This window comes from Orcinus orca, chromosome 2 (genome assembly GCF_937001465.1).
Source record: "Orcinus orca chromosome 2, mOrcOrc1.1, whole genome shotgun sequence".
NCBI lineage: Eukaryota > Metazoa > Chordata > Mammalia > Artiodactyla > Delphinidae > Orcinus > Orcinus orca.
The window spans coordinates 77,190,060-77,334,238 of NC_064560.1; the positions used below are offsets into that span (position 1 = coordinate 77,190,060).

At 40.6% G+C, this 144,179-nt stretch overlaps 1 protein-coding gene across 4 annotated transcripts; it reads right to left on the minus strand.

Annotated features, from left to right (window-relative positions):
- Window positions 1–323: 323 nt before the first annotated feature.
- Window positions 324–103,832, minus strand: GABRA5 (gamma-aminobutyric acid type A receptor subunit alpha5). Of its 4 annotated transcripts, XM_004271639.3 has the most exons (12): window positions 103,586–103,831; window positions 103,082–103,272; window positions 101,413–101,472; window positions 100,879–101,038; window positions 87,594–87,715; window positions 86,707–86,774; window positions 86,381–86,601; window positions 42,644–42,726; window positions 17,862–18,005; window positions 15,147–15,299; window positions 12,244–12,455; window positions 324–1,600 (listed from the first exon to the last, which is right to left on the minus strand). In XM_004271639.3, exons 1-12 carry the CDS (start codon window positions 103,600–103,602, stop codon window positions 1,301–1,303), a joined length of 1,731 nt encoding a protein of 576 aa, XP_004271687.2. In that variant the 5' UTR covers window positions 103,603–103,831; the 3' UTR covers window positions 324–1,300. The 4 variants fall into 4 exon arrangements, with proteins under 4 accessions (XP_004271687.2, XP_033287308.1, XP_004271688.1 ...); XM_033431417.2 differs by lacking the exon at window positions 101,413–101,472 and having other exon boundaries at window positions 103,586–103,832; XM_004271640.2 differs by lacking the exons at window positions 103,082–103,272; window positions 103,586–103,831 and adding an exon at window positions 102,794–103,026.
- Window positions 103,833–144,179: the final 40,347 nt, after the last annotated feature.

The following is a 144,179-nucleotide window of genomic DNA, read 5'->3' on the forward strand; positions in this document are numbered from 1 at the left end:
TGGAGAACTGAGTAGTCACTTTGCCCACAGCAAGCACCCACCTTGGGAACACCTTCAGGTAGAGCTCCATCAAGCAGAGACCCGTAGGGCACCGCACCCTGGAGATGTATGAGACGGAAAGAACTTCCAATTCTACCTATTCACCTCACTGTGGTTGAAGTCAGCTTTCTCTCTACATACTACCCAGAAGAATTAGATTGGAACAGAGGTGAGCAGCCAAGTGAGACACTTTTTCCCAAGCAATTTCATGATGGGTTTCCTTTACATAATTTTTAGAAAATGAGTCAATCCACCCACCAAAATATGAAATATTTTTCAAAATATGACGTTTATCCACAAGATCAGTTTATTTTTTAATGAACATTTAAGGTTCATATACAAAAGCTAACAGAGCAATAAGTCAATCGTGAAATAACATACAGGGAAATAAAATGGAAAATAACTCATTTACAATTTCTCACCACTGAAGCACTACACACTGTCTGCAGTGAGGTGTGGTCAGTGTTTCAGACAGTGGATGCTCAGGCCAAATGCCAAGACTGTCATCACACTACTTTTTGTTTTAAGATCTTTTCTTTCTTGGTCATTGTTCAGTTAGTGGGGGGAGTCGGAGGGAGAGAAGTAAGTTTCATTCCCACCTCCCCCACAAAAACTATTTTTAAGCAGTTAAATTTTTCCTTGGGGAAACATTGTATCTGTTAATCTAACATATCATATATTTCTGTTATTAAATGTCTGCATAAATATTTGTTTATTCTATTTCTTAACATAAGATCATGCAGTACTTTTAATTTCAGAACAGTAAGAATTATCAAAGGCAATTAGTTTTGTACATAAATGCCCACAGTTTCTTTTTCAATGAAAAATGTGCTCTTTGTGATATTTGTTTCTTGTGAGAGTTGGTCAAGTAGTAATCATGGAGTATTTCCTAAAATATTTATTTGCTGGGAAAATTTGTATGAAATGACATTCAAAGTATAAAAAACATTGTTAGGTAACACTTGGAACAGTTAAAAATATACTTGTTTGTAAACTATCAATGTAAGATACTGAGCATCTGAGTATCAGAGCCATTGTCTCCTGTTTTTCTAGAAAGTGGCTTGATTTATCAATGTGACATCTTTGAAACATCTGACATTATATATAGAAACATCAAGGCAATATTATTTGTACATATTATTAAACATGCAAAAATTTCCTGAAAGATAGTGCCCAAAAAAGGGAGGTCCCCCAAGCTCAACCCCTCCTTGGTGCCCGTCACTGAACGTATGGCTGTCTTGGAGTTTGGGAGCATGGCATCTCATTTTGGAGAGGTAGCCCCTTTAATCACTGGCTCCCTATTCAAATATGTTGCCCAGTAAACTAGGTTGAAAGTGCCAAACAGGACTGGGAATATAATTCGGGACATTTTGTCTATCTTGCTGATGCTGTTGTAAGTCTTTTTGTTTTCAGAAGTCTTGTCTTCAGGTTTTACTGAGGCTGAAGAGGCATTTGAGGTCCCTGAAGGGGTCTGCTCCTTTGGGATGTTTGGGGGGTGGGTCATCTTCCCAGTAGTATAAGCATTTGTTGATTTATTTAGTGTAAGTTCACGCTCCTTTTTCTGCAAAATATAAAAAATTTAAGGGCATGACGTTTGCAGGCAGCTGTCAGTTCACTTCTAAAGGTTCTGAAGGTTTATCTCTCAAAAGAGAGAGACAGAAACAGACATAAAGACAGAGACAGAGAGGGTATCAGCTTAGCTCTGGCAGAGGGCAGCCTTCCACAGACTTCTAAGCCTAGAACCCCACATGGCCAGTCTTGGATGTGAAATTCTAGAATAGGCAAAATACTTTATGGTAGAAAAATTCGGAATAGTGGTTACCTTTGTTGTGGTGGGACCAGGAATGGACTGGGAAGGGGCATGGTGACCTTTCTGGAGTGCTGGCAATGTTCTCTATCTTGATAGGGATTTGGGTTTACTGGTGAACATGTTCATCAAACCTCAGCAAAAGTACCCTTAACATTTGTGCATTTCATACTATGTAAATTTTGCTTCAAAAGAATCAAACAGTAAACAAATATTGAACTCTAGTTAGTGACATGCTTACTGAAGTATTAGTGGGAAATGTACTATTTACTTTGAAATACATCAAAAAATACGATGTATTGACAGATGGATTGAGGATGGGTGGATGGATGAATGGATAGACAGATTTTAGGTAACATAGATAGATAGATAAATGATAGATGGGTGGTGATGACACAAGCTCAGTAAAATGTTAATAGTAGACAGGTTTTCATTTTGTAGTTCTTCAACATTGCTGTATGTTTGAAAATTTGCATGATAGAATGTTGGGAAAAATTCGGTTCCTTTACCAAAGTAACATAATCTCATTAAATTAAATTTGGAAAACCAAAGAATAATTAAAGAAGATATATCACTATCTGAAAAACAGATCTGCATCCCATTGCTCATAGCAACATTATTCACAATAGCAAAAATATGGTAACAATGTGTCTGCCAGTCGATGGTTAAACAAAATGTGGTGTGTGTGTGTGTGTGTGTGTGTGTGTATACATACAATAGAATACACATTGGAACACAATGGAATAGTATTCAGCCATAAAAAAGGAAGAAAATCCTGCCATTTACAACAGGGAAGGACCTTGAGAGCATTGTGCTAAGTGAAATAAGTCAGACAGAGAAAGACAAATACCATATGATTTCACTTATATGTGGAATCCAAACAAAAAAACAAAAAAAAGCTGAACTCATAGATACAGAGAGCAGATTGTTGGTCACCAGAGGGCAGGGGGCAGGGAGCAAAATGGGTGAAGGTGGTCAAAAGGTAAAAACTTCCAGTTGTAAGATAAATAAGATTGGGAAATGTAATACACAGCCCAGTAACTATGGTTTTTTAAAAAAAGAAAGAAAATATATTAACCATTAAAAATATGTGGGAGGGAGCTTCAAGATGGCGGAAGACTAAGACGTGGAGATCACCTTACTCCCCACAAGTACATCAGAAATACATCTACATGTAAAACAACTCCTACAGGACACCTACTGAATGCTGGCAGAAGACCTCAGACCTCCCAAAAGGCAAGAAACTCCCCACGTACCTGGGTAGGGCAAAAGAAAAAAGATAAAAACAGCGACAAAAGAATAGGGATGGGACCTGCACCAGTGGGAGGGAGCTGTGAAGGAGGAAAGGTTTCCACACACTAGGAAGCCCCTTTGTGGGCGGTGACTGCGTGTGGTGGAGGGGGGAAGCTTCGGAGCCACGGAGGAGAGTGCAGCAACAGGGGTGCAGAGGGCAAAGCGGAGAGATTCCCGCACAGGGGATAGGTGCCGACCAGCACTCACCAGCCCGAGAGGCTTGTCTGCTCAGCCGCCGGGGTGGGCGAGGGCTGGGAGCTGAGGCTCGGGCTTCGGTAGGAGCGCAGGGAGAGGACTGGCGGTGTGAACACAGCCTGAAGGGGCTAGTGCCCCACGGCTAGCCGGGAGGAAGTCCGGGAAAAAGTCAGGACCAGCCAAAGAGGCAAGAGACTTTTTCTTGCCTCTCTATTTCCTGGTGCGCGAGGAGAGGGGATTAAGAGCACAGCTTAAAGGAGCTCAAGACGGATGCGAGCCGCAGCTATCAGCGCGGACCCCGGAGACGGGCATGAGATGCTAAGGCCGCTGCTGCTGCCACCAAGAAGCCTGTGTGCGAGCACAGGTCACTATCTACACCGCCCCTCCTGGGAGCCTGTGCAGCCCACCACTGCCAGGGTCCCGTGATCCAGGGACAATTTCCCCAGGAGAACGCACGGCGCACCTCAGGCTGTTGCAACGTCACGCCGGCCTCTGCCACCGCAGTCTCGCCCCGCATCCGTGTCCCTCCCTCCCCCCAGCCTAAGTGAGCCAGAGCCCCCTAATTAGCTGCTCCTTTAACCCAGTCCTGTCTGGGCGGGGAACAGACACCCTCAGGCGACCAACACGCAGAGGCGGGGCAAATCCAAAGCTGAAACCCAAGAGCTGTGAGAACAAAGAAGAGAAAGGAAAATCTCTCCCAGCAGCCTCAGGAGCAGCGGATTATATCCCCACAATCAACTTGATGTGCCCTGCATCTGTGGAATAACTGAATACACAATGAATCATCCCAAATTGAGGAGGTGGACGTTGGGAGCAAAAATGTATATATTTTTTTCCCTTTTTCTCTTTTTGTGAATGTGTCTGTGTATGCTTCTGTGTGTGATTATGTCCGTATAGCTTTGCTTTTACCATTTGTCCTAGGGCTCTGTCTGTCCGTTTTTTTTTTTAAGTATAGTTTTTAGCGCTTGTTATCATTGGTGGATTTGTTTTTTTGGTTTGGTTGCTCTCCGCCTTCTTTCTTTCTTTTTTAAAATTACTTTAAAAATGTTTTTAATACTTATTTTTTATTTTAATAACTTTTAAATTTCATTTTATTATATTTTATCTTCTTTCTTTCTTTCTGTTTTGTCTCCCTTTTATTATGAGCCGTGTGGATGACAGGCTTCTGGTGCTCCAGCCAGACATCAGGGCTGTGCCTCTGAGGTGGGAGAGCCAAGTTCAGGACATTGGTCCACAAGAGACCTCCCAGCTCCACGTAATATCAAACGGCAAAAATCTCCCAGAGATCTCCATCTTAACACCAAGACCCAGCTCCACTCAACGACCGCAAGCTACAGTGCTGGACACCCTACGCCAAACACCTAGCAAGAAAGGAACACAACCCAATCCATTAGCTGAGAGGCCGCCTAAAATCATAATAAAGCCACAGACATGCCAAAACACACCACCAGTCATGGACCTGCCCACCAGAAAGACAAGATCCAGCCTCATCCACCAGAACACAGGCACTAGTCACCTCCACTCGGAAGCTTACACAAACCACTGAACCAACCTTAGCCACTGGGGACAAACGCCAAAAACAACAGGAACTATGAACCTGCAGCCTGCAAAAGGAGACCCCAAACACAGTAAGTTAACCAAAATGAGAAGACAGAGAAACACAGCAAATGAAGGAGCAAGGCAAAAACCCACCAGACTTAACAAATTAAGAGGAAATAGGCAGGCTACCTGAAAAAGAATTCAGAATAATGATAGTAAAGATGATACAAAATCTTGGAAATAGAATGGAGAAAATACAAGAAATGTTTAACAAGAACCTAGAAGACCTAGAGAGCAAACAAACAGTGATAAACAACACAAAAAATGAAATTAAAAATTCTCTAGAAGGGATCAATAGCAGAATAACTGAGGCAGAAAAACAGATAAGTGGTAGATAAAATAGTGGAAATAACTACAGCAGAGCAGAATAAAGAAAAAAGAATGAAAAGAATTGAGGACAGTCTCAGAGACCTCTGGGACAAAATTAAATGCACCAATATTCTAATTGTAGGGGTCCCAGAAGAAGAAGAGAAAATGAAAGGGACTGAGAAAATATTTGAAGAGATTATAGTTGAAAACTTCCCTAATACGGGAACTGAAATAGTTAAAGACCAGGAAGCAAGGAGAGTCCCATACAGGATAAGTCAAAGGAGAAACATGCCAAGATACATATTAATCAAACTATCAAAAATTAAATACAAAGAAAAAATATTAAAAGTCAGCAAGGGAAAAACAACAAATAACATCTAAGGGAATCCCCATAAGGTTAACAGCTGATCTTTCGGCAGAAACTCTGCAAGCCAGAAGGGAGTGGCAGGACATATTTACAGTAATGAAGGGGAAAAAATCTACAACCAAGATTACTCTACCCAGCAAGGATCTCATTCAGATTTGACAGAGAAATTAAAACTTTTACAGACAAGCAAAAGCTAAAAGAATTCAGCACCACCAAACCAGCTTTATGACAAATGCTAAAGGAACTTCTCCAGGCAGGAAACACAAGAGAAGGAAAAGACCTACAATAACAAGCCCAAAACAACTAAGAAAATGGTAATAGGAACATACATATCGATAATTACCGTAAATGTAAATGGATTAAATGCTCCAACCAAAAGACATAGACTGGCTGAATGGATACAAAAACAACACCCATATATATGCTGGCTACAAGAGACCCACGTCAGGCCCAGGGACACATTCAGACTGAAAGTGAGGTGATGAAAAAAGATATTCCATTCAAATGGAAATCAAAAGAAAGCTGGAGTAGCCATTCTCATATCAGACAAAATAGACTTTAAAATAAAAACTATTACAAGAGACAAAGAAGGACACTACATAATGATCAAGGGATCGATCCAAGAAGAAGATATAACAATAGTAAATATTTATGCACCCAACAGAGGAGCACCTCAGTACATAACGCAAATGCTAACAGCCATAAAAGGGGAAATCGACAGTAACGCATTCATAGTAGGGGACTTTAACACCCCACTTTCACCAATGGACAGATCATCCAAAATGAAAATGAATAAGGGAAACACAAACTTTAAATAATACATTAAACAAGATGGACTTAATTGATATTTATAGAACACTCCATCCAAAAACAACAGAATACACTTTCTTCTCAAGTCGTCATGGAACATGCTCCAGGATAGTACTTGTACTGGGTCACAAATCAAGCCTCAGTAAATTTAAGAAAACTGAAATCGTATCAATTATCTTTTCCAACCACAACACTATGAGATGCTATGAGATAGCAATTACAGGAAAAAATCTGTAAAAAGTACAAACACATGGATGCTAAACAATACACTACTTAATAAAGAAGTGACCACTGAAGAAATTAAAAAGGAAATCAAAAATACCTAGAAACAAATAACAATGAAAACACGACGACCCAAAACATATGGGATGCAGCAAAAGCAGATCTAAAGGGAGGTTTATAGCAATACAATCCTACCTTAAGAAACAAGAAGCATCTCAAATAAACAACCTAACCTTACACCAAAAGTAATTAGAGAAAGAAGAACAAAAAAACCCCAAAGTTAGCAGAAGGAAAGAAATCATAAAGATCAGATCAGAAATAAATGAAGGAAATGATAGCAAAGATCAATAAAACTAAATGCTGGTTCTTTGAGAAGATAAATAAAATTGATAAACCATTAGCCAGACTCATCAAGATAAAAAGGAAGAAGACTCAAATCAATAGAATTAGAAATGGAAAAGGAGAAATAACAACTGACACTGCAGAAATACAAAGGATCACGAGATTACTACAAGCAAATATATGCCAATAAAATGGACAACCTGGAAGAAATAGAAAAATTCTTAGAAATGCACAGCCTTCTGAGACTGAACCAGGAAGAAATAGAAAATATGAACAGAGCAAACTCAAGCACTGAAATTGAAACTGTGATTAAAAATCTTCGAACAAACAAAAGCCCAGGACCAGATGGCTTCACAGGCGAATTCTATCAAACATTTAGGGAAGAGCTAACACCTATCCTTCTCAAACTCTTCCAAAATATAGCAGAGGGACGAACACTCCCAAACTCATTCTACGAGGCCACCATCACCCTGATATCAAAAGCAGACAAAGCTGTCATAAAGAAAGAGAACTACAGGCCAATATCACTGATGAACATAGATGCAAAAATCCTCAACAAAATACTAGCAAACAGAATCCAACAGCACATTAAAAGGATCATACACCATGATCAAGTGGGATTTATCCTAGGAATGCAAGGATTCTTCAATATACGCAAATCAATCAATGTGATACACCATGTTAACAAACTGAGGGGGAAAAATATATGATCATCTCAATAGATGCAGAGAAAGCTTTCAACAAAATTCAACACCATTTTTGATAAAAACCCTCCAGAAAGTAGTCATAGAGAGAACTTACCTCAACATAATAAAGCCCATACATGACAAACCCACAGCCAGCATCATCCTCAAAGGTGAAAAACTGAAACCATTTCCACTAAGATCAGGAACAAGAAAAGGTTGCCCACTCTCACCACTATTATTCAACATAGTTTTGGAAGTTTTAGCCACAACAATCAGAGAAGAAAAGGAAATAAAAGGAATCCAAATCGGCAAGAAGAAGTAAAGCTGTCACTGTTTGCAGATGACATGATACTATACACAGAGAATCCTAAAGATGCTACCAGAAAGCTACTAGAGCTAATCAATGTATTTGGTAAAGTAGCAGGGTACAAAATTAATGCACAGAAATCTCTTGCATTCTTATACACTAATGATGAAAAATCTGAAAGAGAAATTAAGGAGACACTCCCATTTACCATTGCAACAAAAAGAATAAAATACCTAGGAGTAAATCTTCATAAGGAGAAAAAAGACCTGTATGCAGAAAACTATAAGACACTGATGAAAGAAATTAAAGATGATACAAATAGATGGAGAGATATACCATGTTCTTGGATTGGCAGAATCAACATTGTGACAATGACTATACTGCCCAAAGCAATCTACAGATTCAATGCAATCCCTATCAAACTACCACTGCCATTTTTCAAAGAGCTAGAACAAAAAAATTCACAATTTGTATGGAAACACAAAAGACCCCGAATAGCTAAAGCAATCTTGAGAAAGAAAAACGGAGCTTGAGGAATCAGGCTTCCTGACTTCAGACTATACTACAAAGCTACAGTAATCAAGACAGTATGGTACTGGCACAAAAATAGAAAGATAGATCAATGGAACAAGATAGATAGCCCAGAGATAAACCCACACACATATGGTCACCTTATCTTTGATAAATGAGGCAAGAATATACAGTGGAGAAAAGACAGTCTCTTCAATAAGTGGTGCTGGGAAAACTGGACAGCTACATGTAAAAGAATGAAATTAGAACACTCCCTAACACTATACACAAAAATGAACTCAAAGTGGATTAAAGACCTAAATATAAGGCCAGACACTATCAAACTCTTAGAGGAAAACATAGGCAGAACACTTTACGACGTAAATCACAGCAAGGTCCACTTTGACCCACCTCCTAGAGTAATGGAACCCAATGAAACTTAAAGCGTTTTGCACAGCCAAGGAAAACATAAACAAGACCAAAAGACAACCCTGGGAATGGGAGAATATATTTGCAAATGAAGCAACTGACAAAGGATTAATCTCAAAATTTACAACCAGCTCATGCAGCTCAATATCAAAAAAACAAACAACCCAATCCAAAAATGGGCAGAAGACCTAAGTAGACATTTCTCCAAAGAAGATATACAGATTACCAAGAAACACATGAAAGAATGCTCAACATCATTAATCATTAGAGAAATGCAAATCAAAACTACAATGAGATATCATCTCACACCAGTCAGAATGGCCATCCTCAAAAAATCTAGAAACAATAAATGCTGGATAGGGTGTGGAGAAAAGGGAACCCTCTTACACTGTTGGTGGGAATGTAAATTGATACAGAGACTATGGAGGTTCCTTAAAAAACTACAAATAGAACTACCATACGACCCAGCAATCCCACTACTGGGCATATACCCTGAGAAAACCATAATTCGAAAAGAGTCATGTACCAAAATGTTCATTGCAGCTCTATTTACAATAGCCAGGACATGGAAGCAACATAAGTGCCCATCAACAGATGAATGGATAAAGAAGATGTGGCACATATATACAATGGAATATTACTCAGCTATAAAAATAAACGAAATTGAGTTATTTGTAGTGAGGTGGATGGACCTAGAGTCTGTCATACAGAGTGAAGTAAGTCAGAAAGAGAAAAACAAGTACCATATGCTAACACATATATATGGAATTTAAGAAAAAAAAATGTCATGAAGATCCTAGGGTTAAGACAGGAATAAAGACACAGACCTACTAGAGAATGGACTTGAGGATATGGGGAGGGGGAAGGGTAAGCTGTGACAAAGTGAGAGAGTGGCATGGACATATATACACTACCAAACGTAAAATAGATAGCTAGTGGGAAGCAGCTGCATAGCACAGGGAGATCAGCTCGGTGCTTTGTGACCGCCTAGAGAGGTGCGATAGGGAGGGTGGGAGGGAGCGAGACGCAAGGGGGAAGAGATATGGGGATACATGTATATGTATAACTGATTCACTTTGTTATGAAACAGAAACTAACACACCATTGTAAAGCAATTATACTCCAATAAAGATGTTAAAAAATATGTGAAAGATGAAAAGCAGAGAGGAAGTGCATGGAGAAGGAGCAAGAAGAAGCAGTGAAAAGTGAGGTGGAATAAGAGTGCATATGTACCCAGATGCAGGGAGCACAATGACCCCGGGGCCACAGTGAGGGTGACCACAGCGTCAGATCAGAGCAGGGTCTGTGGGCCACTCCTCAGAAATGGTACGGTTCTTTGCAGCCCCCATGGTGCCATGCACACACCCCTACTCGTCTGCCAGAAGAAGCCCATCAGCATGATGGACTAGCTACCTCAGTGGTTTGCACGGCCTTTGTCTCTGGGTGTAACCAGGACAGAGCAGACACTGGAGGAGAGAATGATGGGTCTCAGAAGTGGGTGTTTCAAACAGGACTCAGGGTGGCCACAGTGGTCCAGAGATGTGCCTCTGTCCTCCTTCCGGGACGACTTGCTGCCCAGCTGAGGGCAGACAGCTCCCTACACGGTCAACTTCAACTCCTTCCTCTGTCCTTTCACAGGTGTCCACCCCTAAAAACCATCTTGCATTCCCAACTCTGAAGATCCCAACAGGTAATGATGGTGAACACAGTCTGGTGTTCAAATTTTCTCCACTTCTAAGTAAAAGCCAGTAACGCTATACTTACTTATTCATGCTCACCACCGTGTGTAACAGTATGACTTGCCTGCCGGGATACCTGCAGATGCCTCAATGCCTCCACTGGCCTAAGGGATGGTATCCCCAGCACCACAGCCTTGGGGGACAACACCTAGTCTTCTAGGAGATCAGTGCTAATCTGAGATTACATGAGCCAGTTACCTCCATGTCCTCCTCTCCCTCCAGGTCTGCATTCAGATCTGTGATGAGTAATAAGGACACTGAGGCTGAGTGTGAGCAAGCGAGGTGGCCGATGATGATGACAGCCCATTCGACAACCTTCAAGGACTCTCCATTGCCCCTGGGTTCCACCTTCCTCCTAGACTCACAGACACGAGCCTGATGGCCTCAATTCCTGCAGCACCTCCCAGGCGGCTGCCCGCTCAGGCTCAGGGAGGCTGTCTCCAGGCCTGTAGCAAACATTTACTTCCTGGCAACACAGTGTTGGGTGTCGGGAAGCCCCTCTCTCCAGACTCCATGTCCCCCAACAAACATCCTCCATGGTTCTGTCTGTTGGGACACTTCAGTCCAGAATTCCCACAGTCTGAAGACGCCCTGCCTCTGCCATGTTTTCTCAGCTTCCCACCAATCGCCTGCTGCTGTCAGCTCACTCCTGTCCCCCATCATCCCCCAAAACACACCCCCTCATGAGATTCCTGCTTGTCAAGGCCCTCCCCAGGCATCTCCCTGCTTCCCTTCTTCCCTGAGGGGCCATGGGTGCACACAGCTGAGTGCCCTCAGCAGCAGCAGAGTATCCTGGTGTAGTCACGGGTTTGGGGCACAGTCTCCGGTAGGGCCTTCCAGACTCCCTTCATGATGATTTCCAAAGGACAGATGAAGTTTCACTTTCAAGTCTACCCTGATAAGTCTGGCCTGTTCCTCTCTCAGAGCAAAGGACTTGTTTGTTTTAAATGTGGCATACTTAGCACTTTACCATGTGCTATTTATTTTCTATTCCATGTATGTTATTTTCTTTTCCCCAAGGATCTGGTTCAGGTTGGAATGTTGTGCAACCTTTTTTCTTCAAATATTTTTTAGATTCAGGCACCGACCTCCCTCTAAATACTCAGCACTTAATTGCTCTGAATAGAGAAATGCTTCCCACAATAACTCACGTGCATCATTTAAGCAAGACAAATCATCTCATCAGTGGAATTGGGTGTGTTTGCCTGTTGTGTCGCTCCCAATAATTCGAATGCTCCCTTCATGACCTTCAAGCCACCTTGCAGAAGACACGCTGCATGGTGAAGTGGCAAGAGTGAGCAGAAGAATTGACTGTACCATTCAAAACTGGATAAATAGTCCCTGAACAGACAGAAGGTACTTTAGCAAAAGTAATAGGCCTGATATCAGACCTTTCCCTTGAATGAAGCTGGTGATTCAAAATAAAGGTAAAACAAGACCTGTTATAAGACTTTGTAAGGACCTTGAGTATAAGGGAAGAAATCATTTTTCAGGGGGAGGGATGTAGGGAAAACAAACACCTGGTCTTATACTTGGACATAAAATCAGGCACATTTTCTCTGGAGTATGGAGGAAAATGAAGTCAGTACCTTGATCTTGGCTGCTTCCAAGGCTTTTTTGCCATCCCAGGCCCAGCCTCTCTTTGTGAAATAGTTGACGGTGGCAAACTCGATCAGCGCAGAGAACACAAAAGCGTAGCACACGGCTATGAACCAGTCCATGGCCGTCGCATAAGCCACTTTGGGCAGAGAGTTCCGGGCACTGATGCTGAGGGTCGTCATAGTCAGCACCGTGGTCACCCCTGTGGTTGTCAATGACAGGGGTGGGGTCAATGGGAACAAGGATCAGCACCAGCACTGGACCCCAGTATAACACCCCTGAACGTGACAAAGAAAGAAAGGAACTATCACTTTAATCCCCAGCCTAGGTCTCCCGCTCCCTCTACAATTTTCACAGCACAACACATTCATAGCATTTAAAACACTGCTTAGTTTATTTACCTTGTCAATCGTCTCCTTCCTCTAGAACATAAATCGAGGTGGGCAGGGATTTGGGTCTGATTCATACACATACTCTAACTGTGTCCCCGTTGTCCTGACCTGACCCTGCAGAGAGCTGGTGCTCAACAAGGATGCGTCAGAGGAGTGGGGCATCTTAGTGGCCCCAAGGCAAGTCCAGCTGAGAAGGGCAAGAACGTTCCCACCGCTCTAACGAAGTGCTTCACAAAGACTCACTGTGCACCTTACAAGTCGTGGGCTCCAGAAAACTGATGAGACAGGCTTGCTTTCACATGGATTAACGCAGCATGCAGACTCCGAGGACCGGAGTGCAACAGAAGCACCACATCTGAATCTGGGTCTTGGCACTTCACTCCTTCTAACAAGGATCTGGGCCACCTTGATGCTGCCATGCAAGATGCCTGTAGCCATCTGCCTTGTCTTCTGGGGAAATTTGCAGTGACCATAAAGGAAGTCTGGATCCTCGGAAGGGGACGATAAGCCTCTAACGGGCATCTATTAAGGGCCAGACTCTGATCTAAGCTACATTCTGAATGGGTGTCATTATCCCCATTTTGCAAGTGAGGAGCTTAAAGATTTAAAAATAGTAATGTACCCAAATTCGCCAGCTGGCAAATGAGAACCTGTACTGGGACCCAGGTCTGCTGAACCCTTACAGCCCATGTAGTTTCCACATGCTCTGTGTCTTTCTTCTTACTGCAGTTTTGTTTGCAGAAAGGTGCAAGTATGTGTATGGGGTGTGGGTGCAACACACCTGTTATGAGTGGAACTGTGTACCCCCCGCCAAATGCATAAGTTGAATTCCTAATCTCCAGAACCTCAGATTTACTTTCCAGACCTTACTTGGAAATATGGTCTTTACAGAAGTAATCAAGTTAAAATGAGGTCATTAGGGTAGGCCTTAATCCAATATGACTGGTATCTCTCTCACACACACACAGGGAGAACAGCACATGAAGACTGGAATTATGCTGCCACAGGCCAAGGAAGTACCAGAAACTGGGAGAGAGGCCAGAAACAGAGCCTTCCCTCACAGTCCTCAGAAGAAACGAACTCTGCTGATTTTGGACTTGTAGCCTCCAGAACTGTGAGAGAGTTAATTTCTATTGCTTAAGCACTCAGTGTGTGGTACTTTGTTAGGGCAGCCTCAGGAAAGAGCACCAAAAGAGTGTCATGTTGCTGGTGGTCATAGCAGCTTAGTCTTCATTCAGTGTCATCTTTCAGAGGTATTTATATACCCTCACTGAACACGGTACTGTGCATGGAATTAACGCTAAATGAGAAATCGGTAGTCATCTTTGATTTTTCTTAGAAATCCAGTTAATCATTGTGCTGGAGAGAAGTGTTCTGTGTGTGACCTTGAACAGGCTTCTTGTGTCTCCTTGAGTCCTTTAACATCCTAATGTGCTTTGAGAATCTCTAAGAGGAAGCAGACTGGAATATAGGGCATTCTCCAAACTAAATCTTTTTCCTTGCCCACCTACTAATGCTCCCCTAAAGAGCTGGGGGAGCACTGCCTGGCCACAAGCCAACCTCCACACCCTCCTGAAGCTAAATCAGGTGAGGCAGGTGAAGCTGGTATGTGGCTCGAGGTAGAGAGATGGTCAGACAGGAGCAATCCTGGGCCCTCACTGGAAATCCCGAGGCTCCCCCGGCTTCCTCCACCTACAGGAGCACTGGCGGGAAATGCAGGGCACGTTTTCCTTCTTTGGAAGGGACAGTGCAATAGGAAAAGCTGAGGCGGGAATAGTACTTTACAGTTTAGAAAGATGTGAGCATCCATTACAACTGACCCACGAAATTACTTCTAACATTGATTTTGATGAAATGAGCTTCCACGTAAAAGTCAAACACTCAACCATGTCTGCTGTGCTAAGGTACTTCCTGAGCTGGATCTTGCTAAACTTGATTTATGTCTCAAGGATGTCAGATAATTTTCTAAATTCTTATCATATATATGTATACATATATACATGTGTCATACGTACGTATGTATATCTCATATATATTACATTTATATATACATAAGGTAATATATATTATATTTTATATACATTTAATCTATTACTATCATATCACATGTAACATATTGACTGCCACTTGGGAGTTAATTTTAAAGTGGCATGCACATTTCAAAGAAAACTGCCTGATAACATAGAAAATAGTACTTTATGAGACTTGTGAAAATACCATAGCAAAATCCCACATAAGACAGATTGCTGGCAATTTCAAACCTCAAAAAAAAAAAAAAAAAAGGCTCTTAGTGAAAGACTTTTCAAAAGGGAAACAGTGATCGAATTGCTCTGAACCCTGGTTCAGAGAGCAGCCCTAAATCTACTCTTTAACACTGAATTCATAACTAACTGGTCTGTTTGTTTTCTAGGTCACAGAATAGACAGGCAGCACTAGGGACTTTGAGGCTGCTGTCTTTGGGGTGTTAGAGGCAGTCACAGGCCTGGCTTGGGGACACTCACCAAACACTGTCCTGGCTGGAACTGATTCTCGGTTCAGCCAAAAGGACACTTGCGACAAGATCACAGTCATTATGCAGGGGAGATAGGTCTGGATGACAAAGTACCCGATCTTCCTCTTCAGATGGAAATGAGCCGTCATGATTGTGTATTCACCTGCAAATGAACAAATTACTGCAGTCAGCCACCTAAATGAAACCCTACAGTCCTGCCCTGTGGTTCCTGCCCCTGGTCAGAGCCCCCGAGCTTCCCTTCTCTCCACCCTCCCTTTGGACAAGCATTTATTTGTATTGTTTGGGTGAAGGAGAGGATGAAGGATGCATGGATTTCTTAACGGTCATTTTATAAGTAAGTCTTTTGACCCCCAGCCTCTGAAGAGCCTCTGCTGGTGGATGCTTTGCTGGGGAAAATCAGATTTGTGTGTTTTCCTAATCCCTGGTCACAATCTATGCCACTCTCCACCTGCCCCCCTCACTGCTACTGCCATCAGGATTTCAGGATTTAGCCTCTCCAGATGTAACTCAGGACATCACAGAGCCCTGTCGTGGGCGGATTGTTTTCTCCTCATTTCCCAGCCAGGTAGGGCTGGAAGGAGTGGGGGGCTACCACTTCCCCACAGGCTCTGTGCCCCCTCAGCCGGCTTGGGGGTGAGGAGCAACAGCCTCCGGAGGCCACTGGTGCTGGCCACTCTGAGCTTCCGCTGGTCCACAGAGAGAGTAAGGGCATTTCCTTGGCGATGCCCCAGTGCCTTCTCTGGATCTGGCTGGCTGTGTGGGAGGCGAGTGCAGACCTCCCCTTCGTTGCGGAGAACGATGCTGCCCTGATGGTGAACTGGTAAGGAGCCAAGGCAGCTGCGGTGGGAGGGTGTGTTAGACAGAGTCTCTTTTGCTGTGTGAATTTGCATCTCCCTGGGGAGATGGGAAGGATGCTTTGAGAGGTGGAGGCAGAGCTGAGTTGATCTGAGGACAAGAGTTCTTCAGCTGAATTGCAACAAGTAGATGGTGTGGCCAGGGAGCCTGGTGGAACTGTGAATGTGGGGGGAAGGGCCTGGGGTCTCTGCTAAGGTAGACCCCTGGTGGGGCCATCTGTTCGAGGGTGGTCGGCTGGCTGCATGGGCAGAATGTTGAGACATTTGAGACTGATTACATAGCTCGGACGCCTGCTGTTGGATTCAAAGCCCAGTGCTCAGCAAGGCCAGCTGTGGATGTGTCCCTACGTGCCTTTTCTCACAGCATGAGTTAAGATCATATGTGGCAAACTCTGCCCTCTTACAGAAGAGGAGACCAAAATTCCCTCAGGGCCAAGATGCACCACGCCCTCCCCACAGCCCCAGGCAGATGAGAGCAGGTGAGAGGAGGGGAATAGGCTCAGGCCTAGCAGAAGGAGACAGGGACAGAGAGAAGGGGGGCAAGATATGTTTAGTAGCAAAGACATCTTTATCATGATCCAATTTTGCCTCTCAATTCTTGAGAAGAGGGAAAATGCCATTCTGTTTCTTTGCATTAGGATTTGAAGTTACTCTCCTACTTGTAATTCTTTTGTTGTGGTGGTTCTTTTCATTCTATTTTTGAGTTGAGGATAACAATATAAGATAACGTTCAAAAAAAGACCATCTTTTTGGAATGCAAATAGAGCAGAAACCCATTTATAAATTTTTAAAGAACGACATGAAACGACTCCCAACTGTAGCACCCTCCATTAGCACTGCAATTCTTAACCCCAAACCTCTGCCGTGCCACCTTTTCACTTGTTCCCATAAAATCAGGTCTGCTTTCTCTTCCCTTGCCTTTAACACGGTAATCACATGGCACAGCAGCCTCCTCCCAGCCCTGCCAGGCCCTTTCCCCAGGATGCCAGCCCACGCCAGTGGACGGACACTGAGTGCCTGTGTGAGAGGAGGCATGCACTGCACGTCCCTGTGCTTCCAGCCAGCTCCAGGGGGTGGTGATGCTGACAGAGTGACGCTGACCAGGATAACATTTGAGGCTTAGAACTCATGTTGCAAGCAGGACTTTCTCCATCCCTGTTCTACATTTCTCCTGCCATGAGAAGCCCTGCAGGACCCTCCCCTGCTCACAGCCAAGCTTGTGACCATGACCTCTAGGGCTGGGCCTCCTGTGGCCAGGAGGTGTCTGAGGACACCCCTTGCAGGTGCAAGAAGGGAACGCGTTGTGTTCCTTTGGACACCCTGCCCACTTTGTGTCAGGTGAAGCCTGGCTTGTGCTGCCCTGCGGGCTCAGGCCAGCCCTGTGCCTGCGGGTGTGACAGCACTTGCTAAAGCCTCAGCTATTTCTATGGTGCCCGGTTGTGCTTCCCAAATTCAACCCCAGGAAAACCTCTGAAATGTTCAAAGTGGGGAGATAGCAGAACAGGTAAATGAGAGTATTTGCAGGAAGCTCTCTACCTTTCCTGCAGAGGCTGCTGCCCTCATGTCTCAGTGCTTGGGCAGGACTATGTTATATAAGTAGGTCCATGAGGCCTCCGGCCAGGGCCTGCGGTCACCAGGGCTGCTCACATGGAGGCAAATGCACCTCAGATTAATGCTCTCATGATCCTTAATGCCAGGATGCCACAGCTGATGCCTCCATGTGCGGCTGGAGGGAGGGGGCCCGATGTGGAAGGTTCCTTGTGGCCAGCACAGCACGACAGGCCCCGGTGGCTAAGGAGAGTCCTGGGCTCTCCCAGGGTGTGCGTCCCTGAATGGGGGGTGAGGCTTACCTGTGCTGGTGCTGATGTTCTCTGTGCCCACTGTCTGCCCCATCAGGTGGTATTGGTTCAGCCTGGAGCCATCTTCTGCCACCACAACCGACTTGGTTGTGCCATTGGTCCAGACATAGACAACTTCAGAATTAGGATATGCATCTGTATGGGGGAGGAAAAAGGGGTGTAAACATGGAATCATTTGCAGCGTGGCACAACCAAAGATGTTTATAAAAGTAGTACGAGAGATGATTAGAAAGTCAAAGTTAAATGACCTAAAGAAAGTACAGGCAGTCAGACCAGGGCAGACAGCACCACGGTTCAGGCCCTTCTCATTTCTAAAGGGCAGAGTGCTCAGAAGCCGGGCCCAGTGCTTCCTACAGGGTATCTTCTCTTCAGGGTGCACTGTCGCACGGGCCTGAGACCACAGGGTCTGGGGCTCTCCCAGCTCTTAGGGCTCCTGTTGTCATTACAAGAGCTCTGTAAGGATGTAATGCATAGAGTGCCTTGTCAACAGTTCATAAACAGTCAAAGTAAGAACAATGAATCACCCAAGAAGTAATGAATACACACCAAAAAGACAGTTTGGAAACCGGGAGCACTCAAACCAAAGCATGGACTGAGGCTCAGGGGTACACTGCTACAAAGCATCTTGTATGGTGGCAAAGTGGTGATGGTTTGTTTATTCGTCACAGTGTTGGTTACAGTATTAGAATTTTCTTAAATGATAGGGAAATGGTCAGTATTTACCTCATATCAACCTTGGGAAACAGTTTAAGTTTTGCTTATGATTCTCAGAGGCATAAGGAAGAAATGACCCAGGTCGAGTTAGCCTTACAAAATAAGCTAAATTAAGCTTTGTTTGTAGGACTAAACTGGTTGTCTGCTCAGGGAATTTTCAAGCCTGGTCTCTGTTTTTGTTTTTATTTATTTATTTATTTTTGGTTGCGTTGGGTCTTCGTTGCTGCGTGTGGGCTTTCTCTAGTTGCGGCGAGCGGGGGCTACTCTTCGTTGCGGTGCGCAGGCTTCTCATTGTGGTGGCTTCTCTTGTTGCAGAGTGTGGGCTTTAGCATGCAGGCTTCTGCGGCACGTGGGATCTTCCCAGACCAGGGACTGAACCCGTGTCCCCTGCATTGGCAGGCAGATTCTTAACCACTGTGCCACCAGGGAATTCCCTCTGTTTTTGATTCTAACAACTTGGAGCAGCATTTGATCACATCAGCTACTATAAAGGTCTCTCTTTTCAGAAGGCACTTGTTGCCCTGTTGTCCATGCTGTCCTGGTGGGAGGGTGGTGCAGAAGGCAGAAACTTTACCCCTGGTGTCACACCTGTGACTGTTACCTTACACAGCAAAAGGCACTGTGCAAAATGGAATTAAAGCTATGGGCTTAAAATCAGGAGATTATCCTAGATGATCCCAGTGGACCCCGTATAATCACTTGAGCCTTTAAAAACAGAGAACTTTCTCCAGCTGGGGCCAGTCAGAGAGACCCAGCTCAGAGAGATTCGAAGCAGAAAGAAAGGACTCGACTGCCATTGCTGATTTTGAAGGTGGAGGAAGGGGCCATGAGCCAAGGTATGTGGGCAGCCCATAGAAGGCAAGAATGACTCCCTCAGGTGACAGTCAGCAGGAGACAGGGACCTCAACCTACAACCCATGGAACTGAATCCTGCCAACAGCCTGAGAGAGGCTGGATGTGGATTTGCCCCCAGAGCCTCCAGAAGGGAAAGCAGCCCTGCTGACACCATGATTCTGGCCGTGGGAGACCCAGAGCTGAAACACTAGGCAAATCCACTGTATTCTGACCTACAGAACTGTAAGATAACACGTTTTTGATTATTGAGATATAATTAACATGTATCATTGTATAAGTTTAAAGTGTACAGCATCATGATTTTATATATGTATTGATACATATTGCAAAATGATCACTACAATAAGGTTACTTAATAAACGTGTTGCTTCAGTTAAATTGCTAAGTTTGTGATAATTTGTCATGGCAGTAGAAAACTGGAACAGGTAGATGGACTGATAAACAGAAGACTCTCTCCCAGAGGAAGGAGACAAATATACATAAGACATGTTACATGTGAGGTGGTAGTAAGTGCTATGGAGAAATATAAGGTATGAAGAGGAAAGAGGTGCTATTTTAAATAAGGTAATCTGGGAAGGCATAACTTAAGAGACCCAAGGGCTGTGCAGGAGCCTGCCACGTGGTTGTCAGAAGGACATGTATCCCAGAAAAGGGCACTGCAAGTGCACATGTCCTGGGGCAAGAGTGTGCCTACAATGCCTGAGGAGAAGGCAGGTGGGCAGTGTGGCTGGACAGGGTAGACAGCAGAGGGCAGAGGAAAAGACTACATAAACGTTGCCTCAAGGCTATTTAAGGCCTTTGCCTTTTACTCTGAGCTAGCCAGGAAGGCAGGGGCGGGGATAAGCAAGTAAGTGACATAGCCTAGTTCATGCTGTAAAAGGACCCATCTGGCTGAAACAGGAGACTAGAATGCAGGGGGGGAAAGAACAGAAACAGGAGAGTGCTTAGGGCAATATTAAAATAATTCAGGTGAAAGATGATAGTGGCTGGAAGTGGTAAAAAGAGGAGAAAATAGGGATACATTTTAAAGGAAAGGGTCATCCAATCAGCTAACAAATCAGATGTGAGCTGTGAGAGGAAGAGGGTGACCAAACCAGGCATCTGGATGGCTCATTTGTACTCTAGGATGGCAAAGATTCTGGAACAACCCAGCTTCTGAGGAAACAGCAGCATTCAGGTGCTGACATTTCAGAGTTGAGAGGCCTATGAGAGGTCTCCTCGGGATGCTGAGCAGACAGTGGGCCACACAAGTCAGGAGTTCATGGGATTGGTCCCTGGTGAGGATGTGACTTCTTGAGGCATCGGCACACAGATGTCACTTGAAGCAGGGGCTGGTGACAGGGTCACCGGCAGAGTGAATGTTAGTGGAGGGGAGGGTGCTGCAAGGCCTAGAGGTTGGGAAGGTGAGGAGGGAGCTGCAGAGCCACTGGAGCAGCGGCCACTGCAGTGGGAGGACATGGGGAGTGTGCTTCGCAGGGGCTTGTGTCACAGGCTTCAGACGACAGCTGAGAAGTGGCCTCGGGGCCTCATGGCATCTGTTCACCTCAGCAAGAGCACTTCCAGAGGAGCAGTTGGCTTTAAGGAACAGGGGAGCTCAAGTGTTCCCCATGGCTCTTGAGGGCCCTGAAGGTAAACCTGCACACCCACCTCTGTATCTTCCCAGCTGCCACACACAGCACCCAATGCCTTCTGGACAAGGCTGTGTGCTTGGCTCGCAGCCTGACGCCAACTCCAGATGGAACAGAACCCATGTACCCTCACAGGGAGGCCTCTGCAGACGTCTCAGGAGATGGGATGGGCTGGCAGGGAAGGCATCCCTAAGCAGGACAGCAGGCTCCAGGACTCCACCAGGCAGGGCTGGTGCCCGGCACTGCGAATGGGCTCCTGGTGTGGCCACTGCTGAGGCAGACAAGCAGGACTACACGCGTGATGAGGTTTCCACAGAAGGAGCCAGAAGAGGTCACGTTAGTAATGAGCCGTGTTCCCACTAAGTGTGGGAGTTTCTTTGCTAGTGCACATCACTTCCTTATTCTTGCTTTATGTGCAAAAGAGTATACGTAACACTTGGAAAATAATAAAACAAGCATGTATGTAGCAAACATTGAGCTTAACACAGAGGAAAACGTCAGAACCTTCTAGGCGCACGACTCACCAAAGGCTCACTTTCTCCCCACAGGTGGTATTCTGAACTTTATGATAATCATTGCATTGTTTGCTTTGTAGTTGTACCTTCTGGGCAGACATCACTAAACAAAGGGGCTTTTTTTGCCTTGCGTATGTTTTCTTTGTGAAATCTGTTTTGTGTTTTTTACCCATTTGATTCATGTTTTCAAATATATTCTGATATACATATTTTTTTTGCTCCATGTGTTGCAAATATCTTCTTCAAGTTTGTGGCTATTTCACTTTGTTCATTTTTTAAAAAATTTTTTGATAAATGGTATGTTAAGTTAGTCAAATTTATCAACCTTTTAATCTTTCTGCATCTTATTTCGGAGGCCTTCCTGATGTTACACATGTAGTATCAAAGCTGGAATGCTCCATCTTTAACCATTAGGGCCTTGATCACAGACAGTTGACTTCTGTATATATTTTCCTACATAAGTATCCAATCAGATCTTCTCCATGTGGTTTTTGGTGCTGCCACCGAAATCATTAAGCTGTCCCTCCCACCCACGTACTTGCAGGGCCTGTTCTGACAAGTAAGGTCTCCATCAGGCATGGGCTCTCTCTTGCGGGATTCTCTGTTCTGCTCCTTTTTTCTACTCCAATTTCAATCTCCCCTGTCTTAACTACGCAGACTTTAGAATTCTAGACAAGAACAGCTGGAAGGGCGAGGTGCCAGCTTTTCTTCTTCATGGGGCCCTGGCTGTTCATGGTCCTCTGCTCATCCATATACATGTTAGAATCCGCTCATCAGGCTTTCCCAAAAATACTCTGATGAAATTTATGTTGGACATGAATTGGATCTATAGATTACAGATTGGGGACACATGACATCTTATGGTATTGAGTCTTTTTATCACAGACTTGATATGTATTTAGGTCTTTGGAGTGAAAGTGCCTGACAGTAAGCCTTTTTGATTGTAATGTAAGTGCCTGGCATTAAGCTTTCCATTGCCGAGGCAACTATTTAAAAGGCATCCACCTCACATAGGCATGTTCCCAGCTACACTACTAGATAAAGGGCAGGTCCACCCATGCAGTTCCCCTTCTAGAAAGCCCAAGGTGACCTAGATAACTGGTCATTTGATGACCCCACTTCTCCCTAGTTAGAGTGCCTAATTCCTGTTCTTATGTTTTAAATTTGCCAATAAAGATTGAACTGGTGAAACCCTAAGCACCCCACCCTGGACCCCAATAAGGGTAGAGCCCTGGGTCTGCGCTCTTTCTCTCTCCCTTACCCGTGACAGTGCTGTGTGGCCCTGGGCGTGCTGTGTACCCTCTGAGAGCTCTGAGTAATAAGCCTTGTTTTTTCAAAGTTCCCTGGTGGTTGTTGCTGAGAATGCCTTGCAATCATCATAGGAACCACAAAGGCCAGTCCAGCCTCAGCGTTGCCTCTGGTCAGGGAATGTCTGAGGGGCCGCCATGGGTAGTATGGGCCCAGATGAGCACCCCAGGCATTCTCAGTCACAGAGCATTTCTGACTGCTAATGTATGAGCTGAGAGCAACACAAAGTATTCTTCTAGGTTGAAATATCTTTCAGTGAAGTTGTATCACTTTCTTTCTTGTGCTAGACATTCTCCCTCCAGATGTGTGTTACTCAACATGGTTCCAATAACCAGTGTAACCTGTCTCTGAGCAAAGCCATATGGGATCCCAACTTATCAGAAGGCTGCTCGGCGAGGGGGTGGTCAGAACCCTGAGAATTAGTGACATGATTCCAATGTTCATCTGCATATTAGTAAGACATGAAATAGAAGGACGTAAATAGAGTAGACCAGCTACAGCAGTCAATGGAATAACATGGATGCTACACTTGACTTACACAGCAGGTGGAGGTTGACTGTTCTTGTCACGTTTTTTTTAAATTAGCATGACCTTCCATTTCCAAGTTTCAGGTATTACAGAAGTGTTGATTTCACACGGACAGCACTGGAGTTACCCAACACAGTGCATTCTGCCGTAATGTCCCTTCTCTACTGGGGGAACATGGCTGGGGATGAGGGAGGTGAGGCCTGACGATGTGCTCCACCCTGGCAAGCTGCTTTCTAAGTGTCTGGTCACAGACACCACCAGGCATATGCTGAGACTTGGATGGTGCCCTGAGTTCCCCATAAAAGACATGAGATTTCTATCTTCCTATTATTTAGATGCTACAGGACCCTGAATATTGAAGGGCCGTGGTACTGAGACATGGACTTGAGCAGAGTGGCCACACTGGATTCTAGCTGGGGCTGTGAGTATGGAGTGGACAGTACATGGTGATGAGGCAGCATCTCCTGGCAGTCCCCAGACTGTCTCAGGCAGCTTGTGCTCCTGTTGTCCTGTGCCACTGTCCTGCATCTTCCCCCAGCTCCTCTGCCTCATAGCAGGCAGAGCCGCTGCACTGTGAAGCTGGCCTCCCCCTTCCCGGCTATATTTGCAGTGAGGAGGGCTGCCAATGTCCCACTAACAACCCCCACTCCAGTCCCAATCCACACGTGGGCTGTGAGTCTGTACCCTGGCCAAAAGAGTTAAGGGGGCCCCCATAACCCCTGGAAGATGTGAGTGGGTTGGAAAAGGTGAATCCCAAAACTCAAAAAGAAAAAGAAGCTCAAACCTTGGGACAATAGGTCTCAGTGACCAGGGCAGTTCTGAGAGTCAGAAAAGACTGGGAGCACAGACATGTATCTAAAGAGAGTACGGGGGAGGCCAGGGGAAGATGGCGGAAGAGTAAGACACGGAGATCACCTTCCTCCCAACAGATACATCAGAAATACATCTACACGTGGAACAACTCCTACAGAACACCTACTGAACACTGGCAGAAGACCTCAGACCTCCCAAAAGGCAAGAAACATCCCAAGTACCTGGGTAGGGCAAAAGAAAAAAGAATAAACAGAGACATGAGAATAAGGACGGGACCTGCACCAGTGGGAGGGAGCTGTGAAGGAGGAAAGGTTTCCACACACTAGGAAGCCCCTTCGCGGGTGGAGACTGCAGGTGGCGGAGGGGGAAGCTTCGGAGCCGCGGAGGAGAGCACAACAACAGAGGTGCAGAGAGCAAAGCGGAGAGATTCCCGCAAAGAGGATCGGTGCCGACCAGCACTCACTAGCCCGAGAGGCTTGTCTGCTCAGCCGTGGAGGTGGGCGGGGCTGCGAGCTGAGGCTCAGGCTTCGGTGGGAGCGCAGGGAGAGGACTGAGGTTGGCGGTGTGAACACAGCCTGCAGGGGGGTTTAGTGCACCACGGCTAGCCGGGAGGGAGTCTGGGGAAAAGTCTGGAGCTGCCGAAGAGGCAAGAGACTTTTTCTTCCCTCTTTGTTTCCTAGTGCGTGAGGAGAGGGGATTAAGAGTGCTGCTTAAAGGAGCTCCAGAGACTGGCGCAAGCTGTGGCTAACAGCGCGGACCCCAGAGACGGGCATGAGACGCTAAGGCTGCTGCTGCTGCCACTAAGAAACCTGTGTGTGAGCATAGGTCACTATCCACACCTCCCTTACGGGGAACCTGTGCAGCCCGCCACTGCCAGGGTTCTGGGATCCAGGGACAACTTCCCCGGGAGAACGCACAGCGCACCCCAGGCTGATGCAACGTCATGCTGGTTGCTGCCGCCGCAGGCTCACTCCTCATCGTGCCCCTCCCTCCCCCTGGCCTGAGTGAGCCAGAGCCCCAGAATCAGTGGCTCCTTTAACTCTGTCCTGTCTGAGCGAAGAACAGACGCTCTCCGGCGACCTACACGCACAGGCGGGGCCAAATCCAAAGCTGAGCCCCGGGAGCTGTGCGAACAAAGAAGAGAAAGGGAAATCTCTCCCAGCACCCTCAGGAGCAGCGGATTAAATCTCCACAATCAACTTGATGTACCACGCATCTGTGGAATACCTGAATAGACAACGAATCATCCCAAATTGAGGAGGTGGACTTTGAGAGCAAGATTTATTATTTTTTCCCCTTTCCCTCTTTTTGTAAGTGTGTATGTGTATGCTTCTGTGTGAGATTTTGTCTGTATAGCTTTGCTTTCACCATTTGTCCTAGGGTTCTATCCATCCGTTTTTTTTGTTTTGTTTTGTTTTTATTTAAAAAAATTATTTTTTCTTAATAAATATTTTTATTTTAATCACTTTATTTTATTTTATCTTACTTTATTTTATTTTCTTTTATCCTCTTTCTTTCTTTCTTTCGACTTTTTCTCCCTTTTAACTGAGCCGCGTGGATGAAAGGCTCTTGGTGCTGCAGCCAGGAGATAGTGCTGTGCCTCTTAGGTGGGAGAGTCAACTTCAGGACACTGGTCCACAAGAGACCTCCCAGCTCCACGTAATATCAAACAGTGAAAATCTCCCAGAGATATCAATCTCAACACCAACACCAAGCTTCACTCAACGACCAGCAAGCTACAGTGCTGGACACCCTATGCCAAACAACTAGCAAGACAGGAACACAACCGCACCCATTAGCAAAGAGGATGCCTAAAATAAGTCCACAGACACCCCAAAACACACCACCAGATGTGGACCTGCCCACCAGATAGACAAGATCCAGCCTCATCCACCAGAACACAGGCACTAGTCCCCTCCACCAGGAAGCCTACACAACCCACTGAACCAACTTTAGCCACTGGGGACAGACACCAAAAACAATGGGAAATACGAACCTGCATCCTGCAAAAAGGAGACCCCAAACACAGTAAGATAAGCAAAATGAGAAGACAGAAAAACACACAGCAAATGAAGGAGTAAGATAAAAACCCACCAGACCTAACAAATGAAGAGGAAATAGGTAGTATACCTGAAAAAGAATTCAGAATAATGATAGTAAAGATGGTCCAAAATCTTGGAAATAGAATAGAAAAAATGCAAAAAACATTTAACAAGGACCTAGAAGAACTAAAGAAGAAACAAGCAATGATGAACAACACAATAAATGAAATTAAAAATGCTCTAGAAGGGATAAATAGCAGAATAACTGAGGCAGAAGAACGGATAAGTGACCTGGAAGATAAAATAGTGGAAATTACTACTGCAGAGCAGAAAAAAGAAAAAAGAATGAAAAGAACGGAGGACAGTCTCAGGGACCTGTGGGACAACATTAAATGCACCAACATTCGAATTATAGGGGTTCCATAAGAAGAAGAGCAAAAGAAAGGGACTGAGAAAATATTTGAAGAGATTATAGTTGAAAACTTCCCTAATATGGGAAAGGAAAGAGTTAATCAAATCCAGGGAGCACAGAGATCCCATACAGGATAAATCCAAGGAGAAACACACCAAGACACAAATTAATCAAACTGTCAAAAATTAAATACAAAGAAAACACATTAAAAGCAGCAAGTGAAAAACAGCAAATAACACACAAGGGAATCTCCATAAGGTTAACAGCTGATCTTTCAGCAGAAACTGCAAGCCAGAAGGGACTGGCAGGACATATTTAAATTGATGAAAGAGAAAAACTTACAACCAAGATTACTCTAACCAGCAAGGATCTCATGCAGATTTGATGGAGAAATTAAAACCTTTACAGACAAGTAAAAGCTGAGAGAGTTCAGTGCCACCAAACCAGCTTTACAACAAATGCTGAAGGATCTTCTCTAGGCAAGAAACACAAGAGAAGGAAAAGACCTACAGTAACAAACCCAAAACAATTAAGAAAATGGGAATAGGAACATACAAATCGATAATTACCTTAAATGTAAATGGATTAAATGCTCCCACCAAAAGACACAGATTGGCTGAATGGATACAAAAACAAGACCCATATATATGCTGTCTACAAGAGACCCACTTCAGACCTAGAGACACATACAGACTGAAAGTGAGCGGATGGAAAAAGATATTCCATTCAAATGGAAACCAAAAGACAGCTGGAGTAGCAATTCTCATATCAGACAAAATAGACTTTAAAATAAAGACTATTAGAAGAGACAAAGAAGGATACTACATAATGATCAAGGGATCAATCCAAGAAGATATAACAGTTGTTAAAATTTATGCACCCAACATAGGAGCACCCCAGTACATAAGGAAAATACTAACAGCCATAAAAGGGGAAATCGACAGTAACACATTCATAGTAGGGGACTTTAACACCCCACTTTCACCAATGGACAGATCATCCAAAATTAAAATAAATAAGGAAACACAAGCTTTAAATGATACATTAAACAGAATGGACTTAGTTGATATTTATAGGACATTCCATCCAAAAACAACAGAATACACATTTTTTTCAAGTGCTCAGGGAACATTCTCCAGGATAGATCATATCTTGGGTCACAAATCAAGCCTTGGTAAATTTAAGAAAATTGAAATTGTATCAAGTATCTTTTCTGACCACAACGCTATGAGACTAGATACCAATTACAGGAAATGATCTGTAAAAAATACAAACACATGGAGGCTAAACAATACACGACTTAATAACGAAGTGATCACTGAAGAAATCAAAGAGGAAATAAAAAAATACCTAGAAACAAATGACAATGGAGACACGACGACCCAAAACCTATGGGATGCAGCAAAAGCAGTTCTAAGAGGGAAGTCTATAGCAATACAATCCTACCTTAAGAAACAGGAAACATCTCGAGTAAACAGCTTAACCTTGCACCTAAAGCAATTAGAGAAAGAAGAACAAAAGAAGCCCAAAGTTAGCAGAAGGAAAGAAATCATAAAGATCAGATCAGAAATAAATGAAAAAGAAATGAAGGAAATGATAGCAAAGATCAATAAAACTAAAAGCTGGTTCTTTGAGAAGATAAACAAAATTGATAAACCATTAGCCAGAGTCATCAAGAAAAAAAGGGAGAAGACTGAAATCAATAGAATTATAAATGAAAAAGGAGAAGTAACAACTGACACTGCAGAAATACAAACGATCATGAGAGATTACTACAAGCAACTCTATGCCAATAAAATGGACAACCAGGAAGAAATGGACAAATGCTTAGAAATGCACAACCTGCCAAGACTGAATCAGGAAGAAATAGAAAATATGAACAGACCAATCACAAGCACTGAAATTGAAACTGTGATTAAAAATATTCCAACAAACAAAAGCCCAGGACCAGATGGCTTCACGGGCGAATTCTATCAAATATTTAGAGAAGAGCTAACACCTATCCTTCTCAAACTCTTCCAGAATATAGCAGAGGGAGGAACACTCCCAAACTCATTCTACAAGGCCACCATCACCCTGATACCAAGACCAGACAAGGATGTCACAAAGAAATATAACTACAGGCCAATATCACTGATGAACATAGATGCAAAAATCCTCAACAAAATACTTGCAAACAGAATCCAACAGCAATTGAAAGGATCATACACCATGATCAAGTGGGGTTTATTCCAGGAATGCAAGGATTCTTAAATATACGCAAATCAATCAATGTGATACACCATATTAACAAATTGAAGGACTAAAACCATATGATCATCTCAATAGATGCAGAGAAAGCTTTTGACAAAATTCAACACCCATTCAAACCCTCCAGAGAGTAGGCATAGAGGGAAGTTTCCTCAACATAATAAAGGCCATATATGACAAACCCACAGCCAACATCATCCTCAATCGTGAAAAAATGAAAGCATTTCCACTGAGATCAGGAGGAAGACAAGGTTGCCCACTCTCACCACTCTTATTCAACATAGTTTTGGAAGTTTTAGCCACAGCAATCAGAGAAGAAAAGGAATAAAAGGAATCTAAATCGGCAAAGAAGTAAAGCTGTCACTGTTTGCAGATGACATGATAGTATACATAGAGAATCCTAAAGATGCTACCAGAAAACTACTAGAGCTAATCAATGGATTTGGTAAAGTAGCAGAATACAAAATTAATGCACAGAAATCTCTGGCATTCCTATATACTAATGCTGAAAAATCTGAAAGTGATATCAAGAGAACACTCCCACTTACCATTGCAACAAAAAGAATAAAATATCTAGGAATAAACCTACCTAAGGAGACAAAAGACCTGTATGCAGAAAATTATAAGACAGTGATGAAAGAAATTAAAGATGATACAAATAGATGGAGAGATATACCATGATCTTGGATTGGAAGAATCAACATTGTGAAAATGACTCTACTACCCAAAGCAATGTACAGATTCAATGCAATCCCTATCAAACTACCACTGGCATTTTTCACAGAACTAGAACAAAAAATTTCACAATTTGTATGGAAACACAAAAGACCCCGAATAGCCAAAGCAATATTGAGAACGAAAAACAGAGCTGGAGGAATCAGGCTCCGTGACTTCACACTATACTAAAAAGCTACAGTAATCAAGACAGTATGGTAGTGGCACAAAAACAGAAAGATAGATCAATGGAACAGGATAGAAAGCCTAGAGATAAACCCACGCACATATGGTCACCTTATCTTTGATAAAGGAGGCAGGAATGTACAGTGGAAAAAAGACAGCCTCTTCAATAAGTGGTGCTGGGAAAACTGGACAGCTACATTTAAAAGAATGAGAATAGATCACTTCCTAACACCATACACAAAAATAAACTCAAAATGGATTAAAGACCTAAATGTAAGGCCAGACACTATCAAACTCTTAGAGTTAAACTTAGGCAGAACAGTCTATGATATAAATCACAGCAAGATCCTATTTGACCCACCTCCTAGAGAGATGGAAGTAAAAACAAAAATAAACAAATGGGATGTAATGAAACTTCAAAGCTTTTGCAAAGCAAAGGAAACCAAAACAAGACCAAAAGACAACCCTCAGAATGGGAGAAAATATTTGCAAATGAAGCAACTGACAAAGGATTAATCTCCAAAATTTAAAAGCAGCTCATGCAGCTCAATAACAAAAAAACAAACAACCCAATCCAAAAATGGGCAGAAAACCTAAATAGACATTTCTCCAAAGAAGATATACAGACTGCCAACAAACACATGAAAGAATGCTCAACATCATTAATCATTAGAGAAATGCAAATCAAAACTACAATGAGATATCATCTCACACCGGTCAGAATGGTCATCATCAAAAAATCTAGAAACGATAAATGCTGGAGAGGGTGTGGAGAAAAGAACACTCTTGCACTGCTGGTGGGAATGTGAATTGGTACAGCCACTATGGAGAACAGTATGGAGGTTCCTTAAAAAACTATAAATAGAACTACCATATGACCCAGCAATCCCACTACTGGGCGTATACCCTGAGAAAACCATAATTGAAATAGAGTCATGTACCAAAATGTTCATTGCAGCTCTATTTACAATAGCCAGGAGATGGAAACTACCTAAGTGTCCATCATCGGATGAATGGATAAAGGAGATGTGGCACATATATACAATGGGATATTACTCAGCCATAAAAAGAAACGAAATTTAGTTATTTGTAGTGAGGTGGATGGACCTAGAGTCTGTCATACAGAGTGAAGTAAGTCAGAAAGAAAACGAGAAATGCCATATGCTAACACATATATATGGAATCTAAAAAGAAAAAGAAAATGGTCATGAAGAACCTAGGGGCAAGATGGGAATAAATATCTAGTAGGGCAGACCTACTAGAGAATGGACTTGAGGATATTGCGAGGGGGACGGGTAAGCTGTGACAAAGTGAGAGAGTGGCACAGATATATATACACTACCAAACGTAAAATAGATAGCTAGAGGGAAGCAGCCGCATAGCACAGGGAGATCAACTCGGTGCTTTGTGACCACCTAGAGGGGTGGGATAGGGAGGGTGGGAGGGAGGGAGACACAAGAGGGAAGACATATGGGAACATATGTATATGTATAACTGATTCACTTTGTTATAATGCAGAGACTAACACACCATTGTAAAGCAATTATACTCCAATAAAGATGTAAAACTATGTTAAAAAAATTCATTATGTTGTACACCTGAAATAATGTTATATGTCAATTATACCTCAATAAAAAAGGAAATAGAAAAAAATAAAAAGAGTACGGAGCACAGAAAACCATGCTTCCCCTCTCCCCCTCCCCCTCCACCATGGAGCTACCTACTCAGTGCCCAGCATCCTCAAGGAAGACGGGAAAGAGGGCAAAGAGCTGGCAACACACTGAAGAGGGAGGACATTCGGGACGAATGAGGCATTTGGGAGAGTGGGGCAGGTGACCCCTCGGGTGGCCTGGAGGGACGTCGACTGAGAATGTGGGGATGCAGGTGGGACCTGTGGGTGGCGGAGGCACAGAGGTGGGCATGCAGACTGGACTGCTGGGGACACGGTCCTGACTGCAGGCTGGGCATCACTCTCCTCAGTGGGACTGGGGGTGGCTGTCCTTGAGCTCTGGGGCTAAGAGGCGCACTGACCAGGGAAGCGTGTCTGTCCTGCAGGGATCAGTGGCTGGGAGAGGTTGGCTCTGTTACCTGCAGGCTCTCTGGGCACCCGTCCTCCAAGCCTCTTTCTCCATTGTTGGTGGGGGGTGGGGTGGGGGTGGATAATAATACTTATCTTACAATAAGGACCCAATAAAATAATAATTATAACTAGATCAAAGTTACTTGAAATCACAGAGTGATGTATGAATGTCACCTACAATGTATATTAATAATTCATATCCTCTGGTTTTTCAAACTGTAAATATTAAATGGCCTATTGATATTGACGATGTTAATGGCATTGATAACAGCAGCAACGAGAGACAGCGCGGCCTCCGGCACGTCAGTTCAACACCGTGAGTTCTGCTCTGCCATCAAATTAAGGATGGGAATAAATGAGGCACTCATGTGCCTTTCTGCTTGGGCGTTTAGCAACACTAAATTCTTCTCTGTGTGTCAGAGGTGTGGCAGCCCATCTCTTACCTGGGGACGACAGTAAAGAAGGCCATCAAGTTTGCCATGTTGCCATCATCTGTCATGATTTAGAGCTCCAGAAACATAATGCTTGCCTTTCTCCAACCACACATCAGCGGAGCCAGGCAAGAAGGTTTGAAACATTTTCATCCACAACTAACTTGGGAATTCATCACTGCTTTCAGAGCAGCTCTGTCCCTGGGTTGACACTTCCTGTCTGTCCACTTCTGGCACTGCAAATCCTGAATAAAAGGCCACAATGGCACATCAACCCCTTATTTCCAAGGCCTTTTAGAAGTGATGAGTTTTTGCCTAACTACGAGAGAAACATGTCTGACCTTCACTATGGGATGATCTTCGACAACCTCTTTACGCTCAAAGCTCTACTTCCTCATCTGCAGATTGAGGGAAACACCTAGGGGTGCTTAAGGGTAAAGTGTATTCATGAATGTCAAGTATTTAGCACATGCCTGACACACAGTTATAAATAAATAGTAGCTGTAAGAAACATAGCCATAGGTTGGAAAGAAGTTTTGCTTGGTGTCAAATCCAGTCTTATGAGAAGATCTTTCTACATGAATTCACTTTCTAATTGTCTGTCAAAAGCAAACCCAGTGTGTGAGGACCACTGGTTAGTCTTATCTGACAGGCTGCTTGGACACCCAGGAACTGCCAGTAACCAGTGAGGAAACCTCTTTTACTCTATGCATTCACTGCCTTTGGCATTAGAAGAAATGCAGGTTAGGATGTAATTGGAATTTTGGTGATTTGCAAAACGTACAGGATTTGAGTTCTCTGACACCCATGTCCTCAGCCTTCCTCCCTCTTCTAAAACTGGAGGTGGGAACGGGCTGAGTACCTTCCCCAGGTGACCTCACCACCCATCACCTGCGTGACCTGCCCATCTTCAATGGTACCGAGTCTCAGTCTCTTGAGCTGAAAACCAAGTCAATACCTGACACATTGATTCCATAATCTAAATTAGAAAATTTGTAACATATAAATGTCTGTGGTTACGTTATTTCTAATGGCCTATTGCACAACCAATATCCCTGCTTTCAATTAAGCAGGTAACAATTAGATCAGTGGGGCTTTGCCAGGCCACTTTCCTTGCCCAGAATCAACTGGGAAGTGAGTGCAGCTCTCTGCAGATGGAGATGAACAGATAACACTGCTGCCCTGTTACCCAGGAAGCGACACTGGAAGCCTGAGATTTGCTAGTCACATGGCCCATCACCACCCCACAGTCAGGTCCTTGTAAAATTACTTGGGGTCACTGTCCCGGCTGGTCTGAGGGAGAGTCAAGAGACCGTGCTCTCTGTGTCTATAGACTTAAATGGGTCAAATCAGGAAAGAAGGACAAAGGACTGTCACCCTCCCAGCAGAAAAGCTGCTTCCTTTGTGAAGAAGAGTGAGAGGCAGGTCAAAGGCCGGGAGTGTGAGGAGGAAATCCCTCCATGCACTTTCTTACAATCTCATAAACTGATTAGCTTTTTATACATTCAAATCAGCAGCTCCTTCCAATTACTTCCAATTTCTCATAGAAAATAGTATTTTCCAAGTCACCTGGTCTTAAAATCATGATGCCATCTTTGACTCTTATACACACGCCCAGAGTCCATCTCAAAATCCACTTGTCACACCAGCCACCACCCTGCTCTCAGCTCTCATCACTTCTACTGCTTCATGGCATTCCAAGTGCTTGGTTTCACTTCCAAACTAGTGATTTCAGTACATCCCTTACTCCACAACATCACTGCTCTGCCTACTACTTTTACACTTTGGGATTTAAGGCCCTTCCTATCTGGGTTGTAACACTGTCCTGTCACTTCCCCAAAGGGTGTCCTCCACTAACTGATCACCTGTCATTTGTGTTTTGTCTTTATTTCCATTATGCCTTCTTCTATCCAAATCCTTCCAGGCTCAGTTCAAAATATGACCCCCATGAGGAGGTTCCCCAAATGGCCTTCAGTTTCACAAGGGTTTTAACCTGATTATCTAACATGTCCATCATCAGCTCCTTGAGCACCGGTCAAGCTTCTTTTTCTCACTGCACCTAGCAGAGTGCTGAGGGCAGAGCACACCCGACATAGCTGATAGTAATCAAGGGTAACTAACGCACAACACAGACAAAACTTCAATGTATTTCTAAGACCTCACATCAGGCACTCCGAAACCTGCGCTCTAGACCACCAACAGGTGAGCTGAGTCTCTCCGTATTGGGCATGACCAAGGCAGGAGCGGAGTTGTAATCCCACATGTCTGAATGCGCTGACAGGTTACCGCCATGACATCTACCCACGACGGTCTGAAATTCTCTCTACTGGAGATCCACCGAAACAGTGTCCATGTCTAATATAGAATATATTTTCATGAATCCAGATGTTTTCTCATGACTTAATCTAATACTTAAGGCACCATTTCACAAATAAAATTAACAAAAAAATTGTTTTTTTTTTTCTTTTCTAAATGGTCTTGATTTGTTTAAGCATTTGCTTCCAAATGTAAGCCATGCCATTATATTTAAGGAATTTCCTTATGTACTGGGAAGTATCCATCTATAAGCCAGGGCTAATTTCAACAACTGTTTGAATTCTTGAGAGAGGAGATAGGAATAACAGAAATGTCTGTTAATCCAGCTCTGCATTAGAGAAGCCAGAGCATGTGGCTCGTTAGAATAATGACGACTGTTTGCATTGCTTTGTCTCCTAATAGCAGAGAACTGTTGGATTGGGTAATTTGAAACTCATTATACTATCACATTTAGCCTCTGCAGACTCTGATGCTGATGGTAGAAGTGAACTACTTGGCCAAGCAGCTATTTTTAGTAAATCCAAAAGATGAAAGACAAGTAAGAAAAACACTTCATTGAATAGCATTTCTTCTCTTAAACCTATTAAGTCCTGAGCTGAAACCATACAAGCTGAGGAAAGGTGAAGTTTATGCAGTTTTGTAGCTCTTGATCAATTGTATGCAAACATGATATATCAGGAAAATCTTTTAAACTGCCTTGTATATCATAGTAAAGATAATAAGAGCAAATATAAATAAGCGATCTCGTCTATTTCAAACCAGTCTTCAAGTATCAGGCAGATAAAAAGAAATTTGGCATGAGAGTTTAATATCTCTACTGAGTTGAAGAAATGGTTATATTGGTTTTGTCTCTCTATGGAGTTCAAGAAATGAATAAATTTATATATGTATATATATATACATATATATATATATAAATTGATCTTGTTTTGTTTGGTTGAATGTTGAAATGAAAAGATCCTATCAGATGCATATTTTAGCTTTGAATATGATAAATGATATAACTGCAGCTGGTGAGTTGTTGAATATGAGATGATATGAAGAAGGGTTAAAAGCTCACATACTTTTTTTCACCAAAAATTGCTTTTGTGCTCCTGCCCTGCACACCATTGCCATTAAATCTGAATATCACATTGACTTGAATTTATTTAACTAATGATGAAAAAATAACAGTCTTTGACTTTTAGTGTTTTTTACCTTTGATCAAATGAAGAGCATAATTTCCAGGTACAAAGAGTAGCATAATTTTAAGTTACACAACTCATTTTCCTCTTAGAGACATGAATCAGTGATTCCCAAGTGAGGTGCCCTAGGGATCTTTTGAAGGCTTTGTCCCAACTACTGATGTGCACAGCTATCCGATGGCAGTAAGTGGTTTAAATAAATCCTAGTGAGAGTCCCTTTCCATTACACTACTTCCCCAAAATAAATGTATGTTTTATCTCTCCATGGCGTTTGAAGATCATAGTTTGAAAAAAATGAATTATTCCCATCCAACTTAAATTTTGGCTCATCACACATACTTATTTCTCCTAATCCCCCAAATCCCTTTGGAATTATAGAAGCAATATAAAAGGAAACCCTCAGAATCGAAGGAAGTTCCTTGCCAGTAACGGCTGAGTTGCTGTTAGTAGGTAACAACTATTAACTCTGGACACCACATGAAAGGAGCAGGAAAGGGTCAGCCTATAAAGACAGAAAATATCACCCGACTCCAGTCAAATACCACCGAAAAGATGTTGCCCTACCCCACCCCAGGCCAGCAAAGAGAGTGGAGAGCCTAGGCTTTCACACTCAGCAGGTATCAGCAAAGGTCCAACACGAGGGAGCAGGGCTTTCATCCTTGCTGGGCAGCACTGATGCCAATTCTCTGTAGTGGGCTAGAGGCCAAGTGGGGAGCCTGGACTCCCACCCTAATCAGTAGGAGCATGTCCTCCTGCTCCTTGCTGGGGCTGCATCACAGGAAGTTTAGTGGAGGCTCAGACTCCTGCCACCCCAAGCCCACCCTCCCCCACATGGTGTCAGTGAAGACCTGTATAGAGCTCGGAGTCCCGCGTCCACCCAGCAGGAGCAAGAGCCCAGTCATCCCTGTGTCAGTGGAGGCTGAAGGGAAGCCCACCTGGCAGTAATGAGGCTGTGCTGCACCTTTCCCTGCCAGAGCAGTGGTTTTAAAAATCTAGCTAAAACAGAAGGTTTCAATAAAATCCAGATTGTCATAGCATAATACATAAAATGTCCAGGTTCCAATAAAAAAAATGTGTCCTAACAACAACCAGGAAGATCAAACTGAATTTTTAAAAAAATCAATAGATGCCAAAGAAAATATGACAGAGATGTCAGAATTACCTTTTAAAAAATTACTTTTTAAAAATCCTTTTAAAAAAAGAATTTTTGAAGCAGCCACCATAAGATGTTGCAACAACCAATTACAAACATGCCTGAAACAAGTGAAAGAATAGAAAGTCTCAGCAAAGAAACAGAAGAGAGAAAGAAAAACCAAAGAGAAGTTTTAGCACTTGTGTTGGTCTGCTTGGGCTACCATAACAAAATACCATAGACTGATTGGCTTAAACAATCAAAATTGATTTTCTCACAGTTCTGGAGGCTGGAAAGTCCAAGACCAAGATGTTAGCAGATTCAATTTCTGGTGAAGACTCTTGTCTTGGCTTACAGAGGGCTGCCTTCTCGCTGTGTTCTCACATGGCCTTTCTTCATTGCATGCATGTGGAGACAGAGAGAGATTTCTCTCCTCCTTTGCTTATAAAGGCATCAATCCTATCAGATGAGGGTTCTACCTTTATGACTTCAATTAACTTTAATTACAAAGGCTCTATGTTCAAATACAGTAACAATAGAGATTAGGGTTTCAAAATATGAATTTTGGGGGTACATAATTCAGTCCATAGTGTTCTACCACTGGCCCCACAAAATTCATGTCCTTCTCACATGCAAAATACATTCATTTCATCCCAGTATCCCCAAAGTCTTAACTCATTCCAAGCATCAACTCTAGCATCTAAGGTCAAAAGTCTCATCTAAATATTATCTAGACTCAATTCATCCTGAGGCAAAATTCCTCTCCAGCTGTGAACTTGTGAAACAAGTTATTTGCTTCCAAAATACGATGGTGGGATGGGTATAGAATAGACATTCCCGTTCCAAAAGGGAGAATGTGGAAGGAAATAAGGAGTGACAAGTCCCAAGCAAGTCCAAAACCTAGCAGGGCGAGTTCCGTTAGATCTTAAGGCTTGAGAATAATTCTCCTTGGTTCAATGTTCTGAGGCAGCAGACTCATGCCCATTGCCCTGCAAGGCGTGGCACCCAGGGCTCTGCTAGCCCTGCCCTTTGAAGCCCAATTGGAGGCCATCTGGCCCCCTGGGCCTGTGCACTCTGCACCTGGGGTGGGACTGGCAGTCCTGATGGTCTCTGAATTGCCTTTGGGGTCTTTCTACCTGCCTTCTGTTGAGATGGCCAATAACACCATGGGTAACCTTTTTATTTGGTGTTCTCTCCTGAAGAAACTTCCTCTTTTTTTGCAATATGAGTATGAGAATTTTCCAAATCTTTAAGTTCTGGGTTTTTTTTTTTTCATTTTTTGTCTTAACAATTCCTTCTTTAATTCAGCTCTTGCCTTTCACATTTTACTATTAAGCTGTCAAGAGGAACCAAGCCACTCCTCCAGCACTTTCCTTAGAAATCTTCTCAACTAAATAACCAATTTCATTGTTCATAAGGTCTACCTTCCACAAAACACTGGAACACATTGTAGTCAAGTGCTTTGCCAGTTCATAACAAGCAGCAGCTTTCCTCCACTTTCCAATAATCTGTCCCACATTTCTGCCTGAGACCTCACCAGAAGACCTTTAACATCCAAGTTTCAACCAGCATTTTGTTCATGATTCTTTGGGTATTCTCTAAGAAGAAGAAAGGTTTCTCTCTAGCTCTCTTTTTTCTTTCTGAGCCCTTACCAGTATCTCCTTTAACATCCATGTTTCACCCAACAGTCCCTACATAGCAATCTTGGCTTTTTCTAACATGCACCACAAAAGTCTCCAGCCTCTATCCATTACCCAGTTCTAAAGCCACATCCACATTTTCAGGTATTTGCTACAGTAGCACCCACATCTCATAACCAAAATCTGTATTAGTCAGGGTTCTCCAGAGAAACAGAAACAATAGGATATATATACATATATGTGTGTGTGTGCGTCTCTCTCTCTATATATAGACATATATAGACATATATACATATACATATATTTACATATATATACGTATATACATATATATAGAGAGAGAGACACACACACACACACATACATACATGGTTTATTATAAGGCATTGTCTCATGCAATAATGGGAGCTGAGAAGTCCCAAGATCTGCAATCAGCAAGCTGAAGACCCAGGAGAACGGATGGTGTAGTTCCAGTCTGAAAATTGTTAGGCTGGAGACCCAAGAAGAGCTGTTTCAGTTTTCATGGAAGGAAAAGACCAACATTGCCTGCTCAAGGCAATCGGGCAGGAGGAGTTTCCTCTTACCCATGGGAAGGTCAGCCCTTCTGTTCTATTCAGGTCTTCAACTGATTGAACGAGGCCCATCCACATTAGGGAGGGCAATCTGCTTTACTCAGTCAACCAATTTAAATGCTAATCTTATCCAAAAATATCCTCACATGCATGCCTACAATAAGGTTTGACCAAATATCTGGGCATCCTGTGGCCCAGTCAAGTTGACACATAAAATTAAAGAAAACAATAACCATAATAAGAAGCTCAGTAAATGAGTTCATCAGAAAGATGAAGGGGACAAAAGAAAGAATCAGTAAAATTAAAGATAGAACGATCAAAATTAAGTGATCTGAAAAACAGATTGTTGGGCTGCACCCTGCAGGTCTACAAGGCCTCTACTTGCCCATCCTTAAGACTGAAGAAAGAGCCAGTGACAGAAACATCAATGGTTTAATGGATGGGGGAACTTACACCTCTGAAGCAAGGTCCTGGAGTGACACCCCACCATGTTTGGCGGATGGCAGGCAGGACATGAGGCCGTCTTTGCTCCCGGGGTGGAAGGAGAGATTGCCAGTTATAGGAGGAAATTATATCAGGTCACCTCATTGGTTACCAGGGAAACCAGCAGAGGGGTCTGTTCCTCACCACCCCTTTGATAAGCAGAGTGGAGAGTTCTTATCTAAAGCTAGAACAGTCATTAGCTGGGGCCTGGGGCAGGTATGTAGGTCAGTCATATGAGTAGGGTGTAGGTGAAGTAGGCACTGGTCAGGCAAGGGATATACAGAGAACAAGGGAATAGCCATCTGGAGGGGCCTGTGACCATACACAGATGTAAATAGAAAAAAAAGTGAAAAGAGCCTCAGTACTTGTGGGAATACAACAAAAGATCTAATATTCATGTCATTTGAGTCAGGAGAGAAAAAGAGAAAGAGGATGGGGCAGAAAAAGTATTCAAAGTAATAACTGGTCAAATGTCCTAAATTTGACCAAAATCTATAGATTCAAGAAGTGGAGTAAATCCCAAATCAGTAAACCCAAAGAAATCCACACTAATACACATCATAGTCAAACTTCTGAAACTAAAGTCAAAGAAAAAACCTTGAAAGCAACAAGAGAGAAAAGAGGGCTTCCCTGGTGGCACAGTGGTTGAGAGTCCTCCTGCCGATGCAGGGGACACGGGTTTGTGCCCCAGTCTGGGAAGATCCCACATGCTGCGGAGCGGCTAGGCCCGTGAGCCATGGCCGCTGAGCCTGTGCATCTGGAGCCTGTGCTCCGCAACGGGAGAGGCCACAAGTGAGAGGCCTGCGTACTGCAAAAAAAAAAAAAAAAAGAGAGAGAGAAAAGATATCTCACCTATAAAGAAAATATGGTTTGAATTATAGCAGATTCCTCATCAGAAATCATGGAGGCAACAGCAAAGTAACACATTTTTCAAATGCCACAAGAACTGTCAGAACAGGATCTTATATTCATTAAAAATGTTCTTCAGGTATGAAGGGAGAAATCAAGGTATTTTCAGATGAAGAAAAACTAAGAGAATTTATTGCCAGCAGTCTATCCTAAAAGAATGGCTTGGGACTTCACTGGTGGTCCAGTGGTAAAGAATCTGTTACAATGCAGGGGACGTGGGTTTGATCCCTGGTCAGGGAACTAAGATTCCACGTGCTGTGGGGCAACTAAGCCCGTGCACCACAACTACTGAGCCTGTGCTCTAGAGCCCGTGAGCCACAACTACTGAGCCCATGTGCCACAACTACTGAAGCCTGTGCACCTAGAGCCCGTGGTCCACAACAAGAGAAGCCACTGCAATGAGATGCCCGTGCACTGCAACGAAGAGTAGCCCCCACTTGCCGCAACTAGAGAAAAGCCCGTGCGCAGCAACAAAGACCCAACACAGACAAAAATAAATAAATAAAATAAAAGATGTACAATAAGATATACACAAAAACACTGTAAATAAATAAAAATGGAATCATAATAAATGTTCAGCTAACCCACAGGGAGTCAGGAAAAAGAAAATAGAGAAATGGAAAACATAGAGAATGGAAGACCAAAAAATCAAATAAAATGGCAAACTTAAGTCATAACATACCAATAGTTCCATAAAATGTAAATTATGAAAATACACCAATTGAAAATACAGACTGGCAAAGTGAATTAAAAAATATGACCCGGGCTTCCCTGGTGGCGCAGTGGTTGAGAGTCCGCCTGCCGATGCAGGGGACACAGGTTCGTGCCCCGGTCCGGGAAGATCCCACATGCCGCGGAGCGGCTGGGCCCGTGAGCCATGGCCGCTGAGCCTGCGCGTCCGGAGCCTGTGCTCCGCAACGGGAGAGGCCACAACAGTGAGAGGCCCGCGTAACGCAAAAAAAAAAAAAAAAAAAAAAAAAAAAAAAAATGACCCAACTATACACCATCTGCAAGAAGCTCATTTTAACGTAATGATGCTTAGAGTAAACATATGGAAATATATACATCATTCAAATATTAATCAAAAGAAAGAAAGAGTGGCCATATGGATTTCAGGTAAAGTAGAATTCAAAGCAAAGAAAATTACCAGAGACAGATATGAACATTATGCAATCATAAAGGGTTAATTCATCCACAAGAAATTATAATCCTGAATGTGTATACACCAAATAACAGCTGAGAAATACATGAAACAAAAAACCCACTGAATTGAAAGTAGAAATAGTCAACTGCACAATTACAGTCAGAGACTTCAGCACCTCTTTCTCAACAATTGATGAAGACAGAAAATCAGCAAACAATATAGAACTCACAACACCATAATCAACAGGATTTAATCAATACTTGTAGAGCATTCCACCAAGCAACTGCAAAGTACACATGACTTTCAAGTGTTCACAGAACAAATATCAAAATGAATCCTATTCTGAGTCATGAAATAAACCCCCATAAATGTAAAGAAAGTTGAAACCATACGGAGGGTGTCCTCTGACTCTAATGGAATTAAACTAGAAATCAGTAACAGAAAGATAACAGGAAAATCCCCAAACTGTTTAAAAATTAAATAACCCACATATAAATAATCAAATGTTCATATAGGACATCTGAGAAGTGACTCAACATAGCAATAACTACCATGCAATAAGGAGTTATCAGGTGGGTAACCGAAATTGGGTCATTAAGGGCTGTTGGAGGAGGTGACCTGCAATCTGAGAAGTGAAGACAAGAAAGAATTGCCTGGTGCAATTGCCTGGTGCAGGTCTAGGGGTAGGGAACTGCTTCCCGAGGAGCATACCCTAACAGGCAAGTGCCTCCACTTGCATTCTCAGTTACAAGCAAGGAAACCAGCCTGGTGTGTGTCCCACCATACTCTCCAGACTTCCCAAGCAGACTGCAGCTCATCTCATTCTTACTCACATATAGAACATAAATGCTTCTCTGTCTTTGGGGGACATAACCCCCAAAATATAACCATGATTCTTACTTGTGAAAATAACTTACAGCTGCCAAATTTCAGAGGGCAGGCATGAGCATCCATCGGGAAGTCTTCAAGTTGCATTGGGCACTCTGCCGAGATGGTCAAGCTGAAAAACAAGAGATGGGGACCTTTCAATGACTCACCGACTCTGGCTATTTACTGGACACCACGTTTTGAAAGCCATATTAAGCACTCCACTCATTATTTTAATTACTATCTTTTATGAAATTGTCTAAACTGTCCCACCAAATTACATAGGATTGCATTGTAGATGAATATCATTTAGAAATAAGGTTTAAATCAAATCTGCTCAGGAGTTCTGTGGCTTGGTGAGTGTCTGTACATACATTACCGCTTGTAAAGCAATTTGAGATGCCTTTAAAGATAATTTATTCTTTTATTCTCCCATCACTTACCCACAGTAATAAAATAACTTCCCTTGACAAGGCTGAAAATATATTTATGTTCTAAAATAATTTATAAGCTCAAAAATATAAGTGTGGGGCTTCCCTGGTGGTGCAGTGGTTGAGAGTCCGCCTGCCGATGCAGGGGACACAGGTTCGTGCCCCTGTCTGGGAAGATCCCACACGCCGCGGAGCGGCTGGGCCCGTGAGCCATGGCCGCTGGGCCTGCGCGTCCGGAGCCTGTGCTCCGCAACGGGAGAGGCCACAACAGTGATAGGCCGCATACCGCAAAAAAAAAAAAAAAAAAAAAAAAAAAATACATATATATATATATATATATATATATATATATATATATATATATAAAAGTGTGGAATAAATACACAGTCCAAGTTTCGACCAGAAGCTGGCTATAATTATTGTGTACTGGGCTGATGTCATGAAACTATAGAGTAAGCAAAATTGTGTTATGATAGCAACTTTCTTATTGTTTTTAATCCAAGTCTGGTCTTCCAAATAATAATACCACCATTCACTACCACTGTCACCAATGACTAAAACAGTGCTGATCATAAGAGTTGCTTGTCTGGGCTAGGGACTGTGTTAAGTGTTTCACCTGCATTAACATATCTAATTAGAATAGCACAATGTATTGCTATTATCACCCCAGTGTCAAGGTAAGAAAGTGAGGCATGGATATTAAGGGATCCGGACAAGAATGCAGAGCCCCTAATGGCACATACCCCACAGGCTGTGTGACCCAAAACTCTGTTTGTACTTGCGGAGTCATCATGCTGTGGTGCTTTTATTTCCCTACAGATTTACTAATTAAGTAGTAAATCTAAATTTCTTTAATGAGTTAGTCTTCTGTTCTTAGTGTTTAATTCTATTATTTAAAATGAAATGTAATTGCATAAAATGAAATCAAATTGCACAATTTTCAACTTTAAACAGACGTTACAATTCTATTTTGTTATATTGTCTGGATCTTGCCCATGTGCCTGGGGTGAGAATAAAAATGTAAACACAATCATTTTTGCCTTTACTTCTTCCTTCTTTTAAGATAGCTTAACTTTTTTGCTATTAAATTGGGTATGTAATTCACACTTGACGATTGCAGATGGAGTAGTCAATTCATGTATTCCCTGAATGGAGCTAAAACGTGTCAGTGGAAGGAAGGTGTGTGCCCATCATGGAGAGGAAATCTGCTGCCTCTGCCTGGGGGTACCACTCTCCCCAAAATGGACTGAGTTCCAGAGGGTGTGAGTGCACATGGATGAGAATATACCACAAAAGTCTCATATTCAGGTGGGGAGATGATATCTAAAATTATACGCCACCTATGTTCGTAAAAGAGTATGGAAAATACAGAAAAGTTATAAAGAAGAAAATTACAAATACATATCATTTCACTTATAATTTCACCTGGTACACTTTGTCCAGATTTCTTCACAGCTACAGATGTTTTCTTTCTGTTCTTGGTTTATAAAATTCAGTCTTCTGTTTACCTAACATTAGAGAAGGGGCATTTCCCACATCTTTAAAATCTCTGCATAATCATGACTTTGAAAGGTAAAATATTTAATTCTAGCATGCAGATGTGTGTGTGTGTAATATACATATGCATATATCTGTATATGTGTGGACATCTTCAAGCATAAACTATGTAAAAGGATTAGTATTAGAGACTACAAAATGGGGAAGGTAAAGGAATATTTACTTATTAGAATTAAGAAAACAGGACTTAAAAAACACAGCCTGTGAGAAGGACAATATAAAGGAAAATAGTGTTACTTTATATTGTTAGTAAACTTAAGCCATTTGTTAAACAAAGCAATAGTGGGGCAGAAAACTTAAGTGAGTCAAATATGTTCTAGAGAATAAAATCACAATGACTCAGTAAATCTAGAATTTCTTTGAGAAGCAAATTTATAGTAGGGAAATAAAAAGTATATATAAAGCTATAGTGCTAGGTACAAAGCAATAAATGTGAAAGTAAGCACATGAAGAAATGGTGATGTGGGAGAACAGAGAACGCTTCCAATTAGAAAAGTGCATCTCAGTGCTGGTCTACGGCCTCTGTTCCAACAGTTGATGGCCTTGGTGTAAGGAAGATGCTGGGCTCAGCCAGTGGGAACAGTGTGAGGGGGGGCAGGGTGCTTCAGGTGGTCCTGACTGTCCAAGCCCTGCTGTATGCACAGCAGACTTCAACCAGCAGACCCAGTGCTGCAGTCTTCAAGTTGCCCCCAATAATATCAACAACTATGGGCTGGACTCCCACCAGCAGGGTGACGTGGAGATGGTCCTTCCATGGCAGAATCTTCTCTCCAGACACTGCCATGTCTTGGAGCTCACATAACTGGGCTTCTGTCCCCCAGAAAACACTCTATGGCCCACTGGGTCTGGAGGTTGCCTTGAAGCCAGATCTGTTGGCTGAATTCTTGACAATGTGGTGAATCACAGTTAACTCCTCTCCCCCCTGCTTGGTGCTGGGTCTCTGATTTGATCCCCGGGGCCACTGGAGGCACTGCCACCTGCGTTCCTGTTCCTTGCCCTTACTTGTCAGAGTAGACCCCTCAGGGAGACTTGACCTCCCACCTCTGGCACTCTGCCCACTCCTGGCTTTTCCTCCTTTTCCTCACGTACTCCTCTTTCTTGGCCAACACCGTGTGTTTATAAGAGAGGTGAGGAGCCATCTTTTCTGTCACTGTGTTCTCAGCATTTGGTGTCTTGTTTTATTCTAGCTGTTTGGTCCTGAGGTCTAGGCCAAAACCACTGCACTGACAACATTTAACAATAGCAAGGAATGTACACCAAGGAGTCTGCTTTTAGCATACAGCAGGAGGAGAGAGGGTGGGTAGAGACAGGTGGACAGAATTTAGCTGGATGTAAAAAGAAAACCCTTTTGAAGAAAAAAATAATTCCAGTGAAAACATAAAAAAGATAATTCTACAATTACCATCTTGATAAATGCTAACATTAAAGCCTCACAGATTGTTCCCCCATTTTAATAGACCTCTTTAGAATTTGAATTCCAAACATCAGAAAAATATACTTCATCTATGATAGTGTCTCTCCTCTAAGGAGTGAATGTATTATTCAGATAAATTCCCCAATAGCAAATGTTTCAACCTTAGTAAGAGAACAACACTTAAAATTTTGATCCTTTAAGCATTTCAAAAACGGCCTATGCTTTTATAGTACTCAAATAATATCTCTAGATAAGAGGGACCCTTCCATTCATGGGGTTCTTAAAATGCAGTGTCCTTTGATGTACAACCAACCTCCTTCACACAGAATTGAGATCAGAGCACTCCATGGAATGTGGACTGTCAGAGCTCAAAGGAGCCAGCCAGGTCACCTCCTAGAAACCCTTACTTTTCTCAAAAGGTTAAGGAATATGCCTATGGAAAAATTTACTGAATTACTGGTAGATCCAATGATCCTGCTTTTTTTCCCCAAAGGTCAAATTTCTGTTTCTAAAGACATTCAGGCATTGACTTATTGGAACATAATATCCCATTTTTGAACATCTTAATTTTAGGGTAAGAAAAAGGGCATTTTGTGAGTTAAGCTGTTTGCTTCAACTTGGATGTAAACTCCCTAGAGAGCCCTCTGCTTGCCCAGGGGCAGCCCGCAGTGGCATGTGCTTCAGATGTTAAAACAGGCAAATTCGGGCTTCCCTGGTGGCGCAGTGGTTGAGAGTCCACCTGCCGATGCAGGGGACACGGGTTCGTGGCCCGGTCCGGGAAGATCCCACAGGCCGCAGAGCGGCTAGGCCCGTGAGCCATGGCCACTGAGCTTGCGCGTCTGGAGCCTGTGCTCCACAACGGGAAAGGCCACAACAGTGAGAGGCCCGTGTACCGCAAAAAACCCCAGCCAAATTCTAGAGTAGCTTTGCCATTAATGAATTGTGCAACTTTGTAAAACTGCCTAACTTCTCTGGTCCAGCCTTTCCATTTGAAAAAGAGAAATAGCAGCTGCTTTATTCTCTGAAAAAAACAAGAATAGTTAATAGGTGCATAAAGAGATTTCTACCCAATATGCTCTCCAGATCTGAGCCTTCTTCATTTACTTGAGAATATTCAGTGCAATAGAAGGTGTGGTGGTAGGCAGAATAATGGTCCTGCAAAGATGTCCATGTCCTAATCCCCCAAACCTCATGACTTGTGAATACGTTACCTTAAATAGCAAAAGGGCTGTGCAGACATGATTAAGTTAAGGCCCTTGGGAGAGGGGAGTTTATCTTGGATTATCCAGATGGGCCCAGGCGAATCACAGCAGTACTTATGAGAGGAAGGCAGGAGTGTCAGAGTCAGAGGCGATATGATGACAAAAGCAGAGGTCATGGGATTGTGGTCATGAGCCCAGGGATGCAGGCAGCCTCTAGAAGCTGGAAGAGGCAGGAAAGGATTCTCCCCTAGAGAATCCAGAAGGAATGCAATCCTGCTGCCTACAGCTTGACTTTAGCCTCGTAAGACCTTTTTTGGACTTTCGACCTCCAGAACTAGAAGATAATAAATTGGTTGTGTTTTAGCCAATAAATTTGTGATAATTTGTTACAACATCTATAGGAAAATAGTACAAAATTTGGTACTTGGAAGTGGGATACTACTGTAACAAATACCTAAAAATGTGGAAATGATTTGGAATTGGGCAGTGGGAAGAGGCTGGAAGAATTTTGAGATTCATTATAGAAAAATCCTAGACTATGTTGAACAGACTGTTAATTGAAATGTGAATGTTAATGATTCTGTAATGAGAACTTGCAGTGAGAAACATGGTAGAGAAGACCTACATTATATGGTCATAAACACACTGCTGGTAGCAATATGGACATCAAAGACCCTAATGGTGAGGTAACAGAAGGAAATGAGGAAACTGGAACTTGGAGGAAAGGAGATTCTCGCTGTATAGTGACAGAAAGCTTACGTGGAAAGCGGAACTTGTAAAAGATTGCAATAGGCTAAATAATGCCCCTCAAAGATAAAAGGTCCTAATTCCTGGAAGTTGTAAGCATTACCTTATATGGGAAAAGGGTCTTTAACAGATGTGATTAAGGGTCTTGAGATGGGGAGATTAACCAGGTGGGCACTAAATGCAGTCACAAAGATCCTTATAAGGGAGAGGCAAAGGAAATTGCACATAGATAAAAGAAAGAAGGTGATGTGATGAAAGCACAGATGTTTGAAGATGCTGTGCTGCTGGCTTTGAAGATGTAGGAAGGTGCCCTGAGCCCAGGAATGCAGGCATGCCGCTCTAGATACTGGAAAAGGCAAGTAAATGGATTTTGTCCTACAGCCTCCAGAGGGAGTACAGCCTGGCCAAAACTGATTTCAGAATCATGGTCTCCAGAAATGTAATACAGTAAATGTGTTTTAAGTCACCAAGTTTGTGGTAATTTGTTACAGTAACCACAGGAAACTGATACAATGATGAAATTGGACCCTTAGATGAGGAGAGTCCAAGCTAAGTGTTAAAGTTGTGGCCTGTTTTTTCTTCCTGTTGCTTATAGTAAAATGTGAGAAGAAAGAGACAGATTAAGGTAAGAGCGGCCAACAAAAAATGGACCAAGACTTGATTTGGGAAATTCTCAGTTTATCCAGGTTGCAAAAGATGCTATAATTAGGAGTTCATTGTCAGGAAAACATACTCTTAAGGGAAAGCCAAGGGTGTGGTTGGACCTTTTGCTACTGCCTCAGACTCTTTGAGGAAATTAAATGTGTGACGCATGGGTCCTCTCAGCCATGTAAGCAAAAGAATTATCCATGAAAGATTTATGAAGGAGGTCTAGTAGTGTAAATTCTTAAGACATACACAGGAGACGTAAATGATTCTTAAAAATTTTATACCAGCAGAAACACTGTCAGTTGGGGCTGAATGGGACAGACAGAGGCCAAAATGAAAGAAGGCTGTCAGAACACCAACATTCCACAGGCAGGAAATAGGTTGAAAGAAACTACTCAACTGCAAACATGTGCTACCCTTCATGAAAAAGGCAGGATGACTCTAAGGGCAGAGCCTTAATCATGGAGGATTAGCCCCAGGCCTTTGAAACCTACTGTTGTTTGCCTAACTGGATTTAGAAATTTGTGGGGGGGGGGGGGATAGTGCTTCCTTTTCTCCTACTATTTTCGCTCCTTTCAAATGGGAATATCTTTAACTGTTATCCTCTGCTTGTCCCACCATTGTATTTTGTGGGTAATTAACTTGTTTATTGAGTTCCACAAATTCACAGATGAGGATTGTGCCTCAGGCTAGATCATACCCAAATCCTCACACATAGCTGATTTAGATGATTCAGATGATGAGATTTGGAACTTTGGAGCTGATGAGATTTAGTTGAGACTATGGACTTTGATGCCGTAATGAGTTGAGACTTTGGGGGATATTTGGGGGATATTAGAATGAGATTAATATTTTTTGCACATGGGACAGACATGAATTTGGGGGGCAGAACTCAGATTGTGGTAAGCAAAATAATGATTCCCTAAAGATGTCCTAATACTTCCTACTTATGAACGTGATACCTACCATGGCCAAAGGGACTTTTCAGATGAGATTAAATTAAGGATTTGGGGATGGGGAGACTACCCCAATTATTGGGCAGGCCCAATGTAAGCACAAGGCTACTTATAAGAAGCAGACAGGAGTGTCTGAGTTGAAGTGGGAGATGTGATGCTGGAAGCAGTGATAGTGGAAGGAGTGATGCAGGGCCATGAATGAAGGAATGCAGGCAGCCTCCAGAAGCTGGGGAAGGTGAGGAAATAATTCTCCACTAGAGAATCCAGAAGAGACACAATCCTGGCAACATAAGACCTGTTTCAGACTTCTGGTCTCCAGAGCAGTAAGATAATAAAATTTGTATAGTTTTAAAGCCACTAAGTCTGTGGTAATTTGTTACAGCAACAATAGAAAACTAGTACAGTAGTTTCCATAAAATAAAATAATAATAATATTACTAATCCAATAACCAATTGTTAAATAATTTTCACAAAGTTGAGAAAGAAATTTGGTTTGGTCAACTTATAAATAGCTCACAAAGTATTCACTGTCATGAAAATCACAGGCTTGATAGTGAAAGGGACCAGACGCCTCAGGCAATGTGGCCTGGCTTGGTCAGTGACTGAGCTGCAGGCTGCATCTCCACTCTTTTTTTTTTCTCTCCCCCACCCCTCCCCCTTGGCAACCACAAGTCTGTTCTCTATATCTGTTTGTGTTTCTTAGATATGTTCATTTGTGTTACATTTTAGATTCCACATATAAGTGATATCGTATGATAGTCTTTCTCTGCCTGACTTACTTCACTCAGTATGGCAATCTCTAGGTCCATCCATGTTGCTGCAAATGGCATTATTTCATTCTTTTTTATGGCTGAATAATATGCCTCCACTGGTCATTCAGTGGAAACATCACCTTCCTATCAAGACTCTCAGGCAATATATGAAATTTATTTGGGGACTCTTGAAATTCAATACTAACATAGCAAGCACCTAATGATTGGTGTTATGGGAAAGAGGTGAGGCTTAATTTGGCTGATACTTTTCCAAGTGAGGCTTTGTAAGGAACATAAGAATACTTAATGTACACAGCTTTCTGTTTACTATGGTTGCACCCATCTGAAGGGCTGCCAGCTTTGGAGATGGAGGAAAGCTGGCACTCTCAGCTGGCTCTTTGTAGGCAACACCTTTATTTTTCTGTAGGCTCATTGTGTTGCCTCTGGCTTATTCCCACCTGGATGGGGCTGTGCAGGGCTCCTTCAACACTCTGGATAGTCTTCCTTGCTCTACACCTGAGTCACATCCTCAGAGATGAAGAAGCTATAGATTAATATCTGCACGAGGAGCACCTGTTGTGCTGGGTCATCAGGGGGAAGGTCTCTGAAAGGAAGCCCAGCTCTGAGGGTTATATGTCTGTTTTCCTTATATTTGATTTACCTCTAGATTGGCAAATAAAAGAAGTTTACTCAGGTATTACAAAGAATTGGTCTTTTTATTAATATAACATGTCTACTCATATGTATTTATTGAGTCACTAGCTCTAGGAATAGAGATAGTCCTGCTTCTTCTTCAGAAACTTCCCCAAGAGCTCTGCCTGATGTCAAAATCCTGTTTACTGGAGCTTTCTCTTCTATACTCCTGTGCTCAGGAAGAGCTGCAAACTTATTCATTCAATAAAAAAATGCATGAATGCATTTCTCTTCCTGTAAACAATCACTATTCCATGTATCATGATAAATAGTGATATACCATGTTTATTATTTTTCAGTTAGGCATCGCTGGTTTTCCTTGAAACTAATTACAATTCATAATAATGTTTTGAGGAAAACATTCTAAAGCTCAGCTATGTAAAAACTGAACTTTTAAAATCTAAACATTGACAAGTTGGGAACAATGTATGTTGGAAACCAGAGGTCATTGCCAGGTTCAGCCACTTCCACTCCACATTTTACTAACTAACCTGTGTATACTGGTCCCTTTGGTGACAGTTGTAGATCTATTGTAATTAAGTTTGATCCAAACCAGAACTGCAAGCCTAGTTTCCTTCAGGGCCTGGCCATAGTGCTTATCCTGGTTAGTCGCCCTCCTGAGGGATCTCCATCTTAGCATTAACCCTGACCCTACCCAAAGCTAAAGCAGGGCCTTTGCCTGTGATAAAGATGAGATGAGATACCAAGTTCAGCAGGTACAGCCCAGGTTGGGGTGGGCAGCAGCCAATGGAGAGGAGAAGAATAAAGGGTGCAGTGACTTGTTTAAAAGGCAATAGAATTTAAATTCAGTGAAGGGCAACCTTGCAGAAAGCAGAACTTAGGGCATTATCTGAAAGTTCCAATAAGACTATACTAAAATGATGCATGTTTTGGTTTATACAATTGTAAAGTTCCATACTTAAAAAAACCCCCACAAAACTGTTATTGAGATAACATAATGAACCTCTTCCTTTTAGCAATGAAGCCAAATTCTACAATTTACTTCCAGCTTGAGTTACACATTTCATAAGTCATTCTAAATCTCATTGATTCATTTTGTACTCTTCAGTGTAATAGGGATGTACATGGGACCAACCATCAGAATTATTCTGGCTGAAAATCCTCTGTGAACTTGCACTATTTATTGGGATTCTCATTCCTCTTCAGCTATTGGAAAGAAGATGCCAGGAATTCTTTATTTTGGGAAAACTAGTAGATGTGTGATAATTTTACAAACTTAGCCATATTTCTTATCAAAAAGGGATATAAACTTTATTGATTTATTTTGATTAACATGGCTATTTCTATTTTAATGCTTGTGTTCCTCAGGAAGGCACTGTAATGATTGATGTGAGAGCAGAAACATTTTGGTTAATTTTTTATGTGTATCCACACACCCAGCAATAAACCTTCTTAATAAATCAAATGTAGGAAAATAAACACAAGCTTGGTCAATAAAAAGGCTGCTGCTGGGCTTCCCTGGTGGCGCAGTGGTTGGGAGTCCGCCTGCCAATGCAGGAGACACGGGTTTGTGCCCTGGTCCCGGAGGATCCCACATGCCACGGAGCGGCTGGGCCCATGAGCCATGGCCGTTGAGCCTGCGCATCCAGCGCCTGTGCTCCACAATGGGAGAGGCCACAGCAGTGAGAGGCCTGCATACCGCAAAAAAAAAAAAAAAAAAAAAGACTGCTGCAAAAAAGGAGCAGCAAAATTATGCAAAGACATTCCTTTCTCAAAGTGAAATTCAAGTACATCTCTAATCATAAAGCACAATGCAATCAACAGTGTCGTGGGCTACAGAGAAGATGGAATAGACAGTGAAATCAAACAGACCCAGCCCCACCACTCAGCTCAATCTCCATGTGCCCACATTTCCCTATAAAGGGGATTATATAAAGCTTATCTTACAGTGTTAAGTCCTGACATACCAACTACCAATACAGAGATGTAGTACAATGCTTGACACATAGTAAATGCTTTAAAAATCCTAGAGGAGAAGTAAAGGTGACATCAGTCGAGGTGGGGGACTATGGAACATCCACAAAAGCAGTGAATAAGCTGCAAAAACAGTCAGCATAGACTTTTTACGGAACTCTGGAATCTGATAAAAAACTTACAACAGCCAGAGAAAACTTAACAAGAAAAAAAATGCCTGAAAACTAGTAAGCAGGTTATGTAGCATTTTAACTTACCCTGTTACCAGCCCCCACTCTCTAGCTCTGCGGTAGGCATGAAAATGGGAACTCACATTCCTTGTGCAGGTTGCTGGTAATGGGAATGATATGGACCTTATTCTCAAAGAATGTTAGTTGCTTGTTTTGATCTGTCTGGTGGGTACCTGAAGGATTGGTTCAAGGGTCTGCCTTTGTTTCAACTGACTCAGCGGTGTCTTCCTAGGGTGTTATTTGTTGAAAACATTTAAAGGCAAATGTATTCACCACAGTCACAGGGGAAATGGATACAGCTGGGGCAAGCAACAGACAGACTGAAAGCCTAGGAAGGAGAGGCTGAGGAAGGAGATACTTGGGGAAATAAGGGCTAAAAAGCTCCCACATATTCCAGAGAATCTAGAAGGCCATGTGCATGCTCAGGACTGGACACATGCTCAGAAAAGACCAAAGAAGACCCTAAGTTCTCATCTCCAGCTGACTCTCAGGATCTGTACAGGCAGGAAGTGAAAGCTATGGCAAAGTTGTAAACTGGCTAAACTTTAAAGAGCACTCCAACATACACACAGTCTATCTGCAAAGACTAAAAGAGCTTTTATTTTCTTTTTTTTTGCTCCAGGTTATTAAGAAATCTGTATCAAATCACTAGCTGGCCACTAAGCTAATGAGAGTGACCACACATGACAAAGAATACAAACTTTTAAAAGTTGTTGAGAAAACTCACTAAACAAACAAAAATACCACAAAAAGCAAAACAGGAAACTCTATGGATGGAGGAGGATCTGATTTCTCTAGTTACCATATTATGATAATCAAAACATCCAGTTTTCAACAAAAAATTGAGGCATACAAAAATAAAACCCCACAAAAATAGATATCCCATTCATAGGGAGAAAAGAAATTAACAGAATCTGTCTCTGAGGAAGCAAAGACATTGGATTTACTAGAAAACACTTTAAATCAATTGCCTTAAATATCAAGGAGCTAAAGAAAACAATGGACAAAGAAATTAAGGAAACTTAGAGAACAATATCTCAACAAATATAAAATATCAATAAAGAGAAGGTATAAAAAGAACCAAATAGAAATTCTACAGGTGAAAAAAAAATAACTGAAATGAAAAATTTGCTAGAGTGTTTCAACAGCATATCTGAGAAGATGGAAGAATCAGCAAACTTGAAGATAAGTCAAATGAAATTATCCAGTTTGAGGACAGAGAGAAAAGAATGAATAAAAATGAACAAAGCCTAAGAGACCTCTGGGACACCATCAAGAATACCAAAACATACATAATGGGAGTCCCAGAACTAGTGAAAAAGGAGAAAGGGGCAGAAAGAATATTTGAAGAAATAATGGCCAAAAATGTCTTCATTTTAATGAGAAATATTAATCTAACATCAAAGTTCAAAAAATTCCAAGTAGGATAAACTTAAAGAGATCCACACTGAGACATATTATAATCCACACTGAGACACATTATAATTATAATCTCATGAACAAGAGATCTTAAATAAGGTTAACAACTGACTTCCATCAGAAACCATGGAAGCCAGAGGCAGTAAAGTGACATATTCAAAGTGCTGGAAGAAAAAAGTATCCTTCAAAAATGAAGGAGAAATTAAGATATTGCAGATAAACAAAAAACTGAGGGCATTCATTGTGACAGACTTGTCCTAAACACTAAAGGCAGTCCTTTAAGTGGAAACAAAAGAGTACTAGCAGTAACTGGAAGTTACATGAAGAAATGAAGAATGCCAGTACTGGTAAAGACATAGGTAAATATAAAAGCCAGTATTATTTTTATTTTTGATTCATAAACTTTTCTATTATCTTATATGATTTTAAAGACAAATGCATAAAGTGGTGATTATAAATCTATGTTACTGGGCACACTATGTATAAAGATGTAATTTTTGACAATAACAACGTAAGGGGGGAACAGAACTATAGAAAAAAAGTTTTCATATACTATTGAAACTAAGTTGGCATTAATTCAAACTAGATTGTCATACATGTAGATATTAATTTAAATCCCCAGAGTAACCATTAAGAAAATAACTAAAAATATATGCAGTATGAGAAGTGAGATGAGCGTTTAAATAGTGCACTAGAAAAAATAATCAATTAAATACCAAAGAAGGCAATAATTTAAGAGTTGAGGAACCAAAAAATGAATAAAGCATATAGAAAGCAAATAGACTTAATCATCTCTTTAAAAACCCTATCTCCAAACACAGTCACATTCTGAGGTACTGGGGGTTAGGATTTCAACATACGAATTTGGAGGGACACAGTTTGGCCCATAACAACACCCCTTACTACATTATCTTTAATCCTTCCTTGTCAGTAGTTATATTAAATCTAAATGAAACAAACACTTCAATTAAAAGGCAGAGACTGGTAGAATCAATAAAGAAATATGAACTAACTATATACTATCCACAAGGGATTCACTTTAGTTCCAAAAATACAAATAAGTTGAAAGTGAATGGATGGAAAAAAGCATTCCACCCAAACATAACAAAAAGAGAGCTAAAGATAAAATTTGTTACAAGAGACAAAGAAGGACACTATATAATGACAAAAGACTCAATCCAGTGAAAATATATAGAAATTATAAACATATATGAACCTTACAACAGAGCCTCAAAAATATATGAGGCAAAAACTGACAAAACTGAGGAAAAATAGACAGTTTTACAATAATAGTTGGAGACCTCAATATCCCACTTTCAATAATAGTTAGAAAAACCAGAGAATAATGACAAGGAAATAGAAGATTTAAATTACACTGTAACCCAACTAGACCTAGCAGTCGTATATAGAGAACTTCATCCAACAATAGCTCTCTTTTCAAGGGTACATACTGTTGTATGACCATATGATAGACCATATGAACAGTCACAAAACAAGTCTCAATAAATTTCAAAATATTGAAATCATACAAAGCATCTCCCCTGACCAAAATGGAATGAAATTAGAAATCAATAACAGAAGGAAAATGGAAAATTTCACAAATATGTGGAAATTAAACAACACAATCCTAAATAACAAATGGGTCAAAGAATAAATCACAAAAGAAATGAGAAAAAAACCTTGAGATGAATGGAAACAAAAATATAGCATATGAAAACCTATGGGATGCATCAAAAGCAGTGCTCAGAGTGAAATTCAGAGCTGTCAACGTCTGCATTAAAAAAGAAGAAAGGGGCTTCCCTGGTGTTGCAGTGGTTAAGAATCCACCTGCCAATGCAGGGGACACAGGTTTGAGCCCTGGTCTGGGAAGATCCCACATACCGTGGAACAACTAAGCCCATGCACCACAACTACTGAAGCCCGCGTGCCTAAAGCCCGTGTTCTGTAATAAGAGAAGCCACTGCAATGAGAAGCCCGCACACCGCAATGAGAAGCCCACGCACTGCAACGAAGAGTAGCCCCCACTCGCTGCAACTAGAGAAAGCCCGTGTGCAGCAACGAAGACCCAATGCAGCTAAAAATAAATAAATAAAATAAATAACTTTATAAAAATAAAAAAGAAGAGAAGTTTCAAATCAATAACCCAATTTTACATATTAAGGAACCAGAAAAAGAAGAGCAAACTAGACCCAAAGCTAACTGAAGGAAGGAAATAATAAAGACTGGGTAAGTGAAATAGCGAATAGAAAAACCTCAGCCTCTCTCACAGAGAAGCCAGAGGGCATGCTGCCCAGTGACCTAAAGCCCATAGGGTCTGCAGCCCCAGTGCAAGTCTTCCACACCACAGATGCTGCAGTTTTCCATCCTTGAATCCCTTCTTCCAGAATTCTGAATGCTGCAGATAATGGACAATCAGAACAGGATTTATAATGTTATTTAACATATTTTAACAACCCAGAATCTTTCAAATGATGACCACATCCTTCTTTTGGAGAGCTGATAGAAAGGGTGATGTTGGAGCACGTGGGTGAGTAGACAGACACTTGCTGTACTGGGTGATGCTAGAGGGCTGAGTCCCAACTGAGTGGCGGCTGCATCTTCCATAATGCAAGGACTTGGTTAAATTTTCTGTTGGCTTCACTGGACAGTGGGGATTTCTTTGCCCAAACTCAGAGACTCAGTGCTTTTCTACCTAGAACTGCCCCTCAGTGTCACTCCTCTTGATGTCCATGACTGTGGTCTGACCATCAATCTCCTCTTTCCACTTCACATTTCAGAATCCTCTATTTTCTACTCTAGCAACTCATTTTGTGACAGTCTATCATTCCCATTAAGTGGCCAAATATTTTGGAACTGTATGGAGTTTCTGTGAATCAGGAAGGGTTTCTCTCACTATTGTTGAAATTACTGAGCTCAAGGCTACCAGTCCGCAAATGTCATCGACTTAGGAAAATTGCATTATTTTTAGAAAACAACATGATAAAATGTGCCCTAAAAAGTCCCTTTCTGGGTTGGTTTTACCCCCAGCACAGTGAATACCCTACGAGTAGCGTTGACTGGTCTTCATGATGCAAGTTCGTAGAGCAGAGGATCAGATACTTGTAGTAGAGGAGCTGAGCATAAAACAGGAAAACCGACAAGAGGATTTGGGTTCCACTCTCCTTATCATTAGTAGACATAAACAACATATGAATTCTGAAACTTTAGATTTTATCAGTGAGTAACTTGTAGTTCTCCAAGTTCATAAGAAATTGAGTGTGCAGGTGAGACAGCTGTGCAGAGTGGGCTGGGATGGTTTGTATGGCATTGTAGCTTTTCATTGATGTCTGTGTGAGTTCACTAGGACGGCCAAAACAAAGTGTCATAGACTCAGTGGCTAAAACAATGGAAATGAATTCTTTCACAGATCTGGAGGCTGGACGTCTGAGATCAAAGCAGGGCTGGTGTCTCCTGAGGCCTATCTTCTTGGCTTACAGACGGCCGCCTTCTGTCCTCACGTGGTCTCCCTTTGTGCCTGTCTGTGTCCTGATCTCCTCTTCTTATAAAGACACCAGTTGTAGTGGATTAGGACCTATTCTAAAGACCTCTGTTTAACTTAATTACCCCTTCAAAGGACCTATCTCCAAATATAGTCACATTCTGAGGAACCTGGGTTTAGCTTTAATGTGTGAATTTTGGGGGACACCATTCAGCCCATGACAATAGCCAACTCATATGTTTCTTACCTGCAGCTCCCCCCACCTTTCTGACTTGACAAATGATGGCATACAGACTGAAACAGACAATGAGGAAATCTACCTGAATTGGTTAAACTTGGACTGTTGACAAGTGACTTTAAAAAGGGGGTGAAAACTTTTGAATTTGTGAGACATTATGTTCCATTTCATATGCCTTTTATGAGATCTTTTGAACAGCTCTTTTATGGTTGCTTTGCAGAGACAGCAAGAAATCTTTGGTTCATCTGGGGGCAACATTAACACACACACCAAGTGATACCTCATAGCCCTTAAAAAGAAAGGCAATGTATTCCAAATAGTCTTTACACCCCTGTGTGATACGGAGTGAAGGAGCAGCCAGAGGTGCTGGGTTCCAAAACAATTCAAGGTTGGGGAATGGCCGAGGGTGGGAAGGACTGACGACTCTGGAGGAAAAACATGTAACAAAAGGGAGGTTCATCCCTTCATTGGAAAGCCTGAGTGGGGTCCGCCCGGCTCTCGTGGAGACCTTGACCCAGCCTGGCTGACAATAACTAAACGGGTTTCTCCTCTGGGCCGTGTGCTGTGAAAAAGCTCTTTTCACTTATATTTACAAAAACCCTAGAACACGGGTACTATTTATATACCCATCTTACACATGAAGTTACAAAACTTCTCCCATGTCACACAATTAGTGGCACAGTTAGGATTCCAACCCAAGTGGAATCATTCCAGAGCCTGCACACAAGTGGTGTCAGGTCAAGAACTTGCAAGTTGGTTAACAAGCTCTGCATCCCTAACAAGGGAAACTCAGACTGTGTTTTAAATTGTCTTGGCTTCTGTATTCAGAATGAATAATTCAGAATGGCTCCCCGAGAGCCAGGAGTCAGCCAAGTGCAACATTCCCAGCAGAGGCGAAGGGCCTGAATGGCCTGGCAGGCAGGGTACCAGGCAGGGCCTGGTAGCCAGGGCTGGAAAAAAGGGCCAGTGCCACATAACAGAGAAAGAATGAAAAGGAACCATTTGGTCAACCAAAAACTAGGGAAGCAGTTGCTATCTGGGAAGAACTCTGGGCCACATTTCAGACCTCAGCAGATGTGCATGAGGGGGTGTCCTAAAGGCCACTGGGAACCCGGGACCACACAAGATGAAATAGGGCTTGTGTTTTACAGCATATAAGTAAATAGACATGTTGGGACATGGAAACAGAAGAATTTTCAGAGAAGAAACCCGGGAGTGAGACGAGAAGGTAAAACACCGGAGGGCCTGATGTTCTGTTGGCCCAGCTGTGCCTCTGGGTCTGTGTGGCTTTGAAAGGGTCCCAAGTCTCAGTTCAACCCCCTACAGAATAAGGAAAAATATATGTCCAACCTCCCTGAGGGAGAGTACACCACCCACCTCAAGAGGCTAAAATAATAGGTATTAGCATCTTCCTAATGTGAGAGGAAAGGGTCTGGTGAGAGAAGAGCACAGGAAAACACAGGTTTATATAATGAAGGACAGTGAACACTTGTAGAGGGAGTTCATGCCCCAGTGTTTAGAGGCCAAGGGATTAAGATGAAGGACAATGAGGGGAAGTGGGTCTGACCCGGCTGATCCTTGACAATCAGGGACCAGCTTTCACAAACAGGTAACAGAGACAGTGCAACAGCCTGAAGCCATGAGCCCCGTGTGCTGCTGACCTGCCACAGAGAACAGTGATCCCTACTCCAAGACATCTGAGAAGGAAAGGAGAAGGGTGGCCAGTCAGGGGGTCAGGAAATGTTCTGCTCCTTGCCCTAGAATTTCCCAGTGGCCCAAAGCAGAAGTAACTTGCCCTGAATACAGGGACCTTTTAAATCGGTCCTTGCCCACCTTTTAGGTCTATTCTTCTGAGATATCATCACACAATTTTTACACCACTTCATTCTGACTCCTATTTTCATATTTTTGCACATTTTTGTCCCTATGTCTAGAACATCCTTGTAACTCCCCCTCACCCCACTAGCCACACCTCCTCCAGACCTAGCTCAGACAGCCCTCCATCACTCCTTCTGTTAACCCAGTCCCCTGCCCACCAGCCCAAGAAGACAGGCCCCACTGTCGTATTCCTAAATATGCCTGCCTCCATTTCCATGACATGCGGGTCCATGGATGGTGTTTATGCACCAACTAAAGTTCTTTCAGGTAACTGTAAATTGATGAAGGGATGGAGCAAGTGGGGAGAAAAAGATGGTTAAGTGAAGGGCTGAGGGGGGAAGGGCAGGAGGTTGTCATCCTGGCTGACAGGCCTGCTCCCATGATCACTGCTTAGTTATTTAAATTAACACACAGGGAGATGAGCCAAACAGATCTTCGTCTTGCCTCCCCTTGTTTAATAACATACTTTCAGTTGGAAAATTAAGGTTTAGCCCCTCACCACCACCCCCACACACCCGCACAGGCTTACATGTTGCTCCGACTCTGGCACTGACATTCTGTGCAATGTCCTTCCACAAGCTCAATACTGCACTAGGAAAACAGAGAGCAGGGAGGGAGGAGGAGTATGTCCTCCAGACATCTGTACAATTGTCTGTTTTCCAGGCAGGGCCAAGCACAGCTTGTGCACTTAGAGGCTGATGGAGCACCCCCGGTGCAGGTGACCACAGGGGCGGGGAGGCCGGCAGACCCCCATCAGGACTGCTCTGTCATCTTCTGTCCCCTCAAGCCCACTGTTCATGGCTTGGCCTCTGCCGTTTGGCACCCAGGGAAAGGGTTTAGCAATGTGCTAAAAGTCAAACCAAAATGTCGAGTGTGATTGCATCTTCGTCTGCACTTAGCAGCCTCAGGGCTGCACAGCCTGAGCATAGTTAAAATGAAATTCAGCCTTCCTCTGACCCTTTCAGGAAACCCTGGTGCCCTTCAGGTGTCCCCATGCATTCATTCCTTCAAACTATTATCTACGGAACAGCACTGCTTTGCAAGACAGATCTGGGAATCGTTTTTGACACTTCTCACACACATATCTCTCCATTTCAATTCTACCAGCAATCCTGGCAGTTCTCCCTCCAAAATGAGTCTACCCATTTTGTTCTTTGGTTTTGCCTCCGGCATATCTGCCCTCGTCTCCTGCCTGGATGTGGCACGGTGCTCTTAGGAGCCCTTAGGTGCCCCTAAGAGCACTGTGATCCCAGTTAGAAGCCTGATTCCTCCAAGCCCTGTGTTTTTCAGAAGGCAGCAGATACCTAACCTTAAACCCGTGCACTTCACTCCCCACATCAGCCCTTCCTCTGTTCCTTAAAATGCTGGCTCAGGACACCCAGCCAGTGCCACCTTTTCCTTCTGGCCACAATTGCAAAGTGACTTAGAGAAGTCTTTTCTGGGCCCACGCCCAACCTAAAGGGCCCTTCCTATTATTCTCTCCCATGTTCTTTTTCTTCTCTGTGCTTTAATGTTAATAGAAAATAACATTTCCTCTGTTTATATTTAAAGGTCTGTTTATTGACCTTATTAATATTGTCTGAAGCACTATGGGAAAGAAATTAGATTCAACTGGAAAAAAATACATTCAATAATAAAAATTAGATTAGCAATGTTTATTATTTTTTGTTGGATGTCTTTACAAATATTTAGTCTACTTGATCATTAGTATGTTTAAAATGCTTTTTAAAAACATCATTTAAAGATTTTTAAAATTTTTTAAATATTTTTTTACAAAAAGATTGTAGGGGAGTGACATCATCATTTTGAAGCCGCCAGTCTCCTTCCCCTTACAAAGATCAACAATTAAATTGCTATTCATGAATAAAAACAGCTCTGGGAGATCTGGAGCCCACTTTCCACTTCCAGGAAAGGAAGAGTTGGGTGAGTGATCAGGTTCCCCAGCTATTCTGGGCACCGTGCAAAAGTACTGCTTCACTTATACCCAACCAAGGCTGGCAAAGCTGATGTACAGACATGGCTAGAAACAGAAAGAAAAGCAGGGGCTACTAGGAGCAGCCAGACAGCAGAGTGATAGTGCCCTGCTCTGTAGACAAAACCAGCAGATGTTGCCACTAATGAAACCAAAGGTGGCACTGCCACCATCAAACCCCTGTAGATTTCTCCAGCTTTCACCCCATAGGTATTTCACTGACTCCAGCCACCTGGGTCTTTCCTCGGTCCCTCCCCTGTGCCCCTGCCAGAGCACAGGCACCACACCAGCAGCCATCCCAGGCTTCTGTGGCTACATGAGTTCCAGCCTAGACACCCACTGCTGATGCTCACCACCATGCACGCACTGGAGGCCAGCCCCTCCAGTGGGGTTGTGCATGTTGCCAGCCTCCACTACAGTGTGCACACTCAGGGGAGACTGTGTAGCCATACGAAAGCACACGAGAGCCAAAGCCGCCACAACTGCTGGTGGGCTCAAATTGGGCCCTGTCTTCTGTCACTGACCTGCACCACTGTGCTCCCTGCAGCTGGCCACTCCCCTCCAGCCGTGCACCAGCAAGCCCCCAGCCAGACCCGTCATCTGTCTCCACTGCTGCACCCATGGCATGATCCAGCAACCCCTAGTGCACACAGACAGGCAGAACCCTCATGGTTGACCCTGCCCCTGCTGCTTGTCCTGGCCTCCACCACTACATGTGTGTCTGCAACTGACCCCTGCAGCTGAGTGTGTGCACACCACTGGCTCTGGCCACCACCACAATTCATAAGTCCTTAGCCAACCAAATTACTTGATGTAAATGTAAACAGATTGAATTCTCTAATCAAAAGATAGAGAGTAGGTAGATGGATTGAAAACCAAGAACCAATCATATGTAGCCTACAAGAGACTCACATTAACTTTAAGGGCACACACTGGCTCAAAGTGAGGGGATAGAAAAAGATATTCCACGAAAATGGAAACCAAAAGAAAGCAGAGATAACTGTATTTACACCAGAAAAATAGATTTTAAACCAAATCTGTAACAAAAGACAGACAAGGTCATTATATAATGATAACAGGTCAATTCATCAAGATGATATAACAATCCTAAATATATATGCACCGAACATCAGAACACCTAAATGCATTAAGCAAATACTAACATATCTGAAGGGAGAAATAGACAGTACAATAACAGTAGGGTATTCAATACCCCACTTTCAACAATATACACACATCCAGACAGGAAATGTATAAGTAAAGTTGGACTAGAACCATACTTTAGATCAATGGACCTAACATGCACGTACAGAACACACCACCCAAGAGCAGCAGAACACACATTCTTCCCAAGTGCACATGGAACATTCTCCAGGATAGATCATGTGATAGGACACAAAAAGTCTTAGCAAACTTAAGAAGAGTGAAATCATACCAAGTATCTTTTCTGACCACAATGGTATGAAACTAGAAATCGATGACAGGAAGAAAACTGAAAAATTCATGAATATCTAGAAATTAAATAACACTCTCTTGAATGACCAATAGGTCAAAGAAGAAATCTAAAGGGGAATCAAAAAATATCTTGAAGCAAATGAAAATGGAAATACAACATACAAAATCCTGTGGGATGCTGCAAAAGCAATGCTAAGAGGGAATAAGGGGGAAGTTTATAGACAAATGCCTAGACTAAAAACAAACAAAAAAAAGATCTCAAATAAACACCCTAACTCTACACCTCAAGGAACTAGAAAAAGAACAAACTAAGCCCAAAGTTAGCAGAAGAATGAAATAACAAAGATCAGAGCAGAAATTTTAGAAAGAGAGACCAGGAAAAATCAAAGATTAACAAAATTAAGAGTTGTTTTTTTTTTTTAAAGATAATCAAAACTGACAAACCTTTAGCTAGACTAAGAATAAAAGAGAGAAGACAAATAAAATCAGAAATGAAAGAGGAAATGTTACAACTAATATCACAAAATACAACGAATCATAAAAGACTACTATGAACAACTATATGCCAACAAATTTAATAACCTAGAAGAGATGGATAAATTCCCAGAAACATACAACCTACCAAGACTGAAATAGGAAGAAATAGAAAGTATGAACAGATGAAAAATGAGCAAGGAAATTTAATCATTATCAAAAATCTCCCAACAAAGAAAAGCCTAGGACCAGATGGCTTCACTGATGAATTCTACCAAAACATGAAAAGAACAATGAACACCAATCTTTCTCAAACTCTTCCAAAAAACTGAAGAGGAGAGAACACTCCCAAATTCATTTTACAAGGTCAACATCATCCTGATACCAAAGCCAGGTAAGGACATTATAAGAAAACTAGCCCAATATCCCAGATTAACTTAGATGCAAAAATTCCTAACAAACATTAGCAAACCAAATTCAACAGCATATTAAAAAGATCATACACCATGATCAAGTGGGATTTATTCCAGTGATGCAAGGAATCAATAAATATGATACATCACATAAATAGAATAAAAGATAAGAATCATATGTTCATCTCAACAGAAGTATTCATTGAAAATGAATTCATCCTTTCATGATAAAAACATCTAACAATTTCAGTATAAAACATGCCTCAACATAATAAAGGCAATATATGACAGGACCACCACTAACATCATACTCAATAGTGAAAGTCTGAAAGCTTTTCCTCTAATATCAGGAACAAGACAAGAGTGCTCACTCTGACCACTCCTATTTGACATAGTTACCAGATGTCCTATCCAGAGCAATCTGGCAAGAAAAAGAAATAAAAAGCACCCACATTGGAAAGAACTAAAATTGTCTTTTTTGTAGATGATATGATCTTATATATAGAAAATCCTAAAAACTCCATCAAAAACTTGTTAGAACTAATCAGTGAATTCAATAAAGTTGCAAGATACAAAATCACATACAGAAATCTGTTGCATTTCTATACACCAATAAAAAAATCTGAATAATAAAGAAAAAAATCCTATTTTCAATAGCTCAAAAAACAAAAGTACTTAGGAATAAATTTATCCAAGGAGGAGAAGGATCTGTTCACTGAAAAGAACATGATTTTGATGAAAGAAATTGAAAAAGACACAAACAAATGGAAAAAAAACCACGTTCACAGATCAGAAGAATCAATATTGTTAAAATGTTCATGTTATCCAAGGTTGTCTGTATATTCAATGTGATCCTTATCAAAATTCAAAAGGCATTTTTCACAGAGATAGAAAAAAATACTAAAATTTGCATGGAACAACGAAAGACTGAATAGCTAAAGCAATCCTGAAAAAGATGAACAAAGCTGGAGGTGTCACACTTCCAGATTTCAACCATATTACAAAGCTATAGTAATCAAAGCAGTATGGCTTTGGCTTAAAAATAGAAACAGACTAATGAAACAGAATTGAGAGTCCAGAAATAAACCCTCAAATATACAGTAAATTAATATTTCATAGGGGAGCCAAGAATACTCATTGGGAAAAGAACAGTCTCTTCAATACTTGGTGTGGGGAAAGCTGGATAACCACATGCATAAGAATGAAATCAGATCCCTATCTTACATGATTCACAAAAAATTAACTCAAAATAGATCAAAGATTTAAACATAAAACTGCTAGAAGAAAACATAGGGGAAAAGCTCCTTGACATTGGTCTTGGCAACCATTTTTTGGATATAACAACAAAAGTAAAAATTAATAAGGGGGACTCCACAAACTAAACTGCCTCTGCACATCAAAAGAAATAATTATTAAAATGAAAAGGCAACCTATGAAATGGGAGGAAATATTTGCAAATCATGTATCTGATAGGGTTTATTTTCCAAAATATATAAAAATCTCATACAACTCAACAGCAAAAAACAAACAATCCAATTTTTAAAACGGGCAGAAGAACTGAAAAGACATTCTCCCAAAGAAGACATACAGATGGCCAACAGGTACATGAAAAGGTGCTCAACATCCCTAGTTACTAGGGAAATGTAAATCAAAACAACGAGATACCACCTTACACCTGTCAGAATGGCTATCATCAAAAAGACAAGAGATAACAAGTGTTAGAAAGGATGTGAAAAGGGAGCACTCCTACACTGTTAGTAGGAATGTAAGTTGGTGCAGCCACTACAGGAAACAAAGTATGGAGGTTCCTCAAAAAATTAAAAATAGAACTACGATATGATCCAGCAATCTCACTTTGGAATATTTCCAAAGGAAGTGAAAACTAGCTCCAAGAGATATCTGCATGCCCATGTTCACTGCAGGGTTTTTTCATAATAGACAAGATATAAAAACAACCTAAGTACTCTTTTCCGGATGACTGGATAAAGAGGATGTGATATATATACATACATGTACATTAAACACAAAATTATTCAGTCATGAGAAAGAAGATAATTCTGTCATTTGCAACAACTCGGATGAAACTTGAGGGCATTATGTTAGACAGAGAAAGACAAATATTATATGGCTAAAAAAGCCAAACTTATAGAAACGAGAGTAGACTTGTGATTATCAGGGGCTGGGAGGTGGGTGAAATGGGGGAGATGTTGGTAAAAATGTACAGACTTCTAGTTAAAAATGAATAAGTTCCGGGCTTCCCTCGTGGTGCAGTGGTTGAGAGTCCGCCTGCCGATTCAGGGGACACGGGTTTGTGCCCCGGTCCGGGAAGATCCCACATGCCGTGGAGCAGCTGGGCCTGTGAGCCATGGCCACTGAGCCTGCGCGTCCAGAGCCTGTGCTCCACAACGGGAGAGGCCACAGCAGTGAGAGGCCCGCGTACCACAAAAAAAAAAAAAAAAGAAAAAAAAAAAAGAATAAGTTCTAGCTATCTAATGTGGAAGCACAATGATTATATTTATAATACTGCATTACATACTTGGAAGTTGCTAACAGAGTAGACCTAAAACGTTCTCACCACAAAAAAAGATATGGTAATTATGTGAGTGATGGAGGTGTTACCTAATATGATGGTGGTCATCATTTTGCAACACATAAGGTGTCAAAATCAACAAATTGTACACCTTAATCTTATAGAGCGTTATATGTCAATTACCCTAATAAAACTAGAAAACAAATATACAAAAAGCATTGTATCATAAATGCTTTAACTTTTTTCAAAACTATTCTAAAATTTTACTGAAATCCGAGGATACCTGGTATCCTCTGACTGTCATCCCTTCTTTGTATGTGTTACAGCAAAAAGCTGGCTACTGCTGGTCTATGTGCTGTGTGTGCAACTATGATCAGGGCCAACAGAAAAATATGACCCTTAAGAAACGTTTCTGCTTCTGTTGGATTGGGCTGGGTTTCCAACGGAACTTTCTGTGATGATATGAATGTCCTGTATCTGTGCTGTCAGATACTGAAGCCCTTCTTTGACTAGCTATTGACCACTTAAAATGTGGCCAGTATGACTGAGAAACTGAATTTTAAATTTTATTTAACATTAAGTTCAATGTTTTATTTAATCTTAAATTTAATGTTAAGATGCAGTAGCTAACCCTGTATCTTAACATTAGAGAGAGCACAGATTATAGGAAAAACAAAACCCAAAACTCATGATTTCATGCCACTTGGGAAATATTCTAAGCACTGATGACCTGGTGCCTTCATTCTTCTCCATAAGTATCAGACATATGCATAATCATTTTCAGGGTAAATACAGAAATCCTCAGGGCATTAACCACATAACTGAGAGACAGTGACCTCTCTGAATTTTATACTATGCAAGGTACTTGTCTGACATTTATGGATTATCTCAAACTCAAAGCATGGACAGATGATTATGCATGAGCTGAGACCACCAATTTCAGCAACCTAGAAGGAACCTTCACGTTTCCCCAGGTGAGGAGGCGGGAGGACTTCTTCAGCAGCCTTTCGACACTGAGTCAGCACCCAGGTGTCCCAATGACTTGGTGGTAGGTACAGACCAGTTTCGTGCGGGTGAGGGTGTGGGGCTAAGGACGGATTTACAGGCTCTGAGAAACCTCAGGTCGGTTGCAGACATGCTAAGTGCGTCTCATGGGAAAACTCTCCAGAAACGCAGCACTTTGCTCTCACGGAAAAGTGTTTCCGTGAAACCAGAGTTTCCTTGGGTCTGATACAAGGCACTCCTGAGCCCATTCCCCCTAAATGTAAGTGGATGGGGCGCCACCTGGTGGTGAGTGTTTTCACCCACGTTGGCTGAATAGAGTGCATAGCTGACGGCTGTACGTTTCTTAGACATTATGTTAAAGTAGGTATAGGCAGGTGAGTTGGGCATTTGGGCTTTATTGATGGACGAATTCCTGCATATTCATTTTCACCTGCCTCATCTATGAACAGGGATAATGATGGTACCAACCTCTTAGGGTGTTTTGAGGGTTATATGAGTTTATACTGCTAAAGTGTCTGGCAAGTAATAAAAGCTATATACCTTTTTGAAAAGCAATTAGCAGCCCAGGTCAAGAGTTTTTTTCCATTTGACATTACTGAGGGCCTGGACCTTACCTTTGTGAGGTTGGGAATGGTGTTTGGGACCAAGTCCCCAGCCAGCAGCTACCTGGGACTTTCCACAACTGCCTCCAAGGAGAGGTTACTAGAGATTCCTCAACATTGTGTGGACTATGGCCCTGAGCTTGCAGGTGGCTCCTTTTCAAGAAAGTCCCTGCCTGGACAGGGAAGCCCGAGACTCCAGCCCAGGAGAGCACGGTGCCAGGAGCCTAGGACTGAGTGTCTGACAACCTTTGTGGGGTCAGAACCTAAAAAGACAAAATGTGCTGGAGTTGCCCATTTGCAAAGGATGATGCGGTCCAATCTAATGGTCCAAAAAGTCTAGACTAACTGGAGTGAACTGACCCAGGATAATTCCAGTCATGTTTTCAAACCAAATAGGCAAGAAACCTGTATTAAAATGTCCTCATGTGTATCCCCAAAGTACAATTTGTTAGCCAAACATAAACTTGAATCAATATAAAACTGGCAGAAACCTAAGCACTGAGCATGTTTGTGGAAGAGAAATTTTCTAGATCTCCCTTCTAAATCCCTGAAGCTAAGGACTAAGCAGGGAAACGGCCTACATTAAGGAATGTGGTCTGTTCATTACCGTATACTCCTTCACAAACGTGCAGTAAATTCCTCTTGAGGGCCAGCCCAGGAGCCAGGCACCCAGAGTCCATGGAGTGTATGAAATTACACAGAATCATGCATGATCAAGACATGGGCCCTTCCCCAAGATGCTCAGAAGTTCAACCAGGATATCAGACCCAGGTGGCCAACGCTCCAGACAAGATGACTTGGGGCTGTGACCGGAGGACCCTGAGCTGAGCCAGGTGCCAGTGGGCTGGCAGAGCAGGAAGCTTCAGGGAGCCGTCTGGGGAAGTCTGGGTGCCCATGCCCGAGGAAACCGAGAGAGGGCAAGGGTGCACACCTGATGGGGAGATGGAGGTGAAGGCTGTGCTGTACAGCCAGGTTCCCAGGCTCCCCATTTAGGAGCAAAGGTCATCTTCAGTCAACTCAGCTCACAAGCTGTTCTGTGAGACTCGTTTCACAGAATAGCTTGTGAGCTGGTGTGACTATAAATCTCAGGCTAACTGTTACACATAGACTTTTCTATTGTTGATCACATCTCATGTAGCAAAATGGGCTGATGCTTCATTTTCAGTTTCACAGATAGAGTGTCAGCGAGGAAGTAACAGAGACCATCCCTCTTCCCCCTGTTGGAGGGAGGGGAATTGGTACAGTTTTTCTAGAGAGCAATGTGGAAATACATATTGAAAGGCTTATCTTTTGGCCAATTCCTGGAATTTATCCAATGGGTAGAATTATATGCTTGCATGGCAATATTTATCACCGAGGACAAAAATGGAAATGACATGAAATCTTTTAGAGACTATATAATGACAGGATACTGACCTGATGGCATTTGATGGATCACAATATTTGAGAACAATGTTTGATGACAGGAAAAAGATGTTCAATATATTCCAAATTATAAAGCTATTTACAAAACAATTTTCAGAGAATGAGACCACTCAAAAACTACAGGAGAGTATGTGTGGATACACACAGATATACACGTGTGTATGCAGGTGTGCCCACACACAGACACACGTACATGACGTACACCAAACCATTAACATTGATTTTCTTTGGTCTGAGTGCCATAACTGTATTCCATATCTGGTGATTTTCCATGTTTTACAAATATTTAAATAATACATTGATTCTTGTCATTAACATAAATGTTATCTTAAAAAATTCAAGATTTGGCCAATATATCTGTTGGTGTCATGAAAGACTTTTAAAATTATTATTATTATTTATTTATTATTTATGTTTAGTTGCCTTGGGTCTGTTGCTGTGCGTGGGCTTTCTCTAGTTGCGGCAAGCGGGGGCTACTCTTCGTTGTGGTGCGCGGGCTTCTCATTGTGGTGGCTTGTCGTGTTGTGGAGCACAGGCTCTAGGCACGCAGGCTTCAGTAGCTGTAGCACGTAGGCTCAGCAGTTGTGACTCGTGGGCTCTGGAACACAGGCTCAGTAGTTGTGGTGCACGGGTTTAGTTGCTCCACAGCATGTGGGATCTTCTCAGACCAGGGCTCGAACCTATGTCACCTGCATTGGCAGGTGGATTCTTAACCACTGAGCCACCATGAAAGACATTTTTAACCAGCACTGGTGTTATAAGTAGGGATGTAGACACTCTCATACACATACCAGTGTTTAGTTAAAAACTTCTACTTACATATGTATAACTTTCTTCAAATATATTGCCCACAAATCAAACATGTAACATGTATATAATTTCCTTTAAGTAAGTTATTTATACTATAACTTCATGGTGCTGTCAGCCAATCGCTATGCAAAAATGTGACTGTGCTGCCCCCCAGTGGCCATTCAAGGAATAGCTGTATATACAATCACGTTTTCAAACTGACATTCTCAGACCCTGCAGCTACACTGTATTGAGAGAAAGTTAATCAACAAACAAGGACCTTCAAGATGGCGGAGGAGTAAGACTTGGAGATCACATTCCTCCCCACAAATACATCAAAAATACATCTACATTTGGAACAACTCCTGCAGAACATATACTGAACACTGGCAGAAGACCGCAGACTTCCCAAAAGGCAAGAAAATCCCCATGTACTTGGCCGTGTGGCTGACAGGGTCTTGGTGCTCTGGCCTTGTGTCAGGCCTGAGCTTCTGAGGTGGGAGAGCCGAGCTCAGGACATTGGACCACCAGAGACCTCCCAGTCACACATAATATCAATCAGCAAGAGATCGCCCAGAGATCTCCATCTCAAGGCTAAGACCCAGCTCCACCCAACGGTCAGCAAGCTCCAGTGCTGGACGTCCCATGCCAAACAGCTAGCAAGACAGGAACACAACCCCATCCATTAGCAGAGAGGCTGCCTAAAATCAAACTAATTTCACAGACACCCCAAAACACACCACCAGACGTGGACCTGCCCACCAGAAAGACAAGATCCAGCCCCATCCACTAGAGCACAGGCATCAGTCCCCTCCACCAGGAAGCCTACACAAGCCACTGAACCAACCTCACCCACTGGGGGCAGACACCAAAAGCAACAGGAACTACAAACCTACAGCCTGTGAAAAGGAGACCCCAAACACAGTAAGTTAAACAAAATGGGAAGACAGAGAAATATGCAGCAGATGAAGGAGCAAGGTTAAAAACTCACCAGACCAAACAAATGAAGAGGTAATAGGCAGTCTACCTGAAAAAGATTTCGGAGTAATGATAGTAAAGATGATACAAAATCTTGGAAACAGAATGGAGAAAATACAAGAAACATTTAATAAGGAACTACAACAACTAAAGAGCAAACAAACAATGATGAACAACATAACAAATGAAATTAAGAATTGTCTAGAAGGAATCAGTAGCAGAATAATGGAGACAGAAGAACGGATAAGTGACCTGGAAGATAAAATAGTGGAAATAACTACTGCAGAGCAGAATAAAGAAAAAAGAATCAAAAGAATTGAGGACAGTATCAGAGACCTCTGGGACATTAAACGCACAAACATTCGAATTATAAGGGGTCCCAGAAGAAGAAGAGAAAAAGAAAGGGTCTAAGAAAATATTTGAAGAGATTATAGTTGAAAACTTCCCTAATGTGGGAAAGGAAATTGTCAATCAAGTCCAGGAAGCACAGAGAGTCCCATACAGGATAAATCCAAGGAGAAACATGCCAAGACACATATTAATCAAACTATCAAAAATTAAATACAAACAAAAAATATTAAAAGCAGCAAGGGAAGATCAGGAAACTTCCATAAGCCTCTCAGATAGCCTCATCCACCACAGGGCAGACAGCAGAAGCAAGAAGAACTACAATCCTGCAGCCTGTGGAACAAAAAGCACAGTCATAGAAAGATAGACATGATGAAAAGGCAGAGGGCTATGTACAAGATGAAGGAATAAGATAAAACCCCAGAAAAACAACTAAATGAAACAGAGATAGGCAATCTTCCAGAAGAAGCATAATCCAGAATAATGATAGTGAAGATGATCCACGGCCTCGGGAAAAGCATGGAGGCAAAGATCAAGAAGATGCAAGAAATGTTTAACAAAGATCTAGAAGAATTAAAGGACAAACAGAGATGAAAAATACAATAACTGAAATGAAAATTACACTAGAAGGAATCAATAGCAGAATAACTGAGGCAGAAGAATGGATAAAAGTGACCTGGAAGACAGAATGGTAGAATTCACTGCTGTGGAACAGAATAAAGAAAAAAGAATGAAAAGAAATGAAGACAGCCTAAGAGACCTCTGGGACAACATTAAACGCAACAACATTCGTGTTATAGGGGTCCCAGAAGGAGAACAGAGAGAGGAAGGACCCAAGAAAGTATTTGAAGAGATTAGAGTATAAAAATTCCCTAACATGGGGAAGGAAATAGCCACCTAAGTCCAGGAAGCACAGAGAGTCCCATACAGGATAAACCCAAGGAGAAACATGCCAAGACACACAGTAATAAAATTGGCAAATATTAAAGACAAAGAAAATTTATTGAAAGCAGAAAGGGAAAAATGACAAATTGTTTAAGTATAAGTATATCATGCCACTCCCATAAGGTTAACAGCTGATTCCTCAGCAGAAACTCTACAAGCCAGAAAGGAGTGGCATGATATACTTAAAGTGATGAAAGGGAAGAACCTACAACCAAGATTACTCTACCCAGCAAGGATCTCATTCAGATTTGATGGAGAAATTAAAACCTTTACAGACAAGCAAAAGCTAAGAGAATTCAGCACCACCAAACCAGCTTTACAACAAATACTAAAGGAACTTCTCTAGGCAGGAAGCACAAGAGAAGGTAAAGACCTACAATAACAAACCCAAAACAATTAAGAAAAAGGTAATAGGAGCATACATATAAATAATTACCTTGAATGTAAATGGATTAAATATTCCAACCAAAAGATATAGACTGGCTGAATGGATACAAAAACAAGACCCATTTATATGCTGTCTACAAGAAACCCACTTCAGACCTAGGGACACATACTGAATGAAAGTGAGGGGATGGAAAAATATATTCCATGCAATGGAAATCAAAAAAAAGCTGGAGTAGCAATTCTCAAATCAGAAAAAATAGACTTTAAAATAAAGACTATTCTAGGAGACAAAGAAGGACACTACACAATTATCAAGGGATCAATCCAAGAAGAAGATATAACAGTTGTAAATATTTACGAACCCAACATAGGAGCACCTCAATACATAAGGCAACTGCTAACAGCTCTAAAAGAGGAAATCAACAGTAACACAATAATAGAGGGGGACTTCAACACCTCATTTACACCAATGGACAGATCACCCAAACACAAAATTAATAAGGAAAAACAAGCTTTAAATGACACAATAGACCAGATAGATATAATTGATATTTATAGGACATTCCATCCAAAAAGAGCAGATTCTACTTTCTTCTGAAGTGTGCATGGAACATTCTCCAGGATAGATCATATCTTGGGTAACAAATCAAACCTCAGTAAATTTAAGAAAACTGAAATCATATCAAGCATTTTTCTGAACACAATGTTATGAGATTGGAAATCAATTACAGGGAAAAAAACGTAAAAAACACAAACACATGGAGGCTAAACAATACATTACTAAATAACCAAGAGATCACTGAGAAATCAAAGAGGAAATAAAAAAATACCTACAGACAAATGACAATGAAAACATGATGATCCAAAACCTATGGGATGCACCAAAAGCAGTTCTAAGAGGGAAGTCTATAGCTATACAAGCTTACCTTAAGAAACAAGAAAAATTTCAAATAAACAATCTAACCTTACACCTAAAGGAACTAGAGAAAGAAGAACAAACAAAACCCAAAGTTAGCAGAAGGAAAGAAATCATAAAGATCAGAGCAGAAATAAATGAAATAGAAACAAAGAAAACAATAGAAAAGATCAATAAAACTAAAAAGCTGGTTCTTTGAGAAGAGAAACAAAATTGATAAACCATTAGCCAGACACATCAAGAGAAAGAGGGAGAGGACTCAAATCAATAAAATTAGAAATGAAAAAGGAGAAGTTACAACAGACACCGCAGAATTACAAAGCATTCTAAGAGACTACTACAAGCAACTCTATGCCAATAAAATGGACAACCTGGAAGAAATGGACAAAATTTTAGAAAGGTATAACCTTCCAAGACAGAACCAGAAAGAAATAGAAAATATGAACAGACCAATCCCAAGTAATGAAATTGAAACTTTGATTAAAAATCTTCCTACAAACAAAAGTCCAGGACCAGATGGCTTCTCAGGTGAATTCTATCAAACATTTAGAAAAGAGTTAACACCCATCCTTCTCAAACTCTTCCAAAAAATTACAGACGAAGGAAAACTCCCAAACTCATTCTATGAGGCCACCATCACCCTGATACCAAAACCAGACAAAGATACGACAAAAAAAAGAAAATTACAGGCCAATATCACTGATGAATATAGATGCAAAAATCCTCAACAAAATACTAGCAAACAGAATCCAACAACACATTAAAAGGATCATACACCATGATCAAATGGGATTTACCCCAGAGATGCAAGATTTCTTCATTATACGCAAATCAATCAATGTGATGCACCATATTAACAAATTGAAGAATAAAAACCATATGTTCATCTCAATAGATGCAGAACAAGCTTCTGACAAAATTCAACACCCATTTATGATAAAAAAAAAAAACTCTCCAGAAAGTGGGCATAAAGGGAACCTACTTCAACATATTAAAGGGCATATATGACAAACCCACAGCAAACATCATTCTCAATGGTGAAAAACTGAAAGCACTTCCTCTAAGATCAGGAACAAGACAAGGATGTCCACTCTCAGCACTATTATTCAAAATAGTTTTGGAAGTCCTAGACATGGCAATCAGAGAAGAAAAAGAAATAAAAGGAATCCAAATTGGAAATGAAGAAGTAAAACTGTCACTGTTTGCAGATGACATGATACTATACATAGAGAATCCTAAACATGCCACCAGAAAACTACTAGAGCTAATCAATGAATTTGGTAAAGTTGCAGAGTACAAAATTAATGCATAGAAATCTCTTGCATTCCTATACACTAATGACGAAAAATCTGAAAGAGAAATTAAGGAAACACTCCCACTTACCATTGCAACAAAAAGAATAAAATACCTAGGAATAAACCTACCTAAGGGGCCTTTTTCCTGGTGGCGCAATGGTTGAGAGTCCGCCTGCCGATGCAGGCAGGTGATGCGGGTTCGTGCCCCAGTCCGGGAGGATCCCACATGCTGCGGAGCGCCTGGGCCTGTGGGCTGTGGCCGCTGAGCCTGTGCGTCTGGAGCCTGTGCTCCGCAGCGGGAGGGGCCACGGCAGTGAGAGGCCCGTGTACTGCAAAATAAAAAAAAACCTACCTAGGGAGACAAAAGACCTGTATGCAGAAAACTATAAGACACTGATGAAAGAAATTAAAGATAATACCAACAGATGGAGAGATATACCATCTTCTTGGATTGGAAGAATCAATACTGTGAAAATGACTATACTACCCAAAGCAATCTACAGATTCAATGCAGTCCCTATCAAATTACCAATCGCATTTTTCAAAGAACTAGAACAAAAAATTTCACAATTTGTATGGAGACACAAAAGACCCCGAATAGCCAAAGCAGTCTTGAGGGAAAAAAAACGGAGCTGGCAGAATCAGACTCCCTGACTTCAGACTATACTACAAAGCTACAGTAATGAAGACAATATGATACTGGCACAAAAACAGAAATATAGATCAATGGAACAGGATAGAAAGCCCAGAGATAAACCCACGCACCTATTGTCAACTAATCTATGACAAAGCCGGCAAGGATATACAATGGAGAAAAGACAGTCTCTTCAATAAGTGGTGCTGGGAAAAGTGGACAGCTACATATAAAAGAATGAAATTAGAACACTCCCTAACACCATACACAAAAATAAACTCAAAATGGATTAGAGACCTAAATGTAAGACTGGGCACTATAAAACTCTTAGAAGAAAACTAGGAAGAACACTCTTTGACATAAATCACAGCAAGATATTTTTTGATCCATCTCCTAGAGTAATGGAAATAAAAACAAAAATAAACAAATGGGACCTGATGAAACTTAAAAGTTTTTGCACAGCAAAGGAAACCATAAACAAGACAAAAAGACAACCCTCAGAATGGGAGAAAATATTTGCAAACGAATCATTGGACAAAGGATTAATCTCCAAAATCTATAAACAGCTCATGCAGCTCAATATTAAAAAAAAACAAACAACCTGATCCAAAAATGAGCAGAAGACCTAAATAGACATTTCTCCAAAGAAGACATACAGATGGCCAAGAAGCACATGAAAAGTGGCTCAACATCACTAATTATTAGAGAAACGCAAATCAAAACTACAATGAGGTATCACCTCACACCAGTCAGAATGGGCATCATCAGAAAATCTACAAACAACAAATGCTGGAGAGGGGTTGTAGAAAAGGGAACCCTCTTGCACTGTTGGTGGGAATGTAAATTGATACAGCTACTATGGAGAACAGTATGGAGGTTCCATAAAGAACTAAAACTAAAACTACCATATGATCCAGCAATCCCACTACTGGGCATATACCCAGAGAAAACCATAATTCAAAAAGACACATGCACCGCAATGTTCATTGAAGCACTATTTACAATAGCCACGTCATGGAAGCAGCCTAAATGCCCATCGACAGGCGAATGTATAAAAAAGATGTGGTACATATATACAATGGAATATTACTCAGCCATAAAAAGGAGCAAAATTGGGTCATTTGTAGAGATGTGGATGCATCTAGAGACTGTCATACAGAATGAAGTAGGTCAGAAAGAAAAAACAAATATCGTATATTTATGCATATATGTGGAACCTAGAAAATGGCACAGATGAACCGGTTTGCAGAGCAGAAATTGAGACACAGAAGTAGAGAAAAAACGTATGGACACCAAGGGGGGAAAGCGGCTTGGGGGTGGTGGTGCTGGTGCTGGTGCTGGTGCTGGTGTGACGAATTGGGAGACTGAGATTGATATGTATACACTGATGTGTATAAAATGGATGACTAATCAGAACCTGCTGTATAAAAAGATAAATAAAATTAAATTTTAAAAAAAGCAGCAAATGAAAAGCAACAAATAACATCCAAGGGAATCCCCATAAGGTTAACAGCTGATCTTTCATCTAAAGCTCTGCAAGTCAGAAGGGAGTGGCAGGACATTTTTAAAGTGATGAAGGGGAAAAACCTACAGCCAAGATTATTCTACCCAGCAAGGATCTCATTCAGATTTGACAGAGAAATTAAAATCTTTACAGACAGGCAAAAGTTAAGAGAATTCAGCACCACCAAACCAGCTTTACAACAAATGCTAAAGGAACTTCTCTAGCTGGGAAACACAAGAGAAGAAAAGGACCTACAAAAACAAACCCAAAACAATTAAGAAAATGGTAATAGGAATATGCATATCGATAATTACCTTAAATGTGAATGGATTAAATGCTCCAACCAAAAAACAGGCTCACTAAATGGATACCAAAACAACACCTGTATATATGCTTTCTACAAGAAATGAACTTCAGACCTAGGGACACATACAGACTGAAAGTGAGGGTATGGAAAAGGATATTCAATGCAAATGGAAATCAAAAGAGAGCTGGAGTAGAAAGTCTCATATCAGACAAAATAGACATTAAAATAAAGACTATCACAAGAGACAAAGAAGGACACTACATAATGATCAAGGGATCAATCCAAGAAGAAGATATAACAATTGTAAATATTTATGTACCCAACATAGGAGCACCTCAATACATAAGACAAATGCTAACAGTAATAAAAGGGGGAAATCGATAGTAATACAATCATAGTAGGGGACTTTAACCCCCCCACTTTCACCAATGGACAGATCATCCAAAATGAAAATAAATAAGGAAACATAAGCTTTAAATGATACATTAAACAAGATGGACTTAATTGATATAGGACATTCCATCCAAAAACAACAGAATACACATTTTTCTCAAGTGCTCATGGAACAGTCTCCAGGATAGATCATATCTTGGGTCACAAATCAAGCCATGGTAAATTTAAAAAACTTGAAATAGTATCACGTATCTTTTCTGACCAGAATGCTATGAGACTACATATAAATTACAGAAAAAAATGGTAAAAAATACAAACAGATGGAGGCTAAAAAATATGCTACCAAATAAGCAAGAGATCACTGAAGAAATCAAAGAGGAAATAAAAAAGTACCTAAAAACAAATGAAAATGAAAACACGACGACCCAAAACCTATGGAATGTAGCAAAAGCAGTTCTAAGAGGGAAGTTTATAGCAATACAGTCCTACCTCAAGAAATAAGAAAAGTCTCAAATAAACAACCTAACTTTACACAAAAGCAATTAGAGAAGGAAGACCAGAAAAAAACGAACATTAGCAGAAGGAAAGAAATCATAAAGATCAGAGCAGAAATAAATGAAAAAGAAATAAAGGAAACAATAACAAAGATCAATAAAACTAAAAGTTGATTCTTTGAGAAGATAAACAAAATTGATAAACCATTAGCCAGACTCATCACGAAAAAAAGGGAGAAGACTCAAATCAGCAGAATTAGAAATGAAAAAGGAGAAAAAACAACTGACACTGCAGAAATACAAAGGGTCATGAGAGACTACTACAAGCAACTATATGCCAATAAAATGGACAATCTGGAAGAAATGGACAAATTCTTAGAAAAGTACAACCTTCCGAGACTGAACCAGGAAGAAATAGAAAATATAAACAGACCAATCACAAGCACTGAAATTAAAAGTGTGATTAAAAATCTTCCAACAAACAAAAGCCCAGGACCAGATGGCTTCACGGGCAAATTCTATCAAACCTTTAGAGAAGAGCTAACACCTATCCTTTTCAAACTCTTCCAAAATATAGCAGAGGAAGGAACACTCCCAAACTAATTCTACGAGGCCACCATCATCCTGATACCAAAACCAGACAAAGATGTCACAAAGAAAGAAAACTACAGGCCTGTATCACTGATGAACATAAATGCAAAAATCCTCAACAAAATAGTAGCAAACAGAATCCAACAGCACATTAAAAGGATCATACACCATGATCATCTGGGGTTTATCTCAGGAATGCAAGGATTCTTCAATATATGCAAATCAACCAATGTGATACACCATATTAACAAACTGAAGAATAAAAGTCATATGATAATCTCAATAGATGCAGAAAAAGCTTTCAACGAAATTCAACACCGATTTTTGATAAAAGCCCTCTAGAAAGTACGCATAGACGGAAGTTACCTCAACATAATAAAGGCCATATACAAGAAACCCACAGGCAACATTGTTCTCAATGGTGAAAAACTGAAACCATTTCCTCTAAGATCAGGAACAAGACAAGGTTGCCCATTCTCACTGCTGTTATTCAACATAGTTTTGTAAGTTTTAGCCACAGCAATCAGAGAAGAAAAAGAAATAAAAGGAATCCAAATTGGAAAAGAAGTAAAACTGTCACTGTTTTCAGATGACATGATACTATATTAGAGAATCCTAAACATGCTACCAGAAAACTAATAGAGCTAATCAGTGAACTTGGTAAAGTAGCAGGATACAAAATTATTGCACAGAGATCTCTTGCATTCCTATACACTAATGATGAAAAATCTGAAAAAGAACTTTAAGAAACACTCCCATTTACCATTGCAACAAAAAGAATAAAATACCTAGGAATAAACCTACCTACAGAGGCAATAGACCTTTATGCAGAAAACTATAAGACACTGATGAAAGACATTAAAGGCGACACAAGTAGATGGAGAGATATACCATGTTTTTTGATTGGAAGTATTGTAAAAATGACCATACTACCCAAAGCAATGTACAGATTCAATGCAATCCCTATCAAACTACCAATGGCATTTTTCACAGAATTAGAACAAAAAATTTCACGATTTGTATGAAGACATAAAAGACCCCAAATAGCCAAAGCAATATTGAGACAGAAAAATGGAGCTGGAGGAATCAGGCTCCCTGACTTCAGACTATACTACAAAGCTACAGCAATCAAGACAGTATGGTACTGGCACTAAAATAGAAATATAGATCAATGGAACAGTATAGAAAGCCCAGAGATAAACCCACGCACATATGGTCACCTTATCTTTGATAAAGGAGGCAAGAAATACAATGTAGAAAAGACAGCCTCTTCAATAAGTGGTGCTGGGAAAACTGGACAGCTACATGTAAAAGAATGAAATTAGAACACTCCCTAACACTGTATACAAAAATAAAGTCAAAATGGAATCAAGACCTAAATGTAAGGCCAGACACTATAAAACACTTAGAGGAAAACATAGGCAGAACACTCTATGACATAAATCACGGCAAGATCCTTTTTGACCCACCTCCTAGAGTAATGGAAATAAAAACAAAAATAAACAAATGGGACCTCATGAAACTTCAAAGCTTTTGCACAGCAAAGGAAACCATAAACAAGACCAAAAGACAACCCTCAGAATGGAAGACAATATTTGCAAACGAAGCAACTGACAAAGGATTAATCTCCAAAATATACAAGCAGCTCATGCAGCTCAGTATCAAAAAAACAAACAAACTAATCCAAAAATGGGCAGAAGACCTAAATAGACATTTCTCCAAAGAAGACATACAGATGGCCAAGAAGCACATGAAAAGCTGCTCAGCTTCACTAATTATTAGAGAAATGCGAATCAAAACTACAATGAGGTATCACCTCACACCAGTCAGAACGGCCATCTTAAAAAAATCTACAAATGATAAATGCTGGAGAGGGTGCAGAGAAAAGGGAACCCTCTTGCACTGTTGGTAGGAATGTAAATTGATACAGCCACTATGGAGAACACTATGGAGGTTCCTTAAAGAAGTAAAACTAGAACTACCATATGACCCAGCAATCCCACTACTGGGCATATACCCTGAGAAAACCATAATTCAAAATGAGTCAAGTACCACAATGTTCATTGCAGCACTATTTACAATAGCCAGGCCATGGAAGCAGCCTCAGTGTCCATTGACAGAAGAATGGATAAAGAAGATGTGGCACATATATACAATGGAATATTACTCAGCCACAGAAAGAAAGGAAATTGAGTTATTTGTAGTGAGGTGGATGGACCTAGAGTGTGTCATACAGAGTGAAGTAAGTCAGAAAGAGAAAAATACCATATGCTTACACACATATATGCAATCTAAAAAAAAAAAAACCAAAAGGGGCAGGACAGAAATAAAGACACAGGCGTATAGAATGGACTTGAGGACACAGGGAGTGGGAAGGGTAAGCCGGGACAAAGTGTGAGAGTAGCATTGACATATATACACCACGAAATATAAAATAGATGGCTAGTGGGAAGCAGCCGCAGAGCACAGGGAGATCAGCTCAGTGTTTTGTGACCACCTATGGAGGTAGGATAGGGAGGGTGGGAGGGAGATGCAAGAGTGAGGGAATATGGGGATATATGTATACATGTAGCTGATTCACTTTGTTATACAGCATAAACTAACACAACATTTTAAAGCAATTATACTCCAACAAAGGTGTTTAAAAAAAAGAAAATAACAAATCGTGGTTCTAAGAGATTAAACTAGAACAGCAAAGTACTCATGACCGCTCTATGATCAAGTTCAGACTCGACCTTAAGTGAGCCTAACTCCAAATTCCATGCTCTTTTCTCTTCCTATCACCCCAATTCAAAGCAGTGTTTTTCACTAATAATGAAAATCTAAACAGGGTGTAAACAATCATAAAATATGCCTTTCTCAAAATAAAAATAGCATGGGGGAATTCATAGAGTGCCAGAGTGACAATGCAGAGTGACCCCACTCTGTCCAGTGCTCTTTTCCCAAGTGCAGGGCATTTTATTACCCATGATGGCACAGTCGCCGGCACTCTCAAATATCTGCCCACAAGCATGGACATGGTGATCCTGGGTGGAACAGCAGCCAGGTTTTCTGATACCATGTTGTACTAGCACAGCCTGCCTTCTAGTAATTCCTTTCTTGCCTGTTGTGGTTTCCTACACCAGAAACTAAGTAAGAGAGATTGGCTCTTCTGCCAGGGACCCAAAGGCCAGGGGAATAAGCCCTAAGGTGGTTCTCACCTTCCAAGCGTGTGGAGGAAACGGAGATGAGAGCTGGTCACTATCTCCCAGTTCACTTGTTATAAAGAAAATGTGTCATGAGATTTGGCATGTGCCCTGAGAGATGTGGTCACCCAGGACTGCTTGGGCTTGCTGGGGAGTGAAATCAGAACTTGCTGCTACTCAATGATGACCTAAAGTTCTACCCAGCAAAAAAACCAAACAATTAGCAAGCCTGGCCAGAAAGACAGTCATTCAGTCCTTGGGTGGACTGAAGTCAGGCTTTGGGTTCTGTGCCTCTTCCTTCTCCAGCTCTGGCAAGGATGACCGAGGAGACTGCTGTGCTGAGGGTCCCCTTGAGAATGCCTGGCCACCAGCCTGACATCCGAAGCACAACTCTGGGGATGGTTCTATAAAACATATCATTTTGTTTGCTACAAGAACATCCTGGAAGAAACTGCTTGGTACTTTACGTGTCCTCTGCTTGACAGTCCAACAGGAAATGTCTGTCGCTTTCTTTGGGCTTACCCTGAACAGCTAGTGACTTTTATCATTAGATCCTGTAAACAGATTACACACGGGTGGTAGAAAGTTCTTCAGAACTGAAATTGTAGATCACTTCCAGGCAAGCACCTAATAAGGCTTTTTAGAAAAGACATTTTGGGAGCAAATGGCATCAATGGCTTATGTTTCCTTGGCTTTTTGGAATCACCTATTTAAAGAATTCCATCCATCTGAATTGTGTGTGTTTTTGAATATTACCTTAAATGATTTCTGGAGCATGGTGGGGATTTTACATAAATGAATCCCTCCCATGTACCATAATCGCTATAGAGTTACTTTTTAGAAGTTGCTAACAGTACTTTTTCAGACATTTCTCAACATTTGTCTCAGGTTAAAACATTTGTCTCAGGTTAAAACAACATTTGTCTCACGTGAACCCTAGTTTGTTCTTCATGTTCATGTTCCATCTTTTTAGGTAGGTCCAAAGTCTGAATAAAAATTTTTAAATATAATTTTAGTTGAAGACTGTATGGAATTTTTATATTTTTTCCAATGTTTGGTATCATAAGCCATATGACAATAGAAACCTTTGTGCATAAAGCTTAGTCCTTATTCCTAATTATTTCCTTAAGATGGACATTACGTAGAAATTACTGGGTCAAATTATATCACTGCTTTTATAAAGCTTGGCAGGAGTGACCCAAGTGCTAAACAGAAAGGCTGTACCTCTGGACGCTCAGTGACAGAGTGGGACCTGGACGGGGCTGTGTGTGTGATCCGTCCTATCACCAGTTAACTCCTGTTGCCATTTTGCTGTCTTTGCTAAATCAGTAGATTAAAATGCTATCAAATTACAGCTATAGTTCCATCATATTAAAATTCCTAACACTTTCAAATGGAACTATTTCCACTTTCCAAATGTTTTATAAGACTGAAAAAGAAAATTGGTCATCAACTTTGCAACTCGTTAGCAGCAGGCTTCCTCTACATAAACAAGGACAAATTACTGCTGACAAGTTGCTCTGGGTCTCACCATCTTCCGCATGACACTTTAACAAAGGTAAGACAAAGGCCATTATATGTCTAATAATGTTGCATCCCTCCAATTTTCAAATGTGGTGGATTAAACAAGGAAATTGCTCATACCTGAACTCAAATTCCTGCTGCCCCCCTCTCTAGCTGCGTGACCTTGGGCTGATTACCAAACAACTCTAAGCCTCAAGCTGTTTTTTGGTGAATGGAAATGGTGTCCCCCAGCTGGCTGGGCTGTCTGAGGACTGAAGGGCTGTCTGTGTTTGTGAAGTTGCCTGGTACACAGACACCCCTCTGCTGCCTCTTCCCCTTCTAGACCAGGGGTTTATCTCACCATCCTGTCCAAGCAATTGTGCATGGGATGAAGCATCCCATTGTCTTAGGCGATGGACCTAACTGATCTGTGCAGGATAGGAACCAGGTGTGAATCAAGGGCAATAATCCATGGGGATCAGGGATATTTTTATTCTATGAATGGAATGCAGAACAGTAGGCCCACACAGTGTCCCCACTGTGGCGACCCCTGGCATCCTCCAGGATGTGGAACTCATCTCCATACCTGCTCTCTGCTCACAGGGCTGAACAAAGTGCTCTTGATTTCATTGCCCAGGCTTCCTTTTCCATAGAATGATGGCAAAGGACTAACTGTCGACCCTTAAGATATTTCTCAGCTTTTCACATACTCTCTGCATGGAGAAGGCACTGTCTCAGACACTGATGTGATGTTCACAACTCTTGTCTCCTTCTATGAGTGAAACACCTCCCAGATCAATGTAGGGAAAAGGGAAGAGTGAGGACTGGAACAAAATGCCAAGGTGTGTGCACAGATCACTGATCAGAATCCTTATTGGGTTGTTATAAATCGAGACCTGTTGTCAAATAGGTTTGGGATACAATGTGCCAAAGCATTCCTCAAAATTATGTTAGGACATGCAGCCTCTGAAGATGACTGTATCAATATTATTTTCCACTATGATTATTCTTTTAAATATAAAGTTTATTGTGAAGAATTGTAGCTAAGATAGAGAAATTCCAATAACAGCTACAAAAATGCATGTGCTTTTTTTTTTTTAACTTGACTTTAGTGCCTTTTTTCTTTCCTTTTTGTTAATTTAAAAAATATTTTCTAAAGTCTACTTAGGCCCACCATGGAACCTGAAAAGCTATAAAGGAGTCTCTCTGACTGGTCAATTTATTGATTTACTCAGATGCAATGAATAATTCAGAATTTTTTAAAAAAATGACTAATGATCATTTTAAATGAGAAATACTAAATTTTAACCTCAGCATTTGAAATGTTATCAAACCATACAAGAAACAGACTTTTAAAATGTCAAAAGCGTTGCACAATTGCAACAAAAAAGCGTTCTCCTTGGATTTTTAAAATAAAATTTCTTTTAAAATAAAATTTCCCTAACTTACATTATCTGGGTCACTCTTCCAAAGATGCCCTTGATCTGTACTTCCCTGGTGGTGCAGTGGTTAAGAATCCACCTGCCAATGCAGGGGACAGGGGTTTGATTCCTGGTCCAGGAAGATCCCACATGCTGCAGGGCAACTAAGCTGGTGGGCCAGAACTACTGAGCCCTCTCTCTAGAGCCTGTGAGCTGCAACTGCTGAGCCTGCACGCTTCATCTACTGATCCTGCATGCTACAACTACTGAAGCCCAAGCGCCTAGAGCCCGGGCTCTGCAACAAGAGAGGCCACAACAACGAGAAGCTTGTGCACCACAACGAACAGTAGTCCCACCCATGGCAACTAGAGAAAGCCCACGTGCAGCAACAAAGACCCAGCGCAGCCAGAAAAAAAAAACAACAAAGATGCCCTTGATCTTCAATCAAAAAACAAATATAGATAAATACTATGAACCCATAGCAGCCCAAAGAAATAAGCTACATGGACATCAGTATAGGTAGGTCAAAAGGAAAAAATACCCATCACACACACGACAGAATCCTCAAACCAGCCCATCTCCTCTCGGCCCCACCCACCCCCACCCCTGCCCGGCAGCCCAGGGCACGACTCAGCACGCTCACCGCATGGTGTAGAGCAGAGTGCCATCATCCTCCAGCCGCAGCAGCTTGTTGGGCGTGGTCATGTTGTGGGCAATGGACTTCTTCCCATTGTGGAAGAAGGTGTCTGGAGTCCAGATTTTGCTGGCAAGGAGGTTGTTGAGAGGCAGGCGCTGCATGGGCCCTTTAAACCGAAGCCTTTCGTCTTTCCAGCTTTGTCGGAAAAACACATCTATGGTGTATTCCTAGTGCAAAGGGAGGCAACCAGGTGACAACTCAAGGAGAGGAGGCCCTGGGCCAGTGCCTTCAGGGTTTAGAGTGGTCTGGGTGGGGCCGCGCCTCGCACCTACCATTTCCGTGTCAGACACCGGGCCGAAGCTGGTGACGTAGATGTCCGTTCTCACCTGAGTGATACGCTCTGAAACACAGACACAGGTTCCTCACCAGGGCCCCAGCTCACAATTCATAGGGACATAACTCAGGGTGGAGTAAAATGGTGTCAAGGAGCCTATGTGGACTTGTCTTGCCAAAAAGGCAGAGAATGTCGAATCATGCTTTAAGTAAATGTCCCTGCTAAAAATGCAAATAATGGAGGACTAAACATATTCTTCCGGGAATGTATTTGCTAGCAGGTCCCTCCTTACCTAATGGAGCAGGTTCAAATGTACCACATCTAAATCGGTTAGAGCCAAGGGCACCACACATGCCTGAAACGGCACATGATTCTCAGCACAAAATTAAGCCAGTTGTACCCTGAAAGCGTATTTTACTATCCATTTAGTTTTATCAACTTTATAGAGTCAAAGTAAAAACTGTGATTATGGCTCTAGTGAAAAATTAAACCTGTAACATGCCATGGTGTGATGAGCACTTGCACTGAATAGTGGATTTCTGAAAAGGACTCACATAGATGGGAGGGTATGACTTTGATTTTAAAGTATTTCCTAACATAGGGTAACCTCCGCTTCAGTAACACCTAAGAAGTGGTTCCTCCTTAAGTGGACCAGATGGCCTTACCATTATCTGGGAAGAAAAGGGAGTTTGCAGGGAGACCACTTCCCTTGGCTTCTTGCATCTGGAAAATGATAATATGCAGAAGCCTTAGCAACACCACCAATTCAAACTGCTAGCAGGGAAGCTCTTTGAGGAATTGTTTGAACCACAGGAAACATGAGCTTGGTTTAAGCAAAAATTTCCCTTGGGCCTCGAGGGCCTCAGCCAAGGAGCATACACCAACCTCCGAGCCCAGGCCTCAGTCTGTTGTCGTAGCCATCCAGGAGCCCATCCAAGATCCTGGTGAATATTGTGATGTTGTCATTGGTTTCATCTTTTACAGAACTGGTTGGCATTTGTGAAAAGCTTTTTAATGGAGAAACAAAAGAAAGAGTTCAAACTTGTATTAATTATTTCTTACAAATTCTTCTCAAAGTATAGAAACCAGGGAATAATATGGTGACTTGTCTTGACGGGAGGGCATCTGAGAATGATCTCTTGTACTACCCAGGTTATTGTTTTGCATACATAAGCCTTATTCTTGAATATCTTGAATAACCCTAATTCTTCAATAGCCAGCCAGAGAATGCTGGCTCTGGGCTGGTCTCCCATCAACCTTACATGATGCTCTAAATCCATCCCTCCCAGATTCTGAAGAGCTGTTTGTGTCAATAGTGTAGCCATTTTAAAGACATATTAGTCACTGCACATGGACTAGCAGAGCCTAACCCACTCACAGGGTATTTCAGAAGTTTGGTTTAAACACAGAAAAACTGAGTCTTCATTTTGTTAGTAAGTCAACTGCAATGGGCTATGGGGTGTCGGGGGGACATTAAAAACTTTATCCAATTTGAAAGTAAGATTGGTGTGCCCAAATTTCCCTGTATCCTTAATTGGGAGCATTTGTGCTATGAGCATTAAGCCAGGACTGGAGCATATGGTGAAGGGACGACAGAGTCTGTGGGCTTCTGTACCATCAGCTCTGCCAGCTGCCAGCACACTGGCTCCAGCCAAAGCACAGGATGCAGGGAGCAGGAATTGTGAAGCCCAAGCTGAAAACCCTGGCTTTACGTGATGTCGCCTCAGAGCAGAGCCTCAGGGAGCAGTGTTCTGTGTGACCCAACATGTCAACTTACGATAAAACCCTGAGAAGACGGGCAGAACCTTCTAGGAGGTTAACAGGAAGAACAGTCTAGTTTGTACAATTCAGTGACGTTATCCAGGCCTCAAAAGTGTATGTTGATGGAGCAGCTGGAAATGAGAAATGGCCCTGAGCATATTTGGGCAAACCGAGTTAAGTTATCTGGAGGGAAAGAAAGTCACAAGTCTAGAAGATGGTAACACACCTGAACATCATGGGTTCCACCTCAGGCATCCATCGCTGCTTTTTCAGAAGTGCAAATAGCAAGATATGTCTTATTACCAAGAACCTGACCTGCACATCTGGCTTGGCTTCAAGGGGAACTCAACTCAGCTGAGAGCCAGCTGTGGTCCCGAGAAGTCAGCACCCTTGGTACTTGGGAGAAGAACAGAGGGCTCCTGGGACCTCCCTGTAGTGCCTGATTGTGGGGCCCCACTGTGCTCATGTGCTTTCTCTTCCGTGAAGTGGCTGGAATGGACGCTGAGCTCTGCCATCAGCAGGTGGATCTGAGGGCAGCACTGATGTGTACCTGCCCCACCCACTTCTCAAAAATTGGTCATTTTCACTGACTGCATCTAAACAGATCAACTCTCTAATGGCCTAAAGTGACTCCCTTTTGAATGAGACACTATAAAGTTCTTTGGATCTAATTTTCCCATCACCATTAAAATGCATATTGTTGAAGCTCTAACAACCTAAAATTCAGTCCTGTTAGTATGGAGCCCACAGACACATACTTTTTTTACTCTGTGACTTAGTATTTAAAAATATTGAATTCCCTTTTCTCTGACATCTATTGTAGTTTCACACTTTAGAAAGACAAAGCACTCAGCCTTGAAGACCTAATGTCAGGACGAAGGGGTTTAACACTGTCCTTCAAGTTTATGAAAGAAAGTCTGTGCACACGCCCAGTTGAACAACTATTGCTCAAACTAAATCTGACCTCAATGTCCACTTCGCATGGTGCTTATAACTCTCACCAGTTTGGTTATTCAATTCTGGGCTTGGTCCAAGTGTCCAATTTTTGGAAGGTCCCCATTGGCTCTTTAACTTAGAAGAGAGATGAAAGCCTGCACACTAGTAGAAAAGGCTTATCACTTGTATGTGGAATCTAAAAAAGCCAACTCATAGAAACAGTAGAATGGTGGTAATCAGGGGCTGGGGGTGATGGAATTGGGGAGGTGTTATTTAAGGTTACAAACCTGAAACTAGAAGGTAAATAAGTTCTGGGGATCTAATGCACAGCATAGTAGTTATACTTAACAATACTGTGTTATAAACTTCAAAGTTACTAAGAGGCTAGATCTTAAGTGTTTCCACTTAAGGAAATGATAATTATGTGACATGATAGAGGTGTCAGCTAATGCTAAGGTGGTGATCATATTACAATATATAAATGTATCAAATCAACACACCCTAAACGTACACAATGTTATATATCAATTATATCTCAATAAAAAATGTAAAATAAAGTCACAATGAGAAAAAATAAAAGAAAAAGCATACTTTAATGTTTCAAGAACATTTTTAAAAACTATTACATCTGTTGTGAAAATGTTCTTAAATTATATTTGCTTTGAATAGCCTTGACTGCCCAGAGATAGAGACCATGGAGATGCCCACAGACCATGCAGTCCCAGTGCCTGTCTCCAGGAGAACTGCCTCCCGGACACTCTGGTACACTGCTCCACCACTGACTCAGACAAACACCATTCCACATGGCTCTGAATCCTGCTTCACAAATACCCAAATCATTGCCAAAAGCAATGGGATAGCATGCAATGTCTAAGACTTCCAAAGCTCTTCTTCCACTTTTTGGCCAAAGAGTTCAAATATATCTACACCCATTTACACATAATTACACTTTTCTTGCAGGAATTTCAATATCTGCCATCTTTTGCTGTAACTGCTTCTTCTATTTATCTGTGGACTTTTTTTTTTTTTTTTTTAGAGAGGCCGTGGCTGGGGATTTGCAGTGATTTCTTCTCTATTTTTACTGAAGGTAGGCCCTAGGAGGTACGAAACGGTTTCTAAAAAAGTCCTAAAAATGCCTGTTGGGGCAGGAGTAGAGGTTCCTCTCATGAACAACTGGGAAGTCCTCCTCAGTCCATAGATCCTCCTCAAAAACCATTCATCTGCAGCTCATTGTTACAAAATGCACTGTCTTCACTGCTACGGAGAGGAAGGCCCTTCCCTTACCACTGAAAGCAAATGACGTGCCAGGATACAGGAGACTCTCAGAGAGGTCTGGTGAACTTGCTCATGCATATCAAGCTGTACAATCTTTACAGACTGCTTCTAATATACAGAGTGACTTCAGCTTGCTTTGTTCCATTTGAGCTAGGAAAACAAAATAACACACACAGAGTGGGCTGTGCCTTCGGTGAGCAATTCCACACAGTGAGCAAATCCACGAGTCCTCCAGGTGGAAACACAAGATGCCCTCAGCCCTCTAAGGTACAGAAAGCAGGCTCCAGCTTGCATCTTCACTGTTCTGAGTAAAACCAAAGAGCTCTGCCGGCCCTCAGGTAAGCTGTGAGTACACAGCTGCTTCCAGGATAAGCTGAAGGCTCTGATCTCAGGGGGAGCAGATTTTGTGAGCTGAGACTAGATTCGTTATTTCTGAGAATGACCTTAGATAAAGTAGAAATGCTTGAAAAATTTGGTGATTTCCCCTTCAGTATCAGGATTAATGAACTAGGTTCTCTGAAAATACGAACTATTTCCTTATAGTTACTGCCAGTTTTCTACAAACACATTTAGTTTATGAAACAGTTGCAATATTTTCAGATTGATGTTCCAGAAAAGGGATCATAAAGGAAATGTAGACCTAACCACACATGTTAAAACATCCTCATTTTTTATATCTTCCTACTCAGGTACAGGTCTATACAAAAGGCACAAGGACTCGATCCCTAAGCTTGAACTCTGAGCCCCATATTCCAGACTGAAGAAGGAAGGTGGTGGTTGTGACATGGGCAGTGATATGGGTGGAACAAGATGCTCAGGGGGTGGAAGGGCTTCCTAAAATGCTATGAGTGGCCCCTGCCAGGCTTGAGGTCCTGGGTCTTTCAGAGATTTCTGATGAGGTGGAGTGGGGAACAGATAGCCATGAAACGTGGTCCACTAATGGGTTTATTTCACCAGCAGAGTTTTCAGAACAATAAATGTAAATGACTTTAGAAAGGGTCAACTCTAGCAATTGTACAAATTTCCCACCTGTCCCCGTGGTCTTACATCTGGTCTCTTCAAGGCGTTTGATTCTGTGACTTCTGCATTAGCCTCTTCCGGGTTTCTAGGGGTTTCTAGGCCCTAGAGACTCGGCTTTAATTCACCCAGGAGGAATAAGCACTCGTATTTTTATAATGTCCCCAAGTGATCTTCATGTGCAGCCATGGGGGAGAGGTACTGTTCTAAGCCTGTCTAGATTGGAAACAGAAAGGTGAGCCAACTGCCAGAGTGACTCCAAATGACCCCAGAGAGTGTCTCTTCTCTGTCACGTCTTCAGAGAGGCTATCGGGTTGGGCCCAGTGCTTACCCCAGCAGCTCAGCTCAACAAAGGTATTGTGGACATCAGCCATGTGCTTGGTATTGTGGTGAGAACTGGTGGTGTCAATGAGAAAGGTGGCATCCCCAACCTAGGGAACATGACTGCATCTAAAAGAATAGGCCATGTTCCCAGAGAATTTCTGTAGAACATGGTTGGTGCAGGAATCTTTGCAATATGCAGGGCATTCTATGTACCCAAAGGGGAGGGATCAAGCTTTGTATGGGGTCAGAGGAGGGGAAAGCAGACCTAAGCTTTCAAGCATGAAGATCAGGTCTCAAGCTAAAGGAAGGGGTTGTGAGCAGTGGCACTAAAAATTGGGAGATTAGTATTGACATATACACATTATTATATATAAAACAGATAACTAATAAGGACCTACTCTATAGAACAGGGAACTCTACTCAATACTCTGTAATGAACTATATGGGAAAAGAATCTAAAAGAGTGGATATATGTATATTTATAACTGATTCACTTTGTTGTACAGCAGAAACTAACACAACATTGTAAATCAACTATACTCCAATAAAAATTTTAAAAAAGAAAAGAAATACTGATATTTGCAGAGGGTAAGTTGAACTCTGGTGAGAAGAGCCATGTGTGTGGCTCAAATCATGGCGTATTCATGTGAAAAGCTCCACCTCTAGGATCTAGCCTGAAGGTGGTGGGAAACTCAGAGCATCTTAACAGGGGCATTTTCTTTCCTTGTGGCCCCCGGGCACCTTGGGGATGATGGACTTAGAAGAGGAAAGACTGGAGGCGTAGAGACCCATTGCTCAGGTGATGGCAGGGGGTAGAGGCAGGATGGATGAGGCCATCAGCAGGGTTTCTGACGGGGAGTCGGGGAGGAATGGGGAGGGAGGAGTCTGAATACAGCAGGGCAGGGATCCCAAGAGAACTGTCTCCAAAATCAGTTACGAACACAGGGTGAAACCTGCAGTAGAATCCATGCATTACTCTGAAAGAGGAGTGAGCAAAGAGTTGTACTGGTAGTCAAATCTAAGAGTCTTTTTCTTTTTGAGGAAATTTTACTCCAATGTATCTTTTCTATCAGTATTACAATCTCTACTAGTAATAATAACACTATGAGGTAGAGTCCATCTTTAAAGGTGCTTCATTTTACCAAGTGATGCCTGATGAGGTCTCCTTATTTCAGTAAAGGGTTCAAGTTCAAGTTCAAGTTCAAGCTATGTCATCATTTCTGTGGAAGAAAAATCTTTTGTCTCATACCACAAATGGTGCTATTGATGGCAATGTGTGACACATTTCTTGTGATGTTATCTCTGCTTATGCTGACAGCCATTTTTTGATTTCCATAAAATAGGATAGGTAATTGCATCTGCAGACCAGCTTTAATGTGAACTTACTTTGGGACTGGAACAGAATTGCTTTTAAGCAGCAGCTTATCTGTTTTCTTGAATTGCATTTCTTTCTGCATTTTTTCTTCAGTATTTAATTACTTCTGATAAATGTATCTTCAGTTTATTTGCTTGTTACTTTAAGCTCACTAAATAAGTACCTCTAAATGGCATGGTTTTGTGATGTTTTCTTCAAATTTCCATTGCACGCCACTTTAGCTAACCATGTTAAAAAATATGTAAAATTTTTTTTAAAAAAGCATGGTGGATATAGCCAGACATGAAAGTCAACCCCAAGTTTCCAAATAAGAGTTGTTCCCTCTTATGGTGGAAAACATGGATTGACATGTGTGCTTTATGTGGATAAATTCATGGCCATAAAACATTATGCCAGAACTCTTAGATGGTGCCCCTGTCAAAGGTGCCCCTGGTCCTGCCTGTCAGCTCCCTAGACAGTGCTTAAGTCCACCCTACCCCTGTCTGCCACCCTCCATGTAGACGCTCCACTCCTGTCCCCAACCACTGCAGCCTGGTTCAGAATCCTACCACCTGCAAGGTGCAACCCAGGTCCTGGTCTTGCAGGCCACACCTCCTTCATCTGACTCTGCCCACTTCTCTAGACTCAGCCCCTTCCCTCCCCGCAGCCACACTGGGTGCCCCACATATATGATTATAAAGCACATGAATCATACTGGTGCTTATCACACACGGGTCTCCCTCCCCCCAACCATTCCTATCAGTAATTACATCAGGTCTTTTAAAAGTCTTTCATTCACCCTATATCCCATCCCAGTTATTGTTCCATCCTTAGCCTCTCTTCTCCTCAAAACTCACTGGAGTTTTCTGCTCAAAGGTCTCTGCTGTCTCTCTGCCCTTCTCTTGCCCCACTCCACTCGGGCTTTGCCCAACTGCCTCCCAGTGAAAGCCCTCTTCTGGCTGCTCCTCCACACTGCCAAACCCAAAGGTCCAGTCTCAGCCCTCAGCTGACCACATCCCCTTCTTACAACACTTCTCCGCTCAGTCGCAGGACATGACTCTCTTTCTTCTTATCTTCACTGGCCTCTTCTCCTCAGTCTTGCTTGCCCGCTTCTTACCTTCCTGACCTTAAACCCTGGTGTGTTCCAGGGCTGTCCAGGGACCCTTTTTCAGACACTCAATGTCTGATTGATCTCATTCAATCTAATGGCTTTAAATGTCTCTCTCAAGTTCATGTCTCCATCCCCAACCTCTTTCTCTCTGACTCCGGACCTGTATGTCCAATGGCCTGCCTGGCCACTTTGATATCTACTAAGCATCTCACAGGTCCAAGACTGCACTCATGATTCTCTACAGCCTCTTCTCCTACTGTCCCCACCAGCTCAACAACAGCCAATTGAACCCATCATGTTTTCAGGTCAAGCACTGGGGAGATCATCCCTGACTCCTCTTCTTTCACGTTCACATCAGCCCATCAACAGACCCTGCTGACCGAAATGCCCCTCCCCTGGGTCGTTGCATTTGCCTCTTAACTTCCTCCCTGGTCCCTCCTTTACTAAGCCTGCCCACCTTAGACTCTTAGTGTATTCTCCACTCGGCAGCCAGAGTCAGCTTTAACGTTTGTCATTTTACGGTCACATCTCAATGGGCTCATATTTCACTCTTCAACAGCCAACTGCTCGTCCTGATACTACCTAGCGTGGCCTACAAGGTCCTTCATGATCTGACCCTCCCAACTGCTTCTCTGGTCCTGCCTCCCACCAACCTTCCCTTTCCTCACACTGCTTCCTCATCATCCTGTATCTGCTGCTTCTCTCACCTGTCCAATCATCTCCATGAAGGGCACTGCTCACATGCTCACTTTCTTTAGACATCTGCTTGAGCACTTCTTTCCAGCACACTCACTACCTCTTACTCTGATCACTCTTCTCAGCAATCCTTGTGACCCAACTGATAAGTATGTGTTTACTGCACACTAGAAGGAGTCCTCCTGGAAGGCATGCTCTACCCTGCCCACCACAGAGTCTCAGCACCTAGAACACTGTCTGGCACGTAGAAAGGACTCAATAAACACTGATGCAGCCACAGGGCACCATACTGCAGGATGCCCACATGCTGATCCCCAGAACCTGTGACTGTGAATGTGCTCCCTCACATGGCAAGGGAGACTCTGCTGACATGACTTTGCTGTGCCCACCTCATGGGTCTGGTAAACCTCAGGGTCTCCTGGTCATAACACCCAGGATAGCTAGCCTGGACTTAGCACTCCCTTCCTACCTGGCCATGTTTCAGCATTTAGCACTCATTCAGCAATTTATCCTTCTCATCAACCCTGTGACATAGGATCCATTATTAACTCCACCTGGAGATTAGGAAACTGAGTTGCAGGCAGGCTTAGTAATTCTGCTGCCACACAGAGAAGCTTCACTGTCCTCTGTCAAAATGACACCTACATCCCTGAAATAGGAACCAAATTGATTATAGAGTGATGGCCCAATTTTATCTGTTGTTGTTAAAACTGAAAATGAACTTGTCCTGGGTTTCATTTATGTTTAGGTTTGCCTTTTGACCTTGAAATAAATTGTTAAATAAATACAAATAAAACAGAATTTTCAATGAACTGCTAAAGCCAGTTTCATAGTATATCTTAATTTTCCTATAATATGGTTCCCTCTCTATAACATTATATTTCATAGTACATATTTTGTATTTGATTTTATTCAGGCTACGATAAACCAACTATCTTTAGAGCAGTGTTATTTGAGTTCTAGGTTAGGACATTTCAAAGTATAGATTTTCCCCCATTCTATCCCTTTTCGTTGCACCTTAAATATCCAGACATTCTGGAAAAGGTCCTGCATGGAGGGTGCTAGCCCAGGCCCTGAGCCTAGAGATGGATCCTGACTTTTTTACTTTCCAATGATGAAACTTAGACATGTTTCTCTGTGTTCTATCACCTGAGCTCTTTTCACCTAAAAAGTGAGGGTTTTGTGAAAATTAAACAGTACATTTTTTTGAAAATGCATTCTGGAAATGAAGGAGAAATACTCATGTAAACACTGATAATTATTTTTCCTGCCACCATAGTTCTATGATAAGATTTTTCTACTTTTGATTCTAATATTTTCCTTTGAAATTTCACACCAATTAAAATATGCATGTTATGCAATTGCACCTTTATAAAAATCCAAAAGCCCACATTCTCCTTCTCCCCTTGAACCAAGCCAGTGACTCATCTTGGAGCTAATGGCCAGACAGGGCTGGCTGGGTCGACTCTGGCTGACTGTCCTTCTAAGCTTTGTCTTAGCTCACTGCCTGTTGGCATGATAAACCTGCTAAGAGTTTCTTCTACAAAGTGTGTAATTTGGAAGTATTTTCTTTTGGTGCCTTAAAAAATATTGGGCGTTACTCTGTAGCAGGATCTTAGACACCTAAAATGTTTACTATATGTGAGATCTCTGGCCATCTCTGCAGCCTCCACTTAGACGCCCCCTCACCTGTGTGTGTCCTAACTGCTTCACAGCACTTCTCTGTGTTTTTACAATTGTTACAATGACTTTTTTCCTGGGTCTTGTGAACCAGCAGCTACAGGCAAGAAGAACTTGCCATCTGGGGATTCACAAGAGAGAACTTGCCATTTAAAAAGACATTGTGAGTACTTAAATGACTCAGAGAGAGTATACTTTCTGCTCTGGTTAAAAGAAGAGAACTGTCCTTGAGAACGTGTATGAAAAAGCCCTCTTCATGAAACCAAAGGTCCTGGTTAGCACACCTGCGTAGACAGATAAAGAAGAACCTTATCTGTTCCTGTCCTTAAGCTACTTCTACAAGAATCTGCCTATAATTGCCAATTATAAAATACTGTTTTCCAAAGTCTATTTGAATTGTAGTTCCCATGTGATAAAATTCTAATGCATTTTTAATTTTCCAATAGATAAACCTCTAAAAAATATTTAATACTATTAAATGAATGGAATCAGATTTTACCTTATTGAGTTGATAATTCTCAAATTTATCTTACAATTATCACTGGTCAATCAAGTCTGATAAAGTGTGATTTTTCAAATGATGATAAACTAATTCCAGATTAAATTTAATATTATGTATTTTGACATTACATTGGTTCAGACATTGTTATTATTTCTGTGCTAGTTTTTTTTTTTTACCATGTACATTTGATTACTGGTCTCATTAAAATAATTATAATGCCTCAAATTAAACCATGTCTCTAAACGTGACATTGCATAAGGCTGACAGTCAAATAGGCCTCTGTTCTGTTATACACTTGACTCATGCTCTGTTATATAACTTAAAACTAACAGAAGAATTACAAAGGCTACTGAAAATGAGCTACTGGTGGCTCTGATCAAATTTAGAAAATAAAAGGGAGAAGAAGGAGAAGAAATGAGACTCATATATTTTCAAAACAATTTCACATTATCTTATATAATCACAGTAAAATACATTTTACATATCACATTTATAAATTTCCTGATTGCCAAATCCACATGCTTTTCACAAATACTGGGTATAACTTTGTACTGCACAAAAGCACACGTGTACTTGCCTCTTTCCTTCTGCTCCCTGACTGGTTTCCTGTCACCCTCCTAATCCTCCACAAGTTGTCTGGTTTCCTTTATGTATTTACAGGCATCAGTATTTCTCTTGTCCCACAATGTTCAAATTAAGGCCTTACATGCTTCCCCGTTCACCTTTCTTTAGAACCAAATCACATAAACTCTTTCTTTGTGGGAAATAACAGAGCTTACCCAAACACTTTTTTCCTGTAATTTCAGAACAGAAAACTCTCTCTACTCCAATGCAGAGAATACCTTTCAAAATTACGTCTCCTTCCTCTATAGATCAGTCTGACTTAGACCTTCCCTGCAAACCACGTGAAATCAAGAGGGGACCACCAGGCAGGTTCACTCTGAGGAGGGCTGAGGACGGAACTCCAGCATGACCGGCTTGGCGAACTTCCCCAGTTAGCCATCCTTTACTCTTGCCTTCCCGACCATAAGACAGGGCTAATGATGCTTAGCTCATAAGGCTCCTCCTAGGGTTTATCTAAAACAGACAACATAACAAATAGGCACTCCATATTGCGATAGCTATTATTTTGTCAAGGTTTTAAGCCAAATAAGTGTTCTGAAACTTTCTTTGCAATTTGACAAAATTATTCTTAAGTTCATTTATAGTAATAAGCAAGTGAAAGGAGCCTTGTATAAGAAGGGAAATAAATAGGGACTTGTGCCCCCAGATGTCAAGATGTCTTCTGTTGAAAACCACACCCTGCTGGGCTTCCTGCTTTGCTGCAGATCCTGGTCCTCAGAAGCAACTGGACATGTAGGACCAAGAGCTAAAAGTACTCAGGGGAGCTGACGTAAAATCCCACTTACAGGAAGATCTTCTAATAGAAATGATCTCAAATACTTAAAACAATTGTAAGCCAAATATGTTCACTGCAGGAAAATGCAATAACAGCACAATCGGAAACAATGTAAACACCCCAAATTAGGGAAGTAGCCTATGATGAATCATTTATGCACTGTAATAATATTCATCCATTTTAAATCATACATTTCAAAGAGTTTGTAGTAACAAAGTATTGGCATGAAGAAAGCACAAAAACACAAAACTGAAGGCACAGTATGATCCCAACTGTATAAAGCTAGGCATAGAAGCAAGGGGAAGAAAACACACCAAAATATGAAGAATGATTGTTTCTGTGTGGTGGAATTAAGGATGTTTTTCTTTTTCACATACTATTCTGTGTCTCACGCATTTTCTGCAGTCAGTAGGTATCGTTTTGGGATGGACTATTGACCTTATATCTAACAGATTCAAAACTTCTCCAACAGCTAATTCTCTAGGGAGATTGAGGGGTATTCTACCACTTGCTCTGTATTAGCTTCCAGAAACTAACAGATATATCTCTGTTTTGAAGATGACCTCAGAAAGTCATCAAATTAAATAAGAAATAAAGTATAGCTGCTTCTAATGGCTAAACTCGGTATGCACATTCCTTCATATTTCAGACTTTCATCCACCATAGTATAATACCTTCGTGACTACAGAATGCAGATTCACAAAAATATATCTGACCAAAATCTTAGGAAAAAATACATGTTCTCAATCCTAGCCTATTTCTTACATCTGAAATACTGCTAAATATATGCGGTATATATAGTAAGCAAATTAACTACCTAATGTATTAACTTGGAAATTTAAATATTGTGTATGATTTCACTTCTAAACACACTTCTCATGCAGATATATGTAGGAACATCATGGTTAAATCCTATAAGGTTTAGCAGCAGGGAGAGCCCTTGGAAAGGAAGACATTCACTGAACAGATAAGGAAACCAAAGGCACAGGTAGGGAAATAACCACTCAAGACAAGCAGCAAGGCAAGAATAACAACTAATGCTCTTTCCCAAGGGAATACCCTGAGTGGCTAAGAGGCATGTCCTACAGGCATGGTTAATGTGCACATTCCTCACGGTGCTGAGGGCTGGACTAGTCCCTGACGGACCTGGTACACAGCCCCACTGCCGTCATGTACCAGCCACACACCTGGGGATGGTCACAAGCCTCTCTCTCTCTCTCTGTTTCCTCCTCTGTACACACCTGGGAATGTCAAAAGAACAGAAAATGTCCAGAGGACAAAGAGAGAAGGTCATGGACTTGGAAGGGTCCTCCTTCCCGCCAACTAGTAGGGATCTGTTGCAGATTCACTGTGCCCTGAAGATCCCTCCATGTTTCACACAAGTGCAACCTTCACAGCTGATTTTCACAGAAGGGGTGCTTGGCGACTTTTGTCCTAAAATTTAACTTCTTAATTATACTCCACCAACTTCAAGTGACAATCCTTTTGATCAGCCAGAACAATTTGGGGAAGAAGAGGAAAGGAACTGATAACGCCAAATGCCTGGGTGTCCTGCAGATCTTCAGGCACATGTAGTTTCTGGTATCTGCCTCTGCATTCAGATGGCCACAGTTCAAGCCCTATGGCTCAAGCCAGGACCACTGCAAGTCCTTGTCAGTGCCACCTAGTGTGGGCCTGGATTTAAAGGCAAATTCCTTTGCATAATGGCACCAAGGAGGGCAATCAGAATGCTGATCATTGCCTTGTCTAACAAGCAATAAATGTCCTTTATGCAGGTCAACTTCTGAATCGTGCTTTAACCTGAGTGGGAGGAAACACAGCCGACTCTGAAACCATCTTCTTCCACTTTTGAAAACATAATCTGCCTCTTTTCTCTGACTCACTTCAGAAACCCCACACTTGGAATAAAGGAATAAAGTGTCTTTATTCCAAGTGCCTTGCTCAGGAATAAAGTGTGGGGTAGGGCAAGGACTCTTTTATTTATTTACAACAAGTTCAAGGGTGTGGGACTGCAAAGGTGGCCAGCGAGGGTTTGCTAATATACTGCTCAGCAAAGTTTCTGAAAGGCACTTGTGCCCCGAAAATCGTAAAATCAAAGCATAGATGATAACTTACCCAAAGTGACTGGCTAAGTTCATGGAAATACAAAACAGAAGGAGGTTTTTGATCATGATAAAGCTAGAGAACATTCCATTGTCCATTCCCAATAAGAATAATAGCTGAAGCAGATGAATTTGGAAGAATAACTGTTCCTTTCTCAACCTTGATCTTGAAGCTGAAAGGGGGAAAAATATATAAACATGAATGTTTCTGTGACGCAGTTCCTGGAATCAAATCACACTGCTAACACACACAGTTCAGAAAGAAAGGAGCCTGGCTGTGCTTGTGCAGCACGGCTCCACATCAGGAGTTATCTGTGTTCACTGGCCTTTTTATTGGGGCATAAAAGGAAATTACAGTAGGCTTAATTTTCACTTTTACTCAAGGTGCAGAATCATTCCCCTAATTAATTTTTTCCCATGCCTCAAATACTTTGTTTTATTTTTACCATGTTATCAAATGACCCATTAGTCCTATTATTAGATTCAATGCCTGAAGTTATCTAACTGTATTTTGCATCTGTCAAATCCACAAGTGGAATACTTTTACCTTTCTGAAATATTTGCCACGCGTTCAAAGTCAGCAAGCTACTCCTTGTTCTGCAAGGTGCTGAGAGAAAGTATGTGAAAAGAGGGAGGGAAAGGCACATTTAAGAAACAGGTCTTCTACAAGATCAAGATAATATAAGAACTGCTTATAAGGGAGGGTTGCCACTTTCTCAGCAATCTGTCCCCATGACTGTAGAACTTAATAATCACTGCATTTGGGAAAGTCTCCTGGCTCTGGGCTCTGTGCTGGGCCCTAATTAATGCATTTGAAATTCAAGCAGGCACAATCCCTGGGCTCTGCAACTAACCTTAGCGAAGGCATATACTTCTCAATATGCGCATAACGCAAATAGATGCACATCCTATAGGAGCACTGCATGTTCAAAAGAAACATTTTCCCGAGGCGACCCCAGGCCAACTCCGGAAAAGGGAAACACACAACAGGTACTTCCACCTCAGAATCCAAGGCCCTCGAGTGGAGAAAGGCAGGGCGGGGGTCTCCTGGGCGCGTCCTGGGGCTTGTAGCCAAACCCGGGCCAGAGTCCCGGCGGCGAGCAGGCGACGCTGCATGCGGGAAACCGGGGCGGCGCCTCCTGCTGCCCTCAGCCCAGAGCCGGGACCCCCAAAGAGAGGCTGCGCTCCCACGGTCCCGGGACCGCCGCGGGGGCTCGCGGGAGCTGGTGGGCGCGGGGGCGGCACTGCGGAGGCTAAGCCTCCGCCGGCTTGGTGCCCGCGGCTCGGCAGGGTCGGCCTCCTGCCCGGTCCGCAGCGGCGCGCCCAGCGCCAAACGCTCGCCGACCCTCCCCGGCTAGCTTCTGGCCCCAGCAGACCTGCCCGGCTCCTGCCCGGGGTCCGAGCGGAGCGTCCTGCCGGGCGTCGCTTTCTTTCTCGGAGAGGAGCGCGCGGTGCAGTGCCGGCTTGGTGTCCCCCGTCCCGAGCAGCCCGCGCGACCCGCCCGCGCCCCCCGCCGCCGAGCCGGCGCCCACCCTGCAGGAAGCTCCTGGACGCTGCGCGCCTCGAAGGCCCGGGGCCGACGGGGCCCTCCGGATGGGCGATCTCGCCCGTCGGCTCCAGTGACGGCGGCGGATGCCCCACGCCCCAATTCCTACCGGCGAGCCCGTGGGCACTGAACCCTGGTGCCCCGTCCCGCGGGGCTGCGCCGCTCTGGACCCCCCTGACCTCCCGCGCTGTCTATGCCTCCGCAGTCGCCGGGGGAAAGTTTGCGCTCCCGGCCGCCCGTGGCTCCCCGCCTGTCTCCACCTGCCTTCCCAAGCCAGGCAGCCCCGAGGATAGGGGTGCGGACCGAGCCGGGGCCGCCCGTCCTCTCGACCTCGCCCGCAGCTTCTTACCCCACTTCCCCGGTCCCGCGCGCCCGGGCTTACCCTGCGCGCCGGCCCGGGAAGGCAAGCCGTCGGCGAGGATGCATCCTCCTCCTCCTCCGCCTGCTCTCAACCGGCTGGCAAGAGCGGAAGGCCAGTGCGGCGTCACCGCCCCATGCCGCCAGCGCGAACTTCCCCAGTCCTCCCGGGCCGAAAGGCTCCGGTGCCCCCCGCGCTCCCGCCGCCGCCCTGCGGCTCCGCTCCGCGACCGAGGCCGCGCTCTGCCCTGCTGCAGAGATTCCGCCCCCCCACCCCCCCGCGTCCCCAGTGCACTCGCGCGCTCGCTCTCACCTCGCCCGAGCGCCACATGTCGTCTCCGGCTTTGGGGAACGTTCCTCTGCAGAGGCGCTCCGGTAGAGGCCGCCAGACTCTCACCAAATGCGCCCTCGCCTCGGGCCGGCTCAGCGGAGGGGGAGGGCTCCGGGCCCGCGGCTGGGCCAGGTTTGGGATAGGCCATATTTCCGATGAAGTTTCTTGGTAGCCTGCGGGAGAATATCGATGCCTCTTGTAATAAGCACCGGTCCCTCTTTTCAGAGCTGAGATGGAAAGGGCGTGTCAGCAGGCAGCCGCCGGAGGCCGTTTCTCTGAGAGCTTTCCTGTTTCAGGGCCAGCCCTGAGCACCTTACTGGCCTGGCCTCAGTCTTCCCGCAGTTCTCCACGCAGGCCTCTGTGTCCGCATCTGCTCCTCGCTTTAGAAAGAAGCTAGCTTGTGAGGCTACTTTTTAAAATCTGTAATTCATCGCTACGGGAAGGAAAGTCAGAGTAAAATTGGATTAATTAGAATTAAACACTTACCTAATTGCAGTGTACATTTGGGCGTTTTAGGAAGTTCCCTTTCTGGACAAGAAGCCGCCTTGTCAGTAGCAAGGGACCCTGGGGTCTGCAGACCTGAGAACGGGTCTGGGGCGTGGACACTGGTGCAGGGCACTGCCTCCTGCACCCACGCACATGTGAGATTTCATTATTGGGATCGTGTCTGTCTCTGCCGCAGTGTGCCCACTCCAAGAGGTGAGGCTGGCACTAATGACGCCTGGGCGGAATAGGGGTGCAAAAGCAAGCACAGTCCTGGTTTTAAGATGGCAGCATCTGGTTTTCTCAGGAGGCGGCTGCCTCTTGGCTATGAGAACACCCAGGGGGAGATGTTCAAGATTTAAAGTAAAACCAGCAAGAACATGATGGGCAGTGTACTATTATTTCCACATCTTTTGTGACACTGAGTTGTTTACAATCATTTTTAACAGAATAATTGTGAGAAAGGCAAATTTATAACTCTCCCCCAGAAAATATCTTTAATCTTTCAGTGTGTGAAGTCACTCTGTTCTTCAGTTATGTTTAATGCCATGTATTCCAAATCTAAGCTAACTGCCAGCACTTTTGCACTTTCCAAAACTCTAAGATTTTCCAAAAATAACAACTTGTAAATATATTTAAGGAACAGGACATAAAAATACATAAATGCTGCAAATATAAGGAAGTGTTATTCTGAGAATACAGTTAGTCACAGTATTAAATAACTCAGATTCTAGTGGTTCTTTATGAAATATAAATTAGGTAAGATGCTCATTTGAAAGGCTTTTCTGATTCTAAAATGAATAAATTGAACACAGGCATTTCTTTATTTTATAATTTCTCAAAAGTCATACACTAAGATAAAGTTCATTGAGAGTCAAAATCATTAAATTAAAAACAATCAGAATCAATACAATTTACCCTACTAAGTGTTAGAATTCTAGGTTTGGAGATACCAGTGACAGCTACTCTTTTCCCAGGATAAGGCAAATCAAAGAGCAAATAATTAGTGAATCTAAAGCTTTAGAGATTACCAAAGTCATTCAGTAATTTTTGCAAAAATGTAGATAAACCAGGGATTATTTTGGATTAGTAGGAATTACAGATACTAATTTTTAACAATATTATTTTAATCAATGAAATCAACTATAGGAGAATTTATGTTCTTTTGATGAATTATTTTTTAAATTTCCATGTTTTTCCTATTAGTTTAATTTCAGTACATATTATTGAACATACGGAACTATGTTTACTAAGAGCTAATCTTTAAAATTGTATTTAAGCATGTGGCTTAAATATTTACCTTCTCCCTGAGATGAAATGGTAACCCAGTCTCTCCATATTTATGAACATATAACAGCCTTAGGTCAGATGGACCTGAAAGGATAGTGAAATAATAAGGCATATCATAACCTTATAGAAATTCACATTTTAGAAGACTATATATTACCATTTGATAATGTTTGTTTTAATATGGAATTCAGTGTTTGCCCTGAAAAATAATGGTCTATCAGCTGAATTCCCATTTGTTCCTTTAGCATTTCCCTTGTATTGAATGACAGAAAGCAAAGTAGTTATAGTTCTGGAAAACAGTAGAGGGCACCACAGTTCCACATAACCTTAGGGTTGGACCAGTCTCCATAATAGTTTCCAGTGTGAGAGCCTAAAATAGCTGAACTTGGGGAAGCTGGGAGATGGGTGAACACTTTCTACCCCATCCAGAGCAGAGACAGCACAGGGAGGCTGTGTTTGTCGGGGTAGGTGGAGTAGAGATGGCTAAACGAGAAAACAGTGTCTCCATGAAGAAGAAGAGCTTGGTGAGAAGTTGAATGGAGGGTGTTCTAAGCTGAGAGTCCACCTGTGTAAACTAAGGCATGTTCATGGAACTGTATGTAATTTTTTGTTTAGGAAAATTCAAGTACAGGGTAAAGATAGCAACAGGTAAGATGAGACAGGTGCCAGAAGACAAGAAATGTGGCACCAAGCAGTTAACTTCCTCTGCAGGCAAGGAGTCATTGAATAGTTTTGTTGGTGGGGGAGGTACATGTTCCAGAACAGATTCCCCGTAGCAGCTGTATACAGAAAAAGTGTTGGGAAGAGGCAAACCTAGGCTAAAAGCATGAATGAATATTGCAGGACCAGCCTTTGGTGGATGGGAGTTTAATAAATGTTTGAGTCTTTTCATTAATTAAATCATAACTTCATTGATTCACATGTACTCAAAGTGGATTTATTAGTGCTTTGACAGAACAGAAACAAGAGGGTCTTGGTTGTTAAGGAAACAGAAATGTCAGTTCTGACTGGAAGAAGAAGCAAGATTCCTAGGAAAAGGTGGCAGTTGATTTGGACTCTGAAAAAGAATTTGTACAGAAGATATCAGAAAAGGTAAAAGAAAGAGCAGGAACAAAGGTAGGAAAGTACAGGGCACATTAAGTGATAAAAGCTCAATTCACAGAAGCACCCACTAATTTTGGAGTCTCCTGGACAGGCAGGAGGCAACTGCAGCTCACTCTAGGGACATAGACACTGGTGGCAGCTATTTTGGGGAGCTGCTCTACCATGTGGACACTGATGCAGCCAAGTGCCATTTGGAAGCCTCCCTTTAGCTTTTTACCCTTGGGACACTGCCCTGCCCCCACCCACCAGCCTGTAGGCACCAGTACTGGGACGCCTCAGGCCCAGCAACTAGCTGGGTGGGGATACAGCCCCACCCACCAATTACAAGCTGTCTTAACATCCACTAAGCCCCCAGCCATTCCTGGACATGACCTTGTCCACCAGAAGGCCCAGGACACTGCTCCACACACCAGTGTGTAGGCACCAGAACTGGGACCCCCAGGGCTCTACAGCCAGAAACCTTGGGACCTAGCTTCACCTACCAGGCGGCAAACACTAGCCACAGAGCCCCCTGGGCCCCACCCACCCACTAGCAGGCAGAAAGCAGTTCTGAAATCACCAGAGCCCTACCCCTGGCTTGTCAGAGCCTGGTAATACACCAGGAAGCTGGCGCCAGCCCCAGAGCTCATTGGGCCCCAGTCCTGCCAACCAGCAGGCCAACACAGGCCAACACCTTGGACCCCTCAATCAGCCACCCCAGGATCTGGCTACTCTTACCAGAGAGCTGACACAAGCTTTGGGACAATGCATACCCCACAGCTGGCCCCACCCACAAGAAGCCTAACGCCAGCTCTGGAACCCCTGGGCCCTGAAGTCAGAGACCCCAGTACTATGTTCTGTCTGCCAGTGAGCCAGCATAGCCCCAGGACCCAGCTTCACACACTGGTCGGTGGACACCAACCCCAGGATCTCCTGGACCCTGAACCTACATACCAGTGGTTGGACACCAGCCCCAAGACCACTGCAGCCCTGCCCCTGTCTTGTCAGGACACAGCCAACACATCGGCAGGCTTTTAACAGCCCCAGGACCCACTGGGCCATAGCCCCACTCACTATCAGTTCAGCACCAGCTTTGGGACACCCCAGAACCCACAGCCGGCCATGTCAAGAACTGGCCACACCCACCAGCAGGATGACACTAGATCCAGGAACCCCAGCCCTGCAACCACCCACCCCAGAACCTGTCTCTGCCCACAACTGAGCCAGCGCCAGCCCCAGGACTCCCCAGCTTCCCACAGACAGCCACCCCATGACCCAGCCTCACCAACCAGCAGCTGGCAGCCTCTGCACAAGGCAGGGCCTGGCAACCAACTGGACGTAGGGCCAGCCATGCTTACCAAACTGCCCACAGTTGTCAGCCTGCCACAACAGAAGGACCCACACAACCCTCATAGGGGACAACCCTAGAGCATATAACACTGGTAATCAGAGGGGAGTGTGTTGCTGGGATGCATAGTTATGTCTCCTACAAAAAACCACTTATCAAAGGTCAGGAAACATAACCAACCTACCAGAGACATAAAAATAAAAACATCAAATTAGGCAAAATGAGGCAACAGAGGAATATGTTTCAAATGAAGGAATAAGATAAAACCCTAGAACTAAGTGAAGTGGAGAGAGGCAGTCTACCTAATGAAATGTTCAAGGTAATGATTATAAAGATGACCAAAGAGCTTAGAGAAGAATGGATGAACAGAGTGAGAAAGTGTAAATCACTGAAACTGAACAGAAAAAAGAAAAAAAAAAAAAGAAATGAGGACAGTTTAAGAGACTTCTGAGAAAACATGAAGTATACTAATATTCACATTATAGGGGTCCCAGAAGGAGAAGAGAGAGAGAAAGAGGCAGAGAACATATATGAAGGCATAACATCTGAAAGCTTCCCTAACTTGGGAAAAGAAAGACACATCCAAGTCCAGGAAAGGTAGAGTCCCAAACAGGATCAACCCAAAGAGGAAAACACTAAGACACATTGTAATTCAAATGGCAAAAATGAAAGATAAAGAGAGAATATTAAAAGTAGCAAGGGAAAAGCAACAGGTTACATACAAGGGAACTCCCATAAGGCTATCAGCTGGCTTTTCAGCAGAAACTCTGCAGGCCAGAAGAAATAGCACGACCTATTTCAAATGATGAAAGGGAAAAACCTACAACCAAGAATACTCTACTTGGCAAGTCTTTCATTCAGATTTAATGGAAAAATCAAAAGTTTTACAAAGAAGCAAAAACTAAAAGAGTTCCACACCATCAATCCAACTTCACAAGAAACGTTAAAGAGACTTCTCTAAGCAAAAAAAAGTCACAACTAAAAACATGAAAGTTACAAAAGGAAAAAGTTCATTGGTAAAGGCAAATATACAGTAAAGGTAGTAAATCAGCCATGTACAAAACTAATAGGAAGGTTAAGAGACGAAAGTAGTAAAATCAGCTATATTTGCATAAGTAGTTAAGGGATACAGAAAATAAAAGAGTGTAAAATATAAAGTCAAAAACTGTAATTCTTGGGGGCTAGAAAGTAAAAAACCGAGGTTGTTAAAAAGTCTTTGAAATTAAGAAATCAGCAATTTTAAATAGTCATATATATATATATATATATATATATATATATATAAACCTCAAAGGTAAGCACAGACCAAAAACCCATAATAGATACACACAAAAAACCAGAAAGGAATCCAAACACAACACTAAAGATAGCCATCAAATTACAAGGGAAAAGAATATAAGAATAAGAAAGGAACAAAAAAGAACTAAAAAAACCCCAAAACCCAAACAATTAACAAAATGGCAATAAATACACACCTATCAAATATTACTTTCAGTGTAAATGGACTAAATGATCCAATCAAAAGACATAGGGTGTCTGAATGGACACAAAAACAAGATCATTATATCAGCTGCCTACAAAAGACTCACTTCAGATCTAAAGACACACCCAGACTGAAAGTGAGGGGATGGAAAAGAGTATCCCATGCAAATGGAAATCAAAAAAAGGCAGGGTAGCACTATTTCTATCAGACAAAATAAACCTTAAAGCAAAGACAGTAAAAAGAGACAAGTAGGACACTACATAATGATCAAAGAATCAATCCAAGAAGAAGATATAACAATTGTAAATATATATGCACCTAAATAGTAGCACCTAAATACATACAGCAAATATTAACAGACATAAAGGGAAAAATTGACAGTAACACAATAATAGTGGGGGACTTTTACACCTCACTCCATCAATGGACACATCATCCAGACATAAAATCAGTAAGAAAACACTATGGCTTTAAATAACACATCAGAGCAAATGGACTTAGTAGATATACAGAGAGCATTCTATTCCCAAATAGCAGAGCACACATAGTTTTCAAGTGCACATGGAATATTCTCCAGGATAGATCACATGCTAGGCCACAAAACAAGTCTTGGCAAATTTTAAAAAATTAAAATCATATCAAGCAGCTTTTCTGATCACAATGCTATGAGATTAGAAAAGAACCACAAGAAAGAAAACTGGAAAAAAACACAAATGCATGGAGGCTAAATAATATGCTACTGAATAACCAATAGATCAAAGAAAACATTTTAACATACCCAGAGAAAAATGAAAAGGAAAACACAGCAATCCAACATCTATGGACACAGCAAAAGCAGTTCTAAGAGGGAAGGTTATAGTGATACAACCTTACCTCAGGAAATAAGAAAAATCTCAAACAACCTAACCTTACACCTAAAGGAATTAGAAAAAGAGCAAACAAAATCCAAAGTTGATAGAAGGAAAGAAATCATAAAGATCAGGCAGAAATAAATGAAATAGAGACTTAAAAACATAGAAAGACCAATGAAACTAAAGCTGGTTCTTTCAAAAGATAAAATCAATAAACCTTTAGGCATACTAATCAAGTATAAAAGAGACATGGCCCAAATCAATAAATTCAGAAATAAAAAAGGAGAAGTTACAACCAACACAACTGAAATAAAAGAATCATAAGAGATTACCACAAACAACTATACACCAATAAAATTGACAACCTAGAAGAAATAGGCAAATACCTGACTGAAGACTGAATCAGGAAGAAATAGAAAGTATGAACAGACCAATTACTGGTAATGAAATTGAATCAGTAATTAAAAACTCCTAATTAAAAACAAACCTAAGTCCAGGACCAGATGGCTTCACAGCTGAATTCTACCAAGCAAGGAAGAGTTAACACCTATCCTTCTCAAACCATTCCAAAAAACTGCAGATGAAGGAACACTTCCAAACTCATTCTATGAGGCCAGCAACTCTCTGATATAAACCAGACAAAAATATCACAAAAAAAGAAAATTACAGGCCTCTGTCACTAATGAACATAGATTCCAAATGCTCAACAAAATATTAGCAATCCAAATCCAACAATATATTAAAAGGATTATACACCATGATGATGTGGGATTTATCCTAGAGATGTAAGGATTTTTCAATATCTGCAAATCCATCAGTGTGATTCACCACATTAGCAAATTAAAGAATAAAAATCTTATGATCACCTCAATAGATGCAGAAAAAGTTTTGACAAAATTCAACATCCAATTATTTATTCATGTTTTACAAATTATTTTTTAATTGAAGTATAGTTGATTTACAATGTTGTGTTAATTTCTGCTGTACAGCAAAGTGATTCAGCTATACATATATATACATTATTTTTTATACTCTTTTCCATTATGATTTACCATAGGATATTGAATATAATTCCCTGTGCTATACAGTAGGACCTTGTAATTTATCCATTCTATATATAAGATTTTGCATCTGCTAACCCCAAGCTCCCAATCCATCCCTCCCCCACTCCCCATCCCCTTGGCAACCATAAGTTTGTTCTTTATGTCTGTGAGTCTTTTCTGTTTCATGGATAGGTTCATTTGTGTCATATTTTAGATTCCAAATATGTGATATTATATATTTGTCTTTTTCCAACTTACTTCACTTAGTGTGATAATCTCTAAGTCCATCCATTTTGCTGCAAATGGCATTATTTCATTCTTTTAATGACTGAGTAGTATTCAGTGTGTGTGTGTGTGTGTGTGTGTGTGTGTGTGTGTGTATATATATATATATATATATATACACCGCATCTTCTTTATCTGTCAGTGGACAGGTTGTTTCCATGTCTTGGCTATTGTGAATAGTGCTGCTATGAACATAAGGGTGTATGTATCTTTTTGAATTATAGTTTTGTCTGGATATATGCCCAGGAGTGGGATTGCTGTATCATATGGCAACTCTATTTTTAGTTTTCTGAGGAGCCTCCATACTGTTTTCTGTAGTGGTTGCACCAACTTACATTCCCACCAATAGTGTAGGAGGATTCCTTTTTGTCCACACCCTCTCCAGCATTTGTTATTTGTAGGTTTTTTAATGATGGCCATTCCTACCAGTGTGAGGTGGTACCTCACTGTTGTTTGATTTGCATTTCTCTAATAATTAGTGATGTTGGTATCTTTTCATGTGCCTGTTGGTCTTCTGTATCAACATCCATTTATGATAAAAAAAAAACTCTCAACGTAGTGGGTATAGAGGGAACATACCTCAACAAAATAAAGACCATATAATGTAGGCCCCCAGCTAGCATGATACTTAACAGTGAAAAGCTGAAAGCATTTCCTCTAAGATCAGGAACAAGACAAGGATGCCCACTCTCACCACTTTTATTCAACATAGTACTGGAAGTCCTAGGTCTTAGGTACAGCAATCATACAAGAAAAAGGAATTAAAGGGATCCAGATTGGAAAGGAAGAAGTAAAACTGTCACTGTTTGCATGTGGCATGATACCATACATAGAAAATCCTCATGATGCCACCAAAAAACTATTAGAGTTCATCAATGAACTGGATAAAGTTGCAGGATATGATATTAATATGCAGAATGTTCATATCAGCATTATTTACAATAGCCAAGATATGGAAACAACCTAAATACCCATCAAGAGATGAATGGATAGAGAAGATGTGGATTATATGTACAGTAGAATATTACTCAGCCATAAAAAGAAGGAAATTTCACCATTTGCAACAACATGGATGGACCTGGAGGGTATTATGCTTAGTGAAATAAATCAGACAGAGAAAGTCAAATACTGTATGTTATCTCTTATATGTGGAATCCAAAAAATAAAACAAAACAGAAACAGACGTATAGAGAATGAATTAGTGATTATCAGTGGGGGAGGGAAGAAGGAGGGGCATGATAGGGGATTAAGAGGTACAAACTACTATGTATAAAATAAATAAGCTACAAGAATATATTGTACAGCATGGGGAATATAGCTAATACTTTATAATAACTTTTAATGGAGTAATAATCTATAAAAATTTTGAATCACTATGTTGTATACCTGAGAGTAATATAATATTGTAAATGAACTATACCTCAATTTTAAAATACAGGGCACTGGATATGTGTTCAATTTGACATTCATATTGAAAGAAACTTGCTCCCAACTTCACACCACTCAAAAATCAATTCCACATGAATCGTACATGAAAAGGCACAAAGAAAAAGACTGATAGATTAAACTATATTAAAATTTAGAACTTTTGTTTATCAAAAACCAAAGAGTGGGAAAAATATTTGCAAAAGTTTTAACTATCAAAGACTTTATGTTAAAAAAAGATAAAATATCTTAAAAATCAATAGGAAAAAATCAGCAACAGTTTTAAACAGGTGTTTCACCATAGATGGAACCCAAATGGGCAGTAAAGGTTTGATAAGATTCTTTGTGGTACTTGTCATCAGGGAAATAAACATGAAACCACCATGAGAGACCACTCTATAGCCTTAGAATGGCTTAAATTGAAAAGACTGGCAATTTCAAACATTGCTAAGGATGTGAATCAATTGGAACTTTATATATTTATTGGAGTGTAAGTTAATGTAACTGCTTTGGGAAACTGCTTGATGTTATCTACTAAAATTGAAGATGTATATACTCTATGACCCAATACTTTCAATACTAGGTACATACTCAGTAAAAATGGGTGCACTTGTGCCCCAAAAGACAGGTACAAGTATATTCCTAAGAGCATTATTCATAATAGACAAAATCTGGTGACAAATATCCATCCATAATAGGTCAAATATATAAATTATGGTATATTCATACCATCAAATACCATACAGTAATGAAAAGTAATGAATGATCCCTCCATGTAACAGCATGCAAAAATCTCCTAAACAAATAAATGCCAGGCACAAAACTGTATTTATTGTGTGATGCCATTTTTAAAAAAGTTCAAAAACAGGCAAGAGTAACACATAATTTTAGAAGTGACCATAGTGGCTTATTCCTAGAAATAAAATGCATATTTTGTGAATTCGTCATGTTGCATAATAAATTAAGGTAGCATTTCTATTATACCTAGTCTGAAAAAGTCATTTAGAATGAGGCAGTAAGGAGAGCACTCAATTTGCAGAGAAAAATTTAGGTTTTAGTATAGACTTTTCTTCCATAATTAACCTCAGAAACTTGAACACATTACTTACTTTCTCTATATTTTCACTACCTTCTCTGTAAAAATGAAAGGCATACCTGTTCTACAGTTTGCTATAGGATCAAATGCAATGTTATATGACACATATAAAGCAAAATATAAATGTGAAGACATTACTATGAAACTCAGAGCACTCATTCATATTCATAGACCATTTTATCTTAGATTATTTAGTGATTTTCATAGCTAAAACTTTGGGGTTTTAGTATACAAAATGATGAAATATATTTGATTGATATAGAATATGGGTCATCAAGAGTGTCTTCTGTTCATGCATAATTTTGCATGTTGTCCAATCACCAAAAAGTCACAGTCATGTTTAGCAAGGAAAGAGCAGCCCCAGCATGGACCCTCTTTGAAGGGCTCTGAACATCTGGGTTCTTCTGCTGTAACCCTAAAGACTTGCTCTCATGTGTCCAACATGTCACAATTCTATCATCGTCCATGGGCTACACCACTTATGCTAATTTAAGTTAGGGAAAAGGAAGGAAAAAAAACCTATATTTTTATTTTTCACAGAAACCAACATTTTATTTGGAGTTATTCTGAGTTGTAAAATGTCAATTCTGTCAAGGAATCATCCAGGAGTTAGTAGTAATATTTTGAATCTGACTGGAGCTCATTCTCCACCTGTATATAGTATAACTACAATTCTGAACCCTCAATATAAATGCCACAAAAATGACTAAATGGGTTATAAAATATTTATCTTATGAATGAAAATACATATTTTATTTAATGACTACTTCTGTAAAATTTATACTTCCTGTCTGATAAATATTTAAATAAATATAAACAAAGGTTTAAATAAATATATTTATTTGATAAATATTTAAATAAAATAAATATTTAAATAAATTTTTTAAAAATGGGAGAAATTTGCAAATTCCCAAACACCTTATAGATATTCAAGAAATACTAAAAATAGGAGAAAATAAAGGACTTGGGAAAGTTTTGATCAGATCCAAAGCAGCAGCTTGGTTTTCTATGTGTGTTTTTAGTATATATTTGCAAACTTCTTTCTCAGAAGTTTGCATCTTTTAAAATGTGAATAAAAGATGCCTGTATTGACCAATCACAAGCACTGAAATTGAAACTGTGATTAAAAATCTTCCAACAAAGAAAAGCCCAGGACCAGATGGCTTCACAGGCGAATTCTATCAAACATTTAGAGAAGAGCTAACACCTATCCTTCTCAAACTCTTCCAAAATATAGCAGAGGGAGGACCACTCCCTAACTCCTTCTACGAGGCCACCATCACCTTGATACCAAAACCAGACAAGGATGTCACAAAGAAAGAAAACTACAGGCCAATATCACTGATGAACATAGATGCAAAAATCCTCAACAAAATACTAGCAAACAGAATCCAACAGCACATTAAAAGGATCATACACCATGATCAAGTGGGGTTTATTCCAGGAATGCAAGGATTCTTCAATATACGCAAATCTATCAATGTGATAAACCATATTAACAAATTGAAGGAGAAAAACCATATGATCATCTCAATAGATGCAGAGAAAGCTTCTGACAAAATTCAACACCCATTTATGATAAAATCCCTGCAGAAAGTAGGCATAGAGGGAACTTTCCTCAACATAATAAAGGCCATATATGACAAGCCCACAGCAAACATCATCCTCAATGGTGAAAAACTGAAAGCATTTCCACTAAGATCAGGAACAAGACAAGGTTGCCCACTCTCACCACTATTATTCAACATTGTTTTGGAAGTTTTAGCCACAGCAATCAGAGAAGAAAAGGAAATAAAAGGAATCCAAATTGGAAAAGAAGAAGTAAAGCTGTCACTGTTTGCAGATGACATGATCCTATACATAGAGAACCCTAAAGATGCTACCAGAAAACTACTAGAGCTAATCAATGAATTTGGTAAAGTGGCAGGATACAAAATTAATGCACAGAAATCTCTGGCATTCCTATATACTAATGATGAAAAATCTGAAAATGAAATCAAGAAAACACTCCCATTTACCATTGCAACAAAAAGAATAAAATATCTAGGAATAAACCTACCTAAGGAGACAAAAGACCTGTATGCAGAAAATTATAAGACACTGATGAAAGAAATTAAAGATGATATAAATAGATGGAGAGATATACCATGTTCTTGGATTGGAAGAATCAACATTGTGAAAATGACTGTACTACCCAAAGCAATCTATAGATTCAATGCAATCCCTATCAAACTACCACTGGCATTTTTCACAGAACTAGAACAAAAAATTTCACAATTTGTATGGAAACACAAAAGACCCCGAATAGCCAAAGCAATCTTGAGAACGAAAGAAGGAACTGGAGGAATCAGGCTCCCTGACTTCAGACTATACTACAAAGCTACAGTCATCAAGACGGTATGGTACTGGCACAAAAACAGAAAGATAGATCAATGGAACAGGATAGAAAGCCCAGAGATAAACCCATGCACATATGGACACCTTATCTTTGATAAAGGTGGCAGTAATGTACAATGGAGAAAGGACAGCCTCTTCAATAAGTGGTGCTGGGAAAACTGGACAGGTACATGTAGAAGTATGAGATTAGATCACTCCCTAACACCATACACAAAAATAAGCTCAAAATGGATTAAAGACCTAAATGTAAGGCCAGAAACTATCAAACTCTTAGAGGAAAACATAGGCAGAACACTCTATGACATAAATCAAAGCAAGATCCTTTTTGACCCACCTCCTAGAGTAATGGAAATAACAACAAAAATAAACAAATGGGACCTAATGAAACTTCAAAGCTTTTGCACAGCAAAGGAAACCATAAACAAGACCAAAAGACAACCCTCAGAATGGGAGAAAATATTTGCAAATGAAGCAACCGACAAAGGATTAATCTCCAAAATTTACAAGCAGCTCATGCAGCTCAATAACAAGAAAACAAACAACCCAATCCAAAAATGGGCAGAAGACCTAAATAGACATTTCTCCAAAGAAGATATACAGACTGCCAACAAACACATGAAAGAATGCTCAACATCATTAATCATTAGAGAAATGCAAATCAAAACTACAATGAGATATCATCTCACACCAGTCAGAATGGCCATCATCAAAAAATCTAGAAACAATAAATGCTGGAGAGGGTGTGGAGAAAAGGGAACACTCTTGCACTGCTGGTGGGAATGTGAATTGGTTCAGCCACTATGGAGAACAGTATGGAGGTTCCTTAAAAAACTACAAATAGAACTACCATATGACCCAGCAATCCCACTACTGGGCATATACCCTGAGAAAACCAAAATTCAAAAAGAGTCATGTACCAAAATGTTCATTGCAGCTCTATTTACAATAGCCCGGAGATGGAAACAACCTAAGTGCCCGTCATCGGATGAATGGATAAAGACGACGTGGCACATATATACAATGGAATATTACTCAGCCATAAAAAGAAACGAAATTGAGCTATTTGTGATGAGGTGGATAGACCTAGAGTCTGTCATACAGAGTGAAGTAAGTCAGAAAGAAAAAGACAAATACCGTATGCTAACACATATATATGGAATTTAAGAAAAAAATGTCATGAAGAACCTAGGGGTAAAGCAGGAATAAAGACGCAGACCTCTTAGAGAACGGACTTGAGGTTATGGGGAGGGGGAAGGGTGAGCTGTGACAGGGCAAGAGAGAGTCATGGGCATATACACACTAACAAACGCAGTAAGGTAGATAGCTAGTGGGAAGCAGCCGCATGGCACAGGGATATTGGCTCGGTGCTTTGTGACAGCCTGGAGGGGTGGGATAGGGAGGGTGGGAGGGAGGGAGACGCAACAGGGAAGACATATGGGAACATATGTTTATGTATGACTGATTCACTTTGTTATAAAGCAGAAACTAACACACCATTGTAAAGCAATTATACCCCAATAAAGATGTTAAAAAAAAAAAAAAAAAAGAATGCCATTTACAGCAACGTGGATGGACCTAGAGATTATCATACTAAGTGAAGTGAGCCAGACAGAGAAAGACAAATATCATATGATGTCACTTATATGTGGAATCTAAAATATGACACAAATGAACTTATTTACAAAACAGAAACAGGCTCACAGACATAGAAAACAAACTTCTGGTTACCAAAGGGGAAGAGCGGGGAGGGATAAATTAGTAGTTTGGGATTAGCAGATACACACTACTATCTATAAAATAAACAACGAGGCCCTACTGTATAGCACAGGAAACTATATTCAATATCCTGTCATAAACCATAATGAAAAAGAATACGAAAAATAATATATATATGTATATAACTGAATCGCTTTGCTGTACAGCTGAAACTAACACAACATTGTAAATCAACCATACTTCAATAAAAACAACTAAATAAATAAAAGAGTGACTGAAAAAAAAAAAAAAAAAAAAAAAGATGCCTGTATTGATCTGTTTATGTTACTCATCTATTTAAAGGAGAAGCATTCTTGGCTTTCAAATACGCATTTGTTGGAATTGGACAAACACATAGAATAAGGTTAATTAAGAATTGTGATGAAAGTGATGCACAGTATATAGATGAAATCTTACTTCTGGAGTAAAGAAGATCAATATTAAATGAGAATTTGTATGAGAATTTGGAGCCTACCTCAATATTTTTGGTGGAACAGAGAAGGTATAAAAATAAATAAATGCAACAAAGGCATAAAGCCAACAATGAAATAAAGCACCCATGAACTTTATATAGTTTCTCACTGGAAACATGTTTAAGTGGTCAGAATAAGGCAGGAGTCTCTAAGTAAAACTTCTTATAGATCACCCTACTGTATTATTTTATTGTATCTCTTTATGGAAGTAAGCTGGTGCTGGATCTCAAAGTCTACTAGCAGGGGTATTTGTAAATGCTTCCATTCCTCCCAAAATTCTACATAAGCCCACTGATGTAAAGCTGAATTTAAAAAATAATGTTATTTGTAATATTTGTAAACTCTTAATTTTTCAAACACTACACATATGTGGGCAACGGCTCGTTCCTTGGCAGGCACAAGAGGACAAGATTCACATGACAAAGAGTGGTTGCATCCATGTTCTAACTCATGGCTCTTTTTGCTTGGAGAGTCTATTCTTTGATGTTCCTTCAAAAAAACAGCCATTTGTTTACTTCTTATTGGAAATAATTATACATATCTATAATCATGTAGAAGTCATGAAGTACTCTGGTAGAAATTGTAGTGATTTCCACAAAATTGTGAATGTGTTTTAGTAACAAGTGTTTTAATTTTGCATTTGCTGGTCAGTCCCCTGCTGAACTGAAGGACATCACCAACCCCATGCTGTAAAGGAAGTATAGTTCTGAAATTAGGATTGGTTTAGTACTAAGGAACAGATTTGGAGGAATGAACACAACAATATACCAATTAGAATTTCATTCTTCTCTTAGCACTTGATTAAGCTTCCAGTTACTAATTCATTTTCTCTTGGGGGACTTTCATGCACTCTCCTCCATTACTGAGAATAGTAATGCCTTTTGATTAAAAAAGATGTTGTACAAGGAATTAGCTGAGAGGAATGTCTACATTAAGTCATCAAATTACCTACTGAGACATTCTCTGAGGAGTAAAAAGTTATAATGTGCAAATAAAAATAATACAGTTTGGGAGAAAGCAGGCTGCCACCCACATTTCCACGGGCTACTCCTGCCCTGAGTCAAAACAGTGCCCTTGGATCAGTCCCCAAGTCTTTCCTTGGCTCTGGCTCTGACCACAAGCACCAGTGCCCATATCTGGGGCATAATTGGTACGATTATTTTTCAGCCATGAGTCTACAATTCTAAGACCATCTACCTCCTTAGATCCTTTGTTTTGGGGGGCAAAGGAGGAGAAGCAGAAACAAAGTCACGTAGGAAGAGGCAGTGGAGGACTGAGGGCCTTTCTCCACCTTATGTCATCTGAAAACGCTTGCTGTGACAGAGCTCTGTCCTGGTGCTGCTCAGCTAAGACTGACATTGCCCCATCTACAGCAGAGTTCAGATCTTTGCTTCCTGGGAATTGTTCTATACCTTATTTTTAATTTAGTTCCATTTTGAAAGAAAATCATTTTAGTCTGATTCACAGCCTTATTTTTTCTGTTGAAAATTGTGTTGTTCAAAAGTTGTACAGGGGCTTCTCTGGTGGCGCAGTGGTTGAGAGTCTGCCTGCTGATGCAGGGGACACGGGTTTGTGCCCCAGTCCGGGAAGATCCCACATGCCACGGAGAGGCTGGGCCCGTGAGCCATGGCCACTGAGCCTGCGTGTCCGGAGCCTGTGCTCTGCAATGGGAGAGGCCGCAACAGTGAGAGGCCCGTGTACCGCAAAAAAACAAAACAAAACAAAAAGTTGTTCAGAGTAGTCTTATCCCTATCAAAATAAAAAATTCTGCGAAGATTTCAAAATGCAAACAATTTCATAGTTCCAAAACATTTCTTTTTCTCAGTTAAGGAGATAAATACTTAGCTTCCTAAATTATCTTATCAAAAAGTAATATGGGAGTATCTAACAAATCGTTATCTCAGTTACCAAGTTGAGGTAAAGAAGATGCTGTATTTGGAAGGTTCTGAGAAGTGTGGCACACCCGTAGAAGGAATTCATCAACTGGCACCTATCATTAATATTGTCATTTTCATTATTGAAAAACATGGGCCTGTTCACACACATGTGCCTAAGTAAGGGCTTTTGTGCATAACATAATTACCTAATAAAGAGCTGGATCAGACAATCACAACCACAGGATAAAATAGTATACAATAAGGTACTAATAATGCAGTAGTAACAGCAAAGCTAAAGGAGATAAATAAAAGAAGGACTGAAGCTGATACAGTGGCCAGTTAGGCTGCATGAGTGCATTTTAAGTTGCTTTAGTTAACAGTGCTATAGAAACTACAAAGAATCTAAGAAAGGCATAACTGTTGGCCCCAGTGACTAAGCCTTCAGGGCCGTTACAAGGACAAAGAGTGTCTTTGCCTGAGGGTAACATGCTATTAATAATCACATGGGACACACAAACATCCTGTTTGTCCATGAAACTAAATATTTATTTAATTAAATTTTATTTAATACTTGATACTTCACAACTTTAACAGACATTCAGGAAAAGGAATATAATAAAACCATCAAGTATTTTAAAGTGTTGGAGGATTTTGAATAATTTTGAAGCAAATATTGGTAATGGAATACTTTTCATATACATATTCTAAAATAAATGTCATTTAAAATTAATTAAGTATTGCCTCTCGGAACTTTAGTAAAGGTCAAGATTTTGTCTTTCACTCTGACTTTTCAGTTGAAAAATTACCTCACCCAAGAATCCTCTATGATTTATTAATATATTTGAATAAACAGCTTCAAGGACCTGAAAGCCTCAGTGGAGTAAGAAAGAGTAAAAAGTGACTGGAGAGACATCCTCCTCTAGAAATGGCAGTCTAGATAACCCTAAGCAACCCTTTTGCAGAATAGAACTAGCAAAGTTGTATAGATAATAGATGTTTGAAAAGCTGCCTGAAAGTATCAGACACCAACAAGATAGTAAAGAACAAGGTCAATCCAGAGGAGGAGAGTGGCTCATGGAGATCACCCTGGAAAAGAGTAAATATACCAATTATTATTAGACATTGATAAACTTATTCCAAGAATTCAACCTAGTCATAACATTTAAAAATCAATCAATGTAATTCACTTCATAATAGAGAAAATGAAAAAAAATATGATTTTTTCATATATATATGAATATGTATGAAAAATATCTGAGGAAACATAAAAGGGAATTTAATCTGAAAGGAATGATTTTTTAAAAATTAGTGGCAAACTTTATATTTAGATTACATATTTTCTTTAAGATGAGGAGTAAAAAAAAGATTTTTGCTCTTTTCACTTCTATTTAGCATTGTGCAATGAGGCAAGAATATAAAATTAAAATACTAGAAAATAAGAAATAATACTGCCATAATTAGATTATATTGCTGAAATATAGAAAATCTAAAATATCTAGAGATACATTAGAACTAATAAGGGTATTTAAAAATTTGTTGAGCACAAGATAAAACCAGCTTTCATCTCTATGTATCAGCAATAAACAATCTAGAAAAACATTCCTTGTAATAGAGTAAAAATGTCAAGTACCCAACAATCAGCATAGCAAAAGATGTATAAAGACTTCATGTGGAAACTATAAAACATTACTGATATGAATTTCAGAAGACCTAAATAAGTGGAGAAATAAGCCATGATCATGAATTGGAAAGATTCAACATTATAAAAGAGTAATTCTAACCAAAGTACTCTAGAGTTCAATACAATTCCAATCACCACTGGGGTTGTGTGTATGTATGGGACTTGAGAATTGATCCTAATTTGTTCAAGAAAGGGAGGAGGATTCTGAGAAGATGGCAGAGTACAAAGCACCAGAAATCTGTCTCCCCACCTAGATACAATTAAACAGAATCTGTCTGATATAATTACTTTGGAACCCTGGAGTCTACTGAAGGCTTGAAATTTCTAGGGAAAGGCTTGGAAGGTAAATTTGTTAATTTTGGTCAATTCGGCTGTTAGCATGGTAGTAGCTACCCATTCCCCAGCCCTTGGTCCCATGGCAAGCAAATGTGCATATGTCCTCGGAGCAGCTTGCACACAACTTTCAGGAGCCTGGATGGGCAAATAGGACCTTGTCCTCCAAATATTGAGGGTATGTACTTTGATCACTGATTGCGTCTGATCACAGAGCTGTAGACAAAGAGGTAGAGGCCATTGTTTTTGCACTGTCTGCCATTGCTACAAGCTCCTCCTCCTCTGGCTGAAGTGACTCCCAGGGGATTGAAAGGGTCAGTGACATTTTTGCTTCCTTGGTTTTTCTCTTTTATTTCCCTTCTGTGAGCCAGGCATTGAAGAGTAGGACATTCAAAAGTAACCACATACACTGAAAAACTTAGAAAGCAACTGCACATGCCTAAGGAAAGGCACTGACTCAGAAAGACCTGAGAAGGTATTAAGTTTACACTTCAGGCTGATCCTTGGCACAGGGATATCCTAAAACAATACAAAGCAAAAATGAAAACAAATAAAGCAAACCTTGGAGGAGGGGGAGAATTTATTTTCCAGAAGTACTACATTGTCATATTCAAATGTCCAATTTTCAACAAAAAATTGTGAACCATACAAAGAAACAAGAAAGTGTGGCCTACTTAAGGGGATAAAAAACACAACAGAAATTGTACCTGGAAAAGAACTGAGAACGAATTTACTAGATAAAGACTAAAACTTCTGACCTCAAAAAGTTAAAGAAAACATGAATGGATAAAAAGGAATTATTAATAAAGACATAGAAAACCTGAAAAGAGACTAAAATGAATTTCCAAGCTAAAAAGTACAATAACTGAAATGAAAAAACTATTAGAAGGATTTAAAAGGCAGAGTTGAGCAGGCAGAAGAAAGAATCAGCAAACTTGAAGATAAAACAATGGAAATTATCATGTCTGTGGAAGAGAAAGAAAAAAGATTTAAGAAAAGTGAACAGAGCCTAAGGGACATGTGAGACACATTCAAGCAGAACGACACATGCATAATGGGAGTCCCAGAAGGAGCAGAGGCAGAGAAAGGGGCAGAGAGAATATTGGAAGAAATAATGGCTGAAAACTTCCCAAATCGGGTGAAATACATGACTATAAGCCTCCAAGAAGCTCAAGAAAGATTAATTCCAAGAGACCCCACCAAACATTATAATTACACTATCAAAAGCCAAAGATAAAGAGAATTTTGACAGCAGTAAGAGAGAAGCAAATCATCACATACAAAGGATCTTCAATAAAATTATCAGCAGATTTTTCATGAGAAATTTTGGAGGCCAGATGACAGTGGGCTGATATATTCAAAGTGCCAAGAGAAAAAACCTGTCAAACATTAATCCCTTACCCTGAAAAACTGCCCTTCAAAAGTGAGGGAGAAATTAAGAGAGACCTGGATAAATATGTAGGCTGAAATGAAATATTACTTGAAGCTGTATGAGGAAATAAAGATATGAAAAAGGAAATAAAGCTTTCTGTAATACAAACTACTATATATAAAAAAGATAAATAACAAGGACCTTCTGTATAGCATAGGGAACTATATTCAATATCTTGCAGTAAACTATAATGGAAAAGAATCTGAAAAACAAAAGGTGTCTGTTAAAGGTACCTATATGGATCATTATAAAAGGTAATAATATTGTAACAATTAGTGTAACTCCACTTTTTGTTTTCTACATAATTTAAGAGAGTAATGTATTAAAAATTAATTCATTGTTGCTTTTGAAAACATGATTTATAAAAATGTTATTTTATGACATTACCTGAAAGGTGTGGGAATAGATCTGTTAAATGAGCACACTTTTGGTATGTTATTGAAGTTAAGCTGTTATAAATTCAAATTAGAATGTTATACAGTTCTATTAAATGTGATGCCCATGGTAACCACAAAGAAAAGAACTGAAGAATATACAAAAAAGGAAAAGAGAAAGGATTTTATTATTTTTTTGGTCTTTGTTGCTGTGTGTGAGATTTCTCTAGTTGTGGTGAGTGGGGGCTACTCTTTGTTGTGGTGTGTGGGCTTCAGGAGTTGCAGGATGCAGGCTCAGTAGCTGTGGCATGTGGGCTTAGTTGCTCTGTGGCATGTAGAATCTTCCCAGAGCAGGATTGAACCTGTATCTGCTGCATTGGCAGGTGGATTCTTAACAACTGTGCCACCTGGGAAGTCCAGAAAGGATTTTCAATGCTTCACTTAAAAAATCAGTTAAACACAAAAGAGAAAAGTAATGCAGGAAATAATGAATAAAAAGCTATAAGGGGCTTCCCTGGTGGCGCAGTGGTTGAGAGTCCACCTGCCGATGCAGGGGACGCGGGTTCATGCCCCGGTCTGGGAGGATCCCACATGCCGTGGAGAGGCTGGGCCCGTGAGCCATGGCTGCTGGGCCTGCGCGTCCGGAGCCTGTGCTCCACAATGGGAGGGGCCACAACAGTGAGAGGCCGTATACCGAAATAAAAAACAAAAGCTATAAGGTGTATGCAAAACAAATAGCAAAATGAGAGAAATAAGTCCATCCTAAAAGGCATTACTTTAAATGTAAATGGATTAAACTCTCACTCAAAGACAAAGATTGGCAGAATTCATAGAAAATATAATCCAACTATATGCTGTCTATAAGAGACTCATTTTAGATACAAAGATATAAATAAGTTGAAAGTAAAAGGATGGAAAAGATATTCCACACAAATAGTAACCAAAAGCGAATAGGAGTGGCTATGCTAATATTAGAGATTATAGACTTTAAATTTTAAAAAGTTACAAGAGCCAAAGAAGGATATTACATAATAATAAAACATGAAATAAAATCAGAAGGTATAACAATTATAAAAAATTTTGAATCTAATAATAGACCCTCAAAGTATATGAAGAAACACTGACAGCATTAAAAGGAGAAATAAGATAGTTCTATAAAAATGGAGATTTTAGTATCCCATTTTCAATAATGAATAGAACAACTAGACAGAAGATAAGGAAGGAAATGCTTATCTTCCTTACACAAGGACAGCCCTTTCAACAAACAATGCTGGAAACTTGGATATCTACATGCAGAAGAATGAAGTTGGATCCTTACTTAACACGATATATAGAAATTTACTCAAAATGGATCCATGACCTAAGTGTAAGATCCAAATCTATAACATTTAAAAAATATATGGTAAAATCTTCACAGTACTGGACTTTTCAATAATTTCTTGGATATGGAACCAAAGACATAGCCCACACACAAAAAAGTAGGCAAATTTAACTTCATGAATAATCAAAAAAATTTGTACATCAAGACAATATCAACAGGCAACTTACAGAATGGGAGAAAATATTTGCAAATCATATATCCATAGGGAGTTATTATCCAGAATATATGGTGAATACTTAAAAATCAACAATAAAAAATAAAAACTTCATTCAACTTAATTTAAAAATATCTGGTTGAAATAAATATGCATGTGTATAAGGTAATATATAATGATCTTCACAGCAATGTTATTTGAAATAGCTAAAAACTGAAAAAAAATGTTAATTCACTTGAAATGCATACATAAATTTGTAGTAAAGTGGACTGTTATACCAGTGAAAATGAACAAACCACAGCTATATGCAACAATGTGGGAAAATTTAAAAACTTAAAAAAATTTTTCCAATATGTTATTTTTTTAATTGAAGTATAGTTGATATATAATATTACATTAGTTTTAGGTGTACAACTTAGTGATTCAGTATATTTACAGATTATACTCCATTAAAAGTTATTACAAAATAATGACTATAATTCCCTGTGCTGTACATATATCCTTGTTGTTTATTTTATACATAGTAGTTTGTATCTCTTAATCCCATGCCATTGTCTGGAACCTCCCCCTTCCCTCTCCACATTGGCAATCACTAGTTTGTTTTCTATATCTGTGACTCTCTGTTTCTCTATATACATTTGTCTGTATGATTATTTTAGATTCCACATATAAGTGATATCATACAGTGTTTGTCTTTCTCTGTCTGACTTATTTCACTAGGATAATACTCTCTAGGTCCATCCATGTTGTTGCATGTTGCTCTTCTTTGTATGTTTGGTAGAATTCCCCTGTGAAGAAGTCTGGTCTTGGACTTTTGTTTTCTGGGAGTTTTTTTTTGTTTTTTGGTTTGTTTGTTTGTTTCTAATGAGTTCAATTTCACTTCTAGTGATCCCTCTGTTCACATTATCAGTTTCTTCTTGATTCAGTAATGGCAGGTTGTACGTTTCTAGAAATTTGTCTATTTTTATTCTGTGTTGTCCAGTTTGTTGGATATAACTGTTTATAGTGTTCTCTTAGGATATTTTGTAACTCTGAGGTATCGATTGTTATTTCTCCTCTTTCATTTCATATTTTGTTCATTTAAGATCTCTCTCTTTTCTTCTTGGTGAGCCTGGCTAAAGTTTGTCAATTTTACTTAACTTTTCAAAAAAAAAAAAAGCTCTTGGTTTTACTGATATTTTTATTTTAATTTTTGGTCTCTATTTTATTTATTTATATTTTATTATTTGTTTTTTCAGGGGCTTTCTCTTACTCTTTCAATGGAGAGTAAGTAGTTCCTCTGTCTATATATTTTGCTTAACTTTCTGTGCCTCTATGAATTTAGGTGAAACTGTTACTTATTGCAGTCTTGAAGAGGTTGTTCTTAGGTTGGAGTGTCCCTATACATACTGTGTGTGCCCAGTGCCTTTTGGTGGAAGAGCTGGATATAACGGGGATGCAAGTCATGTCTTTCCTCAGGGTGTGCTGGCAGCTATCATCTTGGTGGGGGGTGGGGCTGGAAATGGAGGGGTTAGAGCTGGAGCCAGGTTTAAGACAATAATTCCCGTCTGCTCAGTGGCCATCAGCACTCTATCAGGGTCAGGGTCTGATCCCAAACTACTGGAGCAGAAACCCTGAGGAAAAATGTTAAAATAATTTTGAATGAAAGTAAGCAGACACCAAATGATATATATTGTAAGATATCAATTAAATAAAAATTAAAAATAAGCAAAACTGTAGTATTTAGAGATGCAAAACCCAGAAAATTATTACCACAGAAGTCAGGGCATATGTTACACTGGGGTGGAAAAGATAAAGGTAATGACTGGGGAAGGATAGGATGGATGTCAGGAGAGTGGCTGGCAATGAACTATTTTTGGACAATTCCAATTCTTATAATAACCAAGTGGTTCCCATCATTCCAAGTATCCCACAGAAAAAAACTCTAAACTCTTGAGAAAATCTTAAATTTATGAAGGCATGAGAAAACTAAAAGAAGGCAGATACTAGAGAGTCATCTTCAATACTTAAAATAAGAGAATAGCACTTGCTAAATTCCTTCACCCTTTAAAAAAATTTTTTTTAACTTTTAGTCTGAAGACAGGCTCAGTCTATACTATGTAGAGCAGCTAAAACTCAAAAAGAAAACTGTTTGAGCATATTACTGGCTTGAAGAACTAAAGAGAGACTTCAAGATAACCACATCCACTGGTAATTGAGAAATGATAGCCCAGAAATGAGAGAATCAAAGAGAAAAAAATCCCAACTTCTGTGTATAATCCTTGCCCGTATTTCTTGCTGATCCTGGAACCAAACATGTATGGGCATAGTCCAAGCAGCCCCACTAAGAATAAAAGGACTTGACTGTAATTTAAATTCTCACTCACTAAGGGAAAATAGAGTTTTGTAGTTTGCATCTCATAAGGTTAATTTCAGACTCAAACAAACAAACAAACAAACAAAAAACATTCTTTGGAGGAATATAAAAGAATTGAGTGTCTCTAACATGATATCATTCACAAAGTCCAGGTTATAATCCATAACAATCAAAGAAACAGAAAAATGTGCCCAGTTCTCAAATCAAAAGAAACAATTAATGGTGACAAGTGACAAAATGATTCAGATGTTGAAATTATCAAACAAGGATTTTAAAGCAAGTTCAAGGGCACGAATGAAAACATACTCACAATGAGTGAAAAGTTAGGAAAATATCAGAGAAATAGAAAATCTGATAAAAGAATCAAATTGAAAATTGTGTAACTGAAAAATATAGTATCAAAATTTTTTAAATTAAAATTTACTGAACAGAAGAATGCAGATGAAGATGGAGAAGGAAGGCAGGTCGGTAGAAATTATTCCATTTGAAGAATATACAGAAAAATAAAATAAAATAAACAAGCCCTTGGAACCTGGGAGACAATAACAAAACATTTAGTATATATGTAATTGAAGTTCCACAGTAGAGGGAAGAATAAGTTTGAAAAAATTTTGCATGGCCAAAATTTTCCAAATTTTAGTAGAAAACATAAATTTACATATTCAAGAATCTCAGAAAAATCTCAAACAGTAAGATTACAAAAAACATCAAACCTAGGCACATTATAGTCAAACTATTGAAAACTAAACTTGAAAACAAAATTTAAAAAGCCACCAGACAGAAATGACATAAAACATATAGGAGAACAATGATCCAAATTAACAGTGACTTCACAATAGGAATAACAGAAGCCAGAAGATAGTGGGACTTCTTTCAAGAGTTGGAAGAAGAAAAACAATCTTTAAAGAATTTAAAGGAAAAAAAACCTCCTGTAAACCCAGATTCTTATATTCAACAAAAGTATATTCCATAAATGGAGTGAAGTTATTTTCAGATTTAAAAAAATAGAGATAATTGCATCAATAAATTCTGCACTACAAGAAATGCTAAAGGAAATTCTTCAGTAAGAGAAATGATTCTAACTTAGAACTCAAATCTTCAGGAAGAAAGAAAAAGTATCTATATGAATAAATACAAAAGACTATTGTTTATTTCTTAATTTTTTGAAGTGCATATCACCACTGAAAAGCAACATTAGATTATTTTTTGTGAGTTATGTGATATCTATAAATGTAGTACGTACAATGACTGTAGCATAAACAATGGGGGTTGACAAATGGACATATGCAGTTACAGGGATTCTTCATCTTATGTGAAATCATACAATATTAAATTTATGAGGACAATGAGAAATTAAGAATATTTTAATATTCCATGGGTCATTAAAAATTCAGAGAAGTTATGCTGAAAAACCAACATATACAAAACTGGAATTAAAATATATTTAATCCAAAAGAAGGCAGAAAAGGGAGGAGAAAGAAGCAAAACAACAACAACAAGCAAAAGAGGGGACAAAAAGTAAAATGGCAGATCTAAATCCATTACATAAATAATTGATGGAATTTTAATAGAATAAACACTCCAAGAAAAAGACATAAAATGTCATAATGGATAAAATTAAAGAAGAAGTTGCACAAAAATAGAGCATATCCTAGATCATTAAACAAGTCTCAATAATTTAAAAGTATTGAATCATACTGATCACATTAAATTAAATTATAAATTAATGACTAAAAGCTTTCTGAAAAATCTCCCAAGCATTTGGAAATTAACAACATATTTCTGTATAATTCACAGGTCAAAAAAGAAACCACAAGGAAAATTAGAAAATATTTTAAACTGAATGATAATGAAAATACAATATATCAAAAATTGTGGGGTAAAGTTAAAGCAGTCCTTCGAGGAAAATGTATAACTTTAAATGCTTCTATTAGATAAGAAACAGGGTCTAAATTTGTGTCCCAAGATTTTACCTTAAGGAGCTAGCTAAAATAGAATAAAGCAAAACAAAACAAAGTAAGTGCAAAGGAAGCAAAAAGACAGCAATAAATATAAGAGCAGAAATAAATGAGGTAGAAAATGAATAAAATAGAAAAATTAAATCAAAGCTTGTTTCTTACCAAAGATCAATATTGATTGCTGAAGTCATAGTTGAACAAAAGAGCAAGAAAATAAGTTACCACTATGTCTTGACAGATGTGTTCTTTATGATAAATTGTTGAATTAAATATTTCTGTTTTGTACATTTTCTGTATATGTTTTATTTCACAATAAAATATTTTCAAAATATAAAAAAGAAATAATTATACATATACACAAAGATACTTACATGAGGATGTACATGGTGATCTTGCTAAAAGTCCAAAATGTGGGAAGTCTTTTACACATTGCCAAGCTTCAACTGCTGTCAGCTCATGGCCATTCTTGTTACATCTCTGCCCTCACTCACTTAATTCCCTCCACCTCCCACCCAGAATTATTTTTAAGCAGATATGATACTCTTTTATTGATAAATAATTCCATTGGTTTTCAATACATATATTGTCAAATGAAAAAAAGCAAGTTTTATAACAATGCTTATACTGTGATGCTATTTTTAAAAGTATATGTGTTTACATACTTATTTCAATTTGTTGGCTGCACATAGAAAGAGTCCTGGAAACTTAAACAAGTCAGGATATAAACATGTTTTGCCTCTCAAAAGGCAAGTAGAGAGTGGTTTTCTTGCAGGAAAGAAAACATAGAGCATAACCTAGATCGTTAAACAAGTCTCAATAATTTAAAAGAAAGAAAGAAACCAGGTTTCTTTCTAAACACTCTGTTTGCTGCCCCCAGACACACACATTGTGCCTCTTGATAGCCATCTCAGCCTATATTAAAAAATAGGAATGCAAATCCAACTACAGATAACCAGATATTTTGGCAACAAGGAAAGGAGATATCCATGTCTGCTTAAACACACACACACACACACACACACACACAAGAAATAATTTATTGTAGATGAGTAAACACATAAATGAGTAAAAGGTCTAAAAAGAACAGAGACAACATGTCCGATGTAAAAGTTCAACATGCCTGGAGCACATACCATAGGTAGAGCTCAGAAAAAGTAACTAAGGAAGGTGTGGAAATAAAAACCATGGTCCTCTCTTTGCAGCAGCTGCTGCAAGAATGACGACCATTCTCAGCAACCAGAGAGTTGGTATCTCACAAAATGTCAACATTGCTCTGAAGGAAAACCCAGATTTTATGAAGAATCCCAGAGGAATCCTGCAGAGGAACTCCAATCACATCAATGTGAAGCTCAGCTTCCTTGGGAAGAAAAACAAGCAGCTCTGGGTTGATGAATGGTAGGGAAAAGGAAAGGAAATGGCTACTGTTTGCACTATCTGTTGTGATGGGGCCTCCATTACAGGATGAGGTCTGCCTGCACTCACTTTCCAAACAATGTTCTTATTAGGAGAGAAGATGTCTCATTGACATCCACAATTTCTTGGGTGAAAATATATCTGCAGGGTTTGAATGAAGTCAGGTGTTGCTTGCTTGATGTTTCAAGCCAGAAAAATGAATTAATTTTCTAAAGAAATGATTTTGAATGTGTATCAAATTCAGCTGCATTGATTTATCAAACCATGAAAGTTAAAAATAAAGAATATCAGAAATTTTGGAATGGTACCTATTTCTGTAAGAAAGCATGCTGATGGATAAGATACAGGAGTTGTTCAACTATACGAACAAGATGCTGGATTTACCTAAGAACTGTTTGTGATATTTTTTTAAACACAATAAAATTATTTTATTGCTCAAAGAAAGACCTGATACATATTCCTTCTATTTTCTAGCTTTATTGATATGTAATCGACATATATAATTGTGTGAGTTTAAGGTGTGTAACATGTTGATTTGATACACTTTTATATAGGAAAATGATCACCACCTCAGAATTAGCTAACACCGATATCATAGCACATAATTACCATTTAATTTTCGTGGTGGGAACATTTAAGATCTACTCACCTAGCAACTTCTTTCAAGTATATAGGAATATAGCATTATTAACTGTAATCACCATGCTATACATTAGATCACCAGAGGTTATTCATTTTATAACTGGAAGTTTGTATTCTTCGACCAACCTCTCCCCATTTCCCCTACCTACAGCCTCTTGTAATCACCACTCTACTTTCTATTTCTATGAGTCTGATTTTTTAGATTCCACATATAAGTGAGATCATATAGTATTTGTCCTTCTCTGACTTATCTCACTTAGCATAATGCCCTCGAGGTCTATCCATGTTGTTGCAAAGGGCAATATATCTTCCTTTCTCATGGCTGAATAATACCCATATATATTCTTTATTCATTCATTCCTTGATGGGCACTTCAGTTGTTTCCATATCTTGGCTATTGTGAATAATGCTGTAATGAATATGGGAGTATACATATTTCTTCAAGATCCTGTTTTCATTTCCTTTGGGTATATACACAGAAGTGATATTGTTGGATGATATGGTAGTTCTGCTTTTACTTTTTTTAGTAACTTCCATGCTGTTTTCCATTGTGGCTGCACCAATTTACATTCCCACCAATAGTGCAAAAGTGTTCCCCTTTCTCCACATCCTTACTAACACTTGTTATCTCTTGCAACTGTCTCAAGGGAAAGATACTACCTACTGCAATGTTACCTGTGTTAGTTTCTGGTTTTGTTTTGACCAGATAATTTCCATGCTTCAAAATTTTGAATTATCATCATCTTTTGAAACGACACCATACTAATTCAAGTGCCAGCATAAATTAAAACACTTCTCAAGTGCTCAGAAGAAATTAACATCTAAGAGCCCCATGGTTAAAAAGAAACATAATGGATTTTCTAAAGTAAGCAAAGAAATTTTCCAGTACACACTCAGTCAATATGGAATTATTGCAATGTGACCGTAATAAAATGACCCTGGAAACTGGGATTCCCTGCACTGTTTTACAGAAACCTGAACTTTTTAGGTAGGAGTAGTTAGGAGTCAGCCCCAATACCTGTAGTTAGGAGTACAAGTATTGGAACTGACAAATTTGGAGTTCAAGCACTGACATTACAGCTTCCTAATCAGGTGACCCTGGACAAGCGATTTAGGCCCTTTGATCCTTCATCCCTAAACAGTAATTTCCTATAGGAAGTAAGTGAAGAGGAAATTAGATAATGCATGTGAAGATGGTGTGCCTGTAGAGCCCAAGTGCTCTGTAACTATCCGCTCTCTACTCTTTTGCTTAATTCTCACTCCATGTTCATCTGGGTCACAGGCCTATGGAAGAAGGATACACTTTAATACAAAGAGGGGGAGGTTCAGGCATGTAATTAAAACAAACAGTCCTCCTTTCACCCCAAAAGTGTATAAATTACTGTTATGAAGTAGCATTTTTGTAACACCCCTAAAAACTGCCTCTTATTTCCCATGTTTCCAGGTCTACAAGTTCTATTCAGTTTTCCACCTCTTACCTAAAAAATCTCCTCTTTTGGAGGAGATTCAAGCAAGTTCATCATTTGGACCCAGGAGACTTCACTCACTAGCCCTGGAATACTGTTCAAATCCTTTTACTTCCCTACATCTCAGCTTTTTCATTTGTAAAATAGAAAACTATGATGCTTCATGGAGCTTGCATTCTTGTGGGAAGACATTTTTTAAAAAGAAAAAGAAAACCAAGTTGTTTATATAGCATATTAGCTAGTGATAAGGCGAAGGAGAAAAATAAGACAAAGCAGGTAGAGAGGAAGTATTGATGGTGGAGCAGTTTGAAATTTCAGATAAGATGTCCAGGGAAACTACTGGGCATATACCCTGAGAAAACCATAATTCAAAAAGATACATGTACCACAACATTCATTACAGCACTATTTACAATAGCCAAGACATGGAAGCAACCTAAATGTCCATCAACAGATGAACGGATAAAGAAGATGTGGCACATATATACAATGGAATATTACTCATCCATAAAAAGGAATGAAATTGAGTTATTTGTAATGAAGTGGATGAACATAGAGTTTGTCACACAGAATGAAGTAATTCAGAAAGACAAAAACAAATACGGTATGCTAAGACATATATATGGAATCTAAAAAAATGGTACCGATGAACCTAGTGACAGAGCAGGAATAAAGATGCAGACATGAGAACAGACTTGAGGACACGGTGGGGAAGGGGAATCTGGGATGAAGTGAGAGAGTAGCATTGACATATATACACCACCAAATGTAAAATGGATGGCTAGTGGGAAGCTGTTGCATAGCACCGGGAGATCAGCTCGATGCTTTGTGATGACCTAGAGGGGTGGGATAGGGAGGGTGGGAGGGAGGCTCAAGAGGGAGGGGATATGGGTATATATGTATACATATAGCTGATTCACTTTGTTGTGCAGCAGAAACTAACATAACATTGTAAAGAAATTATACTCCAAAGAAGGTGTAAAAAAAAAGGGATGTCCAGGGAAAATGACCCTGGAGTCAGGACTTGAAGAAAGTGAGGGAGTGAATCCTGCAGAAATCTGGGGAAGATCACTGAGGCAAAGGGAAGTGGTGCACTGAGTATATTCAAGGGTCAGGGAGGAGCCAAGTGTGGCTGGAGGAGTGGGTGATGGAGGCTTGAGACAATGAGGACACAGAACTTTAGGGCTAGTCGCATGACTCTGGAGGTAACAGAGACATTTGATTATTGGTTCTGAGTGACAGGTGAAGCCACTGGAAGGTTTTGGGCAGAGTAGTGACATATGACTTCCTTTCAGTAGGACCTGTGCCGAGAAGAGATTGCATGGAGCAAGAGAAGCCTGGGGTCTGTTGCAATAATCCAAACAAGCGATGATGACAGTGTGGGCCAAAATGGTGGCAGTGGAGGTGTTGAAAATGGTCAAAGGTAGAGCCACAGACTATGCTGCAGTTTAGATGTGGGTGTAAGAGAGACAGTGGAGCTAAGTTCTGAACAATTGAAAGGATGGCCCACCACCTAAAATATGTGTCTGTGGAAAGATCAAATTGGAGAAAAATGTATCACGAGCTGGGTAATAGGTATTTTAAATTTGAAATGCCTATTAGATATGAATGTTGAGTTCTTGAGTAATATCTGAGGTGGAGATGCACATTTGGGGGTCTTCAACCCAATAAATGTTGCCTGTAGGTTTAGAAGTTCTGGTAAGAAAAAAAAAAGGTGGGACAAAGGTAATTGAAGAGAGTTTCACAGAGGGCACCAGCAGGGATCTCTATCAGCACTCAGGGAATAAAAATAGTGGGAAACTGTTTTAAGAATCCAGGAGCAGCTGAAGCCATGGAAGCAGCGTTGCCCAAAAGGAGCAGTTGCCTTAGGTAAAGGCCACATTCTGGCAGTTTGGGAGCCAAGGAGTTAATACTCCCAACATTTCTCTCCACCTTCTCCCTGACCTCCTACAGGTGCTTCCCATTGACTGGACCCAACCAGAAGTCAGAGGCAAGGAAGCCCAGGCAGTGCAGCCCATGGAGGTTAGCCCTTCAGGGCATGGAGAGCAGTGGGAAAGGCTGGGAGGGAATAGGGAAGGGAAAGCTGAAGCCGTTAGAAACCATGGGATTGTGTAGGGAGCATATGTAGATAGAAACAAGAAGTCCAGTGATTGAGTCCTGGGCCTTCCAACCATCAGAAGAAGAGGCAAAAAGAAGACTAACAAGGGAGACTACAAGGGCCAGAGATGGGAAAGAGAAACAGTGGGTTAAAGTGGAGATGGGGCTTGAAGAGCCAGTCATGCACTCCAGATTCAGACCAGCCTCTTCACTCTGCAAATTGACAAATCATTTAAGGTCACCAGGCCTCAATTTTCCCATTTATGAAAAGATAACATTGAACTATTTTATTTCTATGATTCTCTGCATTTATTTAATATGCTTGGGCACTCATGGACCCTAAGGGATGGTACCTCCCCTCTGTAGGGCCCTTCCATCCAACATATTTCCAGTATACAAGACAAACTGAACTTTGATGGACTCAGCTGAGCAATGCTCCCATGGCTGTGAGCTCAACAGAAAGTGATGTGAAGCAGATTCCAAAAGGGAATCTGCACTTAGTGAACTTGCAATGTTGCCTGAGCTCTGTGGGCCGCATCTTCTTCTAGGGGAAGGAAAACACCTATTTTGGAAAGATGAAAAAACACACAATGAGTTGTTTGGAAATATGTAAATGTGATAAAGTGAAAGGTATTATGATGTAATTAGGTCACTGTGTCACCCTCTTGCCTGACATATTGGTAAGAGTATTATTTAGGATGACAACAACAATATCCAAAGCAAAATCAATGGATTCAGGGTTCTACTAAGTCCAAAATCCTGGTTTAAAGAGATGCATTATTTCGAGACTTCTCAGAGCTTTAAATATGCTAATGAGTGTTATAAATATCTAAAAGAAATAAAATGTGCAAGGATTCCCAAAGTAAGTTAGCACTGAAATCACCTTTGACCACATGGCCTGAGCATTTCACAGGCCAAGTGACAAAAACATCCCCTGTAGAAACACTGCATTATGTGATTTTTCTTAGTTAATACTTTTCCATTAGATTGCATATCTTTCCTGAAATCAAGATAACAGTTTTAACATTACTTTAAATTCATAGACTTTATTTTTTATAGTAGTTTTAGGTTTACACAACAATTGTGCAGAAAGTACAGAGCATCCTCATATACTATTTCTCTCTCTCAACACAGTTTCCTATATTATTAACTTACTGCATTAGTGTGGTACATTTGTTATCATTGATGAACCAATATTGATGCATTATTAACTAAAGTCCATAGTTTACATCAGGGTTCACTCTCTGAGTTATGATAAATGTATAATGTCACATACCCAACATTTCAGTAACATACAGAATAGTTCCAATGCCCTAAAAATCTCCTGTGCTCTGCCTATTCATCCCTCCCTCTGCCTGGGCCTCCAGCAACTACTGCTCTTTTCACTGTGTGCATAGTTCTGCCTTTTCCAGAATGTCATACAGTTGGAATCATACAATGTATAACCTTTTGAGACTGACTTCTTTCACTTATGTAGGGTGCTTTCAATATATAAACTTAAATATTTTAAAAGCTTCTTTGAATTTTAGTTTGAAATATGTGTCCGTTTCATTGTTTTAGCGTTCTTGCTGGAGGATTTCAGTGTTAAATATGTTGAGCCCTCTTACAAATCTACCTGTATTCCTTTCTCTCATGCCCTTTTTATCTTTTCTATATTTCTGTTTGAAAATTTCACTCTTCTCCTTTCTATTTTCTATTCCTCTTTATGGTATTCATGACTCTTAGGTGTTTTTTCATTTAAAATGATTTTGAAATATTAGGTTAGAATTTTTCTCTTTAGTTTCGATTTTTCTAGAAGCAAACCTTAAGAAGAGAATTCAGGTAAAGTAGTTTATCTGGAAGGTGGAGGAAACACAAATAGAGATGATGGAAACAGTGAGGCCAGGAAGTGAAGATAGACAACTAAGAGTGTGTTATCAAGAAAGTTTCCTTTCTGGGTAACTGGAGCACAGTCCCTCTAGGGAACTCTGAAAGCTAAGACAAAGATACTCTCCAGAATGATCCTACCACAGGGTGTTTGAGCTAAACATTTATCAGCTCCCCTCACTAGTTGAGAGCCTTCATTCTGTGGCACTTCCACCAGCTCTGGAAGTACAGCAGCAGGACTCCAGCAGCCATAAAATGCTCTTGGCAATGACGTGAAGATACTGAAAGTGGGGCAGACAAGCATCAAATATGCGGGAGGTGACACCCAGTGCCACAGTTTTCATCTTTATATTTCTTTTTGTCTGGTTGTTGTCTTCTTTTTTCCTGGTTGTTTTCATTATTTGTTGGAATATTATTCACTTAATATAAACATTTCCTCAAGTCTTTTTGTTTTATTAGGAGAACACTGCGTGGTTGCAGCAAATGGTCCAGGGTAGCTGCCTCAACTTCACGGCTCAAGGGCACCTTCTTGAAAATAAAAGTATCTTTATCTTAAAAGTATCAAAAATATTCTTTGTGTATCCACTTCTCTTACTTCTCTTCTCTCTTAATCCTCTGTTCCTCAGGATTAAGTCTGATTGGAGAAGGCTTCTAGTCTTGGTCTCTGTATGGGTCAGAGCTCTACATCACTACCGGTTCCTTTTACAGTACTCTTTAAGGTCTGCCTTCCTCTCCTCAATCCTTCCAATCTCTGAACCTTCTTTGTCCTGTGATCCCACAATGCTCAATTTAAGTTTTCTTATCATTAGTTTTTCTTTAGGGTAGATCTTTTTTCTTTGCAAAGGAAACTTTTTGTTTGATCTTTCTGGGATCCTAAGTGATTTGGGTTGCTTCTGTACTGCTTCCTGCTTAATGTTTCCCCATAAATCATACTTAATTGTGACTAGAAGCCTGTGAGAACTTTTCTGAGTAACATTAGTTTTTTTTCTCAGATTCAGTCATTAGATTATTGCTTAGTTTGAACTTTCTTTATGGTGAGGGTGGAGGTGGTAAGTTTTCATGATTTTGCATTCCATGACTTCCGGGGTTATTCCATACTTTTTCCTTTGCCATTATTCAGCAGCCACTGGCCCCACGTGGGGCCCGTGGCTCTTTTGTGTTTGGCCAAGCCTTCCTCCGTTCTGGGATTCATAGCGATTCCTTTTCACTTTTCAGTTGAAAATGTTGCAGAATTCCCACTCTCCCACCCCTCACCTTTGCTATCCTACCTCCTTTGTTTGGTTTTCATAAATGTTATTGTGGATATCAATAGCACAAACAAATAAACAAAAAGAATATGATGTAACCATATTCCTGCTGCCAGAAGTTCTCTATATCTTTTAGGGTCTGTTTTGGTAAGATTAATTTTTTCAAGAAAGCAGTAATTTCATCTACATTTTAGAAAATTAAAACAAAGTTTTTCGTAGTATCCTCTTTTTATTTTTAAAATTTCTGCAGTATCTGTAGTAATGTTTCATGTTTTATTTCTAATATTGTTTATGTGTGGTGTCTTTTTATTCCTATTGGAATCTTGCCAGAGATGTTATCATATTTTATTTGTCTTTTCAAAGAACAACTTTTGGCCTTGTTAATTATCTTTGTTGTATGTTTGTTTTCTATTTCTTTAATCTCTACTATAATATCAAAAATATCCATTTGATCCCAAGTAATGATATTGCCTTAAAGTCTAGTCTATTCTGTTAGATTAAAATATAGCTACATCAATTTCCTTTTGGATTATCATTACAGATATATCTTTCTTCATTCTTTACTTTTAACCTTTCTATTGAGATGAATCGTATTTGGCATTATCTTTTTTGTGAGTAGAAATGTTCAATATTGTAAAAAAGTCTAGTAACTGACAATTGCTGTCTTTTAAATAGATTATTTATCCTAATCATATTTAATAAAAAATTTTAATATTTAAAATTTAACCATATGAAATTATCACTTTTATGTAGTCCCTTTAAAGATATCTCCACTCTCTTTTAATATTATTTTGGAGGCATTTGCCAAAGAAATAAGGCATAAAAGGAAAGAAAGAACACATGTGTCATTATTTTCAAGACTGTAATTATGTACATAGAAAAACCAAGAGTAAACTGTAACAAATATTAGAAATTAACAGTTTACAAAGATGGTTAGCTACCTACTGAATATGTGTTCTAATGGAAGCCTTTTAAATCATCAAGAAGCCATAAAAATACAAAGAGAATAATATTATAATATCCTTTACATTAGATGTACAATTAACAAAACACCTTAGAGTAAGTGTAAGTAATCTGTAGGATCTTAATAAATATAGTCACGAAATGACATTGAATGATGTAAAATAGAAGACTTGAATAAAAGTAGAGAGAGTACATATATATGAATGGGAAAACACTTGAAAACATGTTTTGCTTTCATCTACAAGTTATTGACATACTCTGCAATAAGTTATAGCATATATTAGACAGTATATTCACTTAAAAGGGAGAAAGTTCTGCTTTAATTTTGTGTCCTGCAAATCCTTACTGAAGCATTAACACTGAAGTTTTCATATATGTGTGTGTTTGTATGCTTTGCTATAATTTTTGACATTTGTTATAAAAAAAATAAAAAGGCAGGTGAAGGAGAAAGTGCTCACAGATGTACAAAAAATTGTCTTCTTTAGAGAATGAATTAAAGTTGCAAAATTTCATTTCTGTTGGTTGTAATTAACTTTTATTCAGAGAATATGAATATACTATTTAATCCTAGGTTTAGTCCTCCTAAATTACTGCTCCTAACTAGTTTCTTTCTTATCTTTCCTTTACCTCGCCCCATAACCAATCTCTTCTCCAGGAAGAATCCAGTGTGATCTTTTAAAAATAAAGCAAAACAAAAAGAAATCACATTGTTGACCTGAAACAAACAGACTACCAGATATTTCTCCAGCAAAGATGAGTTTATTTGGGATCAGCAGACAATTGCGACTTGGGGTCTGCAACTATGGAGAGCCATATATAAATCCCCACACAGCAAGGCTAGGAAAACACCTTTATAGAGGGAAAAAGGAAGTTAGGAGGGAGGGCTATAGTAAACAAAGAGTCCATGGTTTTTCATTGGCTGAGTCATTGTGAGGAAAGAAGAGGAGTCTTTCTTTTTTCTGTTGGGCTCTGCTATCATCACAGGGCATGGGGGCACCCCCCTCTGGTCTCCCGGCTCTATTTCAAGTTTCTGTTTATTAATTTTTTACATTTCCTCCTCTTGGTTGACATCTTTCTCTGAAAGCACCAATGATCAAGAGTCATGCTTTCTAATTTCAACAGCTTGTTTTCCCTCCAAGTCAGGAAGGAACTTTCCTGGATGTAGTGTCTCACATCAGAGGGAAAGTGCACAGAATGGAAACCTATTGAGGTCACATTTGAGTAAGAAAGAGGGCTAGGAGGGTGAACTCTCAGGCACTTTTTATCTAAAGTCCATATATTGTGAAGATCATAGACATTGGAAATCATCTGAAGCATTAGGTCATCAGTAAAGGTTTGGCCACAAACATCCAACTGGCCTGGTCTGAATATCTTGGGAAAGCTGTCTCATCAGATGTCATCCACTTCAATTCCACGAAATCTTTACTTTCAGGTCACCAGATGATGGGCAGGTCCAGTCAGGGTTTGGCACTTTCTTTAGGTGTGTCACCTGAATCTATGAGTCTATTCCTTGGAGTCTGGTGGCACAAAGTTTGATTAACAGTACCTGATAGGAGCTTTTCCAGTGAAGTTGAAGAGAGTTCTTCTGGAGGTATCTTTTTCTAAAAGAGGAAATCTAAAGGTTGCAAACTGTGATGCTTAAGGTCTTTGTCTCCTGAGGGCACACCATGAAAACACTGTTCTAACAAAACATGGATATTTTTAATAGAAGCAATCAGACCTCTGCAATATTGGAGTACCTCTCCTTATCAGTTGTGGGTCAAAAGAGGCAGGAGCCAAGTGCATTGGGTATCCTGTGACTATCTCAAAGAGTGAGAGTTTATGAGTCCCCAAAGGGGGTGGATCTGAGATTTAGAAGGACCAACAACAATGTTTTTGGTGGGCTTCTACAAATTTTGCCAATAGAGTCTTAATAATGCAGTTATTGCATTTGACTAAACCAGAGAATTGAGGGTAATAAACACAGTGAAAATGTTGTAAAACCAGGCAACACTGCAGACTTGTCAAATCACCTGGCCAGTAAAATGTGTTCCTCAATCACTATGAAGTTCAAGAGGAGTTCTGCAAGAAGGGATAATCTTTTCCAAAAGAACTTTTGCCAAGGAAGATGCAAGTAGCCTGTCTGCAAGTGAAGGCTTCAGTCCAGCATGAAAACATACAGACCATAGCTAGAACATATTTATATCCAGTAGAGGAGGAAGTTGTATGAAATATACTTGCCAGACCACTAATGGTCTATTAGGCAGTTTAAAATGTCCAAGAGCAGTAAGAACAGCCTTCCCTGGGTTGTACTTTGGACCATTGGGACAAGTGAGGTAGGCACTTTTGCAGCCTTGTTAATGGTTCCCCACCGATATTAATTCATGAAGGCTATCATTTTGTTAGTAGATCAATGGTTTAATGCATGTACAGCGGTGAGGAATGGAAATCATAGTCTCTGATAGGACTGGGTGTTATTTGGTCCAAATCAGAGCTCTCTCTCTCTCTCTCTCTTTTTTTTTTTAAATCAAATCAACAATTGTTGAATTTCTAATCTTGTTTTTCCTTTTCTGAGGACAATTGTTGGGCCTCTCTAGCTAGTTTTTCTAAATTATCATTTAGAGGAATATCCCTTTGGAACATAACAGGTTTGTTTGCTGTTGGTCCCCTTAAGGGTAGCATTCCTTGCAAAAAAATATAAACAAGGTGATTTCTCTTAGCTTCCAGAGAGCCAAGTTTAGAAATCCCCAGAATCTTGATAATAATGGCAGGTAAAAGTACTGCATTTAATAATTCCTGAACATAGGGACAATTTAAAATTTTACGTCCACTGGTTGTAAGGAAGTCACATTGCTTCCACATTCCAAAATCATGAGCTACTCTGAATGCATATCTACTGTCAGTATAAATATTGGTAGTGTTGTCCTTGGATAAGGTACAATGCCATGTAAAATTGTATAATTCAGCCTGTTGAACAGAAGTAGCAAGAGCTAAATATGCTGCCTCAACAACATCAAAAGGAGTTGTAATAACATACCCAACACAATATTTGCCATTGAAACCTTTTAAGTAAAAACCAACAGTGAACAATGAGAAACCAGCATTACCAATGGAATTTCCTGTAGATCATCACAAGGAGTCAGGAGGTGGCCCATCAGCATTAAGTAGTTTGAAGTGCTTCACTGGTGATGGAGGAGAGAATTGTAGCTAGGTTAAGGTTAAGATTATTACAATGTAAAAAGAGCTATGTGAGGAGCAGTTAACAAAAAGACTTCATAGGAGGTGAGATGGCTGGCTGAAAAACATTGTGTCATAAGAATTTAGGATTTTCTCGTGACTTTAACAAAAAGGTCAGTGGTTGTAATGACTCTGAGGCAAGGAGGGTATCCCCATGCCACATGGTGCGAGAGGGTCCAGTTGCCAGCTATAATAACCTATGGGTTGATGGTGGTCCTTGTGCTTTTGGGTAAGTACTCCAATGGAATTCCCTTCCATTTCATATACAAAAAGGAAAAAGGGAATATGATAAATGGGATGCCTAAGGGCAGGTGGGTTCATCAAACTCTTCTTTAAAGCTTGAAGTCTATGTCATCTGATTCTTCCCATAAAATTGGGTTGGGGTTGTTATTGCTGAGTAAGACATATAGGTTTGGCCATAAGAGAGAAATTTGTAATCCAGTTTTGGCAATAACCAACTAACCTGAGAAAACCTCACAATTGGCACTTAGTTTTGAGTTTTGGGAAACTTAGGACACCATGATGTCTATCTGGGTCTAGATACAGCCCTTGTTCTAATATCATATGCCCTAAATATCAACCCTGGGTTTTGGCAAATTGCAATTTTACTTTGGTGATCTTATGCCTTTTTAAGGGTAAAAGCTTTAGCAAGTGGATGCTTCTGTGAGGCAGCTTCAGAAGGAGAGCAAAGAAGCAAATAATCCATATATTGTAACAACGTAGAACCTCTAGGAAACTTTATGTCATCCAGATCAGCCTTCAGGATTTGTGAAAAATAAAGACTTTCAATATAACCCTGAGATATTACTGTCCAAGTAAGTTGTACTTCTTCCCAAGTGAATGCAAAAAGGTATTGGCTAGTTTAATTAACTGGAATATTAAAGAATGCACTGCATAAATCAATTACAGTAAAGAATTTACTTGCAGTGGGAATGGATGTTAGTAATATGTGAAGGTTAGAAACAAGAGGGTGTTGAGGGATAGCAATGTTGTTTATTGCCTGGAGGTCCTGAACAAACCTCCACCCTAGGCCCTTAGGTTTTCTCACTGGTAAAATGGAAGTGTTACAGGGACTGGTACAAGAGATAATGAGGCCCAGATCCTAACACCTTGTGATCTTCTATTATGGGATTTACACCTTGAAGGGCTTCTTTACTTATAAGGTATTGATAATTCTGGGAAGAGATTTTGAGAGGTCTATTGAATTTTGATGGGAGGTATGCTGTGAATTTTGCCAACATCAATTGGAGATTATAATAATAACATAACTATCAATAATTACCTTAAATGTAAATGGACTAAATGCTCCAATCAAAAGATATAGAATGGGGGCTTCCCTGGCGGTGCAGTGGTTGAGAGTCTGCCTGCCGATGCAGGGGACATCGGTTCTGGGAAGATCCCACATGCCGTGGAGTGGCTAGGCCTGTGAGCCATGGCCGCTGAGCCTGCATGTCCGCAGCCTGTGCTCCGCAACGGGAGAAGCCACAACAGTGAGAGGCGCACATACCGCAAAAAAAAAAAAAAAAAGACATAGAATGAATGAATGGATAAAAAACCAAGACCCATATATATGCTGCCTACAAGAAACTCACTTCAGGTCTAAAGACACACA

What these genes read in the sequence shown, in the direction of transcription:
- GABRA5 (XM_004271639.3), bottom strand. An exon ending in AACTTAGCCAGTCACTTTGG is followed by an intron (nt 87,716 to 100,878) that starts GTAAGTTATCAT and finishes TCCATTAAAAAG; the next exon opens with CTTTTCACAAATGCCAACCA. An exon ending in TGGAAGCAGCCAAGATCAAG is followed by an intron (nt 1,601 to 12,243) that starts GTACTGACTTCA and finishes TATATTTTGCAG; the next exon opens with AAAAAGGAGCGTGAACTTAC.